This window comes from Columba livia, chromosome 1 (genome assembly GCF_036013475.1).
Source record: "Columba livia isolate bColLiv1 breed racing homer chromosome 1, bColLiv1.pat.W.v2, whole genome shotgun sequence".
In the NCBI taxonomy this organism is placed as follows: domain Eukaryota; kingdom Metazoa; phylum Chordata; class Aves; order Columbiformes; family Columbidae; genus Columba; species Columba livia.
This window is the reverse complement of record NC_088602.1, coordinates 208,160,487-208,274,591: the sequence shown is the minus strand read 5'-3', so window position 1 is coordinate 208,274,591 and position 114,105 is coordinate 208,160,487. Positions and strand designations below refer to the sequence as shown.

Below are 114,105 nucleotides of genomic sequence, written 5' to 3'. Positions count from 1 at the left end.
TCTCAGCATCTAAATGTACAAGATGCACGAGACCACCAGCCCACACAGGCAGGAACGTTGTCTCACATCAACCGAGAATGAGCCTACGAGCTTTAATTTTCTGCCCTAAGCAAAGTGGTCTGCAAGGTTCAGGGCCTTCAAGAGTCCCATAAACACATTTGTTTGCATAATTAAGCTCTTTTCTCTTGCTTTTGGTCATCCCCTCATTTCCTGCTGTGGAGGAGGGTCTGCTGGAAGACACAGCAGAATACAGCTTTAATAAATAGTAACAGCTACTAATAACCAGGGCGTTGTTTTCTTTTCCACTACCCAGCACAGCAGCTTCTGAAGTGAAAAGTGTTTTGCACATCAAAACATCTACGGGAGGGAGAAGGGGGAGGAAGGACAGGAATGATGAGGAAGAGATGAAGGAATATTCAGCCTCTGCTGCTTGGCTTTCCCAGTTTCCACAGCAGATGAGAAGGGAAAACGAGTCAGCAGCACAAGAGGTATCTCCTCCATGCTCTGATAAAAGTCTTCTCCAGGGCCATATTTCTCTGCACTGCTTGGAGAAGGAAATCAGGCTGTCACCTCCTGAATAACAGAAATCACTGCAGGGCAAGCAGAGGGAAAAGGATCAGCCGATGCTCAGGCCGGACTATTTGCAGTGAAGTGGTTGACTTGCAACTGAGAAGGTTCAGGCTGATAAAAACCATCATTTTCCTCTTTTAAGAGCTGAGGCTTTTGTCAAGACTTTAAAAATAAAATCACTTTTCACACACTGCAGCATTGTTCTGTATAGTGAAACACAAAGTAATTGACTGAATCCCTTGGGCAGCTAGTTACAAAGTCAGGATATTTAAAGTGTATTTTCTCATTATAGGGGAGAAAACCGTGCCCATTGGTATTTGGGACGGGGAGAAGAGCGCAACCACTGGAACCACTGTTGTGCTCTAGCCTTCCCACCATCCTATTAATTAAAAAGCAGCTAATCTCCCTTAATCTCACCAGCAGCTTTCATCAAAAAGCTCAGAACACTTTCAGGTTTTAACAGCCTCTTAAGGCTGCCAGACCCGCTCTGATAGCTGATTGTGCTGCACAAACTCCAGTGTGCTTGAGTAATTTTGAAGCCCAGCAATCACTGCAGAGGGACTGGGAAGAAGAAAAAGAACTGTATTACTCTCTCTGGTGTCTTTTGGGGGCAGAGAGGGTCAATGCTCAAGGTGAAGCTCTGAGGACTGGAAGATCCTGGTCTTACATCACTTCTATTTAAAAAAGAGCCAGAGAATTCAGCTTGCATGAAAAAAAAAAAAATCAGCTTTAAATAGCAGACCTAGTTGTTAAGTCTTCAAAGTCCTTCCACGAAGACAGATCGCACCTTACACACACCATGTTATCCCCAAGCCTGTTTCTCTTCCCGTTCCTTCTGCCTTGCAACATTGCAGAAACAAACCAAACACCACAATTACCAGCCGTTTGCCTGCGCTGAATTATGAAAGCAGGTGGCAGAAACCTCAGACTGTTATTATTAGAGGTTCTCCTTCCCCTCTGCCCTGGGGAGACCACATCTGGAATATTGTGTCCAGTTGTGGCCCCTCAGTTCCAGCAGGACAGGGAACTGCTGGAGAGAGTCCAGCGCAGGGCAACAAAGATGCTGAAGGGAGTGGAGCATCTCCCGTGTGAGGAAAGGCTGAGGGAGCTGGGGCTCTGGAGCTGGAGAAGAGGAGACTGAGGGGGGACTCATTCATGTTTACAGATATATAAAGGGTGAGTGTCAGGAGGATGGAGCCAGGCTCTTCTCAGTGACAACCAGGGATGAGACAAGGGGTAACGGGTACAAACTGAAACACAAAAGGTTCCACATAAATTTGAGAAGAAACTTCTTCACGGTGAGGGTGACAGACACTGGAACAGGCTGCCCAGGGAGGTTGTGGAGTCTCCTTCTGTGCAGACATTCCAACCCGCCTGGACACCTTCCTGTGTAACCTCATCTGGGTGTTCCTGCTCCATGGGGGGATTGCACTGGATGAGCTTTCAAGGTCCCTTCCAACCCCTGACATTCTGGGATTCTGTGACAAGTGAAGTTGAGAGTTGGTATAACCATCTTCTGTCAACCACAGCCGGGGTGCCACACAAAATAAAACACACTGAGACAGGAGGGAAGATTCAGCACAGCCCTGAGAGTGGTCATGGAGGGGCACAAGTAATAAATAGGTTTATGCTGCAGGGTTACACCGATGCTCCCACACTTCCCTGTCCTCATCCCAGAGGAAGAACAGACCTTGGGGAGAAACATAAATCAAGAAGATCCTCCCCGCCTGTTTCAGAGGCAGTTTTGCAAAGGAAGCAATTAGACTATGATAAGATGACATGGAGAAACTGATGCCTCATAAGCACCGTACAGCTCTAACCTGTAATTCTTCCTTCTGGTAAACCGAGGGAAGTGTGAAGGCGCAGCATTTTAATAGCAGTGAACAGAGGAAAAAACAGAATAAACGGGGGAATACCCAAGGGACCATGCCCTGACCATCATGCTGGACAGCATACATGCTAGTAATAGTATTTCCCTTCAAATTAGTTATAAAACCAAAAATCTAACCTGGTAGAGCCGGTTTTGAGATCTTCACTCATGCTGCATTTCCCAGGAATGAACAGTGATGCCACGCTAGAGCTGAACAGAGTCAACTGATTTCTGACAGCACTCAAATACCTACAGTCTCCAGGTCGGCAGTAAAAGCTGCATTGACTTACAGCAAATGGCTGGAAGCCAAGACGACACGTACCTTTGTCTGCACCCAGTATAATTTAAGATGTCGTGGTACTGAAGTGATGCACTGACAGCAGCTTTAAGCAAGTCTGTGGCTGTAGATATCTGGGAGCAAAGCAGCAAATTTGAGTCACAGCGAGCATCTGGAGATCATCACCAACAAATTGAGTTCAAATATATAAAAGTAAAGGAGATGGGAGTCATGTGTTACCTTTAGGATCTGTGCTTGGGGAAGATGCTGCCTTGCAGACCTCTGTACCTCAGCCATATTTATATACAGCTCCCACAACCACTATGTTATTCAGAGCTTTACATATAGAACCAAAGCACATGTGGATAAGCCAAAAATCCATCCAGTTTTTGACCTCTGCCAGGAACACCAGAATTCTACCTGCTGGCACCAACTGGGACATTTTCTTGTGCGACTCCCAAAGGGCAATAAGAGGCTGATCAACTGTTTTCCACTCTGAAACTGCATTTGGATGCACTGCCTACAGATTAAAAAACCCAAACATCTGGAGTCAATTTATCCAAGTGCTGAGCCATGTACCATTATCACAGTTCCAGTACAGCAAACCTATTTTTTTCCACGCCAACTTTTCATTATAATAGAAGCTTTCAGTAAAACAAGGGGTTTGCCTATAAGCCATGACCACAACTTGAATAATTTCCAGCACAACCTTTTCCATGACAGGATATGATCAGCTCTACCATACCCAGGGTGTTTAGATACACTAACAAGCTTCTGACAGAACATTCACATTTCATCAATATATACAGCTTATGTACTACTATCCATCTATATCAAGTCATATAGTTATTCTTAGACTCTCACAAAATAAGTCTCCAAATTCTCATGTGTACTTATTAAAATTGGTGAAGCTCAGAGTTTCTACAGTTCTTCCCCTAATCAGAACAGCAATACATATATATATGTGTATATATATATATATATGTATATTTTAAACTGGGCCCACCTCTGTTTCTGTAATAACTACAGCTATAAAACAACACAAGTACTTCCAGAGATACACATAAATTGCTTTAACTGTCAGGACTCCACTTGACAACAGCCAAACATTCCTTAACTCCGAGCCAACCACAACTAATAAGCGAAAATTCAAAGCATACACTGGGACTCAAGGTTTCACGAGACATTTTTCCACTTCTGAAAACAAAGGTACCGAATGGAAAAGTATCTAACAAGTTTTGCTGTTTTCCCCAGAAGCAGCACAGCATTATATCCATAGAATTACTGCATGTGCAGAGATGGAGGAGCATTCAAGTTTAAGGTTGACAGAGCTCTAAGTTTCATTCAATAAGCTCTACATAAGTATTTCCTTGTCAATATAGGAGGCAAAAGAATTAATATAATTAGAGTTACAACTACCTGCCACCCTCCTGCATTTGAAACGAGTGGCATTAATGCTAATTTTTGTTACAGCAAACAAGTTTTAAGTGTTTCTCAGGACACTGCTCTGAATTTATCCCTCACCAACACAGGTTTGCACAGGAGGGCAAGGTCAACACTCAACTTTGTGACACCAAGTCCCTTCTACAGATTTTCACGCATCACAAAGCGATTTGGAAATAAGCTGTTTGTAAAGCCCTATGGAAAACACTCCTCCAGAATCATTACTCTGCTTTGGAAGAAGAAACAGCTAATGGAGACCCTGACACGCGGGGCTGCTAATTAAACAAATAAATGAAGTTATCTCCATCTCTTGCCACCAGCAAAGTCCCTCCTGCAAATAGGGAGCCCTGATTAATTTGCTTCCTGACTCCTCAATCATTGCATTTTCAAGCCAGGTTAATATAATCGGTGATGAAAAACTTACAGCTATTTAATTTAAGCCTGTCATTGCGTCCTTATTTCAGTACGATCTTCACTGTACGCTCTTTGGGAAAGTTTCCTGATTTCACTCCAGTTGCTACTGCACCATGTAAAATGCCTTTGAAAAAAATCTTTCTAATTGGGTCTTCACAGATTGATTTTCCAAAATGAGAGCATGATTTTGCTAATTGATCTTTGCAGTAGAAACCTCCAGCTTGATGTACCAAATCCTGGAACATTTGTTTACACAACTGGGTACTCCCAACCTAAATTACACCTACACGATGCTGTTCGGAGAAAGGGCAAACCAAACTTTTCCGAGACAAAGTTCTCCTTCCTCATTATACTCAGCAAAAGAGATGCTTAGGAATAAATATGTTGCAAATGTTATCTGTGGAAGAGCCAGAAGAGGGAAAACTGCTTTGCATCACAGTCTGCATCGCCCCCAGGATCAATATTAAGTAATGGGATCCTCAAAAACAAGTGCAAGAAGGTGTCTGTGGTCTCCTTATTTTTAACAACATCATTTAAAGTAGGTCCTTCTGCCATGTGTCACAAGAAAATGCATCAGGTCACATTGTGACAGCAGTTCCTGCTTGGAGAAGGGATTTTGGGATAAAGGACTTCTGCCTTGTGACTGCTGTGAGGGGTTGTGTAAGACAAATATTGAGAAACTCAACTCTTCCTAATCCAAGTGACCAACAATCAAATCTGAAGGGCTTTATTTCTCCAGGAAAATGTGTCACTTGATAGAAAAAACTCTGCGTAAAGAACGACTTCATGATTTCCAAATCCGATCTACTGTATATTACTCTAAGGGCAACTATGCTGAAGGCCAGTACCAGAGAAGAACCAAGCTCATGGATCTGAAAAGGATTCTTTTAAAAAAGACCTAAATCAATAGTGAACTCTTGATGTCTGTATCAAGTTTATCCCATGCTTTCTTCCTACACTTTTAAAAACATACAAGCGCCTTGTAACTGCGGCTTTAAAGACTCCAGTCACCGTGTGTCCCTCTGACAGGTAATGTTGTTTTCTTCTGCAACACCTTATTTACATGTTAACACATAATTTAGAGATAAACTATTGTAGTGCAAAGATTAGGCAGCACTAAATCCATACACAGAGTCACCTTATGATATAAGAGAAAGGTAAATACGTTTGTCTTGTGTAAGCTGAAAAGTTGTCGCTGCTACAGCCTGCAAGCAATAAGGGTAAAGCTCCAAGAATTCTCACATACAGCTTGTATATTTAAAATGTTGCAAGCATAGTGCTGTGAAACATCTTCAGGTGCCTGTTTGCAGACCAAGCAGGTCTCTTTTCTGTTTGTACTTCAGTATTTCTGTAATGCTCACATCTACAGCTTTTCTGGAATATCACCAGTCAGTTTAAAGATCTGCAAGTAATTAAATTCAAACTCTCCCTGTCTAACTGGCTTATTTTGGAAGGAAATTTCTACTTCACTGCTCTGAATTTGTCATTAGTTTTTAAATTGGGTAGTGCAGCAATACACCGGTGCAAAGAAACCATTTAGACACCTAGTTGTAAGGATTCAGAACCAGGCAAGACTCTTGGCAAAGCCACAAGAAACCTTCGCTTTGGATTAACCTCTCTGGCCACAGGGTGCCTCTGCTGCTCAACAAATACTCCCCACGCCAAGCAGAATCGCTTCTGCTGCTTTCATCACCAGCTGTAATCCACAAACTGTACTCATCGTGAGCTGAAATCGATGTGCTGGGGATAAAGGCAGGTCAATATTTGATCATCCTGAAGTGCTCTCGTTAGCTGGGGTTGTCATCAGGCCTGCAGAAGCAACGTTCGCCTCGCTCAGACAAATCAAGTCAAACCACGCTACAAAAAAAAACAGAGCCAGGCTGTCGGGGTTTGTACGCACCCCTGATGTGGAGGACAATGAGTTGGGATCTAATTTCTACAAGACAAATCAATCACTGCACCTTCGCAAAGCTTTGGGCGCTCCTAAAACTTCTGCTGTCTGCTCGCCGGGGCTCCTCAGGCTGGTTGTGTTTTTTGGGTTCAGCCCCACATGTCGTCATCAAAGATGGACGTGTAAAAGTCTACAAAGAGCTTGGTTGATTAGAAAACAGTCACAAAAAACAATTAAATCATCTGACTGAAGCTGGAGAAAAACATAAGCGATGAGATCAAGTGATAAGGGAGCACAACAGCACTAAAACTCTAAGTACTAGAGGGGCTGGTTGCATTAAAACTGCCCAGTTCTATCTCAATGGAAACAACACCTCAACTGGAATATTCCTCCGGAATAGCACCGTCACTACCTACATTCGTACCATATAAGCTCTGCTTTCACTAGTTAATGAAGCATCAGCAAAGGTAACAGGTCGTCAAGCCCAGCAGTGACGTAAAACTTTCCATGCCAAGAAAAAAAGCGATGCTTCAAAGAAACAATTTAATCAGATTACATTTACTGCTCTACGTAAGGAGTGGATTCTTCCACGGACATCTGATTTGCCATCCACTGAAGTATACGATGTCTAAACACTCTCAAGTTACAGGTTACTTAAAAACCACTGTATTTGTAGTCCTCCCTGAAGACAAAGCAAAGCCCAGCCTAACACCTCATTCCTTCTTAAGCGACTGGACGCTCATATGAGTTTTTAAACTTCTTTCTAACGTAGCAGGACCACAAAAGTCACATAAAGAACGTGATAAAGAGGCAATACAACGCAATCAAAGCAAGCAGACACTCAAGCTCTGAAAAAGACACTTCACCAACTCTTTATTTCAAGAGTCCAAATCATCTTTGCACACACAAGACTTCCATCGAGTTCAACAGGAGCCGCGTAGCCACAGCGGGTGCAGCAATGATGCCCTATCGGCATGAACATTTCTGGACATAAAGCTTTGCAGTCTCATATAAATATTTACATCTGCCAGTATGTACTGAATGCTCACCAGCACCAAACGTGAAAAGTTTCTAACGCTGGGTATGTGTATCCTTCATTTCACTTCATAGTGCAGCACCAAGCCCTTACCTTATTTATAAAGAAGGCTTTCAGCGAGGAATATATTTTCTATATATATGCATCAGCTTGCTTTCAAAGAGATTTATGCTAAAAAGGCCTCCCTCACATTCAGATGTGGGTCTCAAATGCATTTAAAAGTGAATGAGCTGCACTATACAGGAAGGAGGCAAGCTGTTCGGAGCAATCCTCTTTACATTTACACATCGACAAACGCACACGAGAAGCGGAGGTGCATGTAAACAAAGACAATCTGCTTCAGAAATCCTACACCCAATGCGGAGTCAGGTTGCAGAGGTCGGGTGTACGTGCGGTGGAAGACCCAGTTCTGCCGGGCTCTGCGAGGACCTACCCGGGTTCTCACGGGATGAGCACGGCAGCGAAAACAGAACCGTCCCCAAAAAGGGTCCCGTTTTCCAGCAGTTTCTCCGAGGTTCCCACTCGCCTGTTGTGTCTGAGTGGAAGGTTCCAGAGAACGAAGAGAGTCATTTAGGTATTTAACGTTTAGACCAGATATCAGATACAATAAGACACGACTGTCAGCCCGATTCTGGGACGAGGAAAGGGATAAATTTGGAACGTGTGCTCCCCTTCGCATGACACACTGTGATTACAACAATCGAGACACATACATCACTATTACCAGTGTCCTGCCACCGAGTTACTCAGTTGCTGAGGATGGAGTTGTAGGATAAAACAATATACCATGACTAGCTACAAATGAGCAAAGAACAACCTCCCCGCCGCCTTTCTCACAAAACGCAAAATAAAACCCATCATCTTTATTTACAGACAACCCACAAACCTAGTTGTCCCCTCCAGGCAAAAATGATCACTGTATGATTGGGTTTTATTTTTTTTCCTTCCCCCCCCCACTTTTGCTAACTCAAAATCCAAAGTCAGAAAAAATATATGTATTTAGTCAGAAGTACATCAGTTGCATTTTATTAACCTACTCCAAGGGAAAAGCTTCAGGGATTCACCATACAAGTATAAAACCCCTTTCAAACACCAAGGGGTTACTATATTACTTCCTCCCAGCAGTCAATCAATGCAGTAAAAAAAAAAAAATGAAAATACTGAAAAATGGATGCTTTTCCCCTCTTCCACGTGTCCAGTGATTGCTCCGTTACAGCGTGATGAGGTCTACCAGGTTGCCCTTAGGAGGGGTCATGTTGTCCGGAAAGAAGTTGACCAGTGTGTCAAACAACTGAGTTCTCTGCGCGTACGTGTGGTCAACGTCGGAAAATCCTGGGGGAGGAAGAAAAGGGGAAAGCAAGTCAGTGCTCGGTGCTTTAGATGCTCAGTTTAGCTGTGGAATATACCAGCTGTCCATTTGGGACAGAAGTATTTGCTACTTCTGCCACAACTAACAGGGCTGCCGGCTCTCCGTCCCACTATTATTTACATACACACATAGAAATCGTGTCACCCCACACCAACATTACAATCAAAATGCCATAAAAAGTAAGAAGCAAATGATTTTCGTCAAGCTCACTGACAGCCCTGAAGAAACAGGGAAAGATACAGTCCTCGGGGGCCTGCTCTGATGTCCCAGAAAACAAAATCTGCAGAGCTATTTTTATTTGGTGCCTCATTTCTTCCGTCCTCAGGCTTTTCCTCGTTATCTTCACTACTGTCTCAAGCAGAACTGGTACTTGTATTACTTGCAGTTTTTCTTGAGATAAGCTCTGCTGATGGCAGGAGTCCCAAATCAGAGTCACTGTTTAATCCCTGGACTTGCGGGGAGGACCCAGCAGCATCTTGGCACAAGGGTTCTTTGCGAACTAGTTTTTGTGAAGTGCTGCCTCCTGACAGGGGAGGGTTTAGTCTGCAGCAGCAGCATTGTTTAATCCAAAACCCCACACTTAAACCACCAACAGTAAGAACAATAGAGCGGGCGTATAACAATTTCCTCTGCTTTGTATTACTTCCATCACTTTTATCTCAAAGGAATGCGTTTTAATTCAGTGAACTCACTCTTCAGTTAATCAAAGTCAACCAAGTTAATCAAATCAAGGAGGACTTGGGGTTTTTGTTTTCTTTTTAGAAGCACCACTTGATGCTTCCTATCTGTAAAGCCAACCTCAGAATAAAGTATTATATATTGTGTCAAGAACTAATTTATCTTCTAGAATACTTAACACTAGGGGGAAAAAAGCTTTCTGAAACTTGGGTTTTCCTCCTTGAAAATATTAACCTTATAGCATTAACTAGATATCTTCCAAGCCACACCAGCTCAGAAGAGCTTCCTCATCCAGCAGAGCTGACACTGCAGGGGCTTTTTCCTTCCTCAGATTGGAAACTACACATCCATCAAAAACCGAAGTCATCCACGCTATTCGCAAGAGCTCGGTAACTTGAGGACAAGACATCATTACAATAATGTAAGTTATGCCTACAGCCTTCCTATAGCTCACCCAGGATTAATCTCTCCACCGTTTAGGAGAGCTAACTGGACAGAAGAGTGAAACAAATTATGGCTTTGGCTCAGAACTCCTGTTTCCAGCCCTATGCGCCACTGTTTTCTTCACTCTTGACATTTTGCCCGAAGAACTAGTCCTGCAAAGAACAGAGTGAACCAAACTACTCCAGGAATTGCAGTTATCACAGCAAACAGAGCTGTAGCCACGCTGTGAGATTCCAAAGAGATGTGACAGGAGGTGCTTTATTCTGAACAAAGCTCCTGTTTATTTAGGTAACAGTGAAGCATCAGATGTAGTAAGACACACAAAATAATCCTGAGATCACTGGATTTGAAACCACCAGCGACAGAGGTTTTAAATATGAGCTCAAGGCATTGGACATTGCTCATTATAAATAATCTCTCAAATGTCTATGTGGTGGCCATTTGCATATTCAAACCAAAAAGGGCCTACACCATTTATATGTGCTATAACATTTGATGCAAAAACCAGTAGAAACTAACAGTAATTATCAGAGGGAAAACACTGAGTGTAATTCTTCTGATACACAATACTCACCAAGAGTGGTGAAATCCGAGCCAGACTTAAATAACGCGGAGGCAAGAAGCTGAAACTGCAGAAGAGAAGGTGGAGGGCCAGAGAAAGAGAAGAGACAAAAAAAAAAAGTGTTATTAAGTGCACAGGAAAAAAAAAACCACAAAAGATTCATAGAAGTCCAAGTGGCCATAGAGCTGTTGGGTTTCCTTTGCACAATCCTTATAATTACACATTAATAACAGCAGCACTTTCGTATGAGCGAGAAAATTTGTCACTTTGGCAGAGTAAGTTGGATGGGTTTTTTCCTAGAATTAGGGCAGCGTTAATGCAATGAAAGGTACTTGACTAGAAGCCCTGAAACCAGGGGTTTTTTTATATATACTTTTTTGCCTCTCTGGCAGATATCGCAGTGCAGGAGTAAGGTAGAGCCTCTTCCACACAACAGCATTCCCAGGGGTGAACGTGGCACAGTCTCAGCGAGGAAGGGTGAGATGGCACGAAAACAGGGTAACAGCTACGGCGCAGCATGAACTTTTTGAACACAGAAAGCTTTAAATGCCAACAACCTTTCTGAAATGCCAGAGAAGCTCATATCTCAAGGTTAAAGCAAAAACCAACAACAAAAAGTTCTTTCCTTGGGAACATCAGAATCAAGAGTAAAAACATTTTCAGTAGCACATTCCCAGTTTTATCCTCCCTTCATGTCTTACTGGTAGATGGTGAACACAGCATCTTCCTCGGCTGTTTCTAGTTACCCAGGTTGCAGCAAAGCTCAGTGCTTTGTTATGTTTCCTTCAAGAATTACTTGATCCCTTAAAGGCTTATAATCTTATTTCTCTTATCTATGTGTCTTTACAGCACGCAGCTCAAAAGAGAGAAGGAAGTGGGACAAAAAAAAAAAAAAAGAAGAGAAGCAAAATATGTTCAGGGAAGGAGGAGGAAGAACAGCCAGGAATTACATATCCATCAGTTTAATTTCAGTGTCAAGAAAGAATGGGAACGCAGACAAGTTGGAGGCATCTAGGAGTGGAGAAGGTAAAAGTCACAGCCAATGTGGATTTGGCAACAGCAAGTTGTATCACAAACTGATTTTTCTTCTACAAAAAAGCAGGCCCTACGGATGCCTACTTGGCAACAGACATTGTCCATTTTGACTTTCATAGGACTTCTGATGCATTTATATGATATTTAAGGCAAATTATCACGGTATCACCTAGATTAAGCTAACAGGGAATGGCAAATAGGTGAAATAACTTTCCTGTGGGTAGCCGCCAATGGTTTGACATCAAAACGGAGCCATGAATCAGAAGTGATTCATCTGCGCCCCAGGGTCAGCATCATTGTGGGTTTCCAGCGATAACCTGCTTGACAGAGCAGGACATGTTTGCTGAGTCCACAGACCACACACCACACTCAGAGAGGCTGCCAGCGAGGGAGCAGACAGGCTGCAGACTGTTTTTCCATTTATCCAGCTTACACAGAATCCCAGAATGTCAGGGATTGGAAGGGACCTGGAAAGCTCATCCAGTGCAATCCCCCCATGGAGCAGGAACACCCAGATGAGGTTACACAGGAAGGTGTCCAGGCAGGTCTTGAATGCCTCCAGAGTAGGAGACTCCACAACCTCCCTGGGCAGCCTGGGCCAGGCTCTGGCACCCTCATTGTGAAGGAGTTTCTTCTCAAATTGAAGTGGGACCTTTTGTGTTCCAGTTTGAACCCATTATCCATTGTCCTATCATTGGTTGTCACCAAGAAGAGCCTGGGTCCATCCTCCTGACACTCACCCTTTATAGATCTGTAACCATGAATGAGGCCACCCCTCAGTCTCCTCTTGTCCAGCTCCAGAGCCCCAGCTCCCTCAGCCTTTCCTCACACGGGAGATGCTCCACTCCCTTCAGCATCTTTGTTGCCCTGAGCTGGACTCTCTCCAGCAGTTCCCTGTCCTGCTGGAACTGAGGGGCCACAACTGGACACAATATTCCAGGTGTGGTCTCCCCAGGGCAGAGCAGAGGGGCAGGAGAACCTCTCTGACCTACTGACCACCCCCTTCTAACCCACCCCAGGTACCATTGGCCTTCCTGGCCACAAGGGCCCAGTGCTGGCTCATGGTTATTGTGCTGTCCCCAGGACCCCCGGTCCCTTTCCCTTACGCTTCTCTCTAACAGAGATTACAATTACAATGATGGATCAAGGAGCAAACCGCTAGGGCCAAGCTCAAATCAACATAAAAACTGGCTATAGAAAACAGGCCAGGGCACACAGGCTCTGTGAAAACACATTTAGGAGTTACAATAGAGCAGCAGAATCCTATTGCAAAAATACATGAAAAGGAATAAGATCTTCAAATAAATCAAATGCTCCTGCTGCTATCAAGGCTCACAAGTCTCATCTACAATAAGGCTTGTGGATCCCCTCTATCGATTAGCAACATGTGAAGGAAGCACTAGAAAATTTAAGTGGTCTGAAAATCAGGCTCTAGAAAGAAGGCTCAAAGGAGTCAGGGTTGTGTAGCCTCCACAGATCAATGTGCAAGGACAAAACTGCAAAAAGCTACAAATGTAAAAGGCCACTACAAAAAGGTAAATCTACAACGAAGTGCAAGAAGCCACAAAAACACTTCAAGATCAGTTTCAATAGGAAAAAAGTCTAAAATAAGGACTGTAACACACTGGAGTAAGTTTGCATCTTTTGGGGAGGTTATTACAGAAGGTAGCACTGGATGTATTTAAGAACAGGTTAGAAAGATCCAGGGTTGGCAAACTGCAGAAGAGAGGGAAGAGGTTGATTAAGCACCCTCTTGAGTGCGAGGTCTGGTTATATGAAATCAACAGGGATTGCAATACTACACATGTACCTCACTGCTAATGTAACATGTAAGAGTTTCTTGGCTCCAAATCAGCAACGTACTTAAACACATGTCCAGCATAAATAGCTCCAAAAGTTGCAATAAAGCCGGTGGGTAAATCTGTGCTGCTTCTGATAGCAAAGGTCATGTCCTGGCCATTGCTCCCTCCCACACAATTGCCTGACAGGCCTCCTGCCAACCCCCTGGTGGCACATGAAGCTTTTGTTGGGACCAAGTGGGTGACACATGCTTTGAGGGGCTCCCCTTCCTCCCCCAGCAACACTGTGAACAGAAATCAAGCTGTGCTGGACGCTGGGTCTCAGGATACCCAACTAAGGGACCATACAAAGCAGGATCCGGCTTGTAAATCACTGAACTGAGACCAAAAAACCCTTGAAAAGACCCTCTGCCCAGTTTTCCAGCCTCAGCTGCACTGGGCATGATGGATTTTCACAGCTACAAGTTTCTTTCCAGCTTTGTGGGCAAGGAGCATCTTTCCTCCTTCGCTGATGACACTGCACTTCAGTTAACCTTGAATTTTGTTTTTTGTTTTGAAATGATATTTTATGTATCATCTCACATTTAAAAAGCACTTTCTGATAGAAAAAGCCAAGCACGTAAGTTAAGAACATCAGTTATGGGAGCCTGAGCTTGTTCACTTTGCATTTGCACTACAATGCCACCAAACAGCGTGATGTTCTCCTAAAGGTCCCCTAATGTTTTCCCCAAACACACAGGACAGTTACTGCTTACTCAAGACCACGTCTCCTACACACTATTCACAGCACATTCTTCATGAAGTTCAAACTCTGCTCTAAAGAAGGAATTTCTTAATCAGTTTTTCTACTGTATTGTTATCCCAACACATAGCACTTCAAATCCTGATTAATTCTGGGTCCCTTATTTGAAACAACCAGAAGCTGATTTTTCAAAACACTTAGTATTACGCAGCTTCTTCTGAATTCACTTGCAGCCAGAAGAGCAAAGCCCTCGAGCAAATCATACCTCAGATCCCTCCCATCAGGCACCAGAATGAAAGACTCAATTAATGACCATCTAGGAAAAATGATTTCCTTAACGTCACATAGCAACTCTGTTACAGAGGCAGGACCAGAATTCAATTATCTAGCAGAAGCATCCAACTGCTTTAATCACAATACCACCCATTTTCTTCTGACAAGCCCTCCAGATCACTGGCTTCATCCATTTCAAATTAAGCCTCCATTCAAAAGACAACAGTTCCCTTCGTTACACAATTAACTTCCCTCTTGGAGATGCAACCCACCTTCTGAACTGGACCAGCGGTTCCTTAGAGATAAATATGTTTGCTTAACTAAATAGGGCTATTTTAGTTATATATCTGGCTTATTACACACATGGCTCACTAATATAAGGTTTACTAATATAATCAACTACATTCAGAGGGAAGCTAAATTAAGACTAGCTGGGTAATAATAATGCTGGCGTATTCCAATTTATGATCTCCATGTTTCCAACATCACTGTTCTTTTATCTGTTGTGAGTGTCAAGAGGATGGACCAGGCTCTGTTCAGTGGTGCCAAATGACAGGATGAGGGGCAACGGGCACAGACTGAAGCACAGGAGGGTCCATCTGAACATGAGGGGAAACTTGTTCACTTTGAGGTGCCAGAGCCTGGCCCAGGCTGCCCAGAGAGGTTGTGGAGTCTCCTTCTCTGGAGACATTCAAACCCACCTGGACACCTTCCTGTGTGATCTGCTCTGGTGACCCTGTGTTAGCAGGTGGGTTGGACTGGATGATCTCCAGAGGTCCCTTCCAACCCCAACCATCCTGTGGTTCTGTGTGTACTTTATTTCATTTTCTACCGATAGTTGCGTGGCTCTGCCCTTTGTGCAAATGAAACAATTACCATGAAGGGGCAGTGAGTAACTCCTGTTTGGGATACCCCGCAGGTTGTATGAATCAGACATAATTCCTCTTCCTTAACATCTGTACAACGAGTGCTCAGACCACAGTGTTCAGCAGTTTCTCAGCTTTGACCAGGTCTGCTGGGACGGTGCCTCACGGCGTAGGCTCAAAGCAGCAGCGAGAGGCTCAAATGATTGAGGACGGACCGTCATCAGCTGAAATTGGGAAGGCTGAACGCTGTTTTTGTAAAGGCTCCTTGGCTGCAAAGCCGCTGCAGCACTCAGACTCTGAGGCTTTACCAAGAATCACAGCAGGACACAGAGAAGAGAAGCACGCTTTCCTCCACTCTTTCTTAGAACTATTTTTCCCACTTGGGCTTCAAATTTTCCTAGAAATATCGGTCTGATGAAGACTCAAACAATACTTTTGGGCCTCGCTGGCTTTATCTGGCAAATGTATTAAAGACAAGGTCTCAAGAATGGAAAGTATGAAGCAGCCTCAAACAGGGGCCTCCAGTGTCAGTCCACAAGCTGGTCAGGCCTCAAATTGGCCTCCAGGTCCTTGCTCTTTCTCCTGCCACACTCCAAGTAAAACATACCACAAATTTTACTTGCACTTTGTATCTGTTTCACAGCAATCACAGGACTGAGCTTCACCAGCAGTTGAATCTCGATGTACAAAATCACGTTATTCTCCTTTACTTGGGCAGCACTGGTCATTTTTTGTACTGTCTCAATTTGCTCTACAGCCCATTAAGCAGCTGCAAAGTTCTGGGTGTCATTACTCCAGTGTTTAAAGAACACCACCTCTAGCCTTGAATGTGATCTACTAATGCTTTTGTGCTTTAATATCACCGTTTTTTCCTTGACTTAAGTAGAAAACTTAAAATTAATTTTGATTTTCTATTTGGACCAGCCTTTTATCTTTAAAAGCCTCTACTTCTAAAGTACCAGCAAATGCACATCTGTGTGGATATGACATTAGAAGAACACCCACGTCACCAGAAATTTTTACACTAACAAATACCAGCCTGTTATACAACTTCAATCTCTCCGTGAACTAGAATCCACAGACAAACTTCCACGTGCTCGGAGGATCTACCTTCCTTTGCATACAATGTCAGGGGTTCACTGATCTGAAAACACTGGACTAACTGAAGAGGTTTAAAGCAATTTAAAGCAGAATCACAGAACTGGATCTGCATTTATGGGCAAATGCAGAGACGGGACTGGCATAGAGCCTGTGGCTACTAAAGCACCATGCAATAGCTGTTACTTGCAGGCATCTACTTCGCTTTAGAATAATCAAAAAGGAAATAAAACTATAAACCTATTACCTATTAGCATCCCTAAAATTCACAGCAAAGGAATGAAGATCTGGGAGTGTGTTCCTACTGTCAATCATTAATGCTACTTTAAACAAAACTGGTTACTAACGACAAAGAAAGTTTCAGGAACAGTCTGTTTATTTTCTTTGGCATCCAACTCCAAACAGCTGAAGAGACTTGCCTAACAAAATTAGAAGAAATTACTTTTATTATAAAGCAAGTAAGCCTTACCTCAGAGTGAAATTCTGCTTACAATACTATATAACACTGCCCATATCTAAACTATAACACATGAAGCCATATAGACCAGTCTCCAAGACAACTGTAGCACAAAGTTGGGGATAAACCTATTCATTTCAGTCCTTCCTAAATCTAACAGTTGCCCTAGAGAGAAGGAAAATCACAGGCAAAACCCAATTCCATTAATATTTCTCACACTAAGAAGCTTTGCAACACTCAATGGCTGTAGCCAGCCGATGAGATATATAGCCTTTGATATTAATTAAGACGATCTCACCTACAAATAAAGACAGTATGTAGTTGTCTGGGCTGAGCGACACAATCAAACTGCTGCTTGAAATTTGAAACGGAATCCAAAAAGCCTGCGTCAGTCCTTTGGAAAGCACAAGAGCTATTTGAAGATGTAATGCCAGAGCGAAAAGCCAACTCAATGCGATAACCGGAAGGTAAATTGACGTCAAGTGGAAATACACCCAGTCAGAACCAGCGCAATAACTGGCTCTGTGCCATATACCTGGCAGATCTGTTCCAGCATAAAAAGATTTGGGAGTTTAAGCTTTTTGACCAGCACAATTAATAAAAAAAGAATTAAAAAACAGCCAAACAAAAAACCCTTCCAGAAACTGTTAAATGATTGTAGGAGACTGCTGGAAGGAAAGCTTTACTTATGCTGAACGATATGCATTGATCTGACAGACCAGCATGATACAGAAGTTACTGCAACTTGTTCAGATCGGGTGTTAGGCCTGCAAAGAAAGGAGTATAAATGAGGCTCTTAGGGATATAGCTTAGTGCTAGATTTAGGTTATCGTTGGACTTGATCTTAAGGGTTTCTTCCTACCAAAATGATTCTATGACTCAGAATATACTCAGCTGGATTGAGCCACCTAAGCTCAAACACTACATCACTAATGTGCAGAACACTAGTATGCTTTATAAAAAGGGATTTGGGTTTTTGTAACACTTTATTTCTACCTTGTATGACAAAACTGCTATTCTCCAAAATCTCAGAGGAGTCCATGCAGTCTGGTAAATTCTTCACTCCCACAAGGCGATCAAGTTAAATACTACACAGTGAAATGGGAAAATCAAATGTAGGATATTACAAGATTTCCTATCCTAGATGTGCACAAGGTTCCTTTGGTCTGCTGGTGGCAGCAGACAGCATGAATGATAAGGAGTTTGCTGGTCACACCATACATGTTTTCTGTTCAGGCAATAAAAAGGCCCAAATGGTCACGAGACATAAGATTTCTTCAGGAATAACTGGTCAAAAAGAGGCACGACCTTCACAGGCATGATGGGGCTACCAGCACATGAGAAAAACTGAGATCAGAGAACTCAGGACATGGTCTTATAGTGGGTGGGATGGAGAAGAAGAGGAGAAGAGAGCATCAGAATGGTGGTTGTGTGTTACAGGTTCAAATAAGACTAGTAAAGTGTTACCACACCAGGAAGACGGGGCACAACTGGGCTGAGGCCCCTTAAAATGCTGCATAAAGGAAAAGAAAAGCCTTTTCTACCTGAAGAAAAGCCCAAATAGCTGTTATTTGCCTTTCCCACGCTAGAAATGGCTGGGATGTAAAGCCATTATAAATGGGACAATTTATATGATAAACCATATAACAGAGAACTTAAAGGCACAGTACCTAAACATTTTATTGGATCAGATGTTTATAAAGGCTGAACAGAACTTATGACAAACATGATCAGTTCCAAGACCCTGATAAAAGTATTTTTTTCTTAATTGTTCTAACCCTACAATTCAATACTGTGCAGCACATTCTCACCCAAAAAAGCTTTTAGCATCTGTATAATGATCTTCCCTCTATCTGAAGTAATAAGTTAAAACCAACAGATTAAGCGATCACAGAATCCCAGAATGTCCGGGATTGGAAGGGACCTGGAAAGCTCACCCAGTGCATTCCCCCATGGAACAGGAACACCCAGATGAGGTTACACAGGAAGGTGTCCAGGCGGGTTGGAATGTCTGCACAGAAGGAGACTCCACAACCCGCTGGGCAGCCTGGGCCAGGCTCTGCCACCCTCACTGAGAAGAAGTTTCTTCTCAAATTGAAGTGGGACCTCCTGTGTTCCAGTTTGAACCCATTACCCCTTGTCTTATCACTGGTTGTCACCAAGAAGAGCCTGGCTCCATCCTCCTGACACTCAGCCTTTATAGATCTGTAAACATTAATGAAGTCACCCCTCAGTCTCCTCTTGTCCAGCTCCAGAGCCCCAGCTCCCTCAGCCTTTCCTCACATGGGAGATGCTCCACTCCCTTCAGCATCTTTATTGCCCTGCGCTGGACTCTCTCCAGCAGTTCCCTGTCCTGCTGGAACTGAGGGGCCACAACTGGACACAATATTCCAGGTGTGGTCTCCCCAGGGCAGAGCAGAGGGGCAGGAGAACCTCTCTGACCTACTGACCACCCCCTTCTAACCCACCCCAGGTACCATTGGCCTTCCTGGCCACAAGGGCCCAGTGCTGGCTCATGGTCACCCTGCTGTCCCCAGGACCCCCAGGTCCCTTTCCCCTACACTGCTCTCTAATAGGTCATTCCCCAACTTACACTGAAACCTGGGGCTGTTCCTGCCCAGATTCAAGACTCTACACTTGTCCTTGTTCTATTTCATTACATTTTTCCCCCCCAGCTCTCCAGCCTGTCCTGGTCTCTGGATGGCAGCACAGCTTCCAGTGTCACCACTCCTCCCAGCTTGGTGTCATCAGCAAACTTGCTGACAGTCACTCTATTCCCTCATCCAAATCATTGATGAATATATTGAACAATACAGGCCCCAGTACTGCCCCCTGATGCACTGCACTAGATCCAGGCCTCCAGCTGGCCTCTGCCCCATTGACCACGACTCTCTGGCTTCTTTCCTTCAGCCAGTTCACAGTCCACCTCACTACTCGATCGTCCAGATCGCGTTCCCTCAGTTTAGCTGTAAGGATGCTGTGGGAGACTGTGCCAAATGCCTTACTGAAGTCAATTTAATCCAGAGACTCAGCATAGGAATGCCCATTCCCCAGTTTTATAAAACGAGCTGTCAAATCACTTCCAAAGTCCCTAATGCAAGGATGTGGTAAGAACCACGGTCTCTTCCTCATCTACCCAGAAGAGCTGAATGTTTGTACACGCAGCCGGTTGCCCCACATTCCGTGGGGAAATTAATGGCAGAGTCAAATCAACCACCTTATCTGACACTTCTCACTATTTCTTTAATCCTTTTTGTAAAGTGACATGTACTGTGGTAATGGACTCAAAACAGGAAATGGGAACAAATTCCTGAAACAAATAAAAGAACATGCCTTCTGGATAATATTCAAAAGGCAGAGGAAGTAAGAGTTTAAGGTTAGTGAGAAATGTATATATACAAACCACTTCCAGAAATACTTATCTAGAGAAAAACCTCTTTCCCTCCCCTAGAGCTATTTAATATTGACAAGTCAAAAGGCAGCGTGAATAAGAGTTTCTATTCACTCTCTACCACACAACCAACTATGGACTTGCGGCATTTCAGAGAGTTTACATTTCAATTAATGCTCCCAAAATACACACCAGAACACTGGAATTAAAACAAAAGCCTAGTCTTCACTATTCTGAGTACAAAAGCTATTTTATCTGGAACTACAGTTATAAAATGACTTTCTAAATCATGATGATCTTTAGCACAGCGAAATTTATGATATAACAAAGTGTCATGCACCTGTAGAGCTCTCCAAACTGAATGAAAACAAGGTTTAAGAGGCTTAAAGCTAAACTGTGAGCACGTGGTTTACATTTCTTTGTAAGTAAGAAAAAGATCGCCCATCCCTACCTCTTTTGTCTCCTCGGGGTCTGAGTGATCCACAGTGACATACAAATCATTCTGCAGGTATTTCAGTGCACTAAGAGGGTCAGTCTGAGCTTTTTCTTCAAATCTGCAAAGAAGAGACAGAAAACAGGACTAAGTAATACTATTTCTACAAAGAGCAAAACCTATCAAACGAGGCTTAAAATTATCTACTTTTACCCATCACCCGTCGAGTGCAGGATCGCACTCTATTCATCATTATCTGAATCACCAACACACAGCATTAAGCCTTCCCATGAAAACAGCTCAGACGATTCTCAATTCTACAGATGAGGACCCTAAAACTCATGTTCTGTTACTTAACTGCCTTGTATCAACTACCTTACACAGATATTTTATTCCTAATATATTTCCATTACCTTTAACAGGGTATAGCTTGTCAAAGTGAAACAAGTCACACTGAATAGATTCCATCATCTTGGTTTTTTATTTGGGTTATCCACTTGGCTATTTATACAGCAATGGACACCTGTCACCCAAATTTAGAAATTGTCTGAAGATGCAAGGTGTTGAGCCAGTGCATGGAGCACAAAGACCATGTCTGTTACCTGATGTGCACAACATTTTGGTAATAAAAGGTAATTTCTACCAAACATTTGCATCAAATTTCTTAGAATATATCACCATGGTCGAGGGAACTGAAGTACCTTAAATAAGTGTCACCATCCACAACTTGCTCTTCTGTGCTTGACCAGTTTGGCTCTGCTATGGCTAACTGGTACTAAACAGGGCTCTGAGCAACTTGATCTGGGTGAAGATGTCCCTCCTCATTGCAGGGGTTGGACTGGATGAACTTTGAAGGTCCCTTCCCACCCAAACTATTCCATGATTCTACGCTTCTGTAAAAATGGACCCCAATAAATGGGAGCGTGGTACATAAACCCCAACCATCTGCCAGACAAATTGCAGCAACGCTTCCTTCTAATGCAATTTAAGCAAGCAAAAACAAGTAATCCAGAGCTGTCTCTGGAGGCTGTACAGCTGCATTTGCGTACAACTACACGTGGGTTTAATAAGCCTCCCAGATTACTGGGCAAGACCTTTATTTGTTCTTGTAGGTATTCACATCTATTGCATGGTTAATCTGCCAAAAGCCTGATCCAGCCACAGGGACTGCGATTTGAACGCAGCAATTTGCTTGCTGCCTCAGAAGTAAAATACAATCAGTAAAAATTGACCTCCAACTCTTGGCAGAACCTGGTAACAAAGTATTCTCACCAAGAATGCAGAAAGAACTATTTATTGGCTTCAAATAATTTGCTGGGTCTCAAAAGGCTGCCTCGCTGCTGCAATTTCTTGCCTAAGGCAACACCATCAGCTTGATTTTAAAAAGCTGTTGCCCTAAATAGCAAATACAAGGCAGCTCTGAAACATCCAGAGCGCAAGCAGCACCGCGGCGTAGCTGAATTCCATGTGAGATGTTTCAAGTGATTCTGAATGAGAATCTCCGAGGACCTTGGCGTGGTTGAGTCTCAGATGTGCAAAAGCATCCACCCCCCAGACTTCACCAGCATCCTCGTGAGCTGTTACTATCTCCTAGCACCACGTTTAGAAACACAGTCAGTTTCTTTGGGAAGGGACGGTATCAAAACACGTGTTGATGAGGCGCAGAGTGAAAAGGGAATCTAAAACTTCTCCGCACAATAGTCAGATTTTTCTAGTTCTAGAATAACACAGTAAAACCAGAATGAAGTTCTGTAGTTTAGCCCTGCCCTATTGTTTATTATTAAAATATTAAAGTTAAAAATAATCAAGAAACCTGCACACCATCCTATAACCAAAGTAATATCTCACAAAACAGTTTACAATATATTCATGGTTTAGAAACTTCCAAAAAGACACACTGGCAAAGAAAACTGCAGAGCATCTTTTGTTTCCATACCTGTGCTTTCTGATGAGGTATTTGCAGTGTCTTAGCAGGTATTCCTTTGAAGGTCGACAGAGCTTCAGAGACCAGAAATCGTCTAATCTCATCTTTGGAGAGCAGGACTTGCCAGGATTCCCTCCAAATAAATAGTGAACCTAAGCAAAGCAGATCAAAAAGCTGATTGCTTGTGTACATCTGTTAAACAAAGACTATTTACTATGTCAGCATCTTTGGAGAGGTTTATTCCCGAGGGAGAAAACTTTGTCTTTCACACAAGCTGCTCCATCTTATTATTAGCCTTATTTTGTCCCCTAGGAGATGAAGTTCTCTTACACTGCTTACATTAAGGTAATAAAAAAGCTGCACTGTGAGAACATCCCTCTAGCAGATTCCTGAGATATTTATCAACGGAAGTCCACAAACCACGCAATCTCTTTCTTTAGCAAAAACCTATGAGTGTGATAAATCCTTAAGCATGTAAGCTATGAGCAGAAATGAAGGATATGAGCCAATTCTTGAGGCCCTGTTCAAAATACTTGATGCAAATAATACTCAAAGTGATGGATTGCCAACCTCTTCTCAAATGTTGTCCTCAAAGATTCTAAATTCTTGTTGTCATGAGAGGCTAAATTAAGGCATCTCTATCAAGCCCTTCTCTAATTTGGGGATGAGCAGATTATACCCATATAATTGTGAGATGACTCCAGCAATTATTCATTTTCTCTGAAGAAGAAACACTTAAGCTTGTAAGAAGGGCTCAGAAAATAAATGAATTTTGTAGACTAATGCTCTGGTTGCTGAAGCTGCACAACTAAAGCACCACAGGTCAGACTTTTCCTTGACTCAAAGACCATTATCTTCTCCAAAACCAGAGGCCACTGGCAAAGTGAGTGGGAAGTCCTACAGATGATCCAAGTGACAAGCCCAGTCCAGCATAATCCTGGGAAATGACCAACAGGCCTGTGTCCACACACGTCCCATAAACTCTGCAGAGCCTTAATTTGACTTGTTGAGAAAAATACGTGTCAGGAATTGGAAAAGGCTGCCTAGGGAATTGGGCACCGTCCCTGGAGGGGTTTAAAAGACATATAGATGAGGTTCTTAGGGACATGATTTAGTGACAGTGTTGGGTTAATGGTTGGATTCGATGATTCTGAGGGTCTTTTTCAACCAAAATGATTCTATGATTTCCATGGTCCCTGGAAGGGCAGATTTGTCTCACTTGAATACAGCAGCCTAGCTACAAGACACTCAATACACTACCTGGGCACTAAGGAGAGAATTAACTGAGTGAGAGCAAAACAAAAAGCCCAAACTGCAATCCTAAAAAGGACAGATGAAGAAGACAATAACCTTATTTAATATCACAAGTCACAACCATGACTGTGATTCTCTTCAAAAAAAGTTCAAGCAATCCTGAGATGCTGGTCGTGGAAATACTAAATATACCTGAATGAAAAATTCATTTGTGTTGGTCAAGGTAGCTTAAATGAAGTCTTTAACAGCCGTTCTGATATATTCAGGATAAAACACCTTTGAAGTGCAAGGCTAGACTTACAGAGAGAGGTAAGTCTCAAGAAAAGTGGAAGTGTTAAAAAAGGGACTGTTTATATCTTTACTTTTTCTTTTTCTTCCTATCATTTGGCATCACAGACTCCAAACTTGTTGATATTAAACAAGTCACCAAGGGTCTTCAACTACTGCGGTTCAAGAAGTCCAACAGGTCACCTTTCTCTTCCACTGCTTTAAAAATAATCACTCAAAACAATGTATTCTGCATCCCACTGATGTAGGCTCTCCTTATTTATATCAGAGGAGTTTAGAAAGGTCACTTGAACAGAGGTTTCTAAAAATAAGACTCTTCAAAACAAGTACATCAAACAGCTCTTCAGATAAAGCTGGGCAACTGCCATGATTCACCAACCTTCACAGTAACTTATGAAATACTGCTGTGGATTTCATAGTACCTTACACTTAGAACTAAACCCTTAGAAGCAGAACAGTATTTACTGTCCAGCATGTCTGTGATGAAGACAAACAATACAAAAGTTACACCTATTCCCCCTCAAAATCCCCCTTATCCCCAAACTTTTGAGCTAGTTAGGGTTCCCATATTTGATTAACATCCCATAGAATGATGAGACTGAAATATATTTGTCTCTTTCAGTTCAGACTGAAAAAAAACAACATTTAGAAAAACTTTATTTTAATTGCAAAGTATCTGTGAAAGGTTAAGTAAGCATGTCAGAGCAGTTTAAATTCATTGGTTAATGAAGTTTCAGTAACCTAATCCGTGGGTTTGTGCTTTATTGATTAATAGCCACAGAGCCCTAAGTTTGAGTAGTCATGTATGCTACAAACAATTTTAAGTACATTTAAGCATGAACATGACCATTAAAGTCAGTGCTAAAGAGTAACAGTTGCTTCTGATGTGCAGTGCAAAGTAAGGCATCTCTCTTGGAGCAGATCTATACCAGCAATTAGTGCAAAGACACTTTCTCCTAGAAGTGTCGGTAACTGTGACCATTTAGTCACTAACAGGTTGTGAGATTAAGTCCCTGAAAACAATGAACAAAGCTTCAAGTGTTTTTAAGTAGGAGAACAGCTAGGAGCACCTTCCACAACTGTGTACAGGTTTAGTATATCCCACTGTCTGCATTTTGATTTCTTCTAGGACAGAGGTGTCCAACTCATTTTTACCAGGGGCCACATCAACCTTGTGGTTGCCTTCAGAGGACCAAATGTAATTTTAGGACTGTATAAAAGTAGGAAAATAAATAAATGTGAAAATGAGTTTGGCGCCCCTCATCTAGGAGCTATCATGTGTACTTCACATTGACATTTCACCTTATTTCAAAAGCTTGTAACTTAAATGGCAGTAATCCACACATTAACACTATACGAGAAGCTATACTCTTTGTACCATCTTTGAAACAGCAAATACACTGTATGAGCAATAAAATAATAACAAAAACATCACTGTGTTTCTGGATATTCATACCTTGTGCAACTCATCGTACACCAGTTGATGGGCAAACCTTGGGCAGGGCTCCTCTTCCTGAAGGCTTTTACCTGGATTCTCTTTTGCTGCTTGGTCATTCTTATAGACACATGACCTGAAATACAAGGCAGTGAGTAATGATTAGTAATCCCTACAGGAAGCAGAAAAAGTTACTGGAAAGCTCTAAGGTAAAAAATATCAATTTGAACTGCCTGGCATACAACACCAAAAATTTTCTTGTCTGTATGCTGTCCTCTATTTTCCCATCCCCATTCTTAGCTCTACATAGTAACCCATCCAATAATCAGAGGTCATCTTGGCTGACCATAGTCCCCAATCACAACTTCAACAGGAAAAAATATCTAGAAAATTTTATGTCACGAACTTCAGAAATATCTTTGGGTGCTTCATTATTTGCTAGCAGAATTTTCAGAAGAAGTATTTATCATTATGGACAACACCACCTTGGACAAAGTACAGCTACAGACCACAGACTATAGCAAAGCCGGTATTTCAATCGCTGATTTCTAAGCAGACCTTATTTGTAACTGAAAACAACATTTTTATGGAAAAACATTCACATCTTTCGAAGTGATTGGCCCCACATTAGAAGAGACCCTCAATACAACAACGCTGCCAGCTCTGCTCAACCCAGGTTCCAGTATAAATTGGGAAATGACCTGTTAAGAGAGCAGCGTAGGGGAAAGGGACCTGGGGACAGCAGGATGACCATGAGCCAGCACTGGGCCCTTGTGGCCAGGAAGCCAATGGTACCTGGGGTGGATTAGAAGGGGGGTGGTCAGTAGGTCAGAGAGGTTCTCCTGCCCCTCTGCTCTGCGCTGGGGAGACCACACCTGGAATATTGTGTCCAGTTGTGGCCCCTCAGTTCCAGCAGGACAGGGAACTGCTGGAGAGAGTCCAGCGCAGGGCAACAAAGATGCTGAAGGGAGTGGAGCATCTCCCGTGTGAGGAAAGGCTGAGGGAGCTGGGGCTCTGGAGCTGGAGAAGAGGACACTGAGGGGTGACCTCATTCATGTTTACAGATATATAAAGGGTGAGTGTCAGGAGGATGGAGCCAGGCTCTTCTCAGTGACAACCAATGATAAGACAAGGGGTAATGGGTTCAAACTGGAACACAAGAGGTTCCACTTAAATTTGAGAAGAAACTTCTTCCTGGTGAGGGTGGCAGAGCCTGGCCCAGGCTGCCCAGGGAGGTTGTGGAGTCTCCTTCTCTGCAGACATTCCAACCCGCCTGGACACCTTCCTGTGTAACCTCATCTGGGTGTTCCTGCTCCATGGGGGGATTGCACTGGATGAGCTTTCCAGGGCCCTTCCAACCCCTGACATTCTGGGATTCTGTGAACCTGTGATTCTGGAAAGGTACTGATAATCAACAGGAAAAGCTTCTTATAATGGTTTACTTCCCCATATCCCCCCATCTGCCTGCAATAAAGAAATTCATATGATTTCTCTCCCTCATCTGGCTTATTGCCACAGTGTCTCTAAAGACTATGGGAAAAAGGTGCCTCAAGGGATCTGGGTTGTCTTGAGCTTTACCGTTCCACGGTTATAGGAGGTTACAGAGTTACCTGGGAGACAGGATCACGTAGGATTTCTTTCTAAAGAAAGCCAGTGTGGGTGTCAGAAACAGCAACCCTTTCATCGACTTACCAGCTGTTCCTCACAATGTCATAAATCCAGAAGGAATTCCTTACATTCTCTTCCCGCTTCTCCTTGTCTTTACTGAGCCCCGATAAGACGTGGATTTCATTCAGTTCGGGATCAATTGTAGCCCTTTGAGTGAAACCTGTCATTGGAACTGACAAAAAAGAAAAGTTACACACTGAAACAATAAAATAGAGGATACAGGAACGGATTCAAGCATCAGACAAATAGATTTCCCTCCGTCCACAATTCTGGTGCAAGCACAACATTTCACATAACTACCTCTTCATTATTCTAAGATAAAGAACATCTTAAGTTTAACCTCACTACATAGTTTCCCACTTTCCTTCTTTTTAATTGCTTTCATCACTTCATCTCTCATATCCAAACCCAATGGACCGAGTGATTCCCAACTGGTATTTTCTATGAGCTCCCCTCCACAATGATATTATTTACCACAATTTAAAACTGCAGCAGCATATCTCAAAACAGGAGGTGTGTGGAAATCACTATGAAAACCATTTGCTTCTTGCACATGCCCTTCAAAGCAGGGTGAGACAGAGAAGAAACAATATCACCCAGGGGCTGACTCCTTACTAAGGGCAAGTCCAACGCAAACTCTCCAGTTCTCTTCCTATTTATGACCATTGGAAAGTACAAACAACATTGAGAGCCACCGTTTCGTAGGGAAACACACAGGCAGAGCTATTGGGAGACAGCTCAGAAATGAGGATTAAACTGCCTCAAGATAGAGCTGGATGATCCTTGATGAGTGATTTCGTTACTAACTCAACCATAAGAAGCAGCAGATTCCAGAAAGTTTCATTGCAAAAGCCGGGAAACTCAAAAATATTCAAGATGAACTCAAGATTACGCAGCTTACAACCCGCGTTGTTTCCTAGAGGACCAAGATGTCAAGGGAGATTTTTGTATTTTCTAAAGAGTTGTGGTATAATCACCAAACGAGTCTTGTGTTCCACCATCAGATTTAGAAAGATGGTGAAATACTGAGGATTCCAGCAGTTTTCATCATAATTCCCCAGAAAAAAAAAAAAAGGTCAGCAAAAATTTGTTTGGCAGCCCTTTTTGTTTGTTGTATAATTCCCCATTTCCTGCTTCTCTAGGCAACCATCCTTCCAAAATGTATCTGTGAAGAGCACGTGATTTTTGTTTACAGATCCTGTTTGTCTCATTTCTCTTTCTGGGTCAGTTTACAAAGGCTGGTAAAGGGTCCTGGCCTTCGATCAAGATTTTGGCATGAAAAATTCTCAGGACTCGTGTATTTTGCAAAGCTTTCCCTGCAATTAACTGTGAATCGCACGCAGGGCCCAGAAAACAAGCCTTACGCTAATAAACCATTTAATATTGCTGTTAAAGAACACATAAAATGGTATTTTGCAAGCCCGTTCTGTAATAGGTTTTGGTCTCATACTTCAACCTTTTCATTTGGCAGGCCAGGAAAGTAATAAACATCAATTAAACAATTCTGAGCAGCATTTGGTTTTCTACAGTTTAAGCCCCTGTTGAAATGTTCAGCAAAGCCAAAAAAAATCCAAATGTTTCTTAAAAAAAAAAGCGTTTAATTCTTATGTAAAGTAGAAAATCAAATACATTAAGATGGTTCATTCCCAGAGTCCTGTTGACAGAACCCTTCCTTATGGTTTCATGAAAAAGCAGGAAGAAGAGCCTTTGGATCCCTCCAAGTTTCAAAGGAAAATTAATTCAGTTTATAAGCAAATGGGTGGCAGAGGAAAAAGAAAATAAAATAAAAATCAGGGAACAATGCTGGCACAACCACCACATCCCTTGTTTTAGCTACAAACCACAAGGAAGAGGAGACTGAGGGGTGACCTCATTAATGTTTGCAGATATATAAAGGGTGAGTGTCAGGAGGATGGAGCCAGGCTCTTCTCGGTGACAACCAGTGATAGGACAAGGGGTAATGGGTTCAAACTGGAACACAAAAGGTTCCACTTAAATTTGAGAAGAAAATTCTTCACGGTAAGGGTGGCAGAGCCTGGCCCAGGCTGCCCAGGAAGGTTGTGGAGTCTCCTACTCTGGAGGCATTCAAGACCTGCCTGGACACCTTCCTGTGTAACCTCATCCGGGTGTTCCTGCTCCATGGGGGGATTGCACTGGATGAGCTTTTGAGGTCCCTTCCAACCCTTGACATTCTGTGATTCTGTGAAATTTTAACATAAGACAAATGAGGACTGTGAGAGTCACTCAGTAAGGAAATTGAGAACAAAAAGACAATTATAAACTAAACGTTGTTAACTTCTGAAAAGTAACATGTAATGTGTTTGCTTCCATAGTCAGGGACTAAATCATTGACCCAAAACGTGAAAAATATTCAAGGCGTATTTGAGACTCTCCTGCCAGAAATGTCTAAATCTCAATTGGATCAGTAACACTAATGTACATGGAAAATGTCTTTGCAACCCTATCTGCTGCTTTGAACATTCAGGACTACACTGGGTTTCTAGAAAAAAAAGCATGGAAATCTTCAGAGCATTAATACCTCAGGCTCATTGAAATGAAAACTATTATAACCATGAGGAATATGGTTGCTATATTACCATTGATAGCCAAAGCATATGAAAATTGTCTATGGAAGTCCCATCTGTCCTCCTGAAATGTTGGTAAATGAATTTTGTATCTAGTTTATGCTCGATTTCCTGAAGCTTAAATTATTATTTAAATAACGGAAGAGGGAAAAACCAAAGTTCAGCGCCCCTGTTTTTTCGCTCTTGATAAGAACAGGATTTATTCACAGAATCGAATTCAAGCCAAGTAATTTCTGGCTTCCCTGAAAAAAATCAACCTCTACTTCAGAATGCTTGAAATACAGAAAGTCTAGAAAATTAATATATATATCCCAATATTTAGTAAGGGCCTAAGATGAGGAGCAACTTACATAAAGCTCTTTGACCTATCTAAGCAGCTGTGTAGAAACCATATTTAAGTAGTGCCTTAGGCTAGACAGAGTTGACATCTAGTCTTTTGCAGAGGAAGATAGAACTAGAAAGTTAGATGTAATATGATTAAAAAGAAAACAAAAACAAGCATAAGATGACACAAATTTGGTAAACAAGTCCCTGAAAAAATACAGAAAATAAGTCAAGCTACTACACAAGAAGAGGGAGATGCTGTGAATTTTAAAGACAACGTAAATGTCAAAAAAACGTTTACCAAGGATGTCTGATCCTTGACAGAGCAAAAGGGCCACAGAAAATCCTCAAGACTGACAAACGCTTCCACTAGAGGGTAAGAGAGATTCATGGTCTGCAAGCGCAGCGAACTCGCAGCAAGCGCTGGATCTAATTCAAACGACTGCAGTCAGCAAATTAGAGAGGGACACGGGCTGTAAACTTGCGAAAAGTACTGGGGATATTTACTGAACAAAATGTACGTTGGGAAGGGAAATTTAATTCTGCATGGGAGACAAAACCAAACCTGTGACAGTAACTGAGTGCTTAGGATATATACATTTTATTAAAATTTTAAGACTCAGAGCATAAAGTCATAAACAAGGGGTGATGCCAGTGCCCTGCAAGAACAATTATTTGCAATGTAGTGGATCCAAAGGGTGCATAGAGTCTTGAGGATGGCTCCATGGAAGTTCACTTGCATAAATGTAGATTTAAATCAGCTTTGGAGCAAATCTCCACCGCTTTCACATCGTTCAGAGCGCTGTCGGGCCTGGCGATCACTCAGGGCAGCAAGAAGGACATAAAGCAGCGACTGAAGACTCAGCCCTGGTTGTTTTGAACACAGCACCCGCCTGTCGCTATGCGATATTAACTTGGCTCCCACGACAATACTTTACTGATTGAAGAGGAAAAGCTGTAGAGAGACGTTACTAAACACAATCCAATCCCAAAAAGTCTAGTACGTGGTGAATGCTTTTCTTGTGTCCCCGCATTTTTTTCCTCCCCATAATCTTATTAACCAGTCCAGGGTAGAAGGGCAGCAACTAACAGCAAATAAGAGGTCTGAATCCTCTCTCCAAGACTTATAATCTTCATGTATTTTTATATGGCAAAAATGAAAAGCTCACAGCCTCAATATTTGAAAACAATATTCAGCCACACAGGCTTTAAGTTAGCAGCCTATAAACAAGTAATAATTCCTGTGAAACCCTCAATCAGATGCTGTGTAACCCTGTACAGTATAATTTCTATTTACACATAACAGTCCCTACTTACAGGCATTTATTTGATCATAGTGATCATTTCAGCAAGCTGAATGTTTTTTTTGGCTTGTATGTGCGAACAGCTACAGTTGTTTCAAGCACAATGTTGGCTGCTGCCAGCATCTAAGCAAGAAAACAGTTTTTACAACTCACAGGCAAAGCAGTAAATCGGAGTACGCACAGATGTGATTCTCATAGAACTAGATGGAAGTCCGGAAATTAAATAGCATCACTCTCATTTGTGATGATAGTACAGCATGTATTTAAACATGCTTTGAAACACAGCATTGGCAAAACAATGATACAAAACTTGCAGTCTACAGACCACTCCTGAAGGATAATTAAGCAAGTTCATCGACAACCTTTTAGTGCCACCTAAGATACAAAATTCTCCGAAGACATTACTGTTAATTCCCCCAAAAGTGACTTGCAAGTATCCTCCCTTCTTGTGATGCCTTGTGAGTAACAGAATAGGAGAAAGCTACATCCCATGGATATTGTTCTTTGCCAGAACCTGGCACCACCCTGATGAAGTAATTTTAAAAAGTGGTAACTCAGCAAGTTACTCCATAGCGCTACTTGTAAACCCTATAAAACCAAAGCAGCACCTCCCCTGAACTTTAATGGAGCGAAGCTTGATGAGTGATAGAGTTTGCATGCAGGCCAGCTGTTGACACAGCAAGATAATGATTATCCTCTTGGATTTTTCATGATGAGGCTGCGTTTGGCAGTCAGCCGAGGAACAACTAAGGAGACCATTTGAACAGTTTGGTTGTCATGTTGAAAAAGCAACAACCCGATATCCAACAGTTCTTTCCCAAAGCTAAATGAGATTTTGGAAAAAGCAGGTCAGCTAGTGAATCTGAATGGAATTCTGCTGCTATGCCATCTTTGCAAAGTATCCTTAGGATTTGGTGGCCGCCTGCTCTTCTCAACATCAAAGTATTTTTGAGATTGGTCTGAGAAGCACCTCACAAGATGAAAAGCACATAAGGTCCCTCTCAAAAATAAAGCGCTTCCACGGGAAGGGACACACTGGCCCCTGGCAAGATAGACCTTAAACTGAACAAAAGGCAAAACACATCAGGTGTCTCAAAGACAATCAAAATGGGATGTTTGGACTGCTTGTCTGAGTTGGATCCTGGCCATGTTGGGCTAGCTGTGCTTTCTATTTTAATTGCTCTTTTGCTGACAACGTCTTGTTTTAAATCAGGGTTTCCCAGCCAGCGCTGTGCCGCCTCTGTCCGTGGTCCTTACCCACCAACCCTCCCGTCCATCAGGTGTGCAGTTCTGTATCCAGAACCAGAACCAGCAAGAGACCTGGGAACTACACTGGTGGCTGAAAAATATCACCAGTTTGCCCACGAGAAATAACTCATCATAAAAAATGAGCCACAATAACGTTTAAGGCTGGTTCTCATTTGACTTCGGAAGTTACTCAATGCCAAGGGATGTAAGATGAGGTTAATGCTCTTGCAGAAGGAACTTCTCACTCTACCCAACAGCTATGATGCACAACCTGAGTCAGGGCCAAAGAGGATTATCACAGAAACGTTGACCACGAGTGTTCTCATGAGCTCCCTCAGACCTGAAATCACTGTCCATGATTAGTCATGGATTGTGTGCTAAGCCCGTCAGGCAAGTTGTTGGTCACAGAATCTTGGGATGGCTGGGGTTGGAAGGGACCTCAGGAGGTCATTCAGTCCAACCCACCTGCTAACGCAGGGTCACCAGAGCAGATCACACAGGAAGGTGTCCAGGTGGATTTGAATATTTCCAGAAGAGACTTCACAACCTCTCTGGGCAGCCTGGGCCAGGCTCTGGCACCTCAAAGGAAACAAGTTTCTCCTCATATTCAGATGGAACCTCCTGTGCTTTAGTCTGTGCCCATTGCCCCTCATCCTGTCATTGGGCACCACTGAACAGAGTCTGGTCCATCCTCTGACACCCACCCTGGAGATACTTATAATCATTGATAAGATCCCCTCTCAGCTTCTCTTCTCCAGCTGAACAGCCCCAGCTCTCTCAGTCTCTTCTCATCAGAAAGATGCTCCAGACCCCTCAGCAACTTTGTGGCCACCACTGCACTCTCTCCAGTAATTCTTTGTCCTTATTAAACTGGGAAGCCCAGACCTGGACAGAGAACTCCAGATGTGGCCTCACGAGGGCAGAGTAGATGGCATTTTGAATACATCTGATACTGGTTGCACCTCTAGACCACGTATATGCTTCAGTGATACACTGGCATATATATGCATGTTGGGTTGGGTTTTTTGTTGTTGTTGGCTGTGTGTTGTTTTGGGGTGGATTTTTTTAAGTAATTAAAAGTATATGACTGCTCCATCAACATACATATTTCTGCTTCTCCTCCAGCCACTGCTTGTACTCAACTGGACTACACTTCCCCCAACTTGTACCACCACTGCCTCTCTTCACATCCAACTCTATCACAGCTACATTTATTTTCCTCAGTCCCATTTTGTCCATTCTCTAGCTGAACTAACAAATCTCTTGCTGCTAGCACTTATGTAGCCACAAAGTAACCATCCCTAAAGGCCTCATTTCACTGTAGTGCCCTTCTTTACGGCAAAGAGAAAACAAGTTTTTTGATGCAATGCGTTGGAGAACGCAATCGTGTTCACTGGCAGATTCACCACAGATGAAGAGCTGCAGGATTTACTCATGTTCAAAGCAGATCGAGTCAGGAGACATTTTCAGTAGGCAAATCTGTGTGCAAATCTTGTAGAAATTATACCTTGGTAAACTCTGAACTCTTCCCCAAAATGAAACAATAATACATCTAGACTCGATACAGTTATTAGCCTTTACTCCAAATTAAGAAACTACAAGTGATATTTTCATCTAATGTTCTCTCAAACACAATCTATACAAGGAATTGGTTTCAGGATCAACATCAAAAGCACAACCGAAAGCAAAGAAACACCAAACAGCATAAATATCTCATATCCAGAAAATGAGAGCAGCAAAACCAACATACTGTCACCATAGCTTTCTAGCACTGCAACAACTCCATATTACTGATAATCCTTAACTATCCGTTTTACTACTTTAAAAAAAATCTTCTCACTACTCTAACAAAAAAATTTAAACAAATGCACAATTAAGTTCTTTTGGAAAGGGTAAAAATCAAAATAGCTCATCTAAGAATAGAACTGAATGCCACATGCGAGCCAGGAACAAAATGTAATCATGGGACTTTACAGGAACATTTAGGTCAGGCATCCTCAACTTGACTCATCACACCGAGCAGCTTAAAACCTCACAGCGCCCAGTCAGGGAATCGCTTTGTTCATACAGATCACAATGGTATATCACCACCTAACAAGAGCACAATAAAGACTTGCTTTTTGGGGTGAAAATAGTGCTGCCAGCATTTGCTGTCTGAATGTAACAGGCATTTTGTTCTCTTCCTGTTAAAACGCAAATAATCCTCGCATTTTGTTTCAAAAGCAAGGGAAACGTTGAAATCTGTTTACCCTCCCCACACAGGAGAACAGTAAACTGAAAAGCTACTTGTGAATTATTTCCAATGAGTCACTTACTTACAAGATCTGCTATTCACCACCTTGAGGCCTGTGGGAATGGGGAGGAGGGCTACATATTAGAGTCTCATTTGCTTAACCAAACCCTTGCAGTTGCTGAGAAGAGGCTCAGTGTCTTCTCCAGACATAAGGCAAGCTCTGTATCCTTAAATCTTACACGGACACAGGTATCAGCTATAAAGCCGCATATTTTAAAGCTTCCAGCTATAAAGAAATGTAGTTTTGAAACAGCAAAATGGTAGGACGCTAGCAATTTCATAAGGGGAAAAGAAAATCAATTCTTTAAATGCTCTAAGGACAACTAACGGTGCGTGGGTGTGTGTAGAGCAGCATCAGGCAACATGCAGGCACCTTAATAAAGGAGATTGTCAACAATACAAGCTGGTTCTTTCTTGGAAGCACTTAAGTAAATAAACAACTCCAGAGAATAGGAGCTCAGGTACTCATTCTCCTTCATTGGCATAACTAAATTAACGAGCAAACAATAACTTAGACCCATCAATAATTCACTTCGAAAGTTAAGCAAAATTATTTGCTAAAAATTAAGCTTGATCGAAATAAGGCGGGCAGCCTAAATTCAAGATAAATAGCTTCCTGGGATTTTGGTAACTGGAAGAAGTGCAAACAAGATCGGGGCTAAATATACATAATATGAGAAATATTCATAACTTTTCTCCTCTAGTGGTACACGCTGCAACACAACTTTCCACTTCTGAGCTGGATGCCAAAAATCAGGATATTTACAAGACAGGAAAACGATGTGCTTATACATGCAGAAATCCTTTTTGAAAGAAAAGGACATTCTTTATATCATTTGAGGAGAAGAGGTATAAAATCAGTTCTTTATGGCTGTGTTACAACACCTTTTCAGTGTTTTTAAAGGTTTCTGCCATACAGAACAATATCCTGTATATATAACTCCAATAGTATGAACCAAACAGGACTGAAGTCTTGCTCCTACTTTTTTTTTTGCCCCTCCCTGATAATGAATTATGATAATGAATTAACAGGACAACTGGCTTCATCTTTCTTGTCAGCTCCTGCCAGGCAAGATAGAGTCCCTCTACTCCAATTCTACATCTCTGAGCATCTTCCCGCCTTTCTGCATCTCAAACCAAGCAGATTATTTCTACTTTATGGCGTCTTTCACTTGATGAAAACTATAAAAATGCTTTCTCTTTCATTGGTTTAAAGAAAACTATATTGTCGGCCTTTTTTTCTTTTTGCCTTTGATGAATTTTCAAATGAGATGTTTTAAGAACTTATTTTGCTGATTTCTTTTTTCCTTTTAAGGGGCTATGTGGTTCCATGCATCAATTATTTGTATTATGCTGAAGATGGTGAGTGTCAAATGACAGGAAGGACAAAAGAGCTGGCTTAAGTTTAAGCTATATACTGTGGAGTTGACTTGGGTGCATAGGGCTAGTTAAGGATGCAAACCTGATACCACAGGACACTGACACTGGCCTTTCACCTACTTAACAATATATTTAAAGAAATGAATATGTAGTTACACTCTTACCCATCCCTGAATCTTTCTTGGTGCCATCTGATATGATGTCCACGTGATCGCTATCCACATCATAACTGAAGAAGTCATTCAAGTAAGTCTTCGATCTCTGGCCACCAAATACATATAAGCAGCGATTTTTCTAGAATGGAGAAAAACAATGTGTCTTTATGAAGCTCAAGAAATTACACTGATCAACTGTGATCACTAACATAAACATCAAGGAATCAAAGATTAATAGATATGTTTCTTCTAAGCTTAAATTCATGCTTTAACTATCAGATCCACCAATCTTTATCTGCTAAATATCTTTTACCTCCATCTTTGCAAAGATGCACAGGGAACAATTATGCAGAACAGTTTATCATTGTCAAACTCAATAAGAACTTGAGAATTCACGACTGGATTCTCAATCTTCTTGATTCTTGAATTAAGGTTTTCTCAGTTTCAAGAACTAAACCATTAAGGCCCCGCAGCCTCTTAAAAATGCAATTATAAAGACTTCGTTTTCACAATCTACATGAAACCACAAACATGGATCTGACACAGAGTTTCAGCTCGAGTGACCAGGCAGATTTTAGGCAGTTAACTAGTGTAGCTTTGCCAGATGAAGCTATAACTTCAGAACATTAGAAGAACAATACATTTTTCAAGTTTAATATTAAAAAAATAACAGCATTCACATCTAAAACCCATTAGATCGTAACTTCGCTGTTAAAAAAATACTCAGAAAAGAACAAAAGAAACTGTAAGATAAATCATCCAGGTATGAGCACATTTACTAAACTCAGAGTAGGCAAATGGCAAGCAGCAAGCCAAGAATAACAGGTTTATTACTTCTGTCAAGTTTGCCAAGTGGAAAGTCAGTAAGAGGCAGATTATTTTTCTTTCAAATGGTTAAGAAAACAGCAAAGGACCTGACCTTCCATAAACTGTGCTTACAGAAACTTGTATTCTTACACTGACCACAGACATATACTTGGAAAATCCTCTGGTACCTGTGCAGAATTTTACGTAGCAACAAGTTTTTGGCCAGATTTTAGAAAGCCATTCAAAATAAAAATGAAGTTGAAAGCTCTGAAAGCAGAGTATTCACTATAAAAATTCTGATTTTTCATTGGAAAGGGAAAGAGAAATAAACTCAGTAAGTTGTTCAAACTGGTCAGTTTTCAGTTGGTGGTATCAGCACACACTTGAATGCCACAATGTTCATTTTAATTCTCTTCTCCACACCACCAAGTCAGTTTAATGTCAGCAAAACACCCCCCAGTTCCTCTGTTCTGCACTTAAATAAACATGTGGTTGATGAGCACAACTGGAAAGGCAATGGAAGATTTGTTTTCTCTTTTAATACTGAATACTAAAAGCACTACACAGCCCCTTCTCCCCCAATCCCTCTGCCTTTCCATCAGGCTCTGGATGAAGTGCCCATAATGCCAGCTGTGCCCAGCTGTTAACAGCTGCTCAAGACAACAAGCAGCAGCTGGCTGCTCAGCACAGAGGAATAAGAGGTCTGTGCATCTCTAATCACACCCAGCAAGCCCCTGCACTAGCCAAGTTTAACATTCCAGTAACCACAATGGGGATTTACTAGCCCAGAAGTTTCTAAGCTGCTCTACCAACTTACAAAGTGCTTTAGATCAAGTTAAATCACAGCCTATGGATCTATTTCTCACTATTCAATTAAAAACAACTATTTAAAATTCACCTTGCTTTTTACTTCAAATTTTATTCAGTGAAAGTAGTGAAAGGTCCAAGACTTGAATTAATACCACCTGCACTTTCCAAAGCCGCATCAGAATGTCAGCGAAGGTAAAAATCAAGCGAGACAGCGCACCGCTTGGGAGATTAAAGAGCTTCAAACTTGCAAGAGAAATCAAAACCAGACGTTCTCCTCAATGTCAGGCGTCGTGAATCAAGAGTGTGGTGGGGATACTTACAGAATGGAACAACATACAGTGTCCTATTCGGGACTGGATATCCTCGGGTCCGGCGTTACAGGAATCCTCTCTCAGAAGTTTCCATGTCTGACACTGACAGTCGAAAGCAAACAACCCACTGAACTGTGGTTCGCTGGCTCTGCTGTCATCAACGCTGCCGTTGCAGGTCAGAATTCGGCCTCCAAAGGTGTATATCATGTGTTTTTCGGAATCCATGCACATCTGTAAGAATAAGAGAAGCGGGTTTAAGTCATCACATTAAGACTCGAACATTTAAAGATTAAACATCCCTCCCCTGCAAGTGATACTGAGTAAGCTCGATGATAATCTGCACATCTACTGAACCTCTAATGAGCAGAAAAGAACACACCCTGTCTTCATGGTTGACAGGTATTAATCTCAGAAAACGGTTCCTTTATGTTAAAAGTGAGTCTAATTTAACTTACTATTTAATAAGCAAAAGAAGAAAAGACTATTGATTATAGGGAAAAATATTTCAGTCTTTCACCAGGATCTGTAGCCAATTCTGCCAGAAAATTAACAGAATATCACCTTAGACAGTGGCTGTGCAAGGGAAAAATTCAAAATCACAGCTAAATTTACTGACTGCTACTCAACCAGTCTGCAATTTATCACTCAGATTCCATTCCAAGTATATATTTAGTGTTACCCCCATTGCTTCAACATAAAGTAGGGCCATAACGTGGCCAAGGTTTTTTGATGAGCCTGCAGCAAAAACGTGTTTATCCCCAGAGTGTGAATTCAAGTTTACAACACGAGGAGATGCGCTGCAGTATAAATCAAAACTCCCTGACTCCAGGTGATGTTTTCAGCCACAGTGCAAAGCAGAGAGTTACAAAACACCAGGGGGGAAACCAAAACCCAAACCACAGACAAGGTTACAGTAAGATAGAGACGCTACTCAGCAAAGCAACACAACACTTGGAGTGCAGCACATTGTTGCGAAGGTTAAACAAAAATGACTCTTGCAGTAAGCACTGAGGGAGAGAAAAGGAAGAGCTGCAGATTGATAAAGAATTCAGGGAGAACATTCCTAACAGACAGCAGGGGAAAAGAAGAAACAACTTCAGAAGCAGGCAAACAAGGTACCCAGAGTATCCTTGCCAGCTGACCATTTACTTTTTGCCTTTTCCCCAACACCTGGGAGACTGGTATTTGTTATTAATAGAACAGAAAGACTGATTGTTTTTTGTTCTGCAGACAACACGTATCTCTAATTTTGGTGTCAGCAGAAATGCATATTGTGCTGGCAACCAACAGCTTGAGTTACGAAACAATGAGTACCAATAAAAGCCATTCTCGGGCTGCTTTAAAAATCATTATTGATGTGCTGTTCCTTGGCCGCACTTTATAAAAGTCAATTAAGAAAAGAAACCCTTTTTCAAGTACACGAAAGTCATTAAAAATGCAATATAAATTAATAAAAGTATTCCATTTGAACACATGGACAGGTGTGGCTTTTTAAAAGACTAGTCACCACCCCTTGAAGGTCTTTCAATCTCTACAAAGTAAACACGTTCTCCAAATTTTACAAGATATTCCATTTTGAAAGAATCCTGATCTCTTGGCCCCATTTAGTCAGTTTGCGTATAGTATTTTTCTAAATGTACCACACACAGCTTGGCAAGTTGTTCCCCAACACCCTTCCAAGATCTGCAAACCGAGCTCAACGAAACCAATTAAAACCAGATGGACTGCGCTTTGAGCTTTAATAAAACAGGTCCTAATAAAATTGATTAGTTTGTAATGGTTATGATTCTCTTGACTCTGATCAGAATACCAGTAGTTAGTGTCCTTAGATAAATGCTATTAGAGTTTAACTAAGTGGAGATCACTGCAATGAGACCTGGTCCAGCACTTTAAATCTACAATCAAAACATTGAGAACTCGCGCTCTGAGTATCAGCGTAAGCCGACCTGATGATCGAACACCAGCTTTGGGCCTCCATCCGCCGCGGTGTCCTCGCTCAGTAACATCCACGTGTTGGTGTCGATGTCGTAGCGATAGAAGTCGCTTTTCAGAGATTTGCTGTTCCTCACGGAGGAATCCAGATAGCGTCCCAGCGTGTAGATCTGCCTTCGCTGGATGTCAATGCACATCTTGTGACAGGATCGGGCGCTAGGGCCGCTCTAACGAAGAAAACAACCATAACAATAAAGTGAATAATGGATTTAATGTTGCTCCAGGTAGGGCACTGAGGGCAAATAAGAACTATCAGCAACTGGAAAGCCTTTGAGAATTCAAGAAAATCTGCTTGTAATCAAACGCACAACTAAAAGTATATACATAACAGGACATTCCACAACTTTTGCCTCTTAGAAAGACACCAATAAAAACCATAACACATTTTTTTAACAAACTTATGACTCGGAATGTTTTTTGTAAGATTCCTTAGAAACCAGACTGTTTCCTCCACAAGAGGCGTGAGAAAGCCACTTGATCTTTTAAAAGTAACAGAAGCTGATACACAGAAGAGGCAAATTAAGATGTCACAGCCTATAAATAACCACACAGAAAGAAGATTAAGAAGCGCTCTATTACAAGAGCCCCTGTTTTATTAATAGGCTGTTTTCTAACAGATCATAACCAGAGACTCCCACAAGCCATCGTATCCCGTAACGGGTCTTTGAAGGTAACAAAAGCGCTCCCTGTCCTTCACAAATAGATACGGCCCTTCCAGCCTCCAAGTCCAAGCAAGTTTCCCACGGTAAGCAAAACTGCCTTAAACTATGATCTACAAGAGCAACACGGAGGGACGCTGTCAAGTTATTCTGTGCTCATCCATCCAGGAGTACTCGGCTTAAATCATAGACTGATCTATTGAATGACATTATGACAATGCTACACAGTGCTGGGCAGCGTCCTTTCTGCTTCTCAAATCTGATTTTGAGACCCTTCGCACACGCATCTTGAAGCATAAGAACAATATTCCTGCACTCCAAAATACTAAAAATTGAGATGCGCAAAGTCTTGTCAGCAAAAGAGGCAAAAAAACAACTTGACATCATGCTTACAGAGAAATTCTGCAGTTTATTTGGCCTCGGTTTGCATAATTTGGGCACTTTATAAATGAGGATGGCAGAATAAGGCTGGCTAGCTAACTCTGACAGCCAGAAAAACAACATTAAAACTGATATGACTTCAAGTGACAAAAAACATGTACAGAAGTATGAAAGAAAACATCTATTACAATCTATTGAAAAATAAAGATTATACAATTAGGAAATGATATAAGAAATCACCATTTATTAGAAGACTTACAGTTAAAGAAGAGTAATCATGCCACACCAAATAATCAGCACAGCGTTTGCTCCATGTCCTACTAAATATTGTCTTTATATAAAAATCTCCGTTATTGTACCATTTCATGTAAAAAATGATACTGAACTGATTACTGAAACTCAAAATACACTGATGGAATATATTTCACTAATAAAATATGAAAGCAAACATTACATGTTTGTAGTCAAAACTTCACTATGCATGTTGCAGAATTCAATTTCTTGACTAACGAACAGCTACAAGAAGCTGCTAAAAGTAACTCAAACAACAAGCTGAATTGTTCGTATTTTGTAAATACGAAGCATTATGTTGGCCACGATTACATCTTTGAGGATTAGTTACATCATGGTAATTAAGATAATTTTTGAAATAATTTGATAATTTTTGAAATATAAGCATAAAATCATGAAATGCAGCAAAAGTTCACTCATTGCCTTTGGTCACATGGAAGAAGCTGATAAAGAAGGCAACAACATACTTAACTTTGTTCCTAGAAAATAAAAAAAGGAACCTTCCAAAGGACCCTGTTCCACACATAAACGGTGGTTTCTTTGCATAAAAAAGTACCAATCTGTGTATTCCCAAAGGTTGGGCGGGAAAAAATTTAATGAAATAGAACAAGGGCAAGTGTAGAGTCTTGAATCTGGGCAGGAACAACCCCAGGTTCCAGTATAAATTGGGGAATGACCTATTAGAGAGCAGTGTAGGGGAAAGGGACCTGGGGGTCCTGGGGACAGCAGGATGACCATGAGCCAGCACTGTGCCCTTGTGGCCAGGAAGCCAATGGTACCTGGGGTGGGTTAGAAGGGGGTGGTCAGTAGGTCAGAGAGGTTCTCCTGCCCCTCTGCTCTGCCCTGGGGAGACCACACCTGGAATCTTGTGTCCAGTTGTGGCCCCTCAGTTCCAGCAGGACAGGGAACTGCTGGAGAGAGTCCAGCGCAGGGCAACAAAGATGCTGAAGGGAGTGGAGCATCTCCCGTGTGAGGAAAGGCTGAGGGAGCTGGGGCTCTGGAGCTGGAGAAGAGGAGACTGAGGGGTGACCTCATTCATGTTTATAAATATATAAAGGGTGAGTGTCAGGAGGATGGCGCCAGGCTCTTCTCAGTGACAACCAACAGCAGGGCAAGGGGTAATGGGTTCAAACTAGAACACACAAGGGTCCACTTAGATTTGAGAAGAAACTTCTTCCCAGTGAGGGTGGCAGAGCCTGGCCCAGGCTGCCCAGGGAGGTTGTGGAGTCTCCTTCTGTGCAGACATTCCAACCCGCCTGGACACCTTCCTGTGTAACCTCATCTGGGTGTTCCTGCTCCATAGGGAGATTGGCCAGGTCCCTTCCAATCCCTGACATTCTGTGATTCTGTTGTCCCTGATTCACAAAAAAGTAACCCCAGCAAACAAAATCCATCTGTGGTTGTGCAGCTGGGACACTTGCGGAAGTGTCATTGTTCCCCTGCCAAAGGCCACATATTGTCTTGGCACAGTGGCCTTGCAGATGAAACATTAAGACCTGTGTCAGGTCACCACAGTTTTTTAATTGAACCCGCTGATTTAAGTATTTCCCTGCACTCTGTAAGCTCTATATGTTTCATGGGCTGAAGTAAACCCTACCGAATTTGCTCAAATAACACCTTGGGCACTTGCACAAATAAATCTCCATGATTTCCACACCTGCCCTGCCTTGAAGAGCCACATCATCAACTCAAATTTGTCGGAGTAGACATAAAGCTGAGATATTCGACACATAACACACCAGTTTCAAACCACTGCCATCAACAGCACAGGCACTACACTGGCTAAGCATACAACATACAGATTTCAGGCCCTAAAACTATGTTAAAATACGAAAAGAGTTCAGGAAAATATCTATTATTTCTTTAATTATGTACTGGTCACATCTCACAAAGTAGTATCTGCCTTTTTAAAGGGCTACTAAAGGTTTTAAGTTTGATCGTTTCATCTATACAGGCACAGAAATTTCATCACTTCAAGTTCACTTAAGAACTTCAACTGCACCAACTTGGAGAATCTACCACAGCATGAACTCTGTCATGAAATATAGAAAACTTCATCCAATCAATGGTATTTTCTCAAAGTGGAGTTATGCCTGCATACCACTTACAAGATCACATGGAACCTGCCCAAGGTTTACTAATACGAGTAAACAAACAGCAGTAGACATTGGTTTGACATTTGAGACTGGAGAAAGGCCTAAAAGTGTGTTCACTTGAGAGCTACTCAATTCGACCGTGGAAGTCCTTGTAGTATGTTTAATATACACCTCAAAGGGAGACACGAAGTCCATTTACAAAGATAGAAACGGGCAGACACTTAAAATGAATAAAACACTTCAAGGCACATGTGGTTAAGTGAATCAAGAGCCCGTGGGCAGCTGTGAATGTTCATTTAAAGACGTGTACTTGATGTGGTTACAATAGCGAGCCTGTTGTGCAGACAAAGAACACGCTGCCACAACTTGTCATGGAGAAAGTGACCCACCAAATTCAAATGGGAAAGAGCTTGTTCATTCCAGAAAAACTGGAACTTGACCCCTTAGAAGCAACAAGTGAAAAAAATTGACCATAATAGACATGACTCTTTTAAGCCACGGTTAAAGAGATCAAGGATGGTTAGACAGCAGAACAACCTTTTGTCCCCTCCTGCCAAAATGTAGTCTGGTTGATAATTCAAGCATTAATGTCCCAAGGTGACTCAATCTTACTAGAGATCTCTACATCTTTCTTCAAATTTGGGCCTTATCAAGAAAAATAAACTGCAGACACACAAAAAGTATCTATTGTACTTGCTACACCTGTAAGCACACTAACTGCCATTCCCAAACCTACCTGCAGCTAATGGAGACAGTTTCACCTGCGCACTGATAACCACAAGAGAAGATTAAACAAGCCCAAATCTTCTTGAGCAGAGCAGAAGGCAAATATCAGATTTGACCAGCTTGCAATCACCTGCTCCTGTGGTCATGTGAAGTTATAACAAATCAATGCAAGCCTTCTCATTAAGTACACTCTCTTTAGATCTAGTTTCATTGAACTGTCTTCAAAGTTCTTCGCATGGGAGCTAAGCTTTTGCAGATGAAGGTTCAAGAACTGATTGACTGATTTAGTAGAGATTTTAGTTCTTAAAAAGAGCTCATCTTAGTTAAAACAGCCTCGAGTAGGTCACATCCAACAACAGCACCCAAATGATCGGAACAAACACCGGCTTTGGGGCCTCCTTCCAATTCTCATCAGGAAGCTCCTGGCACGCACGCTGCAGAAACCACACATGAAAGCAGCTTGTGACCGGGCTAAGTTCTCATTCAGAGGGCGAGCAATGTGTTAACGCTGCTTTGGCCAGTCCCTCCGCTCACGCCAAGGCTGCAATGGCAATAGTAAAGCATTAGCATATCACATTTCTAACCCGCAGGACACCAAACAATACCAAAGATTACCAAGTACGGGCACCGTTCAGTTTCTGTGGGACTCAATAAGCGCCCACACGGAGCTAAGACGGACCTGAACAAAATGGCTCTCTGCCACCCGGCACCGCCGTGCAATTAGCACAGCATAATAACGGCTAAGACAGATTAAACAGTACATGCCACGGCCCTGTTTTAGAGCGCTACAAAATACCAAGCTTCTAAACCCAATGCTAATACCCTTCCTCAAACAGGCTGGTCTTGATGCAACTCTTCTGGTCTCTAAAATCCAGATAAATGCCCTGATGAGGGTGGGATGGTAAGGAAAGGAAAAGTTTTGTGGAGCTCGGAGTACCTAAAACAGGCTTTCAATTCTTTAAGCACCCAGTAGCGAGCAACGCCAAATAGGATTTTTTGGTTTTGTCAGCGCTACACGAAATTCAATTGTGCAACGCCAAGTGAATACACAGTATACTTTATGAAAAGCCTTCTCAACACGCTAAGCCACTTTATAAAATCTAATTAGAGCTTTCTTCATTTAACTTGCAAATGCTGAAAGCAATTATCCCACTTAAGGACTAACTTACAAAACGTTTTCAACAAGCAACACAACAGCAGCGAGAGACAACACTGCCTCAGAATAATGGATTTGTTCCTATACAGGAGAGAAAGGATTGGGACTCAGCTCCTTAGGGTATGGCCTGCTCAAATAACTATTTATGCCAGAATCACCATGCATCATCTTAGCAACAGCATCCCGGCATGCTCCGCTACGGCACAAACATGATAGCTTTCATTTCTTGTTTTCTTTTTAAATAAGTGTCCTACGAACCCGCTTTAATGTGAACAGGACAGCGGGAAGCCAGTTCCACTCCCCATCCCACCCCCAAATAAAAACTGGGGGAGCTTGGCTTCTTTCGGTTGTCATAACCTTTTGCAAAGAAAGGGTTTTCAGTTGCAAGGAAATCTGTTTTATTCAGGCTGATCCAGATGAAAAACCTCAGGAGCGAGCCTGGACCCTGTTCAAGAGTCAGGGAAATAAAAACAAAGAACAGCTGACTAATTCTCCCTTCTCGGTGCTGTAAAAGACTGAATGGAATGTGAACACTGCCTCCAGTATAAAGTTCAAAAATAAGCGTCATGAGGTAAATGCTCTTGTCCTAAAGTAAACTAGGACGAGGACATAAAAAGGCACAAACAACCTACTTTGTTTCCAGTTCCGAGAGCAGGCTGTCATGCAACAAATAGTCCCCCCTGCCTACACACAACTGCGGAGATTAATTGCTCTCATTTCCCACTTTCAGAATATAATTCATTTCCTGCTCCACCCCCCCAAAAAACGGGGAAAGTTCGCCACAATCTTGAAAATGAAAGGAAATGTATATTATTCTTGGCATTCAGTCAAGTCTATATGCTTTAGGATTAGAGCTTGATAGTGCTTTATCAATGCCAGTCTTAGATTAAACATTTTGGGAGTACGCGTTAGCCTAAGTTGTATCTCAAAATGATTTGCTTTAATCTAGATGAGAACTAAATTCAGCAACAGAAACAATTGCAGCCTTGCGCAGAATAAAACACTTCACTCGAATTGCTCACAGAAGGCATTTTAATTTTCTCATAACTTAAGAGTGCCAGAAACCTAACAAAAGAATCGAATCTATTGTTTTTTATGGTAGCATAGAGTAATTGTATGGCATATCAGCACAAAACACAAAGCAAAGTGAGCTGAGGATGATGTATTTATTGATTCTAACGCCCACGCGATCACTGACCACGTGCTAGGAGCACAGGACCCCAACAGAAATGTAGAAACATTCTGGTTGGAAAAGACTTTTAAGAACATCAAGTCCAGCCATTAACTCAGCACTGACAAGTTCACCACTAAACCAAGTTCTAAGAACCTCATCTACGTGTCTTTAACCTCTCCAGGGATGGTGACTCCACCACTGCCCTGGGCAGCCTGTTCAATGCCTGACAAACCTTTCTGGGAAGAAATTGTTCCCAAGATCCAACCTCAACCTCCCCTGGCACAACTTGAGGCCATTTCCTCTGGTCCTGGCGCTTGTTCCTGGGGAGCAGATCCCAACCCCCCCTGGCTCCAAGCTCCTTTCAGGCAGTTCAGAGATCAGAAGGTCTCCCCTCAGCTCCTGTTCTCCAGCTGAACCCCCCAGGTCCCTCAGCTGCTCCCATCACACTTGTGCTCCAGGCCCTTCACCAGCTCCGTTCCCTTCTCTCAACTCACTCCAGCACCTCAAGGGCTTTCTTGGCATGAGGGGCCCAAAACTGACCCCAGGATTCAAGATCTCACCAGTGCCCAGTACAAGGGTCTTGCACACTCAGAACACAAGAGCATCACAACAGCAGTAGTAGCCAAAGCACCCAGCACAGGCTCAGGGTGTCCAACATCCATCTATAAGGGTTTCTTCAGCGTGCAAGATCCTCCCGTAAACAGCATATCCCGGCTACTTTTTCCTTATCTTTATGATGGCAAAAAAAAAAAAAATCACTGCTACATGTGTCATTTCACATCCAAGACTTAACAGCTCTAGCACTAGACTTAAAAATCCTTGCATGTCACGCAGGGTAGATACAGTTAAGGATTAAACTGGGATGGGAGTCTAGCTCAAAAAAACATATTCTGGATGCAGATTGTACACCTCATTCACTAAATTACTCTTAAGTAAAAGCTTAAAGCAGCATATGAAACTAGACTAGCAGCCACACATTTCCACTCTAACATATTCTTGCCACAATTTATGGGAGATAACAGATATTACAACCTACTTTTATAGGCTGCTGTACCAGCTATGAAGGATACTCTTCGAGAGTATGCAAGTTAAATGTGTTCTGTCAATATTTCAGGAAGCCTATTAAATAGATCAGAACCTGGCTAAGAATTACAACACTTGAAAGTCCCCAGGACCAGTACTGGGAAGCCATGAGACTACCCAATTTTTCACAAAAAAAACAGTTAAATGTCTAATGACAAATTTTAAGTTTGGATATCAAAAGGTTTCTGACAAGTATTTGCAAATATTTAACTATTAATAAGTGTAGCCACAGCTAAGACAAGGAAGATATCCTTTGGTCAGGCAGCTGACAGGGTGTTTGAGCTATGGCTAATCCGCTTGCAAGTACCTTCCTACAGCAATGCAACTAAATAGATCTACTCGCAAAGTCCTTTCTGGGCATCTGACTCAGACATGATGGAGCAGATTAAAGTCAGTGGAAGCTTTTAGCACGTAGTTTTGAGTCAACTCTTAAGGTGGGAAAACAAGAAAATTCAACAGGATGAAGTGTTTTTTTGTCTTCCTAAAAGCACACACATATTTGCAATAGTCCTAATTTCTCACTGTTGATCTTCACAGCCTCAAGCTGAGCCTTCCACAGAGAGACTTTCCCTGCTTAGACTACAAGTAAAAAAATGGCCCAGCGTTCTATTTTTGAAAGAGTTTGATGAGCTTGTAAGTCAAATGATTAAGCTCAAAGATCATACAATATGCTCCTTACAATAGCAGTGGACTGGATTTGACGGCCCATGAGGGGACCATCCCTTTCCGTCCTATACAAGACTTCACTCAGTTTGCTCCACCCTACAGGGATCAGTGCGGGTCCATTCAGCGAGACCTGGCCAGGCTGGAGGGCTGGGCAGGGAAGAACCTGATGAGGTTCAACAAGGGCAAGTGTAGGGTCCTACACCTGGGGAAAAACAACCGCAGATACCAGTACAGGTTGGGGTTGACCTGCTGGAAAGCAGCTCTGCAAAGAAGGACTCAGGAGTTGTGGTGGACAACAGACTGACCGTGAGTCAATAAAATGCCCTTGTGGCCAAGAGGCCAATGGTCCCTGGGGTGCGTTAGGAAAAGTGTGACTAGCAGGTCAAGGAGGTTGTTCCTCCCCCTCTGCTCTGCCCTGGCGAGGCCACATCTGGATTTCAGTGTCCAGTTCTGGGCTCCCCAGTTTAAGAAGGACAAGGAATTACTGGAGGAGTCCGGTGGTGGCTACGAAGATGCTGAGGGGTCTGGAGCATCTTTCTGACGAGGAGACACAGAGAGAGCTGGGGCTGTTCAGCTGGAGAAGAGAGGCTGAGAGGGAATCTCATCAATGGTTATAAATATCTCCAGGGTGGATGTCAGAGGATGGACCAGACTCTGTTCAGTGGTGCCCAACGACAGGATGAGGGGCAACGGGCACAGACTGAAGCACAGGAGGGTCCATCTGAACATGAGGAGAAACTTGTTTCCTTTGAGGTGCCAGAGCCTGGCCCAGGCTGCCCAGAGAGGTTGTGGAGTCTCCTCTGGAGACATTCAAACCCACCTGGACACCTTCCTGTGTGATCTGCTCTGGTGACCCTGCGTTAGCAGGTGGGTTGGACTGGATGATCTCCACAAGTCCCTTCCAACCCAAACCATCCTGTGATTCATCACAGCACAGGTGAGCACAGACTCAGTGCAGCACACAAACATTGCTATGAAAATAAAGAGATAGTGTTCTATTGCCATGAGATTACATCTTAAAAATTATTCTCCCAGGAGGCCTGCCTGCAGAATAGGATGAGCCAGTATATGATCTATTGGCTTCTGATGAATCCTGATTAAAACACTTCTCTATGAAATAAAGAGCACCCGGTGAATTGAGTCGTGAACTTTCCGAAGTACCAATATTCTCTTTTTGACAGCTGTGTTGCACAAGTTTATCTACAGCACAGAAACAACTTTGGTAACTGATGACTGTGATGCTGCCAGTGCAGGGAGCTGCATTCCTGGGTCATTTCTGAGCTACATGTTCTCACATCAAGGTATCATCAAGGCCTTCCAGCAACACATAACACTGTGGATCTCATGTTGCACAAACCAAGTCCAAGAGAACTCCTACGCAAGCAAGTGGAATAGCAGAAAGGGGAAATAAACCTCACAGAGCTTCAAGCACGTGAACAACGTGAAACAATTCTTTCATTTATGTGAAGCGGGTTGCAGGAACGCATATAAAGGTCTTATCTAGGCTTTAGTTTACAGTCAAAAATTAAGTCATCCAGCCTACGTGATTCAGCTTACAAATGCAAACAAGAGCAGCACTGAAGTAATGCTCTAATACAAGTGAACCTTGGAGCGAAAGTGCATCAATATTGTGCTATTTCTAACAGAAGACACAATTTACCTGCAAACCAAGTGTTACTCGCACTGATGAAACATGAATCAAAATGTAGCTGCTTAAATTTTAACAAGGAAACTTGCTTTATTACACATCAACTGCTCAGTTTTGCTTTCAGTAACACTGATGAAATAGAACAGATGACCCACCACAGAATCAGAGCTTTCATCAGCTCTGAGAGATGGGCCCTCAGGACAACATCCCTCATGCACCGAATTTAACTAACCCCATTAACAATTGCAGGATGTGGAATGAGGTCATTTTCTCGTGGATCGCAAGTTCACGCTGTCCTCTCATTACCAATAACAATGGCTAGCGAAGGTCCAGCCAAGAGAGATTTTTCCGTAGATGCAAACTATTCAGCTCGGCTGCAGCCACGCTTGTAGCTACCAGGCTGAAAACAAAACCCAACTAGTCATTTACAGGCTGTTTAGCCACAATGATGAAGATGCAGCAATGTTAGAACTTCTGAAGTACTTTTTTCCTTAATTAATTATCCTTGAAAAACTGGTGGTAGCAAAACATGAAATTAAGTCCAAATACTTCGACAGCCACAGGCTCTCGAATGTTTCTGAGAAAGTGAAGAGAGTCTGAAACAGATAATAAATAGTTGATACCCAGAGGTGTTTGAAGTGGCTGTAGAGTTTTTTGCCCTTAGGAAATGGCTACGAAATTCCCCTCTCAGGGATACAGATACTAAGTACAGTTTAATGTAGGCTTCATCTGTTAGCTATTACAGCAACATGGCAAGAGAAAAAATAATATATATATATGAGAACAGAATCTTTTCAGCATTGAAAAGAACAGAACTGTGGAGACTGTCATGCCTTCTTTTGAATGAAGTTATAGATGAGGAAAGATGTGGCTTCTGAAATCATTGTTTATATCACCTTTCAGCTATTCTCAGAACATTATGTAGTTATCCAGCTGCAGGAAATGTACCAATTACCACTGGAATTGCAGCACAGTCTCTGCTGTGTCATAGTTTCGGAAACAAGGCATATTTAACTTTGCAATAATCTACGTGGAGGAAAATCAGGCAGGAAAGAGTAAGTATTTTCACTGAAGGTCCAAACACCACCCTAAACCCTTCCCTTCTATGTAATAAGTATAAAGTTTGGCAGCAAACACATGTGGAAGAGCTTTTAAAAACAGAGCACTGAAAACAAAGCACGCTTGTGGCAACACAAGGACTAGAACCCAACAGTTCTTCAATCCCAGTACCACTAAACTCTCCATCACATAAACACCCTGGAAAATGAATGGATTAAGTCCTATTAAGCACACCACGTTTCTCAAAAATAAGACCTGGTGTGATTTTTCAGGATTTTTGAGGATGCTCAAAATATAAGCCCTACTCCAAAAATAAGCCCTAATTACAGTTCATTAAAAAAGTCAATTTACATAGTGTCCAGGCAGCTATACATGTAAAAAAGTAAAATTAATTGGTAATAGAATGCAGCATGGTTTGGAAAGTTATGATGATGTTCCAGAAGATGATGACATGACTTTATTTAAATAAATGTTGATTTTTGTTCACGAATATTGGTAGATGTAGATTGTTGTCCATGGAAAAAGGAAATAGAGTCACAAATTCATGATGGAATTCAGGGTTTGGAGACTTATGATTGTGTTCCAGAATGTGATGACATGACTATATTTGAATAAATGTTGATTTTTTTTGTTCAAGAACAAATGTAGATTGTTTTTTATGGAAGAATAAGACATCCCCTAAATATAAGCCCCAACGCATCTTTTTGGCACAAAAATTAATGTAAGATCCTGTCTTATTTTCAGGGAAACAGGGTACTATGGGGAGAGGCTGAGGGAGCTGGGCTTGTTTAGTCTGGAGAAGAGGAGGCTTAGAGGTGAGCTCAGCACTCTCTAGAACTACCTGAAGAGAAGTTCTAGCCAGGTGGGGATTGGTCTCTTCTCCCAGGCAGTCAGCAATAGGACAAGGGGGCATGGGCTTCAACTCTGCCAGGGGAAATTGAGGCTGGAGATGAGAAAGCAATTCTTTACAGAGAGAGTGGTCAGACATTGGAATGGCTGCCCAGGGAGGTGCTGGACTCACCGGCCCTGGAGGTTTTAAACTGAGATTGGACATGGCACTTAGTGCCATGATCTAGTCAATGGACTGGAGTTGGACCAAGGGTTGGACTCGATGATCTCTGAGGTCTTTTCCAACCCAGTCGATTCTGTGATACTAAACTCTTTCAGGTCTGAGAACTCACCATGCCAACCAATGCATTATCCATTCTGCCTGTGCACACTCCTGAGACGATCCAGAATATTTAAGTCCTAATTACCTCCAAAACCCGGTGGCAGAAATGCATTCATTATTAGCAACAAGGTCCACAAAAACTTACATTTTCAAGCGTTTAATTATCTAGACAATTTAGCAAAGGATTTGCCTATGATACCACTTGAGAATGCTTCCCCTGTGTCACCATATTGGCATAACTGATATTTCTTTATAGATTTCCGTATTTGTACAGCTTGGGGAGCATTAACGTAACTGAAATCTTCCACATCCTACCTGGACTCAGAGACTGCTCTGCTCCCAAGACGAAGTTGACTGGTGTATGGAGCTACTTTCACCTTGCTGGCAAGAGAATAAGTTTTCCTCCCACCTTCCACCGCCACATACCCTGTTTCTTTAAAATCCTTTTTCCCCATGCATTTGGTATGAAATGCAGGGATTCCAGCTGGCTCCTGTCTGACAGATGTGTATTTCTGTGTCTTTAAAATCCCAAAGGATATAAACCAGCTTCCCTTATAGAAATCTCCACCACTTCACTAAAATCTTACCTGAAAGTTCTTTAATACTTTAAGCAGTTGAATAATGCGTCATCCTCCCTGAGATGCATTCATAGCCACCCAAGCCTGTCTCTGTGTACAGCCTCAACCGCAATTTACAGGGAACTAGATGACGCAATAACTTCATAATAAAGTCACAGAAGTAAAATAAAGCTGCATTCCAGACCAGAGAACAGAGCATTACACTCATCACAAGCTAGAGCTGCAACAGTGATTTTCATCGGAACATAAACATCACAAATCGACTACACATGATGCATTACTTCAAGGTGCATGAGCGGTTTACAAGCTGCACCCTTTGCAACTGAAAGCTTTGTGATGGTTTAGAAATTCACATATAATCCGAGCCCGGTGCACACAAGTTTCAAAGTTCCACAGCCTTCAGAACACCGTGCATAACGCGTTTATTTTAAGCACTCCCTTCTCTGCGAGACTGACTTCAATATCAATGCTTGGAGAAAAGGGACCTCCACACATTGAAACATCTGCTATTAAGAATAACTGAAGTTTGGCTGGTTTTCTGTGCTTTGTTTTTTTTATGCTGGAAGCAAGAATTACAGGTACCTAGTGATGGAACTGGATAACTAACAAAGGTTAAGAGAACTGAGCTCCTTAGGTACACAGGGTAGCATAAGGTAAATAAGTTACTTTTAAAAGCTCAAAACCTTTTCAAAAGAAGTTTATTTAAAAAATTAATAATCAAGGTACTCCTCCCTCAATAGGGTCTATTTGTTTTAGGCTGCCTATGTCAAAATCACTGGAGAAATTAATTGGGCATATCTGAAAGTCTCTGCAACATTTTGGAGAAAGAACACTGGCTAGAACATTTTTAAAACTATTATGCTACTAAGCAGGAAGGAAAATAAGCCATTAGCATGCGATATTTAGGATCAGTCTGGAATACTTTTCACTTGGTTCACTTCAGCATCTGCCTTCTTTGTCCCCACTTTTGTAGGTGTTTACGCTACTCAGAAAGTTGGCTCAGAGGTTTATCTGCAGCATCCAAGTTTCTATCGCAGGCTTTTGGGGACAGCTGCTTTCTCCCCATGTGCTTTTGTGGCACCAGGCAGCTCGTACAACTGAGCATCTGTACAACTAAAACTACTCACAAGTAGGACACGGCAGATTCAGTGTATTAGATCTCAAGTCCATACACATCAAACCATTCAAAACCACATCACCATCTGTGGGAAGGAGTCCATATTTGAGACTAGTTCAGTTTCTACACTTAAAACAGCATAGGGTAAAATCTTTACATAGATAAGCTTATATATTTCTGCATTACACCCCCCAAAAAAAAATCTGTCATAGGTCTCACAAATGCATCAAATGCTCGCGTGGTTATGACATTGGGAGCTTTGCGTAAATTCATCCATGTCAACCAGTGTTAAGAAACACATGCAGTCACCATAAAACATTTAACTGGAAATACAGTAGCAGCTGAAATTCACCCTGGCTCTCACTATTGAGATCTTTCTACATTTGTCAGCTTTTACTTTCAGTAACCTGGAAAAGCACTTGGTGTCAGCAGCAAACTGTCACTTTACAACACAACGATTGACACGTTGAACCTACTGAATTGTAGGCACTTGTTGAACTAAGTTTTCCTTCATTCTAAGAAACGACTTATCCTCTCAACTAGTCAACCCACGACAAGAATTTCACTTCTACCTGTTTCTTGCCAAAGGCTCTTAAAAACTCGGAGAAAAACAGTGTCACCTCCACCTAACCCATTTACACAATTTCCACGTCCTTCACTGAGCTATCTGTGAGCACAATTTTCCTCTAAAAAAGCCAGAATGAGGATGAGTCACACACCATATTTACAAATGCTACAAATATTTACAGAAGCTACCAATTCATGCAGTAATACAGTGTCTGAAGGGACAACCTCTATCTCTTCTCATGTATCTAGGAAATACTGAACAAAGGTACATGAATACTAGTTACATATAAAATATGCCAACTATCATGCTTCTGTACTCTCATTTATCAAATCTCCAGAGACATGGACATCCCTCTGCCTTTCGATCCTATTTAAAAATCCACATAACTACCAATTTCCACCAAGTGGAGTCTTTCCTATAGTTCACTGAAACTGTCCTACTGTACTGAATATCACTAAATTAGCCTTCAAAAGATAAAGCTGCAGCTTGGAAACCAAAAATATTACACACCAAAACATCCCATGAAATTTCTCTATTAACTGACACTGGCCTAGGATCAAAATGCCCAAGGAATGACAAGGTTTGTTTTCTCAACACTATTTATTCCCAAATCCTGAAAAAGGTCTACTGATCTACAACCACCAACAAATCCTGGAGACAACAGCATTTGTCAGAACATTTCATTGGGTTCAGGGTAAAAACCTTTAAAGGTTCTTGGACTTCACATGTTCTGGCTGTGCCTCATGCCAACCAAATCATAGAGCTGTTGCATATTTTACCACTTGTGGGCCATGAGCTGCTCCATGGTGCTTCTCCTCAAAAGGATACAGAACTGGAGAAGGATGATTTGACAAGGACTGCAGGAGCTTTGCCAGATTCACAGGCTGAAGGGATGGTGGGGAAGTTTTCATTCATAGACTCATGGAATCACACAATCCTTGTCATTGGAAAAGACCTTTAAGATCACCGAGTCCCACCATTAACCCAATTCTGCCAAGCCCACCACTAAACCATGCTCCCAAGAACTTAATCTATGTGTCTTTTAAAGACACATCCTCATGGATCCGCACATCCTCATCCTCAGGGATGGCGACTCCACCACTGCCCTGGGCAGCCTGTTCAATGCCTGACAACCCTTCCGGGGAAGAAACTGTTCCCAAGATCCAACCTAAACCTCCCTTGGTACAACTTGAGGCTGTTTCCTCTCATCCTCTCACTTGTTACTTAGGAAAAGAGACCCTCCATGCTCCAAGCTCCTTTCAGGCAGTTACAGTATCACAGTATGTTTGGGATTGGAAGGGACCTCAAAAGATCATCCAGTCCAATCCCCCTGCTGGAGCAGGAACACCCAGGTGAGGTCGCACAGGAACATGTCCAGGCGGGTTTGAATGTCTGCAGAGAAGGAGACTCCACAACCCCCCTGGGCAGCCTGGGACAGGCTCTGCCACCCTTACTGAGAAGTTTTTTCTCAAATTTAAGTGGAACCTCTTGTGTTCCAGCTTGATCCCACTACCCCTTGTCCTATCATTGTTTGCCACCGAGAAGAGCCTGGCTCCATCCTCATGGCACTCACCCTTTATATATTTATAAACATTAATGAGGTCCCCCCTTAGTCTCCTCTTCTCCAAACTAAAGAGACCCAGCTCCCTCAGCCTTTCTTCATAAGAGAGGTGCTCCACTCCCTTAATCATCTTCGTTGCCCTATGCTGGACCCTCTCCAGCAGTTCCCTGTCCTTCTTGAACTGAGGGGTCCAGAACTGGACACAATATTCCAGATGTGGTCTCACCAGGGCGGAGTAGACGGGAAGGAGGACCTCTCTCGATCTACTAACCACCCCCCTTGTAATACACCCCAGGATGCCATTGGCCTCCCTGGCCACAAGGGCACAGTGCTGGCTCATGGTCATCCTGTTGTCCACCAGGACCCCCAGGTCCCTTTCCCCTACACTGCTCTCTAATATGTAATTTTCCAACCTATACTGGAACCTGGGGTTGTTCCTGCCCAGATGCAGGACTCTACCCTTTCCCTTGTTAAATTTCATCAGGTTATTCCCCGCCCAACTCTCCAGCCTGTCCAGGTCCCGCTGGATGGCAGCACAGCCTTCTGGCGTGTCAGCCACTCCTCCCAGCTTAGTGTCATCAGCAAACTTGATGATAGTACACTCTATTCCCTCGTCTAAATTGTTAATGAATATATTTAAAAATATTGGCCCCAGTACTGATCCCTGAGGCACTCCACTAGATACTGGCCAGAGATCAGAAGGTCTCCCCTCGGCTCCTGTTCTCCAGCTGAACCCCCCAGGTCCCTCAGCCGCTCCCATCACACTTGTGCTCCAGCCCCTTCTGTGTCTCTCAACTCGCTCCAGCACCTCAAGGGCTTCCCATAGCAAGGGGCCCTTGTCCATATGCTGGAGGTTCAGCCCAACACTGCGAGCAGGTCTCCTACACCCCCTTTTTAAAATTAAGTGGTTCACTACTCCGTCAGGGTCGTGAGCATTTTTTTGCTGACGTAAAAAGGGCGATAGAAAATTAGCTTTAGTAGTCAAACTGTTAAAAATCCCCAATGAAAGTTCAGGTGACAAACATCTTTCCAGCTCACTGGCAGATAAACAGCACCAGAGTTTACTAAAAAGGTCAGGCAAACTTTTCATAATGTAACATAACAGGAAGATTATGATAATCTGGCATTGCAACAGAACCTACCAGCGCCTTTATCCCAAAAGCATTACTGTGTGTTACCCCTACAACAACGTTGGACAAAATGTTACTTTTACCATATTATTCTCTTGTCCAAGCTTAATTATTCAGCAGCTAATTTAACCACTGTCACTGATTAATTATAACAAAACAGCCAGAAGCAGAACAAGCACAATACAACACAAAAACAATACGAAGTTCTACTGGAATCTACTGAATGTTTTTTAAAATTCCATGTCAACAGACATTTCCTTTTAGCAAATTGTTTGTGAACAATTGATGTCCCAATTAGAGAAACATCTGGAGTCTTTGTTTTTGAATTTACTTCTCAACATTTGAGATTGACCTTTTCATTTCTCAATCAGGTTTTACCCAGATCTCTTTAGAGAAAAAATACACCACTGTTGGGTTTGCTAGTACAGCACCTCACTAAGTCACCAAAACCCTGGACCATGTCTTGGCAGTTGTTCTTCTGAACTTCACTGCAGACCACATCCACACAGACAGTCCTTCTAGAATGTCATTTCTGAAGAACACGCATTTCTTCACACTTGTTGGGTGGGGAAAAATTTAATGAACTAAAACAAGGGCAAGTGTAGAGTCTTGAATCTGGTCATGAACAACCCCAGGTTCCAGTATAGCCTGAGGAACAATCTATTAGAGAGCAGTGTAGGGGAAAGGGACCTGGGGGTCCTGGGGACAGCAGGGTGACCATGAGCCAGCACTGGGCCCTTGTGGCCAGGAAGCCAATGGTACATGAGCTGGATTAGAAGGGGTTGGTCAGTAGGTCAGAGAGGTTCTCCTGCCCCTCTGCTCTGCCCTGGGGAGACCACACCTGGAATATTGTGTCCAGTTGTGGCCCCTCAGTTCCAGCAGGACAGGGAACTGCTGCAGAGAGTCCAGCGCAGCCACCAAGATGCTGAAGGGAGTGGAGCATCTCCCGTGTGAGGAAAGGCTGAGGGAGCTGGGGCTCTGGAGCTGGAGAACAGGAGACTGAGGGGTGACCTCATTCATGTTTACAGATATCTAAAGGGTGAGTGTCAGGAGGATGGAGCCAGGCTCTTCTCAGTGACAACCAATGATAAGACATGGGGCAATGGGTTCAAACTGGAACAAAAGAAGTTCCACTTAAACATGAGAAGAAACTTCTTCCCAGTGAGGGTGGCAGAGCCTGGCCCAGGCTGCCCAGGGAGGTTGTGGAGTCTCCTTCTCTGCAGACATTCCAACCCGCCTGGACACCTTCCTGTGTAACCTCATCTGGGTGTTCCTGCTCCATGGGGGGATTGCACTGGGTGAGCTTTTGAGGTCCCTTCCAACCCCTGACATTCTGTGATTCTGTGTCTCTATTAAGTACATCTCTTCTTCAAAGTTCTCCACACATTCACCTCAGTCTCCAGTAGTTGTTCTTTTTAATCCTCCTATCTTGCTTCCTCTCAGCCCAAGACCCTTCCTATCTTCCATTTGAATTTCTTGACCTTCCATTGCACCCTGTAATTTTGTTTTTTTCCCCCTCCAAAATCCCTTTACAGCCCCTTTATTGTACCAACACACAACTCTCCTACTGTGCCTCCTTTGCTCCCATCCCAGCGTTACCCTGCTAATGTCAGGCATGAGGAACTCGAGGAGAAAACATTTGCTGCTCCTGGCACTGCCGATGCTTCGCGTCCCAGCCAGGCCTCCCAGGCTCTGCACAGGCTCAACTGGATCAGGCAGGATCCCAGCAAGGAAAGGAAATTAATCCCATAAAAAACAGAGCTACCCACACTCGTTTGTGCAGGAAGAAAACACAGTAACCCCTTTAGGACAGGAAGGTTCTGTTTCACTGCAGCCTGAGCTAGTCAAAAGTACACGCCAAGCGGCTACAGAGTAAGAGGTGAAAGACAATTAAAATTGTTCCTTCTCTTCTATGCCTGTTCTTCGCTTTTCCAACCTCCTTATAAAGCGAGACAAAGGAAAGGAAGGTCTAGCTGTTTATCTTCACCATATAGTCAATAAGAGAGTTGAGTCCCAATTACCCTTTGGTGTTACGTCACACACCCCTCCTTATCATGAGGAGGTTATGTGGTGGGTAAACAGCAAGAAAAATGGTAAAACCCATGGTTCAAGGCTAACAGAGCAACACAAGCCCAGCCTACAGGACTGGACCCTGCAAGACTAAATCCAGCTTCAACATCCCATCAGTTAAACATCCAAGTAGCCTCAGGCAGTGATGAAAGGACTAGGACTGAAAAAAAAAAAGCCACTTAAGAAAAAAGCAACTTTCAGGGATGTAAAATGTAAGGACAATTTTACATTTATACAGGAACAAGAATATCACGTTCAGGTTTTGTTACTGTCCATTTTGTAAAGGATGTTAGAACCAGTGAGCGCATGATGTGCACAGAGATTTGAAGCTATGGGAAGCGCCTTACTGTGTTTTATTTCTTTTTTTTTAGCTCAGGCTACTTGTTCTACTTGATTACAACCTCTAAACACCTTTGCCAGGAAAACTGGCAATATTTAAGTGTTTCTTCATCTGGTAGGGAAGGTCACAGACAAGACAAGAAATTGGAAGAATATAAATGGGAAATAAGTTGTTAAACTTTTTTTCAAACAGTTGGGGAAATCAACTCCTGAATTCATAAGAAAGTGATGAAATCTCAAACATCTTGTACCTTCAAGAAGAGGCTGCAAGAATTTCCTCTGACAAATGAGTAACAAATTCAAAACACAATTACCACATGGAACTTAAACATTTCACAGTATACAGTAAAACGAATGACATAAACCAAAGGTCTTGGACTTTATTTTCTGGTTACCTCCTATAACCCAAGCTACATTCATTTCAGAGGTCTCATACGTCAAATACTGAGCAAAACAGGCCAAGGAAAATGGCTCAAATACCATGAAAGCTCTCGGGATTGCGTGGCCTCTGGCAGTTACCCCTGTCCTCTAGATTTCTGTCTGCTACTTGTCCACTCCTACTCACATTTTTGACAGAAGCTAAGAAAGAAAATAAACAATTTGTTTCTGAAGCTCAACACCAGCATCAGGTCTGAAACGTTTATTAGTCAGTCTGGTTGTTCACTCCTATCAAATCATTTAACTCACATTCCACCCACTGAACTGATTTTTGGCCGATCAGTCTGCTCTTGAGAAATAAACCTTTCCCCTCCAGTAATCTTAACTGTTCTAATTCACATCCATCTCGCATCTTCCCAATGTAAGCATTTCAAAAGTCTTCAGAACTCGAAGGTCTGAATTTTGTGGCTCTTACTGTGTGCTATACATCAATGTAAGTACTTCAGAAGAACTACATCTTTCTGTGCAACAACTCATGTATTAATAACAATACTGATGTTTGCAGGACTTACCTCTTTCTCGGTATCCCTGGATATACAGGTCCACTGGTTTTCCTTCACACTGTACGCCCAGAAGTCAGCCAGATCCTGAGTTCCATCCCAGCCACCAAACAAATAAACGGTTTCTAATCAAACAAAGAAAGGAAGAACATGTTAGTTTTATGTTAAGAAGGAAATGCCTTTAAACAGGCTAATATTTAAAAAACACCTGTAACAAACATTATCAGAAGGGAAACTGAAACCAATTCTTAAAGCACTGCTCCTCCTCAAATGGAATCAGTCACCAGGACAAAGAAATGTGGTGTTGTTTAGTAATGGAAATTCTTTGGATTGATAGGCAGCCAAATCTCCAGGAGTCATTTTCTATTTCTGCATATACATAAGAGGCAAATCCACAGCCTTCTGCTTAGAATTCAATAAAGACAAATGAACAATACTTAGCATTCTGGATACTGTGTGTTTTAGTCTATCAATGACGTCCCAGCTTATACCCCATTGGGTACAAGATCTGTAGATAAGACTTACAAGACAGTAGCAACAAAGCTTTTCTGCTTAGTACTTTGTTTGAAAAGAAACTCCACTGATGAAATCCTCTGCAAGGGAAACACCTGGCAAAAAGTAACTTACCTGATGCCACAAAAGCACATAAGTACAAGAGTTAGTTTCAAGTCAGTGTTTCCAGCCCATCTTTAGATCTTGTTAACTTAAACCCACAACCCCTTCACGCACAGCAAGTTCAAGGGCTTCTCAGACTTGCAGATAAAAACTACATGAAGCCTCTGAACATGGGAAGCATTTAAGGAAGAAGCCTCTGTTCTCACCTGGAGAGATAACTAAGCTGCTCCCATTATAATGAAATCACTACCTGGTCTCAAATGCTAAAAACTCTTAATTTTTAGATTGCATTAAAACCCAACGCAAAGCCAAGACCAAGAAGAACAAGCCACCTAAGTCTTGCAGAGCTTTGAAAAACTCCTTTAAAATCCACAAACCAGTTCTATCATGGGTGTAATGGCCAATTTTTAATCCAACACCAATTAGAAGCACAATTATAAAATGGGAATAGTCCCTGACCCTTACCTACCATCAGGATAGTGGTCATCACCATGGAAAGGTTACCCTGGTTCATTAACTTTAATTACCCTTCCTCCTGGACTCAGGGCTCTCAGTGTTCCCTGCAAAGAGCAGGTCCCTTTGTGCGCATAAATTCTCACAGCTCACAAAACCCACATTACCACAACAGCTTCATTGATAGCCGAGAAAAATAGAAAGATTTGGCACCAGCTAAGTATCCTATTGGGACCTCGCCAAAATGTCATGCCCGCCTGGAAAGGCTTTGTTGTCTCCGATGAAATTTAATAGCAAACCTGAACGAATCTGATGAAAACTCAGACTTCTGAAAGTTACCTAAAGCGAGCTGGCAGGTTTAATTGCATGTAAACGCGGAAAGAGGAGGACGGTCGGACAGCGAGCGCGACCCGTGAGCATCAGCGATAACACAAGAACACTGTGCCAGACTTAATTTTCCCCCTGATGTCAAACTGAAAATCAGATTAAATCAATGCTCCATCACTATCTAGACTCTGAAGTCTTACAATTTATTACAGAACTATACACATATTTTTATAGGAAGCTTCTATATTTTCAAAAGGAATATTTCTTAATGCATCAATGTACCTGTTGCTGGTAATGTCAAGAAAACAATATCTTATAGTCCTTCCAAAGTTTGTAATTGCTCTCCCATGGTATAAGGAAAGGGATGACGCTCCTCTGATTGGTACTTGGGGCCACATCTGGAGTGCTGTGCCCAGTTTGGGTGCTCTGACACAATAAGGATGGTGACAACCAGAAAGTGAGCTTAGTGAAGGTCACTTGTTTGGGGTTAATTTTGGGTTTGGTTTTTGTTTATTTTGTTGTTGTTGGGGTTTTTTGTTGTTGGTTTTGTTTTGTGCTCTGTTTGGTTGGTTGCGTTTGGTTCTTGGTTTTGTTTTGTGGGTTTTTTCTTTTTGTTTTCATTTGGTTTGGGTTTTTTTGTTTGGTTGGTTTTCTTGGGTTTTGTTGAAGAAAAAAGTCCAACTTCACTCTGTTCCCCAACCAGCATCACACCTTCTGCTCTACTTGCCAATTCAGATTTTGTGGGGAGGGTTATTTTTAAAGAGGTCCAAGCAGGACAGAGCCAGGACACAAGCCCAGCGCTCCCAGGCGTTGCCACAAAACCTGCACAACATATCAACAAACGTTCAAAGGAGAGGCCAGACAGAGGGAAGAGACCACAAACTTCCAGGCGGCAGGAGCAGGAAGCTCACGGGGAGCCCAACAGTCTCACATCAATATAACTATTCCTACTTTAGTACCACCAGGGAACTCAAGATGCAAGCAGAGCATCTTGCTCTGGCAGAAGGAAGGATTCTTCCTTTGTATCCGAGCAATATGTAACACAGCAATATTGCTGCTGCTTTATTAAAGCAAGTCTCTATTCTGCTTTAGGGACAGAATTATCAAACCTACCTGCAAGGCAACAAGAAAAACACGAAAGCGGTTATATTTACCCAAAGCTTTTAAAAGCTACATTTAGGAAATCGAATTTCTCCTCTAGCATCTTAACCTTATCTCCTTTACATTTACTTTTAAATACAAATTCAACACTTAGAATTAAATAGGTTCTGTGAATGTATCTGAACTGCTTGCTCAGTCAAGAATGTTTCTATAATGTTTGAATTATTTTCTGCACTTACTCTCTTGAAGACCAAAAGGTACGAGAGCAGCCCACAAATTAACATACTTCCTGTCAACCTCTCCATTAAGTTCTATTTTTCAGAAGAACATGCAAAGCAGCCTTTTCCAATCCCTGCTAAATACCAAAAATCCTGGGATAGTTTTAGTCTAGGCACAGATACATTCTTGAAGTCAGCTCTTCTAACTTCTGGTAACACCTCTGCATGGTGAAATCCTTGGGGGGATTCTGGTACAGCATGTCCTGTTCATCTGATCAGGACATTACGTTGCAAACGCTAAAGTCAGGCTGATTGAAGATGCATGAGCATCCCTGCTTTTACCTTCTAATGAATAGGCACAATTAATACATTTCAATCCTGGTGATATATTTAACATAACATGTTGGTCATATGGTATTTCCATGTCTCTGTTAAAACAGTTGTCCATGAAACATGGAAGAAGCAGGAGAGGTTCAGGTTGTGACATGATGAAAAGGTTCTTCACCCAGAGGGTGCTGGACACTGAACAGGCTCCCCAGGGAGGTGTCACGTCCCCAAGCCTGACAGTGTTCAAGAAGAGACTGGACAATGTCCTCAGACACACGGTGTGACCTGTGGGGTTGTCCTGTGCAGGAGCGGGAGTTGGACTCGATGATCCTTGTGGGTCCCTTCCAACTCAGGACATTCTATGATTCTCCCACCCACTAGTTGAAGACAGCTCCGAGATCCTCCCACAAGCCTTTTCTTTTGCAAGCTGAACAAAACCAGCTCCCTAAGCATCTCCTCACGTACCATGTGCTCCAGCCCTCGACCACCTTGGTGGTCCTTCACTAAGCTCACTTTCTGCTTGTCACCATCCTTCTTGTATCAGAGAGCCCAAACTGGGCACAGCACTGCAGATGTGGCCACAAGTACCAGAGGAGCATCATCCCTCCCCTTATCTTGCTGGCCACACTTCTGCTAATACATCTAGCAGGAGGTTGGCCACAAGGACACCTTGGTGACAACCATCCAGCTGCCTACCACCCTGCAAATTTTCCTTCCATGTACTCAGTCCCCAGCCCATACTGCTGCACACAGCTGTTACATCCCAGGTTTAAGACTCCACACGTGCCTTGGAGAACCTTGTGGGGTTCAACCACGTCACCCATCAGGGTCTCTTTGACTCACAGCCCTAGTCTAGTTCTTCAACCACTGCTCTCTCAATTTGCCACCATGCCGAGGGCATGTTTGAGAATCAGTGTGTCTACAACTGAGAAAGACTCATCACAGAAGTAAAAATATATACATATATATCTCAAAAGCCTTCTACAAAAGGACGTCACTTCCCTGTGTAGTAACTGTAGATTCAGTTATCTGCCAGCAGCGTTGTCCACTTTGTAAGGAGCACTTAAGAGTACAACCATAAAACCAGACCCTACATTTTCTTGAAGGACCACAGCACTCGGTTTCTGGACCACAGGTGAGTGTAGAAGGTGGCTGAATGTGAGATTTTTCAGGCTAGGGCTGGTCTGGGCAGGCACAGTCTTCCTCTCAAATGCAAAAGCACCGTGAATTTGAGTAACCTCCAGGATTCAGCAGCTGTTTGTGTTTCAGATCTTAGAAGCCATCTGTGTTTTCTTTTAGAGATCTCTTCATCTTGTACACAAGTCCTGTCTTTAAACATCTTACAGATAGAGATGTTTTCCCCAGGCAAAACAGCATCCTTCTTCATGTCTGCTGCTCTCACTTCAGCTTTTCCATCTTTCCACGCTGCTTTGCAACCAGCCTCATTGTTTCCACTGTGTTGCCCACATATGCTATGGGCCCATTGTGCCCTCTGCTCTGAATCTGTTCCCAACCTACAGATCTGTTCTCACTCTAATAGAATGAAGGACACAAAATTCCTTCCTATGAAAAGCAAAATAATGTACAGCCAAAATTTCAGAGTAGTTTCACTTCAGTGAGTAAATTGAGGTAACAACAGTAAAGACCATTTCACTAATATTTTATTTCCAAAAAAAGTATCACTTGCCAAAGAGAAAAGAAATGCAGACCAAAAAAAATTATCCTGGCTGCTTAGCTATTATTTCTAAAACAGTCTCATCAGAAAACTTCTGAAGACTTTATCTCAATGAAATAAAATATGAACATTTGAACAAACAGGATAAAAAAAAAAATCACAAAAGATTACTTTTTAATAGAATGATTTCTATATAGTCTACAATTCTGTTACCAAAACAAATGATACTGTTTCACAGACTACACTGCATTCACATAAAATTGTGTCTCCCCTCTAAGAGCTAAAGAGATCAATTCCACCTTAACTATGGAATTATAAACCCTATCTCCAAAACACAGTGCACATATTCCTCTAAAGAACAGGCGTTATTCCTCAGAACTTGAACTTGGCACTCCACGTTCCCATTCCGACATTCTTCCAGAATAAGCATTGGTATTTTGAAATGTGTGCAGTATCTGAATCATAAAAAGGCCTGTGAGGGCAGAATCAAAGTTCTGTTAATCAGGGTACCAGTGCTAAATACCTACAACCTCATCCAAAACTGCGTTAGGGCTTTAATGCACCTGGGAACAAAGTTCTACACACTATTTACTACTTTAATATTTCACTAGGGCCTACATAAAGAGCAGTATAGCTGTTCATGACTGACACTGAGCGCACTTAACACTGTGTGTTCTTGTGTATTAGCTTGGCGATTGTTTTCACATATGATGTTTTAGAAACACTTTTGTTTTAATCTATGGATTTAGGTTGTGACTGCCCAAGTACTTCCCCTTCCTTGCAGGAAAATACAGAAAACTCAGCCTCCCATATGGAAAACTCCGTAAGACACATAACTTGTAGGAAAAAGCAAAATAACATCAGCTTTCTGTTTTGATTTACAGTCTAAAGCTTTAAAGCACATAACAGCCCTTTCCAGCTGTAACTGGGAATGTTTCTGCACATGCATACCAAAACCAAATTCCTAATTCTGCCACCCAGAGTCATTCCAGTCTGAGTGTTAATGTAATTAAAAGCATGAAAGACGCTGAGAATCAGTAACTCCCCAACTGTTTTTATATCGAGAGGGAGATATCAGGCTGCATTCTCAGCTCTGTATCCCAAAATGCCTACGCTTTCATTTCAAACTGCTTTCAGAGTTTCTCCAAGCACAAAGAACACAATCCTTATTCTAAGCAAGCTGCAGCAGGGATTAAGAGCATGAACATGGGATGGAAATGAGCTGTAGCACAAGTTAGTGGTTGCCAGCTGAGAACCCCAAATTGCTCCTTCAGTGGCTTTCAGCCTATTCTAACTGGAAGATAAAATGTGGAAAAAGAGAGTTTAGACCAAGTTGAACTATATTCTACCTGAAACTTAGAGCATGAACAGTCTCAGTGACTCAACACACTATCAGTAACTAGATAAACTGATACCAGCCCATATCCTCTAACAGCAACACATGTGCATCCAGCAGCCTCAGTATTACTAAAAACTTCATTAAACTTAACAGAAATAAATTGGTATTTCTGTAGTCAGCAATAACTGGTTAATACTTCCTTGAGGTTAATAAAGCAGAACCATTTATAGTCCAGTTACAGCTACAGCAGGTCTGGATATCAGAGATTAAGATTTGCTTCCAACATCTATGGACTATGAAACTTCAGAACTCCCTTATGATTTTGATGTTTCGCTTCATTTCTAAAAAGATTTAAGCCGGAGAAAATATTAATTTTTGAAAAGGACCTCATCCATCAAACAAGGAGTACAAATTGAGCGTATTTTTCTTCAATTGCCAAAGACTTCTGAAAAGAAAAACAGCTCAACAAGTGTGTGGGTAAGGAAGGGAGGATGTCTTAGAAGGAAAGAGTACGCCACCGCTCCTTTTTCCAATAATACTAGATATGCTCACTGTTAGCCAGGGAGCTTTATAGCTCCAGGCTGTAAAACACATCCCGACATAAGTGGCTGAATTCCCACGGGCTCATTAAACACTACCTGTATTCAAAAGGAAAACTCCAGCCACGAGCAACAGCTGATTTTAAGAATAACAGCAAGAACTTCCCCTGGCCCATTTATGAGCCGAATTAAACAGCAAAACTGATAATCTCAAAAACATTTAGGCTTTTACAAGCCTCAGTGGGTCTGGAAGCAAAACTAAAAGCAACTTCCAAATATCCCACAGAAGAACTTTCTGAGAATATCCCACTAGCACAGGATAGAGCTGCAGCAAGAAAGGACTCACAGTTCACCCCCACTGGAACTCTGCCTCTGTAGATGCTCTCCAGCCACTTTTGTGCAAGAAAAACACAATATATATATATATAGATAGATAAATATATATGCTTTTGACTGCCTTGTGAAAGCCAAGTTAAAACTTAAGTCAAAGGCAGCAGTAATAAGCTTACTAGGACTGAAGAAAACCAATAGGAATGGTAACAGACTCACACGAGCATGAATTCTTATTTTCGGGAGGTCTAACGGACTATCCTTTCCAAGTTGACAAGCCTCATGTTTCTTCCCCACGCTTATCAAGCAGCCACTGTCTACTTATTCACCGAGGCCACTAGAGAGCGTTCCCAGCTGCTGTTGTAGGCAAACACCAGCGATCCCCCAGCAGCATTTTATTCTAATACTTCTCAAACTCCTCAGACTCCCCCCCAAAAAAAGTTTGCTTTCATATACAAAATCATTCAAGTGCTTCCTCTAGAGCAGTAACTACACCCTGAGTAAAAGCCAAAGACTGCAACTACTGCTGCATTTTTGCTTGTTCACTATGACTTAGCAAATTACCCTTGAAGGTACCAGCCCGTCACATGCTTCGGTCCCCGTCCGTATGAGCACAACAGATACGGCCATGGTAATTTTTTGCCAACTCTTTCCATGCCACCCTATATTCCTCTCTGCTACTCAGCCCCCAAACTTGTTTCTCCTTTCCTAAGAACAATCTTTTTACTCATACAAATCATTTACTCAGCAGAGATATTTTAGCAGGGAATGACGTACCACCGAAATCCGATTAGATAAGAGCAAAACAAAGATACAGAAAATTGCGGAGAACAACAATCACCAGAACTGTTACTTACACCCCCCCACCTTCTTTTCTCTGCAGGCTTGTTGAAATAGAGGCTGAACCATTCTTGAAACTGCTACAGGAAACGTTTCTGTAAAAATGTCTAACAAATTATATTTAACCGGAGTTTCTCGCACACTGTGGAAATAAGAAACCGCTCCAACCAAAATACAAGGAATGTTTCAACACAGATCTATTGCTTGAGCACCATTCCAAAGAGCATAGTGTGTAGCAGATACGGGAAATTATCAACCCTAATTTCTCTTCTCTTGTTTAAGCTCCTGTTCGAAGAGGGTAGGAGGGATAAAAAAAATTAACAACAATTGTTCTTGGTTTCTTAGTTAAGACAATGACTAAGACATAACAGAGAACTAATAGGGAAGAAGGGGGGTGGGAAAGGCAGTTGGAACGTAGATCTGGAGAGAATGCAGAGTATTTCGTCCAGCTCTTTGAAAGTATGATTTTTTCCTCAAATGCTGAAATAAGTCTCTGAAGAAAAACAGATTTGCACACTGATCTGAACAATATCTGAGTCAAGGATGAAGTTATTGAAGAAATTTAGCAGCTACTCACCTGTCTGAACATCTATAACCATCTGATGGCCACCTCTCATCCCTGGTCGGCTGTCTTCCCCATCACCTATAAAAACGAGGGAGGAGAGAGTCTTCTGTTATAAGATTTTTAAACCACAGAAAGATACAACCTCATGTATGGCCTAAATATTATACAGAAACAGAGCCACTCACTAATTCACCATTCTTTAAACATTAGCACACCACATTTCCCAGGTAATATTCTTATAAAACTGTAGAGAGTTTTATATTTAATTATCTGGCAACCGACAGTACAGATAGCTAAAGTGAATACTCCACTGCAACTGCCTTGGAAAGGAGCTTGAGAGTTCCTGAAGCATCCAGGTCCACACAAATGATGTACTCGTAGGATGGAAGCAAAGAGGTAGTGGTATAGATATGGCACAGGTAGCTCTGCACCAATGATTCCCACATGTAACGGACTTCAACTGTCCAATTAAAGCAGCTTTCCGACCACTTTAGGTATCTTAAGCATTCAGGACAGGTGTCATCTCTGGGAAGCAACATTAGAAAGGTAACCCAATTTCTGCTGGAAATCTGCTTGTATTCATAGACAACCCTTCCCGAGAGGTTTGGGGACAGTGCTCCACATTTGGCGATTGTCACCTTGAATCCTACGTTTGCTGTATGACAGTGATTTTTGTACTCTGTAGTCAAGGCTGCTGCTACCAGTCTCCTCTCAAGGTAGAAAGCAACGGAAGAAAGAGATTCTGCAATTTAGCTTTACTGTATAACAGACCAAGACTTCTAAAGATGCATCTCAAATTTAAAATACTCCCTGTTAAGATAATGCCACTCTTTGCTGTACATCTAAATTGACTCCATGCATTAAATCCTGTCCTACAGGTAACTGCTCTCATGCTTAACCTATATTCTTGTTTCTGAACTGATCAGCTATCCTTGAAGTTACAGCTGGTGTTCATGTAGTGTTCCTTACTCAGCCTTAAATCAGGTTGCATTTTACTGACTTTGCAACAAATGCAAGTCTTTCATAGATTAAACCATCTCCTAGAACAACTCTCCTAGAGTTGGTTTTCTCGCTCAATATCCTCAAAGGAACCAATATAAAATATGGCAGTACGCGATTTATATCTTAGAAATGTCCTTACCTTTGGTGCTTTTGGGGATGATCTGCCCCCAGCGAGGTTTGTATTCTTGTTGACTGATATACTGATTGAATAAGCCATCTGCAAAATAAACATTTTGCTATATAAAATATTTATACTTCCATTATAGCACAATAACTTTTAACACAGGTAACTTCAACCTAATTCAATCCAGTATGCTACTCCAAAGCCTACATTTTAAGTAAATTCTCTACATATGTCAGTTAGTTTGTTAAGCTTGCTAATGAACTAAATGTGCAAGTACTAAAATAAAAAGAATACTCATTACTAGATCAATCAAGAATTACTCAGTTTGCCTGCCAGGTCATGCCAATTGTCTATAAATCTCCAGTGTGGTGTATTTAATTAAGAATAGAATCCCTCCCCCTTATTTAAGCAAGAGGAAAGTTGCCAGCACATGTAAAACTCAACTGTTTTAGTACATGTTGAGTTAAAACTAGGTCAGGCAGCATCTCTGGAGCTTCATCTAAGAAGAAAAGGGAAGAAAAGCAGATTGTTTAAATGCTATGATAGGGGACAACCAAGTACTGGATGAAAAACAAATTAATAGTTTACATTCTCTTCAGAGAGTTAAGCAAGAGAAACAGAAGACGCATTAGGTCACCAGCCAGATATGCCAACTGTGGCATTTCGGGAAGAAGCATTAACTCCAGCACCCCGTCCACGCTCTCCTCGAGCCTTCCTCTCTCTTCTCCACACCTACCACATTCCATCTCCTCAGCATCAAGAGGTCAATTCCTAGTTCTGCATACGTGTTATCAGCCTATCACACAGGTTATTTTTTTTTTGAAGAGGAGATTCAAAACATCCAGGACTGCTCTTCAGTCTGAGAAGGACTCAAGGAGCTTGCTGGTGGTGTTCTTCAAATGTTTCCTCTCAAAAACAACCTACCTTACCTTCTGCAGGCACAACAGACTATTAGATGGCCAAACACCAACCTCTTGACCACTGCTACATCCCACCCACCCACCATCTCCAGACACAAGCTCTTCATGACAAGCGTTTGTTCGACATCACTAGTACCAAGGTAACTACCACAGGCAGACTGAGGACTGAAATGACAGATTTACATGGTTTTGTACCGCTGAGAAGTAGGATGCACGCAGGGGTTCTTAATCACATAACACCCAACAGCTACGCTCTTTGGTAGAATGGCACCTGGCAAACTTGCTCAGGAATTAGTTTTACATGCCCCGGCAGAGAAAGGAAAAACAAAATGACTAAGTTGCACCTAATACTCCTTAGTTCTTCCAATCCCAGTAATTGCAGCTTTGAGGTAAGAATTTAACAGATTATGAATGCCTCTATTTATAGAAAATCCTTTGGTAGGCATACAGACAACAAAATAATCCTTACTGCATGCATCCCTATTTACTTACAGAAAAAGTAAACCACACTTTTTTTAGAACCACAGAATCATAGAATGTCCTGAGTTGGAAGGGACCCACCACAAGGATCACAAAGTCCTAACTCATGTCCCTGCACAGAACAACCCCAAAATTCACACCAAGCACAATGCAACGTTCAGAGAATATTTTAAAGCGCTTCCTGGCATCCTGTAGTTTGTCACGATTGAAATCCAGGTTTTAATTAAAACACAAGCCAGCAAGTCCATCCTGGGAGAAGACAAATACTCTATTTAGAGACCATCTAATAGGCAAATAAGGGCACTCAAGAGCTTTGGAAAGGTGCTGAATTTGGCCTTCAAACATAAAACTGTTTTCAACTTCCATAAACTCAGCTCTGCAAGATTTTCAAATTTAATATTCTCTAAAGGCAGGGCGTATTTTACTCTTACCTGCCTTAGAGCCAAAAACATCAGCTTGCTCCCAGCATTAGGTAATCGAGGAAAGCCAAAGTTTGCTCAACCTATGTAGAAAAGTGGTTTACTTTGGTTTTAAGACTGGGCTTCTTAACTCCCACTACTTCATTTATGAAGCTGGGACAAGATGTGAGAGGCTTTAAGCTTGAGATTTCATGAATTCTGATTCAAAAAAAAGCCAACTTCCAATAGAACAAATGCATGTGCTGTAAGAAATCCCATACTGACTCAGATTTTTCAAGCCACAAACCTAGATAGAAATCCAGCCTTTTGGTTGTCATTAGAGCGCTCCGTCTTCAAGACAAAACGCAAAATTGTATTTATCCCTATGGCTGCCAATAGATAATTGGACATAAATAGTTCAAAAGGATGAATTACACCACATACAATCTGAAAGGGTGATTTAACCTCTCTCCCATGCTCAACACCCACAGGCTGCACTTGTCAAGATATGACACTTCTCCCCCACTGTGCCTTCAGCCTCTCTTAATAACGCTTCTTGTCTTCCATGGGACATTGGTTTGGAAATACTCCAGCTCGCTTCCCAGAAATGTTTCTTTGTGCTGGGAGCAGTTCCACATTCATTCTACTTGTACCGCAAACCAGCAGCAGCTTGTTTTGGAAGCTGAATCACCACCTGTCTGACACTACCAGGGAAAAACAGGAGAATTTCTAGGTGGATTCTGTATCTGACGCCAGACCTATTCTAGCATGCTCCTTATGTTTCATGCCAGGACAGCACCGCTGACCAAAGGGTCTCCAAAGCTTCTCCAGGGCATTGAACTTCAGCCCCAGGCCTGCTCACATTTGCCAGCTCTTTCCAATGAATCACTAGTTTAAAATAACACCCATGTAGGCAAAAACCCTTTAAGTGCAACTTTTTAAAGGAACGCTTCACCTCTCATTTGATTTTATACTACTTGCAAGCCCTTCGCAGCAACTTGCGATTCATTTTGGATGCACCAACATGAAGTTCACCCTGGTTAAGTCTTAGTAGATTCTACCTCACCTGAAAGTCTTTATTTTGTCAGCCAGCTACAGGTTACCTAGAAAAGATGAGCACTAACATTGCAGACAAAAATAGTTAACTTGCTGAAGTCAATCGGGAACAAGTAAAATTGGTACTAAGTTCTTTTTAGACAACACACATCTGCAGATAGGACAGATAGGATTACTAAAATCTATTCACTTCACTGCCAATTGCCAAAAAAACCCAGTGGCATTTAGCCCATAATCTCTGGGTGTTCGGATTGGTTTTTTATGATTTTTCTTGAACAAATGAAGAAAAACCACCCAAAACACCTAAACAGACTGAGGTTTCTGTAGTCACAAAAATCCTTCTAAAGAAAAGCTGGAAGCGGAAAACCAAGACTACACCAGATAAAAATCCAGCCGTTACTTGACAATTTCCTCAAGGTATGGAAACAACAAGGAAACACATGAATTTTTCTAGTTTCAAAGCTGTAATATCCCCTAACACATCCTTCTTCAGAAAAATGAAACAAGGTATTAGGTTTGCTCTCAAATCGCTGCAAGATACGCTGCTTCTGTGTAAATTCTACTATCTGCTTCCAGGTTCCAGTATAAGTTGGAGAATGACCTATTAGAGAGCAGCATAGGGGAAAGGGACCTGGGGGTCCTGGGGACAGCAGGGTGACCATGAGCCAGCACTGGGCCCTTGTGGCCAGGAAGGCCAATGGTACCTGAGGTGGGTTAGAAGGGGGTGGTCAGTAGGTCAGAGAGGTTCTCCTGCCCCTCTGCTCTGCCCTGGGGAGACCACCCCTGGAATATTGTGTCCAGTTGTGGCCCCTCAGTTCCAGCAGGACAGGGAACTGCTGGAGAGAGTCCAGCGCAGCCACCAAGATGCTGAAGGGAGTGGAGCATCTCCCGTGTGAGGAAAGGCTGAGGGAGCTGGGACTCCAGAGTTTGGATAAGAGGAGACTGAGGGGTGACCTTATTAACATGTACAGATATATAAAAGGTGAGTGTCAGGAAGATGGAGCCAGGCTCTTCTCAGTGACAACCAATGATAGGACAAGGGGTAATGAGTTCAAACTGGAACACAAAAGGTTCCACTTAAATTTGAGAAGAAACTTCTCAGTGAGGGTGGCAGAGCCTGGCCCAGGCTGCCCAGGGAGGTTGTGGAGTCTCCTCCTCTGCAGACATTCCAACCCGCCTGGACACCTTCCTGTGTAACCTCATCTGGGTGTTCCTGCTCCAGCGGGGGGATTGGACTAGATGATCTTTCAAGGTCCTTTCCAATCACTGACATTCTGTGATACTTAACATAAGCTCTGGATCCCTAGCAAGACCCTCCCCTCCATAGTTCCCACAACTACCGAACCTTTCTCAGAACCAACTCCATATTTGATAGCAAAATTAAGGTGTACACGTCTGTCTTTAGCTTCTGGGAGAACACAACTGCTCTGTGCATCCTGAGTTTGAGACATTCACGTTTGCAGGCTGCACATCGCAATTTGTTTGTCGTACAGGAACAGCTTGTCAACAGATAAACACATATCACATATTGACATGAGAACTGCCAGAAGAAACACCTCAGTCCCCAGAATACTAATATGAAACCAGCAGATCTTCAACCTACTTAAGCAGCTTTCTACATCTACAGTAGCTGCAAACAGTTCAACTGAGTAATTTGCACACCACATACTCTCTGTAGGAATATTAAGCAGATTTTATTCTTCAATAATATAGGCTGTCTGAAAGCTATAGGAATGAATCCAAATGTGAAGTATTTGAACTAAGTCTGTGAACCAGCTGAGATTTAGGGAACCTTTTATTTTTGAGAGGAAGTCAGGCAGCTGCCAGAGTTTCCATTTGCCCATTTTCTAAGTGTAATGCACAAGTCAAAAGAATCTGCGGGAAAAGTGTGGCTGCCTGCCACTGAGCTCTCAAAAGAAATCATCTGGTGATGTGAGGTGGAAGACAGCGTTCATCATTAGCAATGCAAAAGAACAAGAATTTAGCTCTGCTAGCACTAATTCTTGACCACCTACTCTTTTTCTACATGACTAAGCCTATGGAAATAGGCTGCAAGAGATGCATTGCATCTCACTTTTTAAATACCTACTTGCTGCAAATGTCAGCCTCTCCACAAAAGATTTTAGGCTGAAATGAACGTACAGTATCTCTGTCACCCTCATTGCATTTCTGTTTGTTCTTTTAAGGCAACAAACACTCAGATCAGCAAGAGGCCAGAAGTTCACATATTCATGTCCAGCTTGTGACAGAACAGTTCGTGCTTTGAATGATTTCAGGGACAATTTAAGGATCTGTGTATCATAATTAACTCCACACTTCAACTATGTTACATGGACCATAAACAGGACTAAAGTTAATCCGCTTTTATTAGGAAAAACAACACATCAGAGAGGAGTTCAGTTGTAAGAAAACCCACACCTTTGAAACCAGGCAGCAAGAGATGGAGACTTCGCAACAAAGCCACTAAGAAATAAAATGGTAAAATGCTGGACGCTAATGAGCCTCTTTCAACCAGAGGACCGTGGAAGAGATGCAGCTCCAAGTGAGAACACCGTGGAGGACCAGATAGTAGCAATACTATACAAGAATGAGTTGAATGCTGAAAACATCTATTCCCATCCTACCAAGAAGGAGGATCCAGCTGTTAAACACCAGCTACATCCAGCACCTTGACTGTCACCTCAATACAGCTCCAGCCAAGCTATTCCAGCTGCAGTTTCAGTGGGTTTTTTGGCTCTCAGAAGGGGTTTGTCCTGTCGTCTTCTCATCATAGCCGCATCAGCTCCCTGACCTGCTTTACCAAATGGAAGCATGAGCACCGGTGTCAGCAAGTGAGGGGCCAGGGGACACTCTGTCCAGAGTGATGGCAGGATTGACCCACTTTGTAGAAACCTGTAGCTGTGTCAGCTTAAAGCAAATATTAATTCAGTCTCAGTGTCTTGGGATAGAGAGAACTTCTCTCTGAAGGGTGATGGGAGGTGACAGAGCTTTACATGGGTATGAAAGCTGAAGGCAGCATGAAGAATTGCAGAAGGATGGGGGAAGAAGGTTAATGTATTCAAAGACAAGCAAAATCATTAAGGATAAGCAACGGAGCAATGGGAGATGCGGCCACTGACATTTAACTTCAGCTAGCCAGGTGTCAGATTAAAAGAAAGCAACACAAACATCCTCACTCATATTATTCTGTCCCTCAGAAGTAGTGACAAAACTTAATGATGCTACCTGAAGACTCTCCTGCCAAGATATCCACAGTCTGTTACTGGAAATACTTGTTTCTTCACTTGCTGGAGCAAAAAAGGAGACTGATAGAATAAGCTACAGCATTTCTCTAGTTTGCTTAAGTGATGCTGAGCTCCTCAACCTCCAAACAGGGATATGATTACAAGAACCAGGATTATTCACATCAAATCTGACAAGAAGCGTCTGTCTGTCAGACAGCACAATGCCAGACCTACCGTTTTCTACCAGGCAAGTGCTTTGCCAATACTTCCACACCTGGAAAAGCCAAGCACTGGAGACAGTAACCCCACTCTCAACATACAAGGGGAAACAGAGGCATCACCTCAGCTCGAGTCCAAGCTGGATAGAATAAATGTAGTATGTTAAATATTAAGTAGTAAAAGAAATCAACATAAAACAGCCCAAAAAATGAGGTCACAAACCTTCCTTTTATTACTGCCCAAGAAAAATAAGTCAATTTTTGAGAGAACTCATTCAGCACATTCTAGACCTCTAGTGAAATTCCATTCAAGAAATAGTTTCTACGACAGCCTGCAATGAAGTGGAAAGAGGACGGCCTCTAGGCACCAACAAGATTAAGCCACAGCCAAGACAGCAGACTGATGCATTGGCAAAATCATCACCATCAATATATAGGATGCCTCTGGCTCTCAGCACATCCTGCTTCAAATTGGTGGGCTCATCAGCTGCCTCCCAGGCACCCGTGTCTTTGAGAAACACTGCAAAGACAGTAACAGCCAGGCACAGCTCCCTGCTGCTTTCTCATTCTGCAGCCCTCCCCTGCCTTCAAGATTCCAGAGGAAGCTGCCAGTTGCAAAATGCCCCTGCATTGCAGGAAGACTTTCCACTGCCATCCCAGCCAACAACGCTACGTTGTCTCAGGAGAGTGAGGATGAACTCTGGCAATTCTCAGTCTCCACGGTTGTAGCTGCTCAGCGCAGGGCAGAGCTCAGCTTAGTTGAGAAACCTTGAGCCAAAACTCATAGGAAGCCATTTACTGCATTTTTGACAACCTGTTGCAAGAAGCTCCCTAACATCATGTCTAGCTGAACAGTTTGTTCACAAAAAAGACGGTGGATTTTCATTGAAGATAAATCTTGAGTTTAAAGGTAGCATTTCTAACATCCCCTGAGAACCACATGCAACTTCAGTAGTACAAACTACACTGACAGAGTCAAGCAGGTATGATGGCATCTATCCAAAAATGTATTACAAAATGACTGATTACTCTAGAATTAGAAAATCTCTGGTGCCAGACACTGATGAAATTGGTCCATTAAGCACCTAACTCTACTGGCAGACACAAAGTTCTCTTCTCATGCCACTACAATCTTCCCATGAAGAGCAACAGCACATAGCCAACAAGCACTATACCCATAACCAAGAGCACCTCTGCTTATCAGATTGTGATCCAAACCCACCGCACAGGTCTTGGGAGACACTTCAGTGCAATAGCACAATTCTTTTTGTGTCCCATTCTATCAACAGAAAGTATATATCTCCCATTTTAGGAGCTGAGAGCTGTTTACATGCAATGTTTCTAAGGTAAAGGTTTCCAAGTAGAAAATGAATAATAATGACAATGAAAGCAGCTGCCAACACCCTGCAAGGGAGGACACCCCTGCCTCCAGTCACTGTGACTTTTCCACACCATTCTCCAAGGACTATTTTCCCCACAGACAAAGACAGCATTCTTATTTAAATACAGCTGAGAACTTCTGCTGAAACACCAACACAGTGAGGTAAGCTCTAAGCAGAAATCACGATACACATCATTACTGAGAACTCACAATTTATCTGCTGATCGCTCCAGTGACTTTTCTGATAGTTATGCCCACCTTCAGCTTGCCAGCTACTTACAGTAAGGACTTGTCTTTACCTACTCTTAAGGGCACCACATTGTCATTGATGGGGGAAAGAGACTCCCAAAGTAGCAATGATAAGAGATTTTTATGGCTGAATTTTTAGCCTCCATCATACACATACTCACAAGTCCAAAAGCTGACAGTACACCACACTAGATACAAAACAGCACATGGAGTAACCAATTCTACCACTAAGTATATTAATATTCAAAGCAGTAACATTTCAATGTTTTTTTTTTTAAATTAATATACCAGACCCCTCTGATTCTCTTACCATTCACAGCTTTTTCTATCAGTTCTTCACAAGCGTCAAAGTCTCCCTTCAATACCAGTTTGTCGTGCAGGTCTGTCAACATAGGGTGCTCCAGAGCAATCTTGGTTTTCTTCTGCAGCGACTCAAAAGCCTCCGTGTAGTTGTGCTGACGAAAATGCTTTAGGCAAAGGCGAATGGCTTCCTGTTCACGGTACTACTGGAACACAAGAAAACCTATGAGACATGTAGATTTTTCTTTTACCCGTACTGCTGGGAGCTACCTGTGAACCTGCTTGGAGATAGAAGCAGGATCTCTTGCACACGCTGCACATAAATTGCTCACGAGCTGACAGAGGAACACTGTAGGTTACAAGCTGAGTAGGTATTTGCTTTCTAACAATAAAGAAATTGTACAACTTGATATCATCAAGTTTAATAAGCATACAAGAAGAGAGCATACAGTGTCCCACATCTCTGGAGTGACCATTATTCCTCCCCCACCTGCTTGGCCCTGCTGTCGGAGGCCTACACGAAGCACAGAGCAGGAAAAAGCCTTCGTTATCAGCCTTACATAATTTGATTATATGACTCTTACATAACAAAATAATTTAGAAGAGTAAGTAGGTCACAGCTTTTCTAGAAGCAGAAGAAAAAAAAATGCCACGAGAAAAGGAATACTTGCAATGACCACTGTTCCTGCAATGGAAAGGCAGGGCTGACCCCAAATCTTGCAGGTTTGCAAAGGGTTCGGATCAAGGGCAATAAGGATTTATATGCACGCCAAAGGTTTACCTTCAAAATACTCCCATGCGTCTGGCAGCAGAACCCCTGTTTTCATACCGCAGATGAGCCAAAGCTGCTCATTTCCTACCAAGTTGTGGGAAGGGGTGAGAATGGCCAGAGAAACCCACCCCAGATCAAACACCCAAGCACAGAAACGTGAGGGAATAGTAAACTCTGTGTAAGAGCCACAGCTTGTGCTCTTAACCTACCAAATCACTCGCTGTGTTTTCAAAGCTTCTAACAATACACATAAATAACACAAATTTAAGTGGGTAAGTAGCAGAACCACTTATTTTAACTGCAAATCTAAATTTTAAGGCATTAAAGAAAAAAGTCATCTCAATTTCAATCTTTAACACACACCTACTGTGGTAAAAACAAATGTAACTTAACCATCTGTAAGACTGATCAAAGTACAGGCAAAAGATTTTACTCCTAAATGGACACTACAGCTAAAAGTGAAGTTTATGGTATTTAAATGAACAGAATCTTTCTGAAAACCTGTAAGTGACGCTAACGTTCAACAAAAATTAGTGGTCTCAAAATAATGGCTCTGTAGCAAGAATCTCAAACTGAAGCAGCTAAAAAGAAACACGGCCATGTGCTATATTTTTAGTTCTTAATCCATCAGTATTTCACAGCTGCAAATAGCCAGAACTATGCATTTTTAGAAAATCAGTTCCCAGCCCACACGAAAAAGGCCAAGGACATGTACCGATAAAAACGTAAGACTGTGGCAGAGTAATATTAAAGCTAAAACAGTTTCACAGCACAACTGGAAAAAACACTTTTGTTTTCTTCCTAAGAGAGATACCCAAGACACTGTCTTTAAGCAAATGTTCACTTACATCAGTCAAGGCCAAAACCACATTAGATTCTTTGTTGCTCAAAGAGGTAGCAAAGAAAAGGAAAACTGCACACCAGGAATAACCAGCTTCTGCACTTCCAGCTACTCTAGTTTAGATATCAGACAAAATTCAGACTTGGTGTATTTCTACTGACTGACAGACGTGGCTTATAAAACATGCAATGACTGTTGGGTGCAGGTTGGCCACTTGATGTGATAATGAAGTCTGGATTTAAGTGACACCACAGTTGTACTTCAGAAGTTAAACTTTTCTATGCAAAAAGGTACATAAAACGTATATAAAAGGTTCCTTTTTAAATGCTGTCACAAAGGTTTAAAGAGATGACAATCCAAATAAAAGCTTTGAACTGAAGCTGTAAATAATTCCCATGGTTAAAAATGTAACAAGAGTATGAGACTAAGACATTAACAATGTCAAACACCAGCAGAATTAAAAATATTGAAGTGTTCATTATCGAAACCAAAAGTGATAGCCGTTGATAAACTACCACTTGTTAGAATCATTGAATCATTCAGGTTGGAAAAGACCCTTAAGATCATCAAGTCCAACCGTTAACCCAACAGTGCCAAGCCCACAACTAAACCACATCTCTAAGAACCTCATCTACGTGTCTTTTAAACCCCTCCAGGGATGGTGACTCCACCACTGCCCTGGGCAGCCTGTTCCAATGCATGAAGTAGTTACTAAAGCGTGCCCAGTCTTGAGGAAAAGGACAGCAAGGAGAAAGCAGCAGGGAGGGAACTGAGCAACACAGCTGCTGCTTTGAGTCCTTATGTTACCCCCAACTTCACTCCCCCAGGAAAGGGAGGTTTTGTTGGTTGAAGCACACACAACAAATAGGGTGGGCAACTTTGTGCAGAACCTTCTTTTAATCTGTGGTCTCAGGCAGTAAAGAAATATCCTCCTATGTGGGTCCAGCAACAGTGGCCTCTCAGGACTGTGAGAGAACAGAACATCAGTGAGACACACGCTCATCACCAAAAACTTGGCAGCTGCTCCCAGCAGAGCCCAAACAATCATGACTAAGTCTCTGCCTCGCTGCTTTAGGGCTCTGAGCTCCAGAAGAACAATGCTGGCACCCCTTGAAGAAGCTGTCACTACGTACACGCTGACCATGAAAAGTGTCAATTTTGTGGGATAAGAAGGAACAAAACAGATGCTGACATCATCATCAGATGGTTCTGATGATGATGATGTCAGGAGCTTCCTGATTGCAGCAACTGGTCAAAAATGCCAGAGACACCACCATGTGCACAGAAAAACATCAGCAGCCTCTGTCAACTGGACTTTTCAGAATCATACACCAGTAATCAGGAGACTAATGACCACAACACCACTTTAATCATAAAGCACATATAAGCAATTTCCACTGTGCTGTCAGTGCTGTTTTAAAATGCTCCATGAAACAGCTTATGATGTTGATATAACCAAGTATGAGCCAGACAGCACAGCCACAAGGTTTCCTGACCATACTGGCAACACCATAAACTGGTGAGGGAGCCTCAATACTACAATGAAAATAAATCTTTAACCTCTTTTAAGTTTTTCTTTCTGGAAGCAAAGATATGCTGCTCCGCTACCCAGTCTTATTCAGCTGGGAAGGATGTCTTCTCTGCAACACAAAATGAATGTCATGAATTGTTCCAGAAGATCTATGCATAAAAAGCAGCCACAAAATGAATTCTGGTTGTCAACATGCGCTTCCCTCCCACAGGAGTGGCATCTGTTGTATGCAATTAAATATAGTTTATACAAATAATGTCTAGAACCCTTTGAACTTTCTGTCTATCAAAGCAACAAATGGTATAAATCATCTCATCTCACAGTCCAGCGGCATCAGCTCCCCTGTGTTCCACAATATTCAGCAAAAAGACGCTAAGAGGGAAACATCAGAAGTGCAAGGAGCTGCAACAAAGACACCAACATGGATTCTCTTTAAAACAAGCTCATTTTTATACCCTGTAGGAAAAGCTGCATATGTAACCCAGAAGGCTCTAAGCTCACATGCAGTTGTACAGAAGGACTCGTGGGGTAAAGAACGACTTATCAAGAGGCGAGAAAAGGAAGAAATGGAATCTGGTTTTGTTAAGATTCATTTAACTTGCAATACAAACACTGTTTTACTAAATTTGTCCATTTTGACTCAGTGTTACTTTCTTTCAAGGTTCTCTTGTGATGTCTACCTAACTGGTTGGTTTGGTTGGTTGTTCTTTGTGGGGTTTGTTTGGTTTGGTTTTTTGTTTGTTGTTTCTTGTGGGTGTTGTTTTTTTTTGGTGGGGGGGTGGTTGGTTTTTGGTTTGGGTTTTTTTTTTGTGGTGGTGGTTTTTGGGGGAGTGTTGTGTTGGTTTTTTCTTAAAGATAATCAGCAAATACAATTCCAAGAGATTCACTCAGAGTACAAGTCAGCCACATGGTTTGAGTTTTAACTACGCGTGTTTGTTTTAATAGCTGATATTCAAGGAATGAAAAGGTCACATAATTCCAGTAAGAGAAGTTTCACAAGATTCCGAGACTACAAATCTTCCAACAAACGGGCATCTAAAATGCAGGCCTACCTTGCTGTACCAGTTGAGGCACGGCTGGACCACATCTGGATCATCAATGCCATTAAGTTCAACATACCAGATACTAAAATTGAAGCTAGGTCCCCAGGATAAGAGTGGAACTGGAGAAGAAAGGAAAAGGAGAAAAAGGATGCATAAACATCAGACAACCACTGTGTTAGTCTTATCAGGCTATATACATAGTACTATTTCAACAGAATGCTGCTAGAGGTTACACAACATTCAGTATTTCTGATTTGACATAAGTTCTAGTTCATTTAAGTAAGCTTAGGGAAATTACCAAATACGTCATGTTAAAGTTGTCATTTAAAGCAACCTGTGCCAAGCGACATTAACACAGCAGATCATTAAAAAGCAGAAGCTCACTGCAAGCAAAAGAGCAAAAATACTATCATTTCAAGCAGCTCAGAGAGGCAACAAGCTTTGACATGGATGGGAATCACAAGCATACCAGCACCAGCCTTTGCTTCTAACAGTACATTTATTTCCGCATTTGTCAGCAACAATTATTTTCCCTAATGGTGAAGACGAGAAACTTGGGTATTTTAAATTTTACAAAATTAGTAACGTCTGCATGTGGTGGAGAAGGGAGGGAAGGAAAACTGTCAGTTTCCAATTTAAAAACCATATTTTTTTAAAGCTTAAATCCGCGCAGCTTTTTGGCTAATACTGTTTTATCTGCGTATTGGAACAAACATATTTAAAATATCAAATGTCCTGTGAAACACACTGCAGGCCTCTCATGTAAGGCTTAACACCTATGGTCTTGCACTGATCTATTGATTAATCTGCAGGTTAAGACTTGGTTTTGCTTTTCACAGCAACTCCAATTCCCAGAAAACCTGTGTGGACTCTGACTCCTTAAAGCTGCAGTGAAATCAAGTGGTTTCATTTCAAATACTTTTGTTTCATTTTTTATTTGACCATAACAGAAAAACAGGAAAAGACAGTGTTAGAGATGAATGAGTAGCTACCAGCAACAGCATGGAGTCCACTACTCCCTCCCTTTCTACAGAAACTGTTTGTGCCACAGCGAATTTCAAACCACTATAACACACCACTGAGATTAACGTTTAACTAAAGGGTTTTCTGACCTACTCCTTCAGGAAATAAAACCCCAACATTTGTCTTAAAGTTGTTCCTGAGCTGTTAAAGGTTCTTAAGCATTTACACTTCAAACAACCTAGATCTATCATTTTCTGCAATGTATTCAGGCACAAAGCTTATGTTGAAACACATTTTCTACATTCTAAAGGGTGTTTCTATGAACCTATTAGTAAATACTGACAACTTCTGGGAACAGTCATCAGAAGAGATTTTTAGAAAAGATTCAAAGAGACTTGGAATATGCAGTTCATAACTCATTTTAATAGATATAAGTAGGTATTTTATACATTATAGCTCTGAAATCATCCTGTTCAAATAGGTTTGTTCTACATAATTGCTCAGCAAACAAAGCGAGATGTTTTCAGAGCAGTTCCTAGGAGGTGCATGTTTGTGCACACAAGAAGTGAACTGGTCAGGAGTAACAGGAGTCACCTCTCTTCCCTCTACATTGTATACCCTGCCCAAGAGACTTCTTTCTTGCTTAGTTTTGTCCTTGGCACAAGATGAATGCTGCCAATATGATACCTTAATACCCTAAAACATTGCTACTTTTAAATCCAAGTACACAGATAAATTTCATCCTGGTTATCCCACCTATAAAGGCAGCTGACTGCCAAAATATCATGTGTAAGAGTAAAAAGTAAAATACCACTTTTGATTTTTCCTCAGACACAAATAGAGGCCAAAAATCAAACTGAGGTTAAATCTGCTATTTGCTCAGCTATAAAGAATCAAAACTTACACATCAGCTCCTTGCACTGAAACACCAAACCAAACCACAGACCACCTCAGATGGAGCAAGACCATAAATCTGATAGCGAACCTGAGGTCAAGTTCACAGCTCTGAGTTGACTGGGTAAAAAAAAAACAACCTTCCCACCTCACTCCAGAAAAAAAGCAGAGATAACTACCTCTATTTCTTTTCAGCAGTTCTTCTTACAACTTATACAGACTTCTCCTGGAAAAAATTAACAATCCTCTTGTCTTGGTAGCCAAGTACAGCTTGAAAGATCTATCAGGACATGCGAAAGAATCCTGGGTAGCTATCACCACAAAAAAAATGTGAAGCCATCAACTTGCTGACACTTCTACCCCTCAGTTAACTCAGAGGTTTCAAAGTCTTGTTTAAAAGAAGGAAAAAAATACCAGAAAAGGTGATTTAGACAAAGATTTTCACGGTACCATCATCTACTTTAAGATGTTGTACAGGGAATGCAGGGCTGCACAGGCAGAGAACACTGAATTTCACCTATTTAAACTACTCCACAGGTGCAAGAAAAGAAACAAAGCTTAAGAGTTGAAGTGGTAACATAATTTCTAGTCCCTTCGCAAAGGCCAAGTGTTCTGCCAGATTATCTCCCCACTTTTGAACCTCTTCCCTGGTTCCCAGACTTCACGAAGGAGACACCTCCCATCCTTTTCTCTGCCCTCTCCCTTCTGAAGCCTTCACAGGTGTGCTTAGATCTTTAGACACATCTCCTTTTAGACCAGGTACAATTTAACCCAGACCTGGAACAAGGAGACACTCAGTGTAGCACGGAAGTAACAACAGCCACACAATAAGCACTACTCGCCAGCATGCCACACAAATCATACTTTTATTTTTGCACAAAGTTTGGAGGTAACAGCAGTTTGGGATGCTGTGCGCACATACAAGCCCTCCAGAGCCCAAGTCCATTTCTTTTCTCACTTCTCCCAATGGTTGGTTGTCATTTATCATCCTCTTCACCCACTTTAGACCTCACACCACAGCCTGGGTAGGCACAAACCTACTAGAGCTTCTGCAACAGCTGAGAAACATCCCCCAAATATCAGTTAATACCCTACACTGCAATACAGCTACAGAAGCCACATCTTACACTATCCCCTATTTGCTATATCAGTTTCTTCCCCACGCGTGAGGTGGAAACACATTACGATTAGAGGTGTTGAATCTGAAGCCTAAAGCTACAGTTATTTCTGCAGCTTTTACCATAATGTCACCTCAACATGGGGTTTTTTTTGCTGCATGTACTACAGCAATCCACCCTGAAACATATATGTAAGTTCAGAGCAGCCGAACGGTCACAGCCAGGTGCCCAGCAGAAGAAGGAAAATAAAACACAATCAAAAGATAAAATAAAAACAATATCCCTTCAACAGAAGCAGAAGGTATTTAGGTCACAAACATTTCTTTACCCACGCAAGGATGATTTTATGGGATATTCCTCAATAATCAGAAGCGCTGCCTAGACAAGGACTCCAATCCTATAAACTAGAGAGGACAGTAGCAGAGGCACCAAGCACAGTACAATAATTTCAAATACCTCTCAAGCTGATTTATGTGTCCCTACAGGCAGTAGACACAGGATCTATTTGGAAAAACCCAGGTAAAGACATAGTCAATACATCTAACACAAGAAACTATTCTATAAAGAAAGTATTGCTCATTTTTATTACACCAAAACTTAATCTTGAAGTCTCATTAATAACTCCCATGCTAGTAACAAGCTGGCACAAGAACTACAAATGGCATTTCTTCAAGCTCTTTCATGGCAATCAGTTGCAACACCACCTTCTGCTTTCAAGGACACAGTACGACAAAAAAATCTGTGCTTGGAGTAATCACAAAAAGAGTCAGAAACAAAAACTCACACATATTAAAAAGATTATTCTTCAATATTTTGTCTGGATAAACATCATCTTCCCCCTCCCAAGTTTCTTCACAAGGTGTTACATGACATGTAAAAATTACATGTCAAGTAGGTCAAGAGCCTGCACAACTGGGCATTTCAGCGCTGAGGAACTGACATTGAACTAATTAAACTAAAAGAGTGCGATTCTTTTCTTGACAAAAAGAGAGAAAAAGTTGTTTTTTTTTGCTTTCTACGAGTCTAAAACTTCCTCTAATACATGAGCAATAGAAGTAGTTTGCTCTCCCATGTCATGTTCCTCCTGCCCTGCCCTCCCATATAAACCTGCTAACAGTAGTATATAGATCAGAGTGCTTTATCCGCAGAATTATAAAGCAAATACTCAAGGCAAGTCATTACCGAACTAACTAATGCCTTCCCCAAACACGCAAACCTCACTGGTACCAGTAACTTCTGTGGGGTCGGTCTCTAAAAGTCCAAAAGGGCAGATTTTGGACTCATGTTTACTGGCAGCGTTTCAAGGAACACAGCACGGTATTTCAAATTTTGAGTTACTTTGGCTAGCAGCTTGGAAATTTTAACAAACTGAAAACATATTCAAGCTGTGAATCTGAAAAATAACAGAATTTCGTAACATCGTTTTGCAGTTGTTTCACAGCAGAAAACACCATCGCAATTTCATAACAAAATGACACTAGCCATCAACTCCAGGTTTTAATAGGCTTTGGTGAAAAGGCCGTTTTAATTTCTGTCCTAGTACAGGAACTTCTTCATAGAAGATAGCTTCAAGAGTTATAGCTCAAAAGGAAAGCTCATCTCAAAGCACAACTAGTGAGCAAGTGACAGTTACATTTATGTTAGATTTGTATTAAACACATAATTGTTATTGCTGCATGAGGAACCCATCTCAACAAAGCAAGCCATGTAACTCTTACTATTACTCATGTCACATCAGAGAAAAAACCCTGGTAGTAGAAATTAATCAGTATTTTACTTCCCTAGCAAGTTTTAACTGCTACGCTCCATAACATCAGAACACATTTTGCTGGAATACAACTCACACATCCAGAGAAGTGGCTGACAATCTTTCCATTCACCCCTTTAGTCCTTCAGTAACTACCTGCTGTTTTTTAGACACAGAAAAATAATATTTTCCTAAAAACCGAATGCGGGAAGCTTCAGAATACATTAAGAAAAAAGAAAATCAATTTAGCTTTCTTGATGTTAGTCAAGCTTTAAGTATTCCTCTGCTCCTCTTGAGGTTTCCTCAAGCCAAGAGCTACAGATGCTTCAAGAACTAGCAGCCAAAACCAAACCAAATGAACAAACCAAATTTCTCCACTTCTCTAGGAATGGGAAACACCACCATCCGTGGCACACAAATGAGAACTTGATTCCCAGCCTGAAGCTTTCAGTTCCTCAGGCAAACGTGAGATTCAGAAACTTGTGTAGGAAACACTAGAGCAATGGGCTCCAAGGGGAGCCCCTACAGTCACTATCATCCAAGTCTTGGCAAAAGAACTACCCAACGCTACAAAACACTCCCTAAATTCATCTGAATTAGTCAACAGGATCTTATTTTTCAAGCAACTGCCTCCTTGATCTATTTTTAACCTTCAGCAGCCAGTTTAAAACCAGTCATTCTTTCACTCTCAATAGGTAGGAAGGGGAAGATAAATGTAGTGAACTACAAAAAGCCAAAAGGCCCTAAATTCTTGAATTAAATCCAACCGGTATCACTGACGGCCTCTGTAAGACACTTGTTCTCTCTGCCCTGCATGAAGCAAGGAAGAGAGACCCTCACCTGCTCCCATCACAAGTCACCTTTGTTAGCACCCTTTTTAAAAACCTTCACAGAAACAGGACTAGATATCACAGCCTATAATTCTTCTTTGCCCCTGGATGTCACTTTTAGCCAGAGATGAGACATAGGGTTTAGAGTAGCAGGAAGAGAACAAGGAAGGGTTCTGCTGTTGCTCTACATGTCACGAGCCTGTTGGAGAACAAAAGACTTCAACCCTTTTCAAGCTCTAAAGTTGTCAGTGCTATAACTTGTTACCAGTATTTAGATTTTAATGTGTTTTTTTTTTTAAAGCTCTATATAGCAATTTATAGTAGGACAGTAAGCAGCTTCTCCAGCAATTAGTTGACTCAACACTGTATTTCTGAAAATTACTGTATTTCACTTTCATTCCCCAGGATATAAATTATGAAGCTATTATTCCTCAGTAACAGGACTTCACTGTGTTCCAATCTAACCAGCCTAAGAGATCATGAAATGGAACAGCTATTGTGGATACTTTGCCTGCGTACAATGAAGTCACAAGTGCCAAGACTGGCACAAGTATAAGAAGAGATTATTTTCTACTCAGAATGCCGAAAAAATGCATTTACCTATCTTAATGAATCGACAGGGGAACATCTGTTCATCAATTTTATGCTTCAAGGTGAATGTTTCTTTGTTATAATCATTCTTTAAGCCACTGTGGGAAAAAATAAATAAGGTTACTAAATCTTACCTTGTATTTTAGGACTAGCTAATAAACGCGATCTAGGTCATGTCTGAAATGCGAAGCTTGTTTCATATTACTACGAATCACAGGTATGCATGCTGGACCAATGCCTGGACTGCTGTCCACCATCTCATCTCCCTGGCTGGTGGCTTTTGGAGAGAACATCGGATCAACACCGCTCGTCTGCACCTGTAACCCTGCGACTTAGGCAAGCAATCTGCCTGAACCTCACTGATCTGTTCTTAAGAGGGAGATGGACCAGCTCTCAGAATTATCACACCGACAAAGCACTGTGTGATCCATTTATGGGTATTACTTTATAAAGCAGCAAATATTTGGTATAATTTATCAAAAATCTTAAGTCCATTTTTACTGAAGATGCAAGTACAGGCCCCAAAATATGGATTTCTATTAAACATCAGTACAAGTCAAATGACATTAGATATTAATAATTACTATGCTACTAAGACTTCTTTCCCCTTAATTCTAGCAGCAATCAAGTCAACATTACAAGACTGGTCTATCTGAAGAGAGCAAAAGGGTGGGATGGGTTGTGGGTAGTTTCTATATGGTCTTGAAGGATACCTGCAACAAAAGAACTTCCCATGTTTCTCCATGGCTATTCTGCTTGAGTAGAGACAATGTACACCCATATATTCCCCAGAAATGGACTTTTCCTTCTGTAGGCCTCCAAAAATAGACTAGTTCTTGCTACTTATTTCTCTTGTGCTCCTAGATATTTATACATAATTTCCCTTTCTGAAAGAGAAGAGACCTTACAATGCCCTTACAAATTTACATTAGCAACTACTCTGAAGCTCTGGATAGCCTGAATAGCCAAAAGGCTCTTTCATTAGTTCCTAGCAGTAAAATTACCAAATCAAAGTAAAGAAAGGAAAACACAGGTTTTCCATCTGCTTATTCGATTTATTGACCCATTCGCAGAAAGGCAGAGCAGCTGACTAGTTTAGACCTTTATAGCTGCAAAGGTCTTAACCCACACAGGTTACCCGGGCTTTTAAAAGCTACTTTAAATTACCTGCACCTGGGGAATCATTTCTCTTGTGCCTCAAGAACACAGAAAAGAACTGCAATCCAGCAACACTGCACCCCACTCCCAGCTCTTCCAAATCTCCAAGAGTCCGCTCTCCACAAATGCTCTGCAGTTAGAGCAGAGTAAGGAAGGCTTCCCGGGGTAAGCGTTGGGATTGCTGCTCTCTGACCTGACCGCAACCACAAGGGCAGCTAATTGCAGGATCACAACCATGGCTCTATTACACTGTCAGCCATGTGTCTGCTTGGGGAAGGGGAAGAGCATTTTGGTCCAATCTTTACAATTATCATAGCTTTACCTGGATATCTTACCTGGATAAGAGATCTGTCATGTTTTCCTCATTCATCCCACCAAAGACTTTAAACTTCTTTAGATTGCAGACATGTGTTTTCTCGTATTTGCCAAATGTGATACTCTGGACTATGGCAGGTCTTTCAAGTTTCAGAATCAAATACTGCGGAAGAAAGGACAGTGAATTTTAATATTCAAGCCAAGGCTGCAAAACACACTAAGGGAGAAGCATTACAGCCTTCAAAAAATTCAGTTTACAAAGCCAGAGAATGAAAGATGAGTCCTCCCCATTATTATATTATCCCTTTTGCTCCTGGAATGAAGCAAAGGTCTTTTAGGAATAGGACTTTAAAAAGAAGCTTATCCAGGAAAAAGAGTTGCTTGAACTACCTATCCCTAGGCATTTCTATTCAGGGCTTAGATACATTTCTTCAAGTTGGATGCAAGACTTCCTGAAATCTGGCAAATAGGATCAAACTACTGAGAGTGATGATTCAAACACCCACTACAGCCTGAAATGAAACCTAAACTGAATGCACAATTAGATAAATACAGTATGTTCCACATGCTAAGAACACCAAATTACTTTTCCTCTCTGGGCTCACACTATTTAACCACTGAACACAGACTAAGTTTGATGTGTGGCTAACATAGGAACCAACTGCTTATTAACCACGCCAAATAAAAACAAGCCACTAAGACAATAAAGGAGCTTTACACATAAAAAAGACAAAACATTCTCCCTTGTGCTCCCCCCTCACATAGATGTCCCCCCCACACAGTGTATGAATAGTCAGATTATTTATATTCAGGCCCCAGCTACCAGCTTCACCAGCACTGCTGGATGAACAGATCTGTTCCAGTTCTGAGCCCTCAGTTCCAGCAGGACAGGGAACTGCTGGAGAAGGTCCAGCACAGGGCAACAAAGATGCTGAAGGGAGTGGAGCATCTCCCGTGTGAGGAAAGGCTGAGGGAGCTGGGGCTCTGGAGCTGGACAAGAGGAGACTGAGGGGTGACCTCATTCATGTTTATAAATATGTAAAGGGTGAGTGTGAGGAGGATGGAGCCAGGCTCTTCTCGGTGACAACCAGTGATAAGACATGGGGCAATGGGTACAAACTGGAACACAAGAGGTTCCACTTAAATATAAGAAGAAACTTCTTCCTGGTGAGGGTGACAGAGCCTGGCCCAGGCTGCCCAGGGGGGTTGTGGAGTCTCCTTCTCTGCAGACATTCCAACCCACCTGGACACCTTCCTGTGTAACCTCATCTGGGTGTTCCTGCTCCATGGGGGGATTGCACTGGATGAGCTTTCCAGGTCCCTTCCAATCCCTGACATTCTGTGAACAGCATATGCAGAGAAGCACTTGCACCATTCATCAGGGACCATCAAGCACCAAGCTTATTTAACCTTCTGCTACCAAATAGGTCTTAGAGAGAGCCTAGAGACATCCTGTTTTGCAGAATACGTTGTTTTATACCTGAAAACAATGTGTTTAATTCCCTTCCCTGACTTCTCAGAAATAAGCAGTACGCAGAGAAACGGGACTAATTGCAGAATCAAAATTACTCATCATACTGGATTTTGTTACAAAACCCTGTGGTCCAGGCTACAGCACAAGCATGTCAGCAAGGGCTGGGGAACACCTCCCACCACAGGCACTGCTGGTGGCCCTTTTCACCAAGCAGCAGCACAGCCAAAACCAGACATGACATAGTATTTTGACTCTTTCATCGACATAGAATCATTTTGGTTGAAAAAGACCTATAAGATCATCAAGTCCAACAGTTAACCTATCACTGTCAAGTCCACCTCTGAACCATGTCCCTAAGAACGTCATCTACGTGTCTTTTAAACTCCTCCAGAGATGGTGACTCCACCACTGCCCTGGGCAGCCTGTTCCATCATCATAGATTATTTACATTCATGTGGCTGCTTTCAATGGTTCCTGAATAAAGACTAGTATTTCCCCTTAAAGTGTCAAGAGCATCACCCTGCTTGTGCTAAACAGCTCCTTCAGGATAACAATTGTACCCTAGAAGCGTTTCTTTGGGGTGAAAAGCAGAACAAGTTTTTCCCATCCATTCATTTCTCAGTCTTTCTGTCATGGCCCTATAAAGCAACTAATTCCAAATTTCGGAGCAGCACTGACATCATTCTAGTAGCATCAGGATAAATGTGTGATCTCAATAGCTGGTTCTCACTATGTTTCCAAAAAGCTTAGTTTAAAACTAGTATATATAGTGGTTACAGATGATAATGGAGACTGGATATGGAAGATTTACTGCCAAATACGTTTCCAGGAACTCAAAGATTTTCAGAATGAAGACAATAAACCAGTATCAGCACTGTCATGGTCCAACAAAAGAATGCTTTGGTGCTTTTCCAGATTTTAGGTTTTTTTTAATGGAAAACTTTAGTTTTGCAGATAACACTATCAACCTTAATGTCAGATCCCACTAGTTTAACTAGCATTAAGCCATGCTTTTGTTCCAAAGTACTCCCCAAACTTCAGAAAAAAAAAAAAACAAAGTTCTATCCAGAAAACAGATTTTTCTAAAGCAGAGAAACGGAAGGGATGAGCAAAAAGCTGGTCCTGTAATGAGTAAGGCAGTACTTGATACATGGCACAGCCCGCTGCCAAAATTCCCATGCAGAACAGACAGTACACAAAAACGTCTGAGAACTCCTCCTACACCATCGTATCTTCCCTGCAGATTTCTACCGAAGCTGAAAAAGCGAAGCTAACGCTACCAGCATCAGCAACTGCAATTCTTAATCTTGCTGGAATCATAAACCTGATGTTTGGGTCACGAAGACATACTTTTCTCCAGTATCATGCAAGGTTTGCAAAAGCTTGGCACAAACATCATCCTGCATTATTCAATTTTTTTTTTTTTTTGCTCTAAATTAAGGGAGAGAAAAGCAGGACCGCAGTTAAACTGTTTATCTTGGCATATGTGCCTAGAAGGAAGAAAGGAATGGCAATTACTCCATATGGCCAGCAGTGATTTCTTAAACCTACGGACAGGGAAGGAACTCTGCAGCTCTCCTCGCTGGTTCCACACATCCCATCGCTTGATGAGTCAGGCAGACGCTACAGAAAATATAACCACAAAAGCTAAAGACAATCTTTTTGTGAATTTATCTGCCATCTGAAGCAGAAGACATTTGATTCAAGGCTTGTGCCCTAATACCTGTACCTATGTACGCAACTTTATTTTTTTTTCTTTAATACATCTATATACGTAGATTATTTTTGCTTTTTTGTATAATGCTGCTGCCACTGTGGGTACAGGCTACAAATCTCACTGATGTTGATAAAAATATATTGCCTCAAGAGCCGCAAACAGCTGGCTGCACGGATATTTTTGGACTGCTACCAGGATTTTAGAGGTGACAGACTATTCTCTGTAGCCTTCAAAGATGTGATAAAAGTACACAGAAGATCAAGTGATTTACTAAACGCTGAGAGAACAAGTCTATGAGATTTCAGACAAATACATAGATCACGATATTTGACATTTTTCTGTCCTATTGCTATAAGCAACGTCAGTATGTTTAACGTCCAAGTATTCATGAAGTATTCCAAAAATCCAAATATAAACGGAAGTGTTTGTTCATTAGAGACACAGCATACAGACACTAATTGGAGTAACCGTGCAAAAACCTAAAGCCTAATTCTTAAGCCTCAAATTACAACACTTACAAAAATGATGCTATGAAACATCAGAAGAGTAAAACTTCTGGTTTATGATTAAAAGCATTTGTAAGTGAAGATGCCCAAAGGGCAGAGTAAGTCACATATGGCATTTCAGCACCTCAACAGTTTGTTACTGTACATTCAAAAAAGCAAATCCAGTCCTATCACACTAGAAGCTGCCGCAGAATTCCAAACGTTTTTGAAGCTCTGGTCTGTGCTACCATTTGATGACAACCATATGCATGCTGCTGCATCACACAGCTGAGTGCAAACTTTATTAATGTACTTTAAATTAGTTCCTGATACGATCTACACAGCAGGACAGAAATCAAGAGAGGAAAACTGGTCTTCTCAGATGCAGAACTGAAACCAATTGTTTGGACGGTGTCACTAACTTCATACATATGCTCTTTAACTGTTCAGCATTTACATTTCCACATCAAACATGTTGGAGGAGATTCCCAACTGCACTACGCAAGCTGTCTGTGCAATTAGAGTCATATTATTATATTTTATTCATTTCTTTCTCTTTGAGCATTTCTGCTTAAGCATTTTTGTATTAGGGGGTAACGAAACTCATTTTGTGTATTTATTTTCACATGCAATACAACCAAGACACTCAAGAGGGGCTGCCCTTGTCCAATACATAAACCTACCCATTGCTTTTGCAATTAGGCTTGCGACTAAACCATCATCTATCCTTTTGTTCTACACATTATTAATCAAGCCACTCAGGGGAATTAAATGTTCTTCTGCACGCAGTCTTCCAAGTCAGATCATCACTGGAGCCACGTGCATTTATCACAGGCCTGTGGGTCTTCAGCATTACCAACCTTATTGCTTCACACTTCCTATGTAAGCCTAGAACCAGTTTAAAAATGGAATGATCAGCCCTCTTCTGCCTGAATAGGTTACTATATAACAGGTTTGTTATTGAATATGTAATTTCTGGGTCATTCTATTTCAAGACTCAGGAAAGATATCTAGTTTAATAAACAGAAAAGCAGTTGTCTCATGTATCTCCTTTCACTGGCACTCATTCATAACCAACCAGTGGCTTTCATAGCCATGAGAATTATTTAACTCTACCATACCCAGAAAACTAGGAAAACCTATGACTAAATACAGTCACGTGGCAGCATTTCAAGTGTCTAAACTTCCACTTCCATTTACCTTCCCTTTTCAAAAAAGTTTAATATGGACTCTGGCACATTTACTGCAAAGCACAGATCTTTGTTGAGTTACTGAACACATGCTCTGATTTCTCACCCCTTTTCTTCTGATTCATCCTCATCCCAGCAAGAGAAGCGCTCTGAAAGGCCTGGAGGGGGTTTGTTTCACTCAACAAGGGAAGAGAATAAATCAAAATTTACAGATTCACTCATATTTTGACCTCTAAGCCAGCACAGCACTACCACCCTGGCAGGGAATTACTAAACTCTTACATTAAGGTGAAACACTCCGATGAGACAAACACTAACAATTAGGGCTGCAGCTTATTAAAATATCTCACAGCACGTTCCAGTGAGCATGACTAACATTAATCCTTGTGTTGTATCTTCTTGTAGTTTCGGCTAACAAAGTCTGAAACAAGGAAAGCTTTATTTTACCAAGTTTCAGTTCATTTCCTGTCCCGGACTATTATGGCCGCCCACACAATTTAACGAGTGCGTCACCACAAAAGCAACCAATTTTTAAATGAAGTGATGCCAGCACAGAAGCCATAAAATCCTTTGCAACTTCATTTTCTATAGGATACATGATGTTTATTTGGGGGATTAAAAGTTGTGTATATATCATCATTTTTCGGAATTCAAAATACCCATCTTGTAACATAAAACAACTGATTTGCCCCCAGCTCCTCAGCACCCTTATGATTCTGCCAATCACTATTTCAACTGAAGTTTTCCAAGCTAAGAATCTTCCTTAAGCGCTTCAGCCTGCAAGGAGGAGGAAGCAGAAGACGTGCATAAAAGTTTTACCTGCATTAAAATTTGGCAGTGTTTCAATGGGCAAGGTGCAAGAACTAGTTGCTTTTTTTCTTTAGAGCAAAATGCAACCAAATCTGAATTTCTTTTGTCAATTATGAGACAACACAATTTGGAACTGTTTCTCTCTGTACACACCAAAATAATGAATAACAAAAACCGCATTCTTTGCACGCAGGCCTCTTCTGCAAATTTTAACTCCCCATTCTCTCTTTCCAGTTAATTTTTCAACAAAGAAGTTACACTGTAAAAATGCTTTACATGTATAATTAAACACTCAGGTTAGAAGCATGAGAATTAGATAAAGTACATATTAGAGACACTGCAAAGACATTATTTCTCCCCCTGGGCTTCCTGAATACATGAGCCACTGGGCAGCATTTTATATTCTCACTGTTGGATGCAGAGATTTGAGTAAGAGGAATCCAGCAGGACGCCCTTTTCCACTTCAGCAGCCAGGTTTCTGTTGGTTTTGTCTTTAAATAACACAGAATAAAACTCTAATACTGTCTTGCCAATCTCAGTTACCACTACAAAGAAACTTTTTGCAAGTCATATAAAAGGATCTTAGATCTGGATACCTCACACATATATATATATATATATATATATGTACAATACTAATTCACCTCTCTTCTATCAAAAGTTTGATTTAAACTACTTGCTTAGCATGCAGAGCAGTGCCCTGTTCTCCAGGGCTGGATTCAGTAGTTCTGCATCAGCATCTTCATTCAGGCCATGATCAATACACATAAAATTGTTGTAAGACATCTAACAAGCTCATGTAGTTTATACAGAAGTCTACCACTCTAAATTATTCCCTGCTTAATCTACATGCCTGAATATAATTTGCATCACAGTTTGTCAGCTTTAAGTATAGGCTGGGAATATTCTAAAGCAGATAGTTACTAGAGATGTATTCCCATTCCAGAATCAGGTTTTTGAAAGCACAAAATATTCAGGATGGCTCAGAAAATGAAAGAAAAACTTTTAGCAACAACTAAAAGCACCTCAGGTGAAAAATCCAGTCCAAAGCTGCCCCCACAAGCCAACATGGCCATCTGAACAAGAGAGCCCTACAAAAAACATGTGCCTCCTGCATTAAAGGAAATAAAGGATGGTACAGACCGGGATAAAATACATGCTAAATACCCATTACCCTGCATCAATAGTTCCTAGATAGAATAAAATTGCTTCAGACTACAGATTAAATTCCTATGCTGTTTATCTATCTAAATATATATGTAAAAAAATTAAGTTAAGAGTAGTAGATGCACAGAGGCATCAAAAGGATCAAAAATATTAGACTTCAGGCAGGTTTATGAAACATACTGATGGAATAAACAGGATAGTTCTCCCTCTCCTCCCGAAAACACCCCACTTTTACAGACAACAGTATAGAACACTACCATGAAAAAACAATACATGAAAGCTTTTCAGTTGGATGAGATGACCTGACTATAGGGAGCCACCAGTCTAGACTACAGATTTTTAATGCACCTTCAAAGCCAAGTAGCAAGATTTACTTAGACAACAATTCTGTGAAACTTAACTCATGAGGAATACTCAGATTAAATAAGTAGATAAGCAGAAGAACTCCTCATGAGAGAGAGATTGCGCAACACACTGCTGTACATCAGTGCTTTAAACAAAATAATTTAAAGTAATCAGCATAAGAGGTATAGAAGCTCATCAAGCAGTACCAGACTATAAAGGCATAGATCTAGCACAAAGAGGAGGATAACACATTTATTGGAGAAAAAGAGATTAAGTAAAAGGATAAGCATATTTTTTTCTAGATAATCTAACAATCTAATTAACACTGAAAGCGCAAATTAGATGTTAAAATCAATACAAATCTTATTTTAATAAGGTGCTTAACCAACAGAAGAGGTGACACTTGTGTCTCTTTAAACAGAGTCTACATTGCTAAATGCACTATTAGGAGAAACAAATACAAGCTCCTTAGATCTAGGACTCAAGGCCAGCAAATTACAAGAGTTTCCAGTAGTGCCGACAAAGGGGGACCTGCACGCCTCATTAGCAGCTTAATCTAACCATAAGGTTCGATTATTTCCAGTATAACCACAATTGTCAAGGATGAAATGCAAAACTTCACCCATGAAAAACTAATTATTGAAAGATCACAAATTGCCGGAAATGTAAATACCTAATGTACCAACAACCTGCATTTTACTGAGGGAAAGCAGCCTATAAAAAAGCTGTCAATATAAATAGCAGCAGCCTACATTTAAAATAAAAACTCCAGCATTTATTAAGTGGTACAACACAGATACACAGTTGCAGAGATTCAGATGCTTACCTGGGGAGGATAATTGCTTTCTGAAGACCATCTGGAGGACTGATCATTTGGTTTATCCACCAAGATATTCCTAAAAAACGAGAAGCAAGAAGAAATTAAAGTAACAGCCATGTTGTACTTTACATCTCCAATAAGATATGTCATACACACAGATCAGTAACATTGTCATGCAGCTACCTAAATTGCTAGGCAGAGACTAAGGTTCACCCCCTTCTTCTTCACCACTGTTTTGCAGGACCCATCAAAATACGCCTCCAAGCCTCGTGGTTGTGAAATGGAGCGCCAAGTTGCGAAATAAATAAAAAAAAAATCCAAGTTGTGAAATAAATTTAAAACAGATGAATTTACGTAAGGCCCAAGTCCATTATGAAGTGGAAAAAACGGTCTCATTCACCTCAATGGGGTAAGAATTTTTCAATAAGCTTAAAATGATGAGCAGTAAAACAGTCGGTAAGCCAAAAACTATCCCTTATTAGACAAGCAATACTGGAAGGGAAAGATCGAGCTGCTAACCTACTTAAGCTTTCCTGGAGTGTTGGATATGACCATCTAACTCATGCTAAATTTTAACAAGTATTTTTCACAAGCTACAAGAGTAAAATAACACACAAGAAAGCAGAAGTTCAACTCTTCAACCAGCAAAATCACCTCCGAGGTGCTTTCTTACAGTTTGGAACAGCATAGCATTTAGGTAATGAACACAAACTCAGAATAGGTTTTTTGGCTAAAATGAAACAGATTCATCACGATAGTCATATGAGGAATCTGCCTTTCCCTTTCCTGTAAAGACATGGTAAAGCTCACCTCCCAGATTAAAAACTAAAGTCTCTAAAATATATAATTATCAGTAAGATAATGATGCACCACCTGCTGGACAGGGCTTACAAGCTCTACCATATCCAACTTAACAAACTCGCCAGCTTGTAAAACTTATGTAAAAAGAAGGAAGCAGTCATCAAAAGGCTTATGCCATCTCCATCTGCTGTGTAGGAGGGAAAGAACACAAGCATCTGGATTACTACAAAGGGCTGGAGGAAAAAGTGCTCATATAAAAGCTCAGAAGGGAAAGAGGTTAAGTCAGAGGTTGAGCGTTAACAGATAAATTAGCTCGCTCTTTCCGCACCACACAGATCAAAAGCACCGCGCTAGCAGGGGTATCCAAGCAGCCCCACACCGTGACAGGGTAGACAGTGAGGAGCTAGACCAGGGTGGCTCCTTAAAATACGTACATTTTAGAGAAATGGCCTAGCAGCCGTCCATCTGCAGGCTTCAAAAAGGGACATCTCAGGATTTTCATGCAGGTTCCCTCTCCCTTTAGCTGTTTTCCATCACAGCAAGGCATCTATTAACACAGCAATGCCAGTGCCAGTCCTGATCTGCAGCTGCTTTATTCACATATCCCCACGGGTAAAACGTGTTTGGACAACACATGGACATGCACTACCCTCTTGCTTTAACCCCTTCAAAATAGGACACATCAGGTCATCGATCTGCATAATTAAACATCCATCTGAGTTCAATCAGTTCCCAAAGTGAAGAGGCTCAACTCCAAGAGAAAAATCTAACCTCCATCTTTAATTACAACAGGGACAAATGAACCAACCAAACCAAAGGGGAGAATTTGGGAACTGATGAAACACGGATTTCTAATAGAAGTTGCCAGTCTCAAAGCTAAGTTACCACTAGAAGCTACAATCCTACCTGCAATCTTCTATACCACGCTACAGGCAAAAGGATATTGAAGTATTTCTTAATAACTTTCACTATCTGAAGAGAGAAAAAAACCTGCTAAACTTGAAGGACATATGTATCTTACACTACATACTTAAGGGACAGTAAGGCAGATAAAAAACAGTAAAAATGTATGGTTTCTCTCCTTTATGGAACTTTATTCCAGCACACAAGTAGACAATTTAGCCTACAGAATAATTATATTTACAATACTATTACATTTGTTTAAACATTAGACGATAAGCTCTTCGTACGTTGAGCAACATTTGCAGGAATCAGCACTGCTACATGGTCAGATAATGCCCTGCTTGAAACAGGCATTTTGTAACTGGGACAGATCCCAAAGACCATATTTTTAGAAGTGGATTTGTTTGCTTCTCCAGGTCAAAGATCAATTTGCCACAACCAAAGAGAACCTCAATCAGTACAGCTAGACAAGATAAAAATCCTTCAGAGACAGAGAAAAGGGATGGGCAGCTCACACATAATTAAGGCTAAAAAGAAATTTAGAAGAGAAGACAGCATCCATATAGTTGTAGCTATGTTTAAAAATACATGGGTTGTTAATTCATTAAGATTAAACAGATAGAAATCCATATGTACAAATAACGGTTTAGGAAAATTTATGGGCTCAAAAACTTGAAGGAACTGAAGCATTCCAACAGTCATGAGACAGCAAGAAACAACAAATGCATATCCTAATAGCACATCTCTTTCCATGTGAAGTCCTTTTTCTGTACATCACAACACTTGCACAGTACCTGAAGGCAAGCCTTTCAGATATGACAGCTAGATTAAAACCTCTGATAAACTTTAGAAGTGAAAATTCCTCTAACCCGATGACTTTCCACGGACTTTTCACAAGCCATTACAAAAGGTATTTGTAAGCCCCCAAGCTACCACAAGTACCAAATAGTTTTACGCAAGCTTTTCCTGTGAAAAAAAGCAACCCATTACATGCAGTTTGAGGTAACTCATAACCATAAACTGTGGATGCAAGATCTAGTCTAGCATAAATCTACAACACTGCCAAGAGGGACCATTCCACCCACTTGTGCCTGATCCTCCCCCTCCCTACACCAGCAGCTATAATAAAGATTAGCATAAATAACTTCTTTAGTCAGATCAGTTCTCCAATTCAGCTTAGTACTAGTGCCAGCACAAAAGGAGGAAAAAAAACACATGAGCAGCTGAATCTAGGTGAGGGTTTCATACTGGAATGAGCTCCCAATACCACTCTCCCACTGGTAAGTAACTACAAAAAAAAAAATTAGATGTTGTGGTACCTCTGCTACTTTGTGGGCAATCCTACCCCACACTAAAAGCTACTTTATTTGCACTGCAAACATGTCCTGAGGTGGTACTGGTGTGCCTTAAATTCATAACCTGGCTTCCTTCACGGCTGTTAGTGTCTAAGCCTTTATTGTAAGCGTTCCCATTGCTAAATAGAAGAAGTGGATCCTTCTGGCTGTTTTGCGTAGAAAACCCTCTTGGCAGAACACAGTGGAAGTTTCTTTTTATTAGCCATGCAGACACGGGTCATGCAACTGCTGGAAGTAGATAATTTTTCCTTTTACCAACCCAGAAACTGTCATATCCCTTGTACCAAGTGCTGGCTGATCTCTGCTGGAATTAGAGATGTCCCCACACTTGGTATTAGCAGAAGACTTCTCTGTGCAAAAAGCTCTCTGGTTTCAGGCATGACAATCACTAAAAAGTTTCTTTGATTCAGGAGGGAGAAATAGGATAGCTTTGCAGAATATACTGCAAATTAGTTTTAAGGCTGCTATGATTTGCATCTAACCTAAATATTTTCCTGAAGCTGCTATTAAAGAAATACATGACTTCAGGAACAAGTCCTTAAGAATAAACAAATGCAAAACACAAGCTTTGCTTGGCACATTCAAACTGCTCTTCAGAGAGCAGCTGTGCAGAAAAGGGCACACGCGCCTCCAAGAGCACTTGGAACTCAGACACAGCTCTTTGAGAAAACCACAGAGGTACCACACCAGTAAACTGTAAAAAGCATTTAAGTGCTACAAAAACACAGCCTGACTGAAAACGGACAAAGCTTGCCCTTCGCCACTGTCCATGTGACAATATTTTTCTTTTTTTTCCTACAACCATCCCAAAACAGATCATCAAGAATACACAGACTAGAATTTCCACTAAGCTCACTTTACAGAAGACTCTAAGGCATGGTGGGACAACTATTTCCAACACGTGGAACAATCACACCAGCCAGTACAAAGCATCAACCAAGATACTCTCAGCTGGCCTAGACACCAGAACAGACAGACAGTCTTAACCAAGGAAAAAAAAATACAACACAAACACCACACCACCAAAAAACCCTCTTCCACGGATCTGGAAAGAACTATGATAGGACAAGGGGTAATGGGTTCAAACTGGAACACAATTTGACAAGAAACTTCTTCACTGTAAGGGTAACAGACACTGGCCCAGGCTGCCCAGAGGGGTTGTGGAGTCTCCTTCTCTGCAGACATTCAAACCCACCTCGATGCCTTCCTGTGTAACCTCATCTGGCTGTTCATGCTCCAGTGGGGGGATTGCACTGGATGAGCTTTTGAGGTCCCTTCCAACCCCTGACACTCTAGGATTCTGTGAACTAGAGAAGTTTTTCTCCTGCAACTCTCAGAAATTCACTGCAAGTAAAGCTGATTTCAAACCACTTGGCTGTGATGTTTAAAAAGCCACATGTACTTATGGCTTTCCCCTAAAGGAGTTAAAAAAAACCTCAAAACACCATTAACTTTCTATATTTTGTTATAAAGTATTTCTTCTTTCTATTGGAAAAGTTCTCTGCTTAAAATGGCATAAGGATGTGAAGACATGAAAATTTTTTGGTTGAAACACAACAAAACATGCACAATTATTACACAGTACGCAGGTACATTCAGGAAAGAAATTTTTGGGGGCTTGGGTGTTATTTTTCAGCTTTGTATTTTTTAAAACGCAGTCCTTACCCTCACTACCAAGTAGCACAGGAGGACCTCTTCCATAGTAAAACTAAGTTTAAGTTAAACACATACACAAATGTTCAATTTTAAGTATTATACTGTCATGGGATTTGCCAACTTACTGCTCAAATTTGCTTCCACCTCCTCAGCTGCAGAGTTTCACACAAACATCCAGTTTCCTATAAATTTATTTCTATCAAAAGTAAAAATGCTAAGGGAGTACAGCATGCAAAAATAAACTGATTAATTAGAAATCACCTTACAGAAATGTACTTATCAGATCACAGCTGACTATAGTGGACAACAAAACAGGTGTCACGCAGCTCTGGTCTAGAAATAGTTCCATTAAAACCAGCTTCTCAATTATTGCTTTCAGTGCATAGATGACTTTTTTTTAAGCTGCCTGTCATCACTGCCAGCCCAACTAAAAAACAAATGCAAATTGACACTACTGCAGACATTTCCAGCAACACAAGTCAGAAAGTACTCCTTTTCACTATCCCCATCTAGTTAAGATTTCTTTAAACAAGATATTTTTGACTCATCGGTGTTTCCTCCCAACACACCAAGAATTAAATGTTACCAATAGTAACTAAAACTGCAGCAATATACTGAATTCCCAGCAAGTTAGCAGAGCCTGGTAAATAACTTCTATTTCAGTGACACTCAACAACCCTAAATCACAGATTAAACTTTTGACTGTATCACAGCTCTGAGCAACACAAATCCTCAGCAGCAAAAGCTCCCAGCTCCACATTGGTAATATGTAGAAAAAATAATATAAGATAAAGTCAGGTCTATTTGCATATGTTGGTAACCACAGTAACTTCACACAATTGTTCACCAGAGTAATTGCCCCAATGTTAAAGGATTTATAACTTAGATGCAATTTAGCTGGTAAGTGATGCCGAACCTTTAAGCTTAATATCAAGATTCATTCTCTCCCTGCACTAGCTTTGGTTTTAAATGTAAGAATTATTAGATCACCCAAACAGCAGATCTTAAAATCTACCTACTTTTGGAAAAGAAAAATAAATCAGCAATTACAAAGACTGCTTCACATTATCATCTTAGGGAACTGATACTAGTGAATATATGATTATCTGGAATCTTTTGCCCATTTCTTTTCACACTTGGTGTTCATTTCTACATGTCTAAGCCACGAGGATATGTGAAATCCAGCCTTTTAAGTGAGCTACAAAGTACTGACTTAAGCAACGTGGTGTGCGTGAAACCTGGCCTAAGTGGTATTCCTGAGCAGAAATAAATCCCTGGTTTGATAAAAAGAGTAAGGACACAATGAATTCTACCCTTCAACACCCAAGGAAAAAAGATGAAGGTATTAGGTTCTTCAGCTCATGGGATTTGTTGCCAATAGATAAAATACTGCAGTAAAATTTGTCAGAGTTTAAGACAACACCAGCCACAGCCACATTATAACAAAGTTCCATTTTCATTTTTAAAAAACCCTCCCTTATTGCTGGGAAAATAGTTCAGCCCATGTGTGAACACAGGGATTTCTACTGCCAGCAATCACCAGAAAAGCCACTGAACCTGGACTTCCCAAATCTTCCAATTCTTCAATGCACTTCAATATTGTGTTGCTCCCACTTGTCATTTCCAAAAGTATTTTCTTGGAAAGGTCCAGACCCTTCACAAGAAGACAGAGATAATCGATGTCTAGCACACATCTATGTAAATCCCCTGTGTGATATTTTGGAAACATCGCAAACTTGGTGGAGTATTTTTGTTTGACTAATGCACATATGGAAACATTTTACTAAGGCCAGGAAGTAGATTTAGGTCTCCTATGATTTCACAGCATTGCAACAATGCTCTTACACACCACAATATTAGTAGTATTTCCACCCAGAGGAATCCACAAAAACAAAGTGACTACATGTAGAGATATAAATTAATAATGTAAGCCATAAACACATCTTTAATATTCATCAGCACTGTAACTTCACACTTAGTAAAACATCTACCCAAAAACTGACAGCTGTAAAAGAATTTAAAGCAGACTATGTTTAACAAAACAGACCAAAGCCCCCTCATGCCAAAACTAATGTCAGATATGGAGCTTTTTCACCAAAACTCTATGGAAAACACCTCCTGGTTCCACACAGTACAACCTTCACTCTACTAGCTTTCCTTCAAAATCAAGGTTTTCTCACTAACAATGCACCTCGGGAAATACAGAAAACAAAATACTAACCTGGAAAAAAAAAAAAAAAATCAAGAAATATCAGCCTGTCATTAAGAACTAATTATCTTGGGAATCGTGCTACAAGTCAGAGATATCTGCCCCCAGAGCTACATTAAGGAATAATTCCTTATGATGGGGCAAAAGAAATAATTCCTGCAGAAGGGTACACGAGTTCCCAAATCAACATTACTTTGACATTTGACAGTTTCCAAACCCTGTACCAGAAAGCAGTTTTTTTAGGAGACAAAACATGCAAATTAGCAATAATATGCCATAGTGAAAGAGCAGGGTGGGAACTCATTCAGCAATTCCTTACTCACAGGTCAATTTACCTAATCCATTTTCTTTTCTTTCATTTTAATACTCTGTGTTAAGAGTATCTCCTCATTAATATGACTTTCAAGTGTAGAATAGGCTGGCAAATTAATATTTAAATAGTTACTATAAGAGCCAAATGCTGCTTAAAGTATGCGCTTACAGAAAAACATTCAAGAAAGATACAGGTAATGTCGTAAGCAAAGTTTCGGTGTTTTTCAGGCGCCTTCCCAAAGCTTGAGAATGACACAATGAAGCCAGCAGTCAGTCTGGGGAGAAAAGGCAGAGAGGACTGAGGAAAACACCACCAAAAATTAGAATGATCTGTGTGCAATTTTTCTCCATTATCCAGATCACGTCGTTTTCCAGGAACTGCAGAACACGCCAACAGAGGAGGAACACGCACTATTAACCCAATTGCTTTTGCAGTTTAAATTCAGACATGCAGGCTTCCATCCTCAATGTAAATATATGGTTGTGTTCCTTGATTTAAATTGATCAAGGAAATAATTTCTCAGGTATTATTCATACTGAGCTTCAAGTAATGACAAAAATAGCAACTACCTAAAGCAATAAACTACTCTACATGTTCAGCATTCCCTCCTCCCCTTCCAGTAACAAGTATATTATTGAATTTGCACCCCACTGAACATACAGTCCACTGTTCCTACAAAATTCAGCAGGCTGTAGTCTAAAAAGCAAAACTACATTTGGGTTTAGAAGTTTATATTAACATGCAATTAAAGTAAATCAAGCACCGTCTTGCTTTGGAAGTTTCAAACAGGCTGACCTCTAGAAAAACGACCAAATCAATGCTGCACACACCACTTAACCTCAATTGAAAAATCATGATCACATCATCAAATCAATAGTGGCAATAAACCTAACAGTGCATTCTAACAGTGATCTGCTAGAAAGATGATGAATGTGCAGAATAAAACACTATATTTTTGCCAAGAATATATTAAAAAAAAATCAAACAGGCTGTACATGCTCTCTGAGCACTAACAACAGTTATTCCAAATGTGCTCTGAAATAGTGTTTTAGTCTTTAAGCAAGTAATTAGCAATCAGGAGCTAGAAAACCTTTATTAAGTTTGCAGGATATAAAGCCACATACAGAACAAATGATCCATAATCTGATGATGTTACCACCTCCTATTAAAATTTTACATTCTTAATGTTCTCCAAAAATGCCATCCCAGAAAAGGCTGAATATCAGAGTAATCCAGGTTCTGCCAGGTGAGTCACACCAGGGAACCAGAGCAATTAGCATTTCACCTTCATCCTTCTGCCAGTGAATAAAACTCTCATCTAATCTCCTAAATAAGGGTTATATTTTAACAGCAGCTTACAGAAATTTCTGCTTATGCTACCATATTAGTAATTTTACCCAGGAAGCAAGAGTTTCTGATGCCAATATAAGGAAGGAACAACTTCATAACTTTGATTTTTTTTCGCTAAATCCACCTCACTGACCTTTTTCTTTCTCACTTCACCTTATCAGACACTAGAGAAGCACCTTACGTATTCAATCTGCCAGTGACTTTCTTTTCTACAGAAATATTTGGCTTTCTAAGTACGGAATTTGAGCTTTCACAGAAAAATCCCAGGCTACAGAAACGATATAAGCAAGAGGGAAAATGCATGTCAGAACATGAGATTGTCTAGAAACATCCAGAGAATTCACATAAACAAGTGGGGAAAAAAGACTTTCCACTGGACACTGAAAAAGACAAGAGGCAGAACTGAGAACATTTCTGTATAGAGGGTTCATCTGAGGGGAACGGAGTCACTCAGCTCGCTTCATTAGCCACTGTTTGCATTCCCAGCTCATTTTAGTAAACGTTAAAAGTATTGATCAGCATTGCAAAGACATCAGGAGCAAGTAATTACAGTCAGCAGGTGTGCCCGTTCATCTTCCTATATCTAAAGGTAAATGGATTAGAACAAGGTAAGTGAATTGACTACATTAAAATACTCACGTAAAGCTATAAATGATGACATTAATTTGAAAAAAAAATAATGCTTATATGCACAAAAAACCCCCAAAGTTGCAGTTCTACAACTAGAATGGAAACGATCACTGCTATGTAACTGAAGCTATTTAAGAAACCATGAGACATAAGCAGTATCTTAAAGAATTCCAGCATATGGACGACGAGCACAGCTCATCCTGACAGAGAAACTCAATCACAATTTGCTAGTCCACTGGTTTATTCTGGTTTAGATAGCCCTAAACCACTGAAGGAAACAGAGCTCAGTATCAGAAAACAGAACAGAAAAAACAAACCTTTTCATTAGTCATGACTATCTCAGATTGAACATGAGATTCTACAAGACATGGATGCATATGCAACAGGGTTTATGAACTATAAGGTACAGATCTGAATCATCAGTTTTGCATCGCAGGAGGAGAAACTGAGAATCACATTTCACTAGGCACAAATACATGTTTTTTCTTGTTACAGAAATCTCAGAGAACAGAGTAGCTGGAATTAAGGTTATTTTCTGGATTTTTTTTTCTTTTTTAAAAAAAATCCCTGTGGGCTTTACCTCAAGAAGTTTGTTACACACATTCTCATTACCTTCTTACTAATGCTCTGCAACAACTTAGATTCAAAAACACAGGACAGAACATCTCTGTTTCAGAGTAAACACAGCAGGAGATGTTTGGTTAGACTGGGCAGGAACTTACTGTCTAATCCTCCTAACTAAAAAGCAAAAAAGTGTGCATTCTCTCTTTACAAGTCTACAAGACACTCACACTTTACTATTAAAGAATCTTTCACTTAGTTTACTACTCCTGGTTTGATGGAAATACAGAAAACCAATAAAAACACACAATTATTTTAAGTGTATTGTAACAAATCAGCTGGATCCTTCTGTATTCCACTATGCTTTTACAAGAGAGAGACAGTCATCCAGCCTTCAGCATTCCATGCAGTACCACAAAAGGTGTAAAACTGGAAAAGACTGGAATTACTAGAGTAACTGAAATCCACAGTGAAATAGATTAAAATGGGTTTCAATGAAAAAAGTGACTACCAATTAGGAGGAGGTTGCCAATGGCATTTAATTATCAGCTTAGTAACAAAACTTGTTTTATATTCTTAATGATCTTAGCACAAGAAATAAGTGAGAAAAATATCAATAAAAATCCTAAAGTCAAATCTAGGAAATCCACTGATCTTCCTCTACAGAGATATCCTACACAAAAACCCGAATGACTCTGAAGATCTGAGCACTAGAAATGGGACGAAACTTCCTAGCAAAGGTACATGACTAACATAATAGAATCAAACACTCTTGGAAATCTCTAAAGTGGGATTTCAGCTGTAAAAAACAGTGGCAGAAGGACCTGAGGTCACTGGCCAGCTACAAGATACCATCAGTTGCAAGTCCGATGCAAACAACAGAAACCATGGTCCTAAGGACACAGCAATTTAGTATCTGGCAACAGAAAAAGATGCACAATACTACACCTCTTATTCACCTGAGCAGGCAGTTTAAACAGGGGCAGGTACAAAAACGGCTATTAAAAAAAAAATCAGGATATGAAATGCTTCTCTCAGAATGCAGAGCAGTAGCTTTCAGATATCTTCCTCATAAAAAGTTTGAACTAGGGTTACATTACCTTCTATAAATTGTTTATTCCCTCCTCATCCAAAAAAAGAAGTGATTGAGCTCATCCCTTTCTGCAGAAGGCCAGAGGAGAGAGGGGAATAAAGTCCAGGTCTCTCTCTCTTTGCGTATGTCAAAAAGACACTAGCATCTGTTTGTGCAGCTCATGTGAAGTGACTGGTGGTGGTGGGGAAACCCCTCAGCCGGTCCCTTACGAGACATCAGGGAGCAGGCTCCCACGTGGCTCCGTTCCTTCGGGGAAGAACCGCGGACAGGCACGAAGGGATCGGATGGAGGAGGCTCAGGCGACGTGCTGGGCTGAACATTTTCCAAGTTGGACAAGCTGAAGCCTCTCAACACACTCTTGCCTCCGCACACACAGAGTGTCTCTGGAAACACCAGATGTTTCAAGAACAAATTTCCTCTTGGATCAATTTTCTTCCCAAAGGCGCAACCTCCCCTACAACACAGCCTGAACTAGACACTATTACTAAACCAGCTCTTTCACATCTGCCCACAGAGTTTTTAAAGTAAATATCCAAGTCAGTCTTCCTGCTGGTAGCTACAATCCAACAGGACAACTCCAGCAGCTTGGAAAACAGTAGAACTAATCTTTAGCAGACCCAAGAAGGACAATTTTCATTTAACATTTGGAAAAGGCTTTGCAAACATGCAGGTAGCTGTAGCACTGGTAAAACAGCTAGAAATTAGATCCAGCACTAACTAATCCCCTAGCAGCACCACCAAACACAAGAAACTTCTGTCACTGAAAGAAAACTGATGTTTTTCAAGTTGTTTTTTGTTGTGGCTTTTGTTGGGTTTTTTTTAAATTAAAACAAGCAGTTATCAGGTGATTTCAGTGCTCTGAAAAGTTTCACTGTCAGTTCAGCATCACAAACAGATGGGATATAAGTTACTAGACATCTAATTTCTTCCCTAGACAGCAGTAACAATTTTATTTCATAGCTTTGTTTTACATTTAAAACCATACAACTACTTATGAAGTGAGTTTAAATCACAAGAAGCTGACAAAGAACGTGGACGATAAACTCTGTTCCTCTTCCACAAGCACTTTGATTGCAATACCACAGCTCCCAATAACTAGAAACATTATTAAATCAAGTAGTGTACTCCAACATACATTATGCCAGAGTCCCTCTTCTACTTCAAGGTTAAAGTGGTTTCTTCCTACATATACTAAAAAACTTACTGAACTACGGTATAACCAGAATTCCCAATATACTTCCAAAAAAGCACCATTCTGTTCCACATATTAAATACTAAGACTTTTAGCTCTGTGTGTTCATCCCACAGTATGTCCCTGTCCCAGCCATTGTAAAGTTCTCCATCTTTACTCCCCCCCCCAAAAACCTACTCTCCCATATGTTTCTTTATACATTTTCTCCTTTCAAGAATCTAATCTCAAATTGCAGGTTAAAGCCACCGCTTTCCATTTCAGATCGTATTTAAGCTCTCTCCCAGAACACAGGAATCAAAAGTCAGCAGATAACAAGTAAAAACCAAAACTTCCACAGAAGACAACACACAAGCATTAGGACCAGCATCCCTTGGACTAAGGTCAGCATGCTGGAGAATAAACCCATCACTGGGATTATCCAACACTGCTTAGGAGCCTTTAAAATTGTTTTTACTGATGATAAGCATATATAAAGAACAGTCAAATGCAAGGTCATGGATTTGAAAAACACCAGCCCTACTATAGGACAGGGAATTGTATCACAGAAGACAATGACATTAAGGACTTCGGGCAGCACTGCAGATACCACGTGAATATTAATTCACACAAGTCTGTAGCAAAAAAAGACTAATAGGAGCCTTGGAAAGCAATATCAAGGAGAAAGATGGTATTATCTCTTTGTATTACATCAGTGAGATCAATAATGGACCGTCATCCTTCAGTTCAGGGACCAACACTTCAATACAACATCGAAAGCCAGAAAAGCTGGAATACCTAACTACAAGTATGATCCTGAAGGAAACAACTTAAAGTCTTTTTAACAATAAAGGTAAAGAGATTTCTTAATTATCACCAAAGATTTTCAAATTAGACAAGAACCCAGTTCTTTTTAATATCTAACAAAGCAAATATACAGAAAGATACAACAACTAGGAGTTTGGTCAGAAAAACTTTCTTTTTAAAGGTTTGCTTCATTTTGGAAAGTGAAATAATTCATTACCTTAATTATTAACAAATGAGGCAACCCTGGCACTTGTCAACAGTGGGTGACTTAAAGGTATTTAAATCAAAAGTTATTACATTCAGCCCAATAAATGACCAGACAAGACTCTACAGCCTGCAAGGACTAAGGTGTCCAAGCAGTGTAAATCCCACTGCTCCTCCCAACCTCCAACACCAACATGATCTTATCAAAAAGGTGTATCAAAAACAGCACCTCTAGACCATCTTATAATCAACTCAAATCTTACTTTCAGTAACTAAAGGAATTTCAGAGGCCATAGCTGGACTGCCACATGGCCAAGTCTCTCATTCAGAATGGGTTCACATTAGTACAGCAGCACAAACTGATGACTGCAAAATACAACTCCAGTCTCCTTTAACCACACCAAAACCTTTTTTAGTTAAAAAGTTAGGTTTTCTTAGTTAAAAAGTAGGACAGGAGGACAGCAAATGACCCCATTACCCCAAAACCACACAGGCCAGGTGAGGGTAGCCCAGCAATCCTCCAGCACATCAGAGGTCAAGGGCAGGAAAGGAAGCCTGGCTGCCAAAAAACACACTGTCCACAGGCACCTGACATACCCAAAAACTGCTGGGGGGGGGGGGGGGGGGCTGGGGGAAAGGTTTACTTACCCTTCTCCCCATTTAACCTGGTAACCAGCCTTGCCCCCACACAGTGCCCATTTTTCCCCCAACTCTGAGGCCAACTTCTCCTTTCGTCTATCCCCACCTTGGCATCACACCCCCCTGCATACACTGTCCTGCTCCCTCAAGCCTGGTGCTAAACCTTGCCAACCCTCAGTCTGCCGACCAGGCTACCCTCACCTACCGCCCCCAAACCTGCAGCCCAGGCCCTGCACCCCACACACAGACCCCCTCCCAAATCTGTTAACCAACCACTCTCCCAAACACACACCCCCAAATGCTGGTGCTAAACCCCCTCCCCAAACACCTTCTCAGACCTGCTGACCACACAGATCCCTAAATTCTGCTGACCAGGCCTTCCCACACACACAGCCCCTCAAAACTCTGCTGACTGCTTCCTCCCCCCACACACACAGCCCCTCCAAACCCTGATAAGCACCTCACAGAACCACAGGATGGTTGGGGTTGGAAGGGACCTCTGGAGATCATCCAGTCCAACCCACCTGCTAACGCAGGGTCACCAGAGCAGATCACACAGGAAGGTGCCCAGGTGGGTTTGAATGTCTCCAGAGAAGGAGACTCCACAACCTCTCTGGGCAGCCTGGGCCAGGCTCTGGCACCTCAAAGGAAACAAGTTTCTCCTCATATTCAGATGGAACCTCCTGTGCTTCAGTCTGTGCCCGTTGCCCCTCATCCTGTCACTGGGCACCACTGAACAGAGTCTGGTCCATCCTCTGACACCCACCCTGGAGACACTTATAATCATTGATGAGATCTCCTCTCAGCTTCTCTTCTCCAGCTGAACAGCCCCAGCTCTCTCAGTCTCTTCTCATCAGAAAGGTGATCCAGAACCCTCAGCATCTTTGTGCCCACCACTGGACTTCTCCAGTAATTCCTTGTCCTTCTTAAACTGAGGAGAACTTAAACCTTCTCCCCCACAAACAGCCCCTCCAAAACCTACTGCACAGGCCCTCCCTCACAAACATCCCGCCAAACCCTGCTGTACACACCCGCTCCCGCATAGAGCCCCAAAAACCGCTGACCTCCCACATAACGCCCCTAAACCCCGCTGACCAGCCCCTCCCCCACACACAGCCCGCCACCTCCGGGCCTGCCGTCACCAGACCCCACAGCCCGGGGACTCAAACCAGCCCAAGCCGCCCCGGTCCCTTCTCAATAGGGTCCCCGGGCCCGCGTTCCCCCGGAGCCGCCGCCACCGCGGCCTCCCCACACAGGCCGCGGCAAAGGGCCCAGCGCAGGCCCGGCAACCCGCCGCGGCACGGAGCGGCCCAAAGGCGAGATAGGGGTCGAGACCGGGACTCACTCAGGCAGGTATGTGGAGGAGAAGCTGCTCCAGCGGTGCAGGGTATAGCCCAGGACCCGGCTCTCGGGGCCCGCCGGCCCCGCCGCCGCCATCTTGTTGTCAGCGGCCCCAACAGCGACCGCGCGGGGCGGGGCCGCGCTCTTAAAGGAGCCGCACGGGCGGGGGCGGCGGGGCCTGTGGGGTTAAAATGGCAGGGGTGGGGGGGTTGTTTTGGTTGGAAAAAGCCCCCAAGAGCATTGAGTCTAGCTGTTATCCCAACTCTGACACTAAACTGTGTCCCTGGGAACCTCTTCTACGTGTCTTTTAAACATCTCCAGCGATGGTGATGCCACCAGTGCCCTGGGCAGCCTGTTTTAATGCCTGACAAGCCTTTCTGGGAAGAAATTGTTCTTATATCCAATCTAAACCTCCTCCGGTGCAACGTGAGTCTGTTTTCTCTCGTCCTGTCGCTTGCTCTCTCTGTAGTGATTAATTATTAGCTGTGTTGGCAATGTCCTTCACAGCGTTATTCTAACCCATCTCGATGGCTCATTTGAGAGCTGAAACAGCTCAAAAACAGCCATACAGAAAAGTTTGAAATTCATTAGCATAGATGGATGTGTAGTTATGGGTCAGGGATGAGGGAACAGCCAGGAGTTGGGTCTCTTCTAAGAGAAGCCAGCAGATAGGTCTATACCACTTGTTAAGCATCCAGCTCAGCCTTGGCTACCATCCAAGCTCCAGTGGTCCACGTGTGGTAGCC

At 41.7% G+C, this 114,105-nt stretch overlaps 1 protein-coding gene across 5 annotated transcripts; it reads right to left on the bottom strand.

Annotated features, from left to right (window-relative positions):
* Positions 1-7,312: 7,312 nt before the first annotated feature.
* On the bottom strand, positions 7,313-113,506 carry MKLN1 (muskelin 1). 5 transcript variants are annotated; one of them, XM_065049314.1, is made up of 18 exons: positions 113,364-113,506; positions 98,336-98,405; positions 90,342-90,484; positions 88,858-88,946; positions 82,715-82,824; positions 78,529-78,721; positions 70,308-70,385; positions 69,179-69,244; positions 60,850-60,962; positions 40,381-40,593; positions 38,444-38,665; positions 36,516-36,645; positions 27,242-27,389; positions 25,571-25,685; positions 22,585-22,724; positions 20,667-20,769; positions 10,567-10,621; positions 7,313-8,833 (listed from the first exon to the last, which is right to left on the bottom strand). In XM_065049314.1, exons 1-18 carry the CDS (start codon positions 113,453-113,455, stop codon positions 8,712-8,714), a joined length of 2,202 nt encoding a protein of 733 aa, XP_064905386.1. In that variant the 5' UTR covers positions 113,456-113,506; the 3' UTR covers positions 7,313-8,711. The 5 variants fall into 5 exon arrangements, with proteins under 5 accessions (XP_064905386.1, XP_005504155.3, XP_064905387.1 ...); XM_005504098.3 differs by lacking the exon at positions 113,364-113,506 and adding an exon at positions 99,565-99,677; XM_065049315.1 differs by lacking the exon at positions 113,364-113,506 and adding an exon at positions 98,513-98,590.
* Positions 113,507-114,105: the final 599 nt, after the last annotated feature.

Coding starts and splice junctions, on each gene's coding strand:
- MKLN1 (XM_005504098.3), bottom strand. CDS start 99,677: ATGCCTTGCTGTGATGGAAAACAGCTAAAGGGAGAGGGAACCTGCATG. Junction 98,406..99,564: donor CTAGGCCATTTCTCTAAAAT/GTACGTATTTTA, acceptor CTCGTTTTTTAG/GAATATCTTGGTGGATAAAC. Junction 25,686..27,241: donor GACATTGTGAGGAACAGCTG/GTAAGTCGATGA, acceptor CTTGTATTTCAG/GTCATGTGTCTATAAGAATG.